We start from the raw sequence: 144179 nt of genomic DNA, 5'->3' as shown, positions 1-144179 counted from the left end.
ACCATTCAATGTCCGTTGTTTTTCCGTCGCGATATTTGAAATCCGATGTCGTTTATGGCCGCGAGCTTTGCCTAACCGAGGCGATTTTTGTCTTCTTTCTCCTCTCGCAGCTGAAAGGAGTTTATGCACTGAAACGACCTCAGGAAAACCCAAGATGGCCGCCAAAAGGAAAGGTGGCCTAAAACTCAACGCTATCTGCGCCAAACTGAGCCGGCAGGTGGTGTTCGACGGCAGCTCGCAAAACGCGGAGGGGGACCAGAGCGTGGCCGAGAACAGCGAGCGGGGCAGCTCCCACTACGACGACAACGAGACCAACTTCGGCGAGAGCCTCAGCTTGAGTCAGAGCTTGGAGGAGGACCAAAGGAGGCGCGAGGCCATCGAGAAGTGGGTGAACGGCGAGTACGGCGACGAGCCGCCGCCGGCGACCGAGGGCGGCGACGAGCGGGAGCGCGATCTCCGGGACGCCGACGATGACGACGCCCCTCCCGAGGGCGTCTACATGGTCCGGCCCAAAGGCTGCAGCGACGAGGAGGACGACGACGGCGAGGAGGCGGAGCCTTTGGCGGGCTCCGCCGACGGCAGTTACCACGACGACAAAGATGCCGACGACGGGCCTTCCAAGCCCGACGCCTACGCGCCGCCCGGCGAGACCCCCGGCCGCCGGGCGCCTTTCTCCTCCCCAGGTACGTCTGAGCTCGCGGCGCCGCGGTCGCGTCGCCCGCCGCTCTCGCGTCAGCCTTTAAAAGGTTCCACTTTAGAGTATTAAGGGGCGAAGGCTCCATCTCTGCCCGCGCGAGAAAGCGAGAGATCGACAGAGCCTCGGTGCCACATGCGCGTAAGCTTAAGTGTGCCCATTATTGGAGAGAGACGCTCTAGAGTTGCATTATGAATAGTCCCTGACATTATTACCCTAAAGACGGATTCAACTGGCGCGCTGGAGGGCGAACACAGGAACTTGTCAGTGTGTGCTAAACTGTATGAAGAACTTCATAAATGGAGTAGGCTTACAACGCCGGGCAGTTGTAGCAGCTGCGCGTGGTCAAGACCACATGGCGGGGCCGGCCTAAGCTTCGCATTACGCTCGGATTACATATTGAGTCTTTGATTGTCCCCGAGCTCACTAAAGTTAGCCACCGCTGCACCGTCGGCTCCTCTACGCCCGCCCAGCGTTATTATCTTCCGGGGGATCGCCAATAATCATAAAAACAGAGCATCCTTAGCCTTCCCTCTGAATTACTCCAAAAGAAGATACGCGGGGTGAAATGTTGTCGTCGGTCCGCCCCGGGGTTAAAATGTGTTTGCGCGGGTACCGCTTTAGCCCTCCTGTCATGTTGTGGGTCAGACCCAGCCATATAACAGTTCAAGTCATTCTTGAATGGATTTTATTTCGCGCAAGCAAACAGAGCGTTCGCACACGTTTCTGTGAAGATGCTTGTTGAAATTTCTAAACTTTTTTTAGAAAATTGTTCTTTGTTCCTGCGGGGATCATTTCACAAATTGACCCAGGATTTTGTTACTGTTACAGAGAAAAACACAATCCTTTTTCATTCGTGTTTCCAAACTAAATCAGGCCTTTTTACACTTTGATACAATCAAACAAGTCCCCGGGTCATATTGACCCAGAGTCATTATTGTTATTCCTTAGAAATTAACTGTTTAAAATCGGAAAAAATGGCATTTGGGGAACATTTTGGTTCTTCCTTTCAAAATAAATAAATAAAAATAACACAAGGGTTAAGAGACTTTTTTGTGTGTAGCGGTAGTAGAATTGAATAGAATTATAAATAAAATAGAATGTATTTATTGTCATTGTATAGCTGCCATACAATGAAATTTAGAGTGTTGCACCAATTGGTGCAAAATAAATAAATATGAACAATAAAAAGTATAGGTTAAAAAGCATGGTTTCACATAGTATTTTTGTTATGTTTTGTTGTTATTCATAGCGTTCGTGGTTGAGTCATCGGTAAATGTAAGCTGTACAAAGAAGTAAAGGCGATCGATCATTTTGAATGAGGATACTAGTTTCAAATAAAAAAAGCGAAAAAAAAATTAAAACTCGAAAAAGTCCAAATATATCAATATATCATCAACTAATCAACTGAGTAATAATGTAATCATTTAGAGCAATTGTCTGAGCCTTGCAACTCATGCAAAAATGTTTTTACTATTTTTTTTTACATATTTTACATATTTTTTGTCAAAAAAGTCATTCATTTTTGCAGAAAGCCTTCTATATGCAAATCATGCAAAAACAGGTGACAACAGAGTAGAAATATGACGTTTCGCAGTAACAAAGTACAATTTGTAATCTTTCAAGGCACATTATCTGCCAAACAATTAATTGTCAAAAATATCAAAGCCGATTCAGATGAACAGATGTTAAATAAGGGCACAACAATTGAACAATAAAATGTTTTTGGCACTTGAAAAACAGATGTCCCGTGCTATCCATTGTGTTTTAGTCAAAATAAGACATTTGTAAACATCTGTTTTTACTTTGCAAAACAATGACCAAAAACAGTAAAAAAAATCTGTTTCAAAAATGTTTGTTTAGTTCAACATCAACCCTTCTTGCGTGATATTGCTTAATTGTTGTTTAGTTGTACTTTTATAACAGAAGGGTACCGCATGTTTACAAAGTAATCTGTAAACGTGGATTTTCTAATACACCTTAATGAAAGATGAGGTTATATTCAGTTAAATCGATGTTCAACAAAAAAACGATTTCATGGTGAGAGCCCCAATCAAAACAAAACATTTCAAGAATTTCAAGTTGAAAACGAAATTAAGGCTAATTTGGTTAGGCGTATATCTGAAAAAATCAAAAAGGAAAGAGCAATCCAGTGGAGGAACTTCTCAGGGGAAAAATAGCTTGTGTGTTTTTCATTTTTCTGTTCTTATTGTGTGTCAATATATGACTAATATGTCTAAATGAACACAGACGGCCCACACCCTTAGCTCCACCATCACTGCGACACTTCATTTTGTTTTCCTCACAGTTCCTCTTTGTTGATTGTAAGTAGGGCATCTATACTTCTGTGTTTCTCCTCGGCACACAATTAAAACATTTTTGCTTCTCTCTCTCTCTCTCTCTTGCTCTCTCGCTCTCTCTCTCTCTGCACTGTCGTTCAAAGGCTGATGCGCAGTGCACATAATTATGCATATAAACATAGTGGCTTAATTATCTCTCACAACATCAGTGACAATGTAATTAACAAACATTGCAAGATCAATGAGAGAAACTGCGACCTTCAAAACATTTAACTCCTCACGCTGAGGAATCGTGCGGGATTTCCTATCAGCGCCAAAACCCCTGAATACTTTTCCAGCTAAATTGGATGTCGAATGAGAGCCCCCGTCCGCCCGTGCCACGCAACAGGAAATTAAAAAAAAAAAAAAAAGCTCATATTATGGATCAATTAAGTTGAACCAAGACTTTAAAAAGTTTCTGAATAGTTTATCCCGTGTCTGAGATGTTACTAAGTACTGTCTTTTCCTTCATAGCAGAAATATACTTCAAATAAAATACATAGAACATGTTAAAAATCGAAATATTGAAAAACAAGAGCATTGTTCTTTAAATCCAGCCCAAAACTGTAAAAATTTGCACATTTAGCCTTTGAAACGGTCATTATTATACAGTCAGATAAAATAGTTTCAGAAGAAATAATACAAGAAAAATAACTATTAAAATCAATACATTAAAGCAGAGTAATTATTTTTTTGTGTGTGTTTGTGCTACAGGATACTTCCTGTGCTTTTGAAAAATGAATGTCTGTTTGTATCGACCGTGAGGGGTGTCCAAACTACGGCCTGCTAGCCATTAGTGGTCCAATATTCTCTTTTAAGCAGCCCGTAGCATGTACGAAAAACGACATTTTGCACAGCCCGCAACACTGTTTTAAACACAGATGGAAAGTGTGGCTGGCAAAAATATGGGCGTGGCAATGCTATTATAACACCCACATCCCACTCGTTGGGGGATGTGGTTGTAGGGACTAGCAACGCGACGAATAAGGGATTTTTAGATAGCATAAAGCTTTTGTCAAAGTGCTGACACAGAAACACCGTTTACAGTTTTTATAACTGTGACAACAACTTTTATAACAGTAAGTCAAATGCTTTCACTTTCTGCTCTGTGTCAAAGTCTGATTTTTGATCATATATGATAAATGATCCTCACGTAATAGTTTTTTAAATAGTGACAAACCATATATATATATATATATATATATATATATATATATATATATATATATATAGACATATAGATATAGATATAGATAGATAGATAGATAGATAGATAGATAGATAGATAGATAGATAGATAGATAGATAGACAAAGAGAAAAGAAAGAAATGATATGAAAAGCGCCCCCCCAATAAAACATCCCAAATTGTGCAAATTTGTTGTAAGTGACATTGTGCAGGTATGATTCCAAAGTGACAAGCCTGCTAGTGTTCCAACTCTCGATTAGTCCATATATAGCCACTCGTGTGCACCTTTATCATCAGTGACACCTCTGCCTCTCGTCCCATTTGCAGAGCAGCTATGCCACACTGATGCCCATATTTGGCCTGCCTAAAGGAGATATAATGCCCATCTGTTATCATATCTGCGAGAGAAAATGTGGCCTAATTGCCTCCAAATAGACAAGGCAGGTCTGCGTCTCCTTGCATTTTCAAGTGGAAAAGATAGGGAAAGATTTTCCAGTGGCATCAAAGAACACCCAAAAAAAAAAAAAGGAATTAAGATTGTTCACATTAGAACGGATCAATACAACCCTAACGGTCAGTTTGAAGCAGCCTGATAGGGCTTGAGTTGGAAAAGTCATTTGCGGCGTTCAAAAAAAAAAAAAAAAAGGGTTATCTGCTGTGCGTGGCAGCCCTAATCCTTACAAGCCAACATCATTTAACTTGCACTGATAGCGTGGTCACATGGCTTCCTCTCTAAATACACCACTTACTCTTTTTTTTTCTTCTATCAAAGGATAATGATAATACCCAAGGTAAATTAAAAAACTTAAAAAGCATCATGGCACCATTACAAATCACATATGTCTTTTTTTTTAATATGTAGTACTTTCTCTGATGTAAAATTAGAGCATCACTCAAAGTCAACACAAGTTAATCATAACGGGGTCAACGTTTACATTGGTGATTATGCTATATGTTTAATTTTCAAATTGGCAATTTGGCAATAGGCTTTCCATCCAAATATGGCGATTGAAACTTTTTCATTATGCCTCGAGTGGTCCAGCGCCGTTCCGCGTTGTAACCGGTGTAGGCCGGTCTACCCTAACTTTAGAGACATATGATCCACCGCGTCCTGAAATGACCTGAAAAATACGGCGGCACCAAAGTCCATTCAAATTTTTTCAAGTCAGTCGCACCTGTTGTGTGATTTTAGTCCCCTAATGTCTTTTGAAGCACATTCAAAAGTCGGCCCGTTACCCGTGAGAAACAAAAAATATGAACGTCTACGACAGGAAACTCAAATTTCAGTTTATCTGAAAAAAAAAACGGCAAAAATGATCTACGCTCGACCCATTCCTCTTAAATGTTTCATGCCCTTTTCCATCCAGCGGATACTCTTTCACACTGATCCACCGCGCAGAAGAGTGACCCCCAAAGCGGTGGGTGGAAATTTGGGGATTATTTTACATGCTGCGCAGGAGATGTGAAAAGCAGAGCGCAGCAACTCATTTAGCAATAACTGAGAAATTGGAGACAGGAGCTGAAATATTTGTGTATTAATTACACAAGTGGTAGGCGGTATTACCCCTGACCAACTTAAGTGCGCTCCGCGGCTGAAAAAAAGCAATAAAGCACTTTTTAAACGGGTAATGGAAGAACTGAAGAACTTTGTAGCACGTTTTACTCAAAGTTAAGCACTATTCTTTGGAGTGGATAATGCAGCCAGGAGGAATTTTCGTCGAGTACGTAATTGTTCCCGTAGGTGATAAAAACATGCGCTTTTTTTTTTTGTTTGTTTTTTTTAGGCTTGATGAAGTTGAGTGACGTTTTTGGGGGGGAAGGAGGTTTGATAACTGCATGAAAAAAAGAATATGGTTATGAATATGGATTTTAGGACGGTTTACATCGATTCTGAAATTGAATTGAATCCCAATTGTTATGTGGATCGATTTTTGGTTTTGGCACATGCCATAATAAATACCGTTCGATATATTCTCCTACTAAATTCCAAGATTTTAGAACAAACTTTTGACTGTAATAATTAATACAAATACTTTGTTGACAGTTTTACAAAAGCAATCCAATTATCGTGTCATATTTTCCCTGTTTAATCAATTGTCACATAACGTAAAGGATTTGCGTGTTCGGTTTGTGGTGAATAGATTCAAATGTAATCAGAACGGAATAAAATCTCCAAGGTTTGTGTTCAGCGTTTGCTCGATGAAGTCAACCTGCAAATTTCTGCAGCAGCATAACGTGAAACCAAAACAGGAAAAGCGTTGCCTCAGACTGCCTGTCGACTGTTTGCCAAAACAAAATACACAAAGAACTTTCAACTCTGTTCTTTGTCAGATCTAAAATAACAAGTCCGGTAAATTTCTTGCTTCTTCATATCGTATCTTCGTGTGTAAAAATTTGTGATGCGGGTGCAGTTTTTCATTCCGGATCTCTTAAAACAGTGATCCAGGCCGTTTTAAAAAGTGATTCATCTGATTTTTCAGGAGAAGCATCTGCCCTCCGAGACTATGCGGCCAACACAATGAATGAGTTTTTGGGAATGTTTGGCTACGACGACCATCATATGCGGGACGAGCTGAACAAGAAGATCAGCTTCGAAAAGCTCAAGGCCGCTACCTCAGACCCCTCGTCCCTCAGCAGCGAAGAGGCCACGCGGCGAGCCCGTTTCTCCAAGTACGAAGAGTACATCCGAAAGCTAAAAGCCGGGGAGACCCTACCGTGGCCCATGCACGCTTCCCCATCCAAACCAGATGACCTCAATTCAAAACTGTCCCAAGACAAAAGTCCAACCATGCTCCAGACCTCCGGCGGCCTGGCGTCGGCCGAGCCTCAGATCTTCCCCGCCAGCTTGGATCACAAGCAGCAAGGGGGAACCCCGTTGGCTGCCGCACAGCCGTCAAACCCCTCCCACTTGCAGAACATGGCCTCCCGGGCCTCCAAGTATGACTTCTTCATTCAGAAACTTAAAATGGGTGAGAGTATACAGCCCAACGGCAATGCTTTTAAACGGCCATCCAAATATGACCTGGAGAACGTCAAGTTCCTGAACCTTTTCAAACCGGGCGACGGCAGCCCTGATATGGGCGGGGCCATCGCCTTTAAGACGGGTAAAGGCGGTCGCCCTTCCAAGTATGACATCAGAACAATCCAGAAGCTGATGCCAGGAAATCCCGAAGGCTCTCTGATGCCCAACATCCTTGCGACGGCGCCGGGTAACCCGGGGGCCCCCGGCGTTCCCGCTATTGGCGCGGCCGGGGCCGGTATCCCACCGGGACTCACCGTGGACCAGACGGGCCATATAAGCTTTACCGCGTCTGACTACCTGAAGTCCAGCTTTTCCAAAACCGACTCCATCACCACTGGCACTGTGTCCTCTGTGAAGTAAGTCTGCTCACACCGAATTCTATTCAGATCACACTTTTTTAAAATTCTGACATGTTTAGATGTTATGCCATTTGACCTGCAAAACCCTGGATTTACCGTAGATAACCAGCAGAGCACTTTTGTGCATCAATTGCCACTTTTGAGTGCATAAATGGGTTATTGTTATGTATTGTATTTGAAAAGTAATCCCAGTCAATAAGCAGCACTTTTTATTCAAAAATAACATTATGGCATTTTAACAATGACCGTTATTATATAATTACTTTTGAATGTGCATAATTTTCCCCAACATATTGCTCCCGCCGCGCATTCTCGCTCACAAGTGAGGCGGAGACTGCTGCTGGAAGTAGAGTGGACACCTTGGACAAGACAGTTTGTCAATCCGCTCACGGGCACTCCTACAAGACACGTGACATCCACCAATGAGAGCAGGAGTGGAATAATAACTCCAGGGCTGGCGTGGATGACAACTCCTGCCCTCATATTATTTTACTTACTACTTTGTGGATTTCACTTTTCGCCGGGGGGTTTGGTCCCCATTAACCGTGAAATACGAGGCAACGCTGTAACCCCCCACTCCTATTTGACGATAAATTTTATCCGTCAGAATTTTGGTCCCGGAATGTCCATCGCACGTCGTAACACAAATATTGGAAGTTCAGCATTGTGGTTATTGCTTCTGAGAGGAACAGCTTGGAGCTCCTGTGAGCTCACAGACACTCAAGCGCAGCAGTCCAAGGCAAAGGTAATGACTACCCTTCGCGGAAGCCAACGACACCGTCCTTTGAAAAGTGCCCAACATGATGAGTTGCAAAGGCACATGAAGTGTTTACCCGCTCCCCTTGGAGACTGATTTAGCGCAGCCATCGCAAAGTGACTGACTTGGTTGATTTTGGCCCGGGTGTAACAACCCTCCTTTTAATTACTTTGGAGTCAGGGCTAACCTACCGGCGAGTCGCAGAGGCACAGGCTAGGCCGTCTGAGGAGTACACTTTAAAGCAAGCGAGCGAGAAGTCGCCTCGTGCGCACTACCGGAAACAAACCACCGTTTGATTAGTTTTAATCTTGTTCCTGGTTAGGTGAGGGCTATCAAAGGCGGCGTTCAAGAGCCCTCGGGCGGATCTCCCTCAGGGTCCGGCCCGGGTTAGATTGTGGGAGCTACGAGCTCGGCTAACCGACCCGTTTAGCGCGAGACGTGGTCTGGCGGGACGTCCTCCCCTCCGGGCCGGATTAACCTCGGGTCATTCCCCATGTGGAGCTTCACACGGAACTAAATGCCGCTGCAGAGGGGGATCCAAACCGTATTACAACTGCAGTCGTGCAGATAGTCACAAAGGGAATCCTGTCTGGGGTGAAAAAAAATGACCGTCCCTTTTAAATCCATTCCAAGTTGAATCAGCCGGATATCTGTTTGCGCCCATAAAGAGGATAGAATTTTCCGCCGCCACCCTATTATCCAGTTTTGCATATAAGCACTCACCAAAACACCCCCATAAAAGATTAATGTCCTTTTTGCTCCCGCATTTCTCCTTCCATTGGCTGAAAGGCCATGCATCAAATGTGCGCTCCTTCCATCTCTGATTCATACGGCGCAGGAAAATGCTGCTCTGCCACGAGAAAATGTGAATTGATAGCCCAAAGTTTCCGCAAGTAAATATTGTGTCACTTTGTGTTTATTAACAAGAGGCAGCCCAAAGCCGCCATTAATCCTGTCCCTTTTGTGTTTCCCGCGGCGTTAGGAATGGCCTGCCACCAGATAAACCTGCCAGCGACGACGTCAACCTCTACCAGAAATACATCGCCAGGTATGCAAATCCCTCAACGGGCCACGCTAAGCACCGATGAAACAATACATCCAAAGCAGACAAAGCGTTTCCCCTTCCGCCGATGCCGTTTTATTCGGCGGTCTAACTAGATTCTGTTATGAAGATGCTCCGTGTGCAGTCAATTGATTAAGAAAAGGCTTCAATTTATGTGGCGAGCGGGATGAAGGGTAATGAAAAAGAAATGGCTTGATTGTGCCCGTGACTGTAAATGTTCGAATGCGTTCCCGGAGTGTGTATACGACGCGTGCTAAAGCCCGCCTTTCGTTTTACGCCACCTGGAGAAAAACTCATTATTGGGCTAGTTCAAATTAAACGTAACTTTTAAGGTGCATGTAAACATTTGAGTCCAAAAGTCATTTTCACGATGGAGCTTCTCGGAAGTACGACGCAAGAAGACCAGGAAGTTGCCCCCACGTCCTTTCACCGACGCGCTTTTGAGACTCGGCCTATTTATCTGTGTCCACTGTTGTGTCCGTTTTGTCTCGCGATACAGCAAAGTTAATTACACCCCTCCTAAACGCATCATTGGAAAGGACAGGATGTCCTTTACTGAGCACACTAGGACTTAGAAGGGTAGCTTCAATGATTTAAAAGTGTAGACCAAAAAGAAATGAGCGGGTACAGTGGTGCTGTCATTATCAGAGATTTCTCAAATCAGTTATTCTATTTATTAATCATGAATATTTTCGTTCACCAGGTGACTTTGTATTTACCAATACTGATCAATTATGGTAAAGACAAGTGAAGCGTCTGCGTCTCCGGAAGATATTTTACTAGATACGCTTCATAAAAACACGTGTAGGGCATGTATAAAATGTATCGAATTGAAACAATGATTGTGGTCACAATAGCACAGCAGATATTATTCATTGCACAAGCTTTAGAAGAGAAGTGCAATAAAGCAATATTTCTACCGTAACACAGCAAGGCAACATGGATGTGCGTAACCCCAAGTCAATTACAAAACTTAGTCGTAAACATCTCTGTCAAAGCCTGACAGAGGATTTGATGGCTTTCCTTCAGGTCTGACATTTATTGTTAAAATCATAATACCCCAAAAAAATAAATAAATACAATTTGAGATGCTCCAAATGTCCGGTCAAAAATGGCAAATAATGTGTTTTTTTTTATTTTTTTTAAATCAAAACAATACACCTGAAAAAGCATTTTGTGATTGATGCAAAAAATGTCAAAATCATGCGAGCTGTATAAAAAATATTGACGGGGGTGAAATTACTGTGATATTTTACTTTATCACAAAAAAATGGATCATCTATTTGTCATATTATGTTTGCAAAACCCAATCAAATATCTTCTGTCTTCCATTCTTGTGATTGGTACGCCAATGAATAAAAATAAAGCAACCTAGCTTTACTGTAATTTATCACAAAAGGGAAAAAAACTAGAGGACATTGAAATGAGTCCGCTTTAAACAGACATTAAAACACAGAAGAAAACAAATCTTCCGTTTTATTTCATTTTCATCAATTTACAGGCTTGCGCAGGACGCCGCATGCCACGTTACTTTCCGTTCCCAAAGTCGATTGGCTGTTGCAAGTGTGTGACAAAAAGTTGACGTTTTCTCCATGCTTATCTTTTTGACCACTTGTTTCTCCTTTTTGCTTCTGTCCAAACATTTTCCTGTCAGGTAATCAATTACAAAGGCAAACTAAAACAACAAATAAAAGAAGAGGAGGCGTCTTTTGATGGCCTCAAAAACAATGCCCCCCCCCCAACCCCCCTTTTCTTCGTCTTTCATTTAGAGCTGATGCTCAAAGGTGATTATCCCTTGTTTGTTTATTCCGTCTAAAAAAGAAAGAAAAGCAGCATTTGAAAAGGCGAAGTGGCTTTGGCGTTAATGATTACTTCTCCAAGCCATAACATGAAGGGCACAAATCAAAGCCTTGGCACCGACACACACGCGCGCGCGCGCACACTCACGCACGCACACGCACAAAACCTCTTCCTTGGACTGATTACATTTTGCAAGAAGATTTAATTAAGGAATTTTTAATGAGGCTTCTGCTGGCACTGCCAAGAACTGTTTTGATATTTGCACTGCATAATGCATAAAATTTGTCTAAACATCTCGGCAGTTGATGCACGGGGAGGCTGCAGATAAGCTCAGATACAGTTTCAATTTCCGTGTTGGGTTGGGTTGGAGGGAAACAGAAAGGCGGGCTGGAAAATGGGAAAGGAGAGCTCATAAAAAGGGCAAATGTAGCAAAGAGCGAGAGGTAGGAGCAAGGGAGGCTCCTCATTGCGCGCAAGCGCTACAACTGATTCTGTATATCTCTGCACCCGATCCTTGTTGAAATGCATTTTTAAAATGTAGTTTTCGGACCGTAAGCCGCATTTTTTTTTCTCATGATTTGAGTCCAGTGCGGCTTATCTGCAGGTTTAGCTACAAATACTGTATGTGTAGCTAGGTGTCAATATATAGAGCAACTATGAACTGAAAATATGTGAATAAGATCATGTATCAAAGTTTGCAATGCGTAAAATTAATTCGTGCCTCCGCTATCACGACTTTTTTTTTTTCATTAAAAAAAAACTATATTGCGAAGAGACGCACTGTGAAGGTTTCCAGCATGCCAGACTGGCGAGTTAACTCGGCTGTGGAACTACTAGGCACTCCTACAAGACACGTGATTGGCTCCCGGCGCCAACATTGACCAAAGAGGGCAGGAGTTGCAATCTACTCCTGCCCCAACTCCCATAGTTGTGCCAGGTGCCAATCACGTGTCTTGTAGGAGCGCCTGCGAGCTGTGATTCCTCATGAAAGTACAAATACACAAATATAAAAACACTGCACATAATGTGTGTGTATATATATATATATATATATATATATATATATATATATATATATATATATATATATATATATATATATATATATATATATATATATATATATATATAGTCAGACATTGAGTATATATAGCTCCCGCATATGTATATATGTTCAGTCATATATTCAGTCAGTTGAAGATAGGTGCTGTAACCTGGCAATTCAAAGAAATGTAAAAAAAAAAAAAAAAGTTCATATACTGTACCATCTTTCTGTATAAATATCTGATGTTAGTCCGGTGAAACTTATCTGTGATATTTTTAATGTTCTTTTTTAAAGGGATAGCATGTAAGATTTAGACAGTTTTTAAGTACAGCCAGCAGGAGGTGCTGCATTTGCCATTGTCCATAGCTATAACAAACATGGCCGCCTCCGGAGAAATGCCACCCCCCTTGTAATATAATTTAATGATAACTAGACCTATGATCATATTTAAAACATACTGCTGGTCATTAAGAACACCTTCATTTGAGAATTTTTGAAATCCTTTCGAAAGAAAAACGTCCAAAATCTTACACACTGTCCCTTTAAGTTCTATTTTTGCTGCTGTGGCTTATATGACGGCGCGTTTTATAATTTGAAAAATAGGGTAAATAAATAAAAAAATCTAATCTCATCACCACAAAACATTTCCCTGGTAGTGTTTAGTCGCCATTTTCCCTCCTGCTTTCATGCGCCCACCAATTGCCTCGACACTTTGATCCGTCTCTTTATTGTAACTGGAGATGCGCTGCAATCTCTGCATCGTGGCGATATTAATATTTAATCTGCTGCTGAATAGCGGCGGCCCATTAGGCCCCCTGACGCGGCAAGTGGGAATTGTCCAGAGGCAAAGTGATACAGCTGGGCAATGAGCGGGGGGGGGGGGGGGGGGGGCAGTCTCAGGGGGCTCCGCGTCTTCATGAGGACGTAGGCGCGTCCAAGAGAAAGCGCAAATGTTTGGGACATGTGTCGGCTTTATTGCTTTTTAAACCTCCCTTCTCCATTTGCTTCAACCGTCTTCCGGGCGCAAACCCACTTTCACGCGCATGCATCCAACTTTCAAAAAAAAAAAAAAGTAGTGGATATGGCGTTCAATTAGCTTAATGAACTCTGCAAAGTGATCTGTAAATGCAGCTCTGGGATAATCTGAACAAGGAAAAAAACTGAAAGCGAGATGGGGGGGAAAAATATTACTTAGTCCCCTTCACGCCCCCCCAAACACACACACACACACACACACACACACACTCCCTCCTTTCCTTTTGCACGAGCAGATGGAGTTCTTGGCAGCAGCGGTGCAATGTTTATTTGTGTGTTTTCACTGGTAATTGGAGGATTTTAACAGTCATCATCGTCTGGCTTATAATCAGCACCATAAAGTTGCTGTACTGTAGCAGGCACCGGCAGACTTTTTTTTTTTTTATCCAGCGCCACACTAGACATGAAGAAATGGTGAAGGCGCATGTTTATCTTATTTTATGGACTACTTTCTTCTCATGATTTGAGTCCTGTGGCTTATAGTAGCTCATATATCATATATAGCTCATCTGCAGGTTTTTGTTGGTTTTATTTTATTTTTTTTGCAGTTCTTTGTTTGTTAGATTTTTTGCTAGCCAGGAGACAATCTGCTACTAAAGCAAATGTGTGTATCTGTGCAGGTTTGAATTAATGGCTGTGCACAAAAACAATTTTTAAATATAGTAGTACAATTTTTAAAAATATAAAAAATATTAAAAAAAATAAAATATATGAATTGAATTAGTTCTTATCTAAAAGATAAGATATCAAAATTGTATATATGATTGTATATATATGATTGTGTATATATATATATATATATATATATATATATATATATATATATATATATATATATATATAGAATACAAGACATGATTTGGTGTTTGAACTGTGATTTAACTCTAGTATTCTCTCCATTTTTATAGGTATATTGGTGCTAAACATGGAGGCCTGAAAAAAAATAAGTTTCTAATAAAAATTTGAAAGAAGATGAAAAACTATGCAGCTTATCCGTGACGATTGTCTTTTTGCTCTATTTTTGCTGCTGCGGCTTACATGCCAGTGCGGCTTCTAGTCTGAATAGCCCGTCAGTTAAAATAGAGCATAACGTTTGTACTTCTCAAAAGATAAGTTCCTTTCCTCCAAAATAATACAATAATGCCATAGATTTGACAAGGACTCTCAAAGCGTGGAGACATAAAGCATCAGGGGGCTTGAGTGTGTGTAATAAGTGTGTCTTACGCCCGCGTTGGCAATAAATGGAGATAATTTGGCTGAAATTGGTGTGACAGGCTGGTAAATTGTCGCAGTGGCGTACGGAGCGGGCTGTGAGCGGCGCTACTTTGAAGGTGAGACGAGCGTCATGCCTTTGAAAACTCGCTCACCTGTTTTATTGCGCCTGCTTTCACTGTTGACAGGCTCTTTGATAGCCTTTATTGTCACACATCTGTCCTAAATAGAAGACCCCTTCTTAGTCCGCTCCCATGTACAGGGGAGAAATCATACAACAAAAATAGTTTGATGTCATCGGAGGGGTCGAAATGCAGAGGTGTGTTGCCGGTTTGAAAATACACATTGACATTCGCCTAATGCAAAGACGTTGTCTTTTGAAGCGACGCGCACAACTCACCTTGCTGTGGGAATGGGGAAACAAACATTGCTCATCTTATGGTCGGTTGCTCCCACACTTCCTCACCTCAATGCCTCGGTGCACTCTCCAGCCCCATTACAAGCAATGCGACGTACCGCTTAGTGGAATTTTGCATCGGATATATGCTTCGTTGTCTTTGCTATAGTTAAATAAGTCTGCTTTCGGTTTGCTTTTTGTGTATAGTTCTTACGCAAAATGCACCCCATGTGGAACATCATGTGTATTGTGTCTTTTTATTCCAGACAAACCATAATAGAACTTTCAAAATGACACAATATCAAATCACATAATAATTAATTGTATTTCATTATGTTTGCCCTTTTTATGTTTGTATCACATTGTACTGGAGGTCAACAGACTGTGACAGCCGCATTTCCTGTTGGGGATGATCTTACAATATCTGTCATATTTTCAAATTTAGCTCCAAAGTGGAAAATGGTGCAAACAGTCAATTACATTTTCAAGTATATTGTCCAAGTAGAATTGCCGTATAAATTCCTCTGTGGATTCCTCTGTTCGGGGGACTCCAAGACAAAAATGAAACTGCTATTTTCATATGATCAAAGACAATAAGCCATTATATATGTATACAAAAATTAATCAGTTTGATTTTTGTCTTGAAGTCCCCCAAATTTAATCTGCCTCGTCTCCAGTCACTTAACCGCATGCACACAAACCCTGGACACTGCAAAAAAGCTGCTTAATACATAAAATGTACATGTTATTTTGCATTATCATCCTCATATGTATACAGTTTCTTCCACGCCATAATATGCTCAGAATGTAAGTTCATTTATTTTTTAGTTGTTCATTATTACTGCCATTATTGCTCTATTACTGTTTTTTTTTTTTTGTTTATTGCCTACTTTCTTATTTGCTTGATTATGGATATATATATATATATATATATATATATATATATATATATATATATATATATATATATATATATATATATATATATATATATATATATATATATATATATATATATATATATAATTTTCAAAAGGATCACCACTTTTCCTTTTTTTTTTTTTTTTATCTGAGCAATGTGTTTATTTGTCAGGTTTTCTGGAAGTCAACACTGTGGCCATGTGCACTGCGCCTACCAGTACAGGGAGCACTACCACTGCATGGACCCCGAGTGTAACTACCAGGTGAGCGTGAGTAATTTATCACTTTTTGAACAGCACTTTTATTGTCCGCTTAACAAGAGCACAATGCTACGACATTTTGGAGGTTTTAGCAACCGAGTGTGATTCTAAAGTGTTGTTCTTGTAAAAATGTTGTTTTGTCATGCAAAGAAAACGGAGACGCGGCTAGACAAATAGTGCGATGTGTCACTGTTTCATTATTCATAACATCCTGGCAAATTTTAACTAATAATAGTTTGTTAGCCTGTGGTTTTCCAAACAAAACTTTGTTTCGTTTGCAAGCGTCCTCTGGCTATTGCTGTTCCGTGCTTGAAATGTGCTTATGTTCCTGTTTTTTATTTACCAATATGCAACATTAAAAAGTGTACCACTGAGGAAGACAGGTTTACTTTCATTTTTCCCATTGGGTAGTAATGTTGACAAATAAGAAAATAAACAACATAGCCTTTGCAATCACATTTGTCAAAAACGTCCGTCCACGCATGAATTTTCTGACCGAGGCTTTTTACGTGCGGGCCTCTGTTCAGGAAAGATTAACTCTGGATACAGATTGGTTAAGAGGTGGAAAGCGGAAAAGAGCCCGGTTTTCAGGTTCACAGTTTGATGAGACGCACTCCGGGAGCAATACAAAGGAAAATCATTTCATGTCATCATTTAGCGCGTTAGTTCGGGTTATCATGGCGATTTCCACGCTTGGGCCGGCGTTCCAACGCCGCTTCTGCGCAAATATTCTCTGCGGGCCACACCGAGGGTGTCAATTCCCCGAAAAGGAAAAAAAGCCACATGATGAGCGGTCCCTTTCGAAGTGATAACTCATGAAATGTTACATGACACACACTCCTGGAATATTATCCTACTGCCAGCCTCTGGCCTATTGGCTGAGTCTTAACATTCTCCTTTCATGGGCTTGTACATGAGGGACGGTGTGTGCATCTTGCCACACTAGTGGGAATCCTAAAATAAATTGTAGCAAGTGACTCCCAACCTTCATCACCACTCCACTGAAAATGAGATCTTTTTTCCCAGTCAGCTCTCTCCACGGCCTATTTTGGACGCCGCCGTGGATCGAATGTTTCCACGCATCTTCCGGTCCACGTCGGATTGACGCTTCGACATGCGCGGGGTTGGTTTTTTTTCGCATCCGGGAGAATTCTAAAAGAGATGAATATTAGGATCCCCAATGAAGTCTTTGCTCTTTGAGTCAAAGGAAAAAATAGGCAGTGGGAAACGAGCCAAGAGCGAGGAAGAGGCGTTTTTTTTTTTTCTTTTTTTCTGCGCGTGAGTGGAACACACAACACAAAGCAATTAGCCTACTTTGTAGAGCAATTAGTTGCTTTTCAAAACACTCCTTTCTGATGTTTTTTTCCCTCAACTGGAGATGAATATGGATTGAAGACAGAAGTGTCTCATTGATTTGCACGTCTCCCGTTACAGTTTCTGTTACATCAGCTTAAGGCCAATTACAGCAGATTTGGTTGCTGAGGATCTCTGAGGAGTCACTTTTCTGCTTTCTGACTGCGGCACGTAGGAGGGATCATTTATTTAGTCATTTTAGATGCGAGGTCTCTTAGCGCGCGCACTCAGCATAAACGACAGCAAAAGCAAGTGTTCATGAATTGAAATTATACTTTCAGAAATTGACTGTGAAACCTTATCCTTGCAAATTGAAAGAAAAGAAAATCCTTTTTGGTGGCTTGGCTTGTGTATTTAGCTTCTTTTTTTTTTTTTATTCGGTAAACTAGCACAAGGCTTGAAATAAGCAGATTGGCATCGCTGGTTGCTCTGTAAACTTTGGACATTGCGCCTCATGTAAACGCCATCAATCGCCCGCCGAAGGTCCCAAATGATTTTTGAACAACATTTAATTTGTGTTCAAGAGTACCAAGTTCCGTTAGACTTGATTTGTGAAAAGTACGGAACAATCGCCATGGCTCAGGCCTTCTGTGGGTTGCTTTGCAGAAATTGATGTGTGTGTTGTTGTGAAGGCTGCATGTTCAATTGATTGCATTTTTGATGTCAGAAGTTGAGGAGGTAGCGTAAGCGTCAGGTCAAGTGCGGCAACAACAAAATGCTATCAAGGTGCTGTTGGCCAACTTCAAAATAAACACACCAAATAGGACATACACGGCAATGCAATAGCTTTATCATTTTTATTTTGAAGAGTTTCCTCGCAAAGCTCGTTGGTTAGCTTGACACGTCCAAGTGAGACGTATGGTGCATTCAAATGCACTCGGGCATTGCAATCTTATACAGAATAAAAGGCTGTTGTGTTAAACATTAATAATGGTACAAATTATCAAAATAATAATTGTTAACATTATCATATTTATTTTAAAAAAAAAACGTCCAAGTGAGACGTATGATGCATTCAAATGCACTCGGGCATTTAATTCTCAAGCAGAATAAAAGACGGATGTGTTAAACATTAATAATGTTGCAAATTATAATTCTAATAATTGTTAACATTGTCATATTTATTTAAAAAAAAAAGTTCAAGTGAGACATATGGTGCATTCAAATGTACTCAGGTATTTCATTTTCATGCAAAGACAGAAAAACATTAATAATAGTACTGCAAGTAACTGCAAAAATAATAATTGTTAAACTGTCATATTTATTTGAAAAAATATGCCTCTTCAGGTCCTTAGGTATACCTGAAAAAAATTTCAGAAAATTCCTCCTGAAATTAAGTCAATGATTCACAAAAGTTCACTGCAAAAAAATAGATTCCAGTCTTTTTCTGAAGCCAGAAACATCAACTAAATCATTTTTACGATAACTCAGCCTAACGCTTGAAATTCAAAAAGAAAGAAATAATAAGATAAAATGACACAAGTGCCTTTGCTTGAATGTCTGAACCCTTCAAAAAAAAACATACAAATATATATTTAGAATTTAATGAATTAAATGCTTTATAAAACCATGGAAAAAAAAAAATCAGGTTTAATCGGAACAAAATGCAATTGCCCCAATAATATGTTATCTGCTAAGCACAAGAATGAAGTTATTGTGCATGTGGACATTTTGAGTAACAGGAAACAAACTCAAAAGTCGCTGTTTGTGGGAACTCAACATGCAAATCAAAGCGCGAGCATATGGGCACATGTAGAAAAAACATCTTTTGAGGCCTCCTGCCCCCTCCAGTCCCGATCGCAAGCCCCAAATGCCAACTGGCCGCCGCACGCTGCAGCTGCCGTTTCCACCGAGATAAAGTGACACGTTGGCGATTCCGCGCGCGGTTGAAATAAAGGCTAACCCGTTGCTTTACATTCTCCCCCGTTGCCCTCCCTCTCGTTCCGTTGCAGAGGTTTACCAGTAAGCAGGATGTGATCAGGCACTACAACATGCACAAGAAGAGGGATAACTCCCTGCAGCACGGTTTCATGCGCTTCAGCCCTTTGGATGACTGCAGCGTCTACTACCACGGCTGCCATCTCAATGGCAAAAGTACTCATTACCACTGCATGCAGGTACAGCTCCACGACAAGAAAAACAGAAAAAAAATACACGCGCTCGCGCATACTTGCTAAGTCTTGTTTGGCCCGCCGTCCCTAGTTAAACCAATATTATCCAAACCGAGGCCAAGAGTAAACATCTATTTGTTGACTGAGGATCCTTTAACTGGAAATGACACAAGACGAAGACTGTAAGAAATTGTTTGCCCGTTTTTGTTTGTTTATTTACAATTTAAAATTATTCATACCCCCGACAAATTTTATGAAGGAGCCCGGTAACTTTGCATGAGCATTTGAATAAATGTTTTATTTACGAGGTGCGGCATTAATAGACGTGTATTGAGAATACTGTTTATTGACCAAAAAATAAGGAATGATGAACAGAACAAACCCTTAAGTGAGAGGTTATGAGAATTGTTTCAGTGTAAAAACCATAAGAAAAATGCATGTAATGATGAGTCAGAATCATATTAAAAGATCAAGGAAAAGGATCAAAGAAAGCTATTGTAACAGTCTTTTGAACTAAATATTCTTTAAATTGATGATTTTAAGTTCACTCAAAAACTTTACTGCAGTAAATGTGTAACAAACTATGAGAAAAATACAGTTGTAAATACAATTACTGTATTTTTCCGACTCTAAGCCGCAACTTTTTTCTTATGATTTGAGCCCTGCGGCTTATAGTCCAGTGCAGCTTATCTGAATCAAAAGATGTGATGTAGAGTTTTAAAATATAGTATTACAGTGATGAAACTAAAATGATAAAAATATGTATAAAATAAAAAAGATCATGGATAAAATTTTATGACGGGCAATTTGGTTTATGTGTGATTGTATGTATGAATCGTGTTTAATATGTTTATGTGCTCTAATATATATATATATATATATATATATATATATATATATATATATATATATATATATATATATATATATATAAAAACTGGTGATTAGTGATATCAAGCAACTTTTTAATCTAAATATACACTCTGTACTGTGACTAGTTTGAAGGTAATGTAGTTATGTCACCTTTTGAACAATTTCCTCCTGAGAGGTCACATGGTGCAAAAAAAAAAAGTTTAAAAGACACCAAGCGCATGGAGCCAAACGTCTTGTCAGTTAAAATAGGCCGGCGAAGGTAAAAAGTGTCAACTTGATGAAGACGATGAGTCACTCACTTACGCAAGAAAAGGACACCCCCGCACTCTTTTTCATCCACGCCGAAGCGTTTGAAAGAATGCGTAGTCAAGTGAACAGCGGAATTCAAGATTGAAGATTAAAACGCACGTGTGTATACACACAAGGCAGCTGCTCCCACCTCGTCGTTCCCTCGCTCCTTAATTGGCGTGGATGAAATTCAGCGAGGTGTTTATGTAAATGTACACATTCTTCATGTTTTAGTACCAGGCAGACTGTTAAAGATTAGTCACTCGTCTGGATTTGTTTAATTTTTGCAGTACGTCTGCTTAATTTCAACTTGTCATTTTTGCTCTTAGTCTTCCTTGCCAGTGGGGATATGTGAGATGATTTTTTTTTTTTTTTTTACTCTGTCACTGTTACTAGGACATTTCAGCTGTTGTTTTAACAGATTCAGAAAGGAAAATACACAAGGGCCTTTTTATTTTTTTTATTTTTTTTCTCCATTGACCCGATATGGAAACGCTTATCATTTTGTGGGCCAACCATCATCTTCCCATGGTTGCGTCAAGGGGTCAACTCGAGACCATCGTGCTAAACTTTCCCCCTTGAGAGTGTTACAGTAAATTTGCGGTGACCTCAGCTTCCAAATGTGACAGGAAAGTACTGTAGTTTCAGGTGCCTCTTGCTTCTTGAGATCAGCATCGCTAACCTCAAATTAAGTCTTGAACATGAGAACCATTTTTTCATCCGTTTTCTTAACCACACAAAGAGCTTCCTTCTTTGACTCCTCTCACAAACGGAAATCCTGCGGGCCGCTTTTCGTCTGTGCTCGGCAGGTGGGCTGTAGCAAGGTGTACACCAGCACCTCGGATGTCATGACGCACGAAAACTTCCACAAAAAGAATGCCCAGCTGATCAACGATGGATTCCAGAGGTTCCGTGCCACCGAGGACTGCGGCACGGTCGGGTGCCAGTTTTATGGCCAGAAGACAACGCACTTCCACTGCAGGTGAGGTTTGGAAAATCCAATTCTTAACGTTTGTATTTTTGCTCTTCTTTATGCTGTACTTGCATTTCTTGGCAATGCAAAAGATAACACGTTAGCCTCGCGGAAAGATGTTTGCGCTTTTTTTGCCTACCATCTCAATATTTAATATTTAATTACATGGCGTGATAACTAAGTGGCAAAGCCGTGTTGAAATGTCGTCACCATCTGGGTGAAATTTCAGCTCCCTTCTTTCAATGCGTTTCCCTTTGGTGTGAAACGTCTTTGACGTAAAGATCAAATGCTTGGACCGAATACCACACGAGTTAAAATGGGGCATAGCATAAACTCTAAAAACAATATAAAAGTTGAAATTTTCTGCTTCAGGCTTTTATTTCTATTCGCCATGTGCATTGTCACCACCTACTGGACTGGAGTTGATTGTAACTGGCAGCAGCGCTTTGCCTTGGAGGTTAATCCCGCCCGCTAGAAGCACCCATCCATTATGTTAGCCACTTATCCTCATGAGGTTTGCGGGCACGGTGGAGGTTACTTGGGGCAGAAGAAGGGGTACACCCCAAACCCATGCAGGCACGGGGAGAACATGCAAACCTGCAACCTCTGCGCTTGGGAGGCGCAGCAAACTTTCATGAAATATTTCTTGCTGCCAAGCCGTGGCAGTGTCAGTCAGCGATCACCAAGTCGCCCCTCGAATCATCCCGTCATAACAGTTTGAATTGTACGACCCCCCCCAAACCCAAGAGAACCAAGTAACCGTCTCCTTGTCCTTCTTTGCTCAGGCGCGCCGGCTGCACGTTCACCTTCAAGAACAAGTGTGACATCGAGAAGCACAAGAGTTACCACATCAAGGACGACGCCTATGCCAAAGACGGCTTCAAGAAGTTCTACAAGTACGAGGAGTGCAAGTACGAGGGCTGCGTGTACAGCAAAGCTACCAACCACTTCCACTGCATCCGCTCGGGCTGCGGCTTCACTTTCACCTCCACCAGCCAGATGACCTCGCACAAACGCAAACACGAGCGCCGGCACATCCGTTCCTCGGGCGTCATGGGCCTCTCTTCCACTTTCCTGGCCCCCAAAGAGGAACCGGAAGAATCCAGCAACGACGACCTGATGGACTTCTCGGCCATCAGCAGCAAGAACTCGAGTCTGAGTGCCTCGCCCACCACCCAGCAGTCCACCACTGTATCCCACCTCATGGCCACGCCCACTACTGCTGTCTCCTCCTCCTCGGTGGGCCTCGCCCTCAAGCCGACGCCCTCGCTGCCCAGCGTGGGCCAGCGTATGTCCAGCCTGCTGTCCCAGGCGCTGCCCAGCAACATGCCGGTGGCCCTGTCCCTGTCCAACAGTACCATGTCCGCTTCCAGCCCCTTCTATCCGCTCATCCCCAGGTTGCCCCTCCAGCCTCCTCCACATGCCGCCGGCCTGTTATCAGCCGTCTCATCCGGGGCCCATTCCATGCCCACCGATTCGCTGAGCCAAGGCTGCTCCACGGCGGGGGCGGACGGAGCCATGGCGTCCACCCCGACCTCCTTCTCCAGCTCTTCCATCATGGAGAAGATCACGGCCAGCAAAGGCCTGATATCACCTATGATGGCCAGGCTGGCCGCCGCCGCTCTCAAGCCTTCCAACGGACCGGATGCAGGTCAGTCGCTTAGTACAGCAAAGTAGAACGCACTGTCGTCCGCCCGTCTATTTTCTTAGCTGCTAATCCTCACGAGGGTGCTGGAGCCTATCCCAGCTGTCGCCTGCCACACCCTGAACCCGATGCCGGCCGATCACAGGGCAAAGACAAACAACCGTTTATTCTGACAAACTTACTACCGAGGGACAATTTAGAGCACGGGTGTCAAACTCCAGTCCTCCAGAGCCGGTATCCCGCATGTTTTCGAACCTTCTCCCTCCAACACACCTGATTCGTATGATTAGGGCAGGAATGGGCAAACTATGGCCCGGGGACCATTTAAGGCCCTTGTAGCAATTATCAGTCAGGAGGAGAATGAGAATGTTAATAACCTGAAGGATGGCGGAATAATCAGTGTTTTAAAATGGTGACTATCATCAGTAAAAAAATATACGTACATTTTGTTCAAATTCTATTGAATTATCCCACTTTTTTTCTCTTATGAGATGGATTATCAAATTATTCCATCCATCTGCTCCTGGTTCGGCCCTTGTGTCGAATTTTAGAACCCTTTGTGGCCCTCGAGTCAAAAAGGTTGGTCCATTGCATTGGGATTATTTGAATCAGGTGTGTTGGGAGAGAAAACCGGAAAACATCCAGGATACCCGCCCTCGAGGACTGGAGTTCGACCAATATGATTTTGCGTGTTCAATATACCGGTGCTAGGCGGTAGAGGAAACCAGAGTCCCCAGAGAAAACCCACATAGACATGGGGAGAGCTTGCGAACTCCAAATAGGAAGGCCGGAGGCAGAAGCAAACACGCGGAATCGAACACGCGGAATCGAACACACGGAATCGAACACGCGACCTCTGCACTGTTTTTCAGTTTTTCACCGTCCCATTTTTTTTCTCTCTCTAAAAGAGCAACTTTCTATCTCAAGAGGACATACTAGAAGCGTGTTCTGCTCAGGCCTTGTGTTGATGATGCTTCCTGAGATACCCATAATGCATTTGGAGATAAATGCGTTGACAGAGCCGAGTAGACCCGGTAAAAGTCTTTTTATGATGTTCAGCGAAAGGGTGGGAGACTGTGTGGAAGGTGGTTCCTCATCATCAGCCCTCTTATCTGCGTCTGTCTGCGCCCGTTCCAAGCAAATGGAGGTGGAATCAAATTAAGAAGCAGGGGGGGAAAAAACACACACAAGAACAACAAATCATGTTATTATTTTTTTGGTAGCTCCGTGCAAACTGAATTCTGGGGGAAAGCAGTGGAAATCAGCCAAGCAGAAATGACAGCTGAGAAATGTTCCCGCTTTGGCTAATACAAGATCACACACGCTTGCACGCATCAGCAAAGACACGCTTTTCAAATTTCCCACCAAAACATGTCAATATCTACTTAGCATAAAATCCACATACACTTTGAGAGGTAATTGCTGTGTTTGTGTTCATCACATTGCTCAACCAAGTCCATGAAAATGAAAATAAAAAGGAAGTTAAAGCGTTTAATTGATAACCAACCGCTCAGCGCCGTCCCTAAATGTTGTCCCGGTGGGACCTCCTGCGCCGAGCCGGAGCAGGTGGGGCTCATGACGGGGATCGGGGGCTGAAAAGGGGAGCGCGTCCGGATGTTGAGACCGGGAGGGATTACAATTCCTGGCGGTGCTCCCCGGGAGATCATGGGAGCGCCTCCTCCAAACGGGCTGAGCCCAAGCAGGCTGTCAGGCTGAGCTCCACCTCTGCGCTTCTAGCAGGTAGTCCCAGTTGCTTGAAAGGGGCCCCCGCTGAGGGCGGGGCCTCCACAGATGGTGCCCGGGCCAACCCTCTTTATGGCCCAGAGAGAAGCATCAGCTCACATTTCTCTGCAATTTAGCATCCAGCACGTATGAGATTTATTGTAAGGTTGTGTGTAGACACAGGATAGGGGGGTGAGCTGTGGTTTTGCTTCTCGTATTTGTCTCGGAGCGTGATGTTTTTGGCTAAAACGATAGAGGAAGTGGTTTTGGCTTGAAGAAAAACCGTCCTGTGGCCATTCTCATTGAGCCTTTTTAACGTCGTCTGTGCAGTGTGACAGTGAGACTTTTTTTTTCCTTTGAATTTTACTGTTTTTAATTAATGTTCCTCTCTAATTTACCCCTGCGTGTTTTGCCCAGAGATTCGAGCATATGAAAGGTTTACTAATTAGACACACTGTACAAATGATCTTTCGCAAGCTCTGTATCTTATCCGGCGCAATTACATGGCGCTACATTATTCCTGGATAATTTCCAGAAAGAAGCTGCTTTGAGTCAAACTCATTTGTACTCCCTCTTTGGGAAAGGAAAAAAAAAATCTTAATGATTTGAAACAGAAGAAGAGATGTTTGCACTTTCATCTAGCCTAAACAGTCAATTTATCCTCTGAGATTTTGAAAGAATTCTTTCATCTGCCCGGCGATGGTGTGTTGATCACACGGCGAATGGCTTCTCTCTAAAGTCGCCTCTCGTTTGGGCTGATTTAATTGTCGGCGACAAGGCCGGATAGTTAATTTTGTGTGCGCTGTGATCAGGTCGGGTGGGGGTAGGGAAGGCTGGACTTTGCGGGCCCTCGTGACCTCAGAGGAGACGTAAAAATATGCCTGCATTTTTCTTGACTGCCCCCCTCCCCTCAGCCCTGGCCAAAAATCCCCTCAAAGCACAGCCATTGTCAAGCCCAACTGACATTGACACTTGCCCATCTCCGAGCTTTTAGCTGACAAGGCCCAAGACTGGCCTTTCTACTCCTATTCCGCCTGATATGTCTCTGGGTCATGGAGTGGAGGGAGGGGGCGGGCGGATCATAGTCATGTCCACCCTCCCACCTCTCTCGTACGTTTGTTCTTATTTCCTCCCCAGCAGTGCAAAAAAAAAAAAAAAAAATGAGTCTGGCTTCACCAGGATGTGGCCAAGGGCACACACTTGGCTGCCCATGACCTTGCCTGTCACAATCCCTCAACAATTTCTTACCAGATTCCAAAACCCTGCTGGTGTTCTGATGTTTTGGTGTCTAAGAGGCTCCGCCGGGGGGGACGCGCCCCCATGCCTTACGCGCTCCCATTTTTGCAGATAAAACGCCACTTATTGTCTCCCAAAAGCCTCAGCTTCTCTACATTGCCCCAGGATAAATTAATTTTTCAATCCCTTGAGGTTTGGAGCACAGAGTTCATCTTCCTGTCAACAATTCCCTGCCTTGTCATCCCACTAGTCTTTGTTTATTACCTCCACTAATGTTCAGAATCCATTTATTAGGTTGGCCTTTAGTTGTATTTTTTTTTTCCATAACATTTAACAAAAATGATTTTGTGGTGAGCCTTCTCATCTTATTTACCGCTCTCCACTATAGGTGACCCCGACGTGATCTGAACACGCATAATGGGAACTTTTTTACATCATACTTGACTGCTGTTTTGGTTAGCACAGGAGATGAAATGGATTCAGCCATTCACTCTTAACTCCTTCAGTGCCATGGATGGGAATTTTCGTCATGTGAAATACTTTGGGTTGTGTGCCAGTGACAAGAATTCTTATCACCATTTTTTTTTAATAAATGGATAGATGACACTTGAGGCCAGTGCTCTATCTAATATTATGCATATCGAACACTGTTGTTATATACATTAGCAAACCGTTATTTTGCCATCAAAAACACATTTTTCTGTTTTTGTTCATGTTTTATCAAAGGGAAGGTCTGTTGAGATGTTCCAGACGCTACTAAAAAAATTTTGTGTCAACGTGTAGATGTGCAAGGATTGTTCTCCTTTTGTCAAAACTAGCTTGGCGTCACTAAAATTACCTATGTTCACACAGTGATTACTCAACAACGGAATAAAGTAGAATCTTACTTTCTTCTTCTAGCTAAAGAATGGAATCCAAACTTTCATCTGGTACCATTAACATCTAGATAGTCTCACGGTATAATATTCTGTCAGCCTTGAAAGATGCATCAAAATACTCAAAATCGGCAAGTGTGTGAATGGTGATTTCCTAAAGGGGAAAAAGAAACTGAGAGACACTTACGATTGCGGAGACCACTGTTTTGATTTCCATGGAAAAAGGTTAAATATGATTATATTTAACCTTTTTCCATGGAAATTTGAGAAGTTTAGGTGTGGCTCTCAAAACAAGGAGTCATTTAAGTACCTTCTGAAGATGAAAATGTACACTTTGTGGTTGGTCCTAATGAAAATTCTGTGGAAATAACCCCCCCTTTGCAAAATCTTCCAAATAAGCTATTTGTATCAGAAAGCGGGCAAGAGGTCGCTTTGTTTGAACCGATCTGATTGGCTGTCATCTCCAATCTGACCAGCGTAACAGCCCCGTTCCTCGTGGGTACGCTCCGCAGCGCGTCGCCCGGCCAGCCGGCGAAGAACCGGGTAGGATCGGGGAGGGGGGGTGTCCAATCTGAGGCTGCCACTTTCCCTCAGCATTAGCATGTCACTTAATGACCAGTTAAGAGGCAGCCCGGCAAATGAGATGTGACAAGTGCTGCAGAAAAAGGAGTCTTTTTCCCTCATATCACCCGCCTTTCAATCACCGTTTAAACGGCTTGACGGCCTGACATAATTTCACAATAATTATCACTCCCAGTTCTCTTTTCGGGCCAGAACAGAAGTCAGATTGGATCTCGTCATGGGATAATAGTGCCGACCGACAATAACGTTGTGGTTTCCCCTCGGTCGTCAGGGAGCGGGCAGCCGGTCTCGGTCGGCCAGTTTAATCTGGCTCACGTGAAGCAGGAACCGGCGGAAGCCACCTCGGGGGCCTCGCAGGAGTCCACGCAGGAACACAGTTTGGACCTGAGCAAGAAAGACAACAGGTACGCAGGGTCTTGAAACGTTTTGGCAAAATCGCCGATCGTGCAAATCGTCTCGACTGATCGAACGCGACTGAGCGTCGCCGACGGGATGGTTGATCGAAAACGCTCAATTTATTCAAATCCTCTGGCGTCTGAAATTTTGCCGGAGAAGATTGTTTGCCTAAACCCTCGACTTCAACTCAGTCTGTCTTTTATTTCGCTTTTTTCCAAGACAGCGTTTTCATCTTCATTACACTGGCACACCTTGCGTGATAAATAGTAATATTTACCGTTCTCATGCAAATCTTTACTAAACATTGTTCATTTTCCTTGTTCCAGTAATGAATCAAACGGACATGCCGTACCAGGGAATGCATCTCTTTTATCCTCGCTTATGAATAAGGTAAGATCCATCCATCAAAGCCCTTTCATCCCAAGACAAATTAGCGGCACACGGCGGAGCCTGTTTGTTTTTTAATGTTTCACCGCTAATAAGATGAGTTTGTATCATTTAAATTTTCCAGCCATTTTTCACACGGTGTAATTTCCATCGCACCTCGCACAAATTAATATAATGAAGTAGTAGCTGGCTGCTTCACCAGATATATAGTGATGTTTGTTTTCTGATGAGCTGTTTTGAACTCGGGGCGCCATTTTTTTCTTCCTCTTTATGTTTCTTCTCCGTGCCCTGTGTGGCGCTGCGTTCATCCACCGTTTATAAATGATATGATGAAAAACGCCGCCGTAGAAAAGAAGAGGGAGGTGCTACTCATTTTTTAGCCAGTCCAAATGTTAGGCTATGGAAATTTATATGTGTGTGTGTGTGTGTGTGTTGTGAAGATTAAAATGGACAATGTCTTCCATCACATTAATGACAGGTCATCCCCTCATTTCTTTTTACGCATGGGCAAGCGTTCAAGCCCCTTTTTCCCCCATACTATCCCCCCATGACATCGTTATTATTATTGAGACGGACTTGTCCTCACTTTCTACTGCAGCCAGAGAGCTTAAAAAGCTCGTCAGGTTGCCTTTCGGGGGGTTTATTCAAGCCCCCGCGTCACATTAAAGGGTTACCAGTCGGTCCCACGGGACCCTTGGCAATCGTTCCTGGCCCGCTCTCAAGCGAAAAGCTGAATGTTTGTAAATCCGTTTGCTCTTTTCTCCCCTCGCCAAAACGTTTATACGCGCGCGAGTGCGAACATATTGAAGGGCTCGGCATGCGCCCGTTTGTTTGACATGGTGCATCTTGTTGTAGATGACACAGGTGAACCCTGCACTCTTCAACGCCATGCACCTCAAGACGGAGCTGGAGCCCGGCCAGGCCGCCGATAACCCCGAGGCGGCCCAGTACCTCAGCCAAGTTCTGAAGAGGCCCCTGGTAGAAAAACCCAGTGAGGTCTGGAGGACGTACCTCCGCAGGTAAGATAACAACGTTCGCATCGAACTCACGGTCTCCTTCCCTGACTTTGTGTGTGGCTATAAAATGCGTTGCTAGAACTTGCGAAAAGACAAAAGAAAAAGTCAAATGGGGGAAAAATGCCTCTCTAAAGTTTTGATCCGGCAAGAATTAGTTGAAAATATTTTGAAAAGACGTCACTTGTGTCCGGAACGATACGTTTGAATATGGCTGAAAAGTGAGAATTGAAAAGACGTTTTTAAGAAGACATCCTGAGAATCTCAAGACGGCACTGTGTGGAGTTTGCGTGTTCTCCCCATGCTCGCATTGGTCTTCTCCGGACACTCCTGTCTCCTCCCATTCCAAAAACATGCATGATAGCTGTATTGTCCTTAGGTGTGATTCCAAGTGTGAACGACTATTCTTGGTGTAAATTTGAACCATATCGGACGGGCCGCAGCAGAACCCAATTTCCGACGACTATTCCTGGACTAAAAAAAAATCGACTTTGTTGTGCAGCTTTTTTTGTTGTTTTGGAAGGAGCGTAAGTCCATTACCTGGTAATAAATAATATATTATGTTTTGGAAGTACAATATATTTCCCCAGCATTCATTGTCCTTACTATTTATGAAAGCTAAGCATATTATTTTGATATATTTTATGTCCGAATATGCCTGCTTGCAGCCGGTCTTTTAGCAAGCTTGAGCACCACACGGCACTAATGTATCACAGGAAACCCCCCTCGATTTTTTTTTTTTTTGGTCTTAGTCAGTCTAACCTAGACTGACAGGAATCTGAATCGATTGCAATGTACAGTTAGAGAGATTGACGTCAGTCGTGAAACGTTTTCCCCTCTTTCTACGTCAAGGTTTGACACAGATGACTTCTGTGAGGCTCAGTGCGTCTTCCTCCAGAAAGTGCACTTTCACTGCTTGGTTGAGGACTGCGGTGCCCTCTTCAGTACTGTGGATGGAGCCATAAAGCACGCAAAGTATGCGCCGTTTCGATGAAGATTGAAAAAGTATTCCTGATGGTCCTCGATCAAACAAAACTCAAACTCTGCTTTTAGTTTCCATCTCCGAGCCACTCTGAAAGTGAAGTCGGAGCCTCCGTTCAGCGAGAGCAAGTCGTCCGGCGAGGGTGGTCCCCTGCGGCCCGCCGCCCCCGTCTCCATGGCCAACAACCCTTCCGTGGACGTGGCGCATCTCACCTCCTCTGGGGGCTACAGCTCCCCCCCTCCCTCTCTGCTGGCCTGGAAGCAGCTGACCGGAAGCATCCCCCAGATGCCGGCCTCCATGCCCAACCTTCCAGCCAACTCCCCTCTGGCCACCACCTCGCTGGAGAATGCTAAGCCGCAAGTCAAACCTGGTTTTCTGCAGTTCCAGGAAAAGTATGACGATCATTTATTTTGTTGGAAGTTTGTCTGAAAGCTACTACGCAGAACTTGGTCATTTTCTAAGAATGCACTCAAGCTTCAATTTGCGCGCACAAAACTCTACTAGTGCTCTCAAGGCATGGCCTTCAGCTACACATTCTCAAAACATGTCTGATAAGCTAAGCTAAAATGTTGTTTTGCCTTGAAAGATTTTTAGGCAGTATACGGTAAAACATTGAGGTGGGGCCCGTCAAATGCTAATTATGACTTCACGTTTCTGGATAAAATACCAAATGTGCAAGTTGTCTTCAACTTTTACAAATTTGGGAAACAGCAAGCATTTTTTTGTTACCAATTAAAAAAAAAAAAAAAAAAAAGCAAAAAACACTATACATGGTTTAAAAAAATGGGGGGATACCTTACTATAACATAGTAACATATGCCAAAGCAACAAGAAAACAATCTGCCTTGCCATACATCAAAGGTGTCAAACTCGAGGCCCGGGGGCCAGGTGTGGCCCATTACATGTTTAGTGGCTTGCGAAATGCTAATTGTGACTTTGCGTTTCTGGCCAAAATACCAAATGTGCAAGTTGTCTTCAACTTTTACAAATTTGGGGGAGAAACAACAAGCATTATTTTGTTAACAATTTAGAAAAAAAAAAAAACAGCAAAAAAAGACTATACATGGTTGAAAAGGGGGGAAAATGCTTTACATGGTCATGAAAACAACAACAAAACAATTTGCTTTGCCATAAATCACAGGTGCCAAACTCAAGGCCCACGGGCCAGATCTGGCCCGTCACGTCATGTTAAGCGGCCGGCGAAGTTCTTATAAAAACTTTTTTTAACCAATCCAACTTTTGAACAGTGTTGAGCGGCCTCTGATTTCAAAATGCGCAAATGTGTGACGATCATACTTGACAGCCCTCCAACAGAACCTACTAACTACAATGCGGCCCACGATACGAACGATTTTGTTCCGAAACCTGTTACTCAAAGATAAATAGCGCTTTTTCAAGCCTTGAATTCTTTCCGCCTCTACTTTTGCCTCAGCGATCCCTGTTTGGCCACGGACTGCAAGTACTCAAACAAGTTCCACTTCCACTGCCTGTTCGGGAATTGCAAGTACGTGTGCAAGACGTCCGGCAAGGCCGAGTCCCACTGTTTGGACCACATCAACCCCAACAACAACCTGGTCAACGTCCGCGACCAGTTTTCCTACTACTCCCTTCAGTGTCTGTGTCCCAACCAGGTGAGCGCGCCGCAACGACACCTGCCGTCAAGCCCTCCGCCGGCCTTTTCTAAGCATGAAGTATGCCGCCCATTACGCCGCTATCGGAGGTGATTGGGCTCAAGGCTTTCGCAAGCGCGCCTCGCCGTCTTCCATCTCAGCTGGAAAAGACAGTCGAGTCACCCCAGTAATGCCTGTTTATATGTCAATAATGTCATTTTGACTGCCGCATTCTCCTCTCAGAAAAGGCCAATTTAGCTGATATTACCCAATAAATCATTGTCACTGGCACAGTAAACAAGGCTGTCTGGAATAGGGCAAAAATCAGCGGAATGCTCTGCAAATGAAACCTAAATGGCAGCCCCCGCCTGCTCTCATGAGCCCGCATTTGGAAAACCGTTTAAATGAATTCATTAATGTGTCGAAAATCACCCCTTTCACAAAAGCGACCCCCGCAGCCCGTCCTCCCTCCCTCCCTCCCTCCCCCCTGAACCCGGCAGATCTTATTTGGCTCAGTCCTTTGGGAGGTGGGCCTCACCAACAGATGGTGGTGTACAGACATGTTCCAGAGGAGGGGTGACGCCTTCTTCTTCTTGGATGGTAGTGGCCCCGTTCCAAGAGGGAGCCGTTCGTCTAGAAATTGAAATCAGAAATGTTGTTTTTGTGCTCTCGCCAAGATGAAATGTCAATCGGGAATGTCGAGACGATGAAGAATATCAGAGGCGTTAATACATCACAGCATATCGTACATATCGCCGGACATGCAAATAGTCCTCATAACGGTGGTATGTATAAATGAACGTAGCGTAGGAGATTAGTGCGTAGAAGACATTATGGACACTTAAGGTGTGTGAATGAAGATTCACATTTTTCTACAATTCAGAATTGAATAAGATGTCCTAAAATTGGTTTGACAAAAAAATAAATCAAAATCAGCTTCCTGTAGTCAACTTCCGTGTAAACTAAATTGCACTTCCAAGGAAGAGGCATCACATGACAACCAAAAGGTAAACTTCAAAATAAACACAGCAAACGATACAAAAAATGGCCGTAGTACACTTTTATCTTGACGTAAATGGTAAATGGACTGTCACCTATGCTGAGGTTTTCCACATTAGCTAGCAGCTAGCTTCACTCCTCCTAACGAGTCTGTTTTTTATCCATAATATCACGTCACTAACGAACCACACGTATGTTCAGCGTTAGCCCCAGCTAGCTGCTAACAATGCCTGTGTTACATTCAAACGCAGTCGGACATTTCAAACTCAGGCAATAATAGGCTCTCAATTCATTAAACGCCAACAATCGCAAATGCGGGCTTCCTATCGAGATCCAAAAGCTGGCATTTATCAAGAAGAATGATGGGGAAGAAATGACTTTGATATTTGTCTTAATGACAATAAATGTCCATCAAGGCTTCCGTCTTCATGCTATGTCAATCAATCAAAATAAAGAATAGAGTAGCAGTTGTCTCCATTTGTCATTCTGTAGATCATGACAATTTTCTGCACATCTATGGAAACCCTGGTCAGGCAAATCACTTTGAATCGAAAAATAGTTTGAATCAAAACTCGATTCTGAGTAGAATTGTAAATCCACGCCGATGTTCTTGTGTGTCTGGTGCGCAGCACTGCGAGTTCCGAATGCGGGGTCACTATCACTGTCTGCGGCCGGGCTGCTACTTCGTCACCAACATCACCACCAAGCTGCCGTGGCACATCAAGAAGCACGAGAAGGCCGAGCGCCGCGCCGCCAACGGCTTCAAATATTTTACCAAGAGGGAGGAGTGCGGCCGGCTGGGTGAGCAACCTTCTCGTCTTTCATTGCTTTTATTTCATATTTTTTTGTGTTGTTAAAGATGTGCTGTTTGACTAATCTTACCCATGACGCTGCCATCTGCTCACGTCAAACCAAAGGGAACCACACACACACACACACACACACACATCTTTCCCAGTATTTCCACACCATCAGCGCAGGTATTTTCCGCTTTGTTCCGAGCAGTTCAGGCATGACATCATTGATTAAATTCTTCAGATATGACAGGTTTTTTTTTCATCAGTAACTAGTGGGTTTATGCAAAAAAAAAAAAAAACTATACGGATACGAATCAGGATTCTTATTTACTGTGTTCCAGAAGGGATATAAAATGCCTTAAAAACAATTTTCAAAATAAAAAAAAAAGATAAAAATAGAAACACATATGTTTCTTATCCGCTTCTGAGTAACTACAGCGGACGCTTGCTGCCATGGAAGAGACAACAAGACAATGCCGTGCCGTGAAGCCCAACTTCAAAATAATGGTCTCACAAAATGCTTTTATTTTGAAGTTGGCCTTGGGAGTTGCGATTGCTACCAATTAGCTTCATACATTCTTGCAACTGCATTTTTCACATCATGTCTCTCCCAATATCAACACACCACCTTAAAAAAATCATATTCAATTTCTGATCAAGAATGCTAAGAAACCGCTAGTCAACTACAGTGTCTTTGTGCTAAATAGCTTAAGTCTCCAAAATTAGAGATAGTCGCTAACTACCGTAAATCCCCAAATATAAAACACACTTTTTATTCCCTCAAAATGATGGCCAAAAGTAAGGAGGCATTTTATAAACGGTAACTTAAAAATAAGTGGTTGTTTTGGGTTTTTTTTACACAAATGGAGGAAGGTTGATTCGCCAGCCACATTTGACTCACAGATGCGCATTTTTGTATCGCCCGTATTCTTACTTACAATAATTACCGTAACAAGCTAGAGGGCGGACGTCATTTGGTTGTTAGCAGAAAGTGCCGTAGCAGCTAATAGCAGCTTGTGTTAGCTGAGGTTGCTACAGCATTATTTTCAACAAAAGAAGCGAGCAGACCGAACCGATGTCCGAGTCCATCCGTGTTCACACACGGGAATATTACTAAAAGGGAGAGGATCATGTAAAAAATTATGATTTCTCCACTTGATTTATTAAAAAACTTCAAGAGTGCTCTGGTTAGAGAACACAGAAAAGTATTCCATTTGATTGTTTATTACTTGTGGTCTCATGCCATATGCACCCACTCATCAAATCATTTGGAATCAAAACCAGTTTCGACTGGAAAATGTATTCTAAATAGCATGGTGGACCAATGGAATCATGAGGCAGTCAAAGATTCACAAACAGGGTTAAGAGGAATGTATTGAAGTGTTTTCACAATTTCCTGAAGTCAAAGTTAAAGTATGGAAATGTGTATTTCCAAGACCGGTCTTCGCTTTTGAACGCTCTTCACCGCAGTCTTCACTTTTCAATTCAGAACAAAAACCACAGAAGTAAATACGTTCTCCTCGGTTGTTTTTGTTTGCTAGCGTCTTTCTGACTGATGCGTTCGTTGCGGCGTATTTTTCTCAGTTTCCCCCGGTACTAATTTGAAGCGGAAAAATGACAAGCTCTTATTCTCTCACTTTGACCGTCAAGCTTTCGTATCCATGATTTTGTTGCAATGTGAAAGGCGAGGAACCGTTTGCTTCTTTTCCCATTTCTTTTTCTTTTTTTTTTGACGACTCGCAATGACACCTAAAGTCCCTAAGGTAGTCTTACTGTAGCAGCAATAACATCAGTGGGTATCCAGCTTTGTTTTCCTCTTGCTTTTTTGCCCCTGTCAGAAATGAGCAATTAGGTTTGTGTTAGTTAATTAACCGGCTTGTCTGGTTTAGCCTGTTTGCGCTTGGAAGCTGCGCCGTTGCCTCCGCGCACAAACGAATTAAAACTGATCTGTTTTTTTTTTTTTTTTTTGCTGTTGTTGTTGTCTTTTCAGGCGGTTACACAAGCTTTTTATAACGCTTAGACAAAGCAAACAAAAACAGGCCCGAAACAGCTGTTTTTGGTCCCCAGCCGACTCTGCCAAGTGTATTGTTTGAGCGGGGGGGTTGCGCTGCTGGGGGAACTGAGAGGATTAACATGGCTAACACTCCAGTCATAAAGAATTGATGGCTTGCCAGTATCCATGGCAGCGACATTAAACTGAACACCACAGATGATGTTACCTGCTTGGTTTGTGGCAAAAGGCGCGGGGTTACTCTTATTTGCTTAACTTGGCCTGCTTTAAAACGTGTGTGTGTGTGTACTTGGTTTTTGTTACATGGTGGGGACCAAATCCCAGCTTTTGTTGTCTTTGTGAGGACCGCTTGGATTTGTGGGGAGCATTTTGATGGACCGCGCAAGTTCAGACCTCTTTTTGAAGGGCAAGACTTATAATAGCAATGGTTTGAGATAAAGGTCAAACTAATCAGAACTTAGAGTTTAGAGTTCAAATTGGATGGTTAAAGTTAGGGTTAGGGGGTAGGAAATGCATTATGCCTGTGGCATGTCCCCACTATGATTTAAAAAAAAAAAAGTGTGTGTATGTGTGTGTGTTCTGGACAGCTATACTTGTGAGAACTGCTTTGAGTTTTCTACCGTCATAGTGAGGACATTTTGGAAAAGTGAGAAAGTTTATGCTGGTCCTCACTTGTTCAGACCGTTATCATTTTTTTAACTGTATTTTTATTTAATTTTAAGAATTTTCTAGCTATATTTTCATATATATATATATATATATATATATATATATATATATATATATATATATATATATATATTTATTTATTTATTTTTATTTTTTAATGGAGTCTTTGAAAATTCACCTGATTAAGATATACACAAAATGCCCCCCCCCACCCTCCAAATTTTTTTTATGATACCAGTGTCTAGGCTATGTTAAGAAAGAAATGAATTTATAATAGAAAATTAAAAATAAGGTTATAGTTCGAATGAATTAAAGTTTATGCTTCGAATTAAAAAGGGGTTTCCTTTTATTGATGAGAAAAAGTTATCTTATGAAAAAAAAAGGAAAGGTCAGGGGCTAGGAAATGCATTATGTCAATGGCTGTCCTCACAAGTATAGCCGTACAAACAAGTGTGTGTGTGTTCGCTATTTGATGACACACACGTATGGTGCTCTTAAACCCTGGCGCCATGGTTACTGACATGCTAGCACCTGCCCAGCATGTTACTCAATTATTTCCGCCTGCTTTTATAGAAGAGTATTTGATTAAGCACCAAAACGGAACATTCATTTAATTTGAAATCATAAAAGCAATTAGGGATTAAAAACAGGAGGAAAGAGCCGAAGATGTTTCAAAAAAGGGAACAAAAGAGCAAACGACAACAGAGACCCTTGCAAAAAAAAAAAAAAACTGAATTTAATACGGCAATAATTGTGTATTTAGTTTGGCTCGCAGGGGTGCGCGCGCATTATTGGCCCACAGAAAATGAGAATTTATTTATGTAAATTCCTAATTGAATAAAGCATGTCAGTGTAATAAAAGAGCTCCACAGGTTTAGTGCACAAAAGTCCTGACTTGCTCAGCGTGACACCCCGGTGATCTAATATTCCTCCTACGTGCGCTTTCTCTTTCGCCATCGCTATATCGTGAAATTAAAAAGGAAAAATATTGCACTTTGCGTGATCTAATCACAATAACCCCTGTCGGAGCTCCGACATTCAAGGGAAGCGGCTTCCCGCCGTCACGGCGACAAGGAGGTGACAAGAATGCTTGTTTTTTGGCAGGTTGCAAGTATAACCAAGTCAACAGCCACTTTCACTGCATCCGGGAGGGCTGCCAGTTCTCCTTCCTGCTCAAACACCAGATGACCTCACACGCACGCAAGCACATGAGGCGGATGCTGGGGAAGAACTTTGATCGCGTCCCGTCCCAGGTGCGCTTAGAGCTCACTTAATGCTCCCCTATGCTAGATGTGTCAAAACTATGGCCTGGGGGCCATTTGCGGCCCGATTCCGCATTTTTTCCAAGTACTGTATTTTCCGCACTATAAGGCGCACCCTCAATTAATGACATATTTTTAAACTTTTGCCATATATAAGGCGCACCGCATTATAAGGCGCAACAGTAGAAGCAGTCAAAGTTTATTAGATTACAAACCAGCTTTCTGACAACTCCATTCACTCCCAGAATGAATAAACGACTGTCTTATGTTTTATTTTATTCGTATTTCCATGACAGTTTAGCTTTTAACAGCAAGGTTAGGGTTAGGGTTACCCTAACCCTAACTCTAACCCATGTAGTGCAACATTTATATCAGGGGACTTTTCCTCCAGCGCAACCACAATATAGCAATACTCAAAGTAAAAACAATAATAACTCAAATCATAACTCGAAACTCTCAATAGCATAATAACTCAATGTCAATATCAGCAACCTTGTTCAACTGTAAACACAAAGAAGAAACAGGTAAAGCTTACTTTATTACTTCATTCCCCATCTACCAATCCCAATCTCAGTATTGACCCATATATAAGGCGCACCTGATTATAAGGCGCACCATCAGCTCTTTTTTTAAAAAAAAAAATTAGGCTTTTAGGTGCGCCTTATAGTACGGAAAATACAGTATATGTTAAAAATACACTTTGACAAGGCTTGCATCGTTATTTTAAAAAAGTCATTAAAGAATTTGATCGTAGCCAACTAACCAGCCAGCCAGTGTTTTTACATTCCTTTTTTTTTTTTTAATTGAGCCCAGGAATCCTGCTAAAAAAAAAAAAAAAAAAACCTTCTCTCAGATTTTTCATGTTTGGCCAAAGGAGTGACTAAAAATGGCTGGTACTAATCAATCAATTAACTCATTACTTTAGTAATTGATTAGTTTCTTTTCCTAAACTAATCCATCACCGTATTTTCCGGACTATAAACCGGATTATAAAATGCAGTCATGTTCACTCTTCAACAGAGTGAACATGCCTTCATGTTTGGCATTAACATATTTATACAATATAATAATATACATACAATCAGAAACCTTTATACAAGAACTTCAATTTTGGACATATTTTTTATAGTCTTAATAATAGATGAATGAAACTGAGTAATGTACATAAATAACTGGTTAAAACAACAAATTGGATTTGGATTTCTCACATTTCTGACACATTTGTGTGACCCAATTCACACAATTATCGTTGGGACATTATTGCTGTTCCTTGAAAAAAAAACAAAAAAAAACAGGAGGGTTCATATGCTGGAATAAAAGAAACCAAAGTATAAAATTACCATTTCAAACAAACTGCAAACATTAAAAAGTGATAGACTTTGCAAAGTGTAACTTTGTGCGAACCTTTTTATTGTCTGTTTGTTTGTTTTTCCAATGCAAAAATAAACGTGTGGTTCCTTGAGAAGAGCAAGAATTCAAGCTTGTGCAACGCTTCTCACGCCACGCCAATCTGTGACGATCAAGAATTTGTTTGAAAGCAAATATTCCCATCGTGTGTCATTCTTAATCCCCGCGGCCCACATAGTCCCGGCGAGTGCGGATTTTCCGGTTCTTTTTGCACTTTTTCCCCCGGACGCCCTTGCGTAAAAACAAGAATGGAATCCCGCCGCACAAAAGGCCAAAAAGCGTTTCATGCCCTCTTCCTTTTGCGACGTCGCAGGTGATGCCGCTGAACCAGAGGGCGGACGACTTGCATCACGGCATTTTGTCCGGGGCCGCGGCGGCCCATTCCGATATCACTTCCAGCTACTCCTCGGCCACCGTGGAGGACGCCGACGACTACGTGGACTACATGGGAGGCGGGGGGAGCCCCTTGGGCATCTCCTCCGAGTCGTCCAATCAGGACCGCAGCTGCACCAGCACCCCGGTGGGCAATGACGGCTCCCCGGCAGGTAGGGTTTCCATTCGTGCTATGGGGGAAAATCTGCTTGGCTCCGTTTTATCATTCGCGTTTCAATTATTGATGCGATGCGCAAACCAAACGCATCGCTTTTGTGCCACTTCTAAAATAGCAAAATGTATATGAACGCGGATAACGCAAATGTATGGGCATATTTAAAATCAATCGTTATGAAACACGAATTAGGCTTTACGCGATCGGGATTTTGGCGCTCATCACAGAAAAAAGAAAAAAGACAAGATGGACCAATCTAACATGTACAGTCAACCCCCGTTGGTTACTTTAAGACTTAATTTAATTTGTATGGCCCTTCTCAAATAGTGGGGCGCAAAGCCATGCAAATGACCCCACGGAAAAGGCCTTGTTTTGTGCGGACTAATTACAGTAAAATAAAGTCTGGCATAATTTTTTTTTTTTTTATTTCAGGCACTTTGACGTACTCTTTTATTTTTTTCATCTTTAGCCTAACCTGTAACCTGTATAAACTCCGCCCCCCAAAATAGTCGTTAACAGTTGTTAAAAGTTGATATCTACTGCTTCTTTTCTGTTGTTACTGTTAAAAGGATGCATTTTTCATACAATTTTCATACTCAATAATCTTATATAAAATCAGTGTGGCAAGTGGAGGGGCCGCGAAAGGTTCTCTTTCCTGTGGGGGGATTTGCAAAATATAAATGAGAAGCACTGAGTTAATACCAGCCAATTTTAGACCCTCGTTTAATCAAATTTTCGAAAAAAAAAATTAATAGGTCCCTTTGGGTGAATGTCTGGACTCCTAAATGATGTCAAAATATGTCCGTGAGATTAAATGAGTTAACATTAGTAGCAAAGAGCTTCTTAGGCATGCCCGAGATTGTATTAGCTGTAATGTCCTATTTTACGGCTCTTATCAATGGTGTCTGTGATCGATCACACTTTTGGCAAAACATCTTTTGATGTCATCCAAGCAATCAGAACTGTGTAAAGTCTCATCAAAATCTTCATATAAGAAAGAGTGTCCAGATTGGAGCCATGTTGGAGCCTTGCTAATGATTTTTTTTTTTTTTTTTTTTCTCGTGATGGGCAAATAACTCTTCCCTTCTCCGATGGGGGAGAAGCAAGCCACCTCGCTAGCTATCTATCTATCTAGATAGATAAATAGACAGACAAACAGACACCTTGTAAGATAGTATAGCAAGATAGCTAGATAGTTAACTAGCTAGATAGATAGATAGATAGATAGCTAGATAGATAGATAGATAGATAAATAGACAGACAGACACCTAGTAAGATACTGTAGCGAGATAGCTAGCTAGCTAGATAGTTAGCATGCTAGATAGTTAGATAGACAGACAGACACCTAGTAAGATACTGTAGCAAGCTAGCTAGCTCGCTAGCTATCTAGATAGCTCGCTAGATAGCTCGCTAGCTATCTAGATAGCTCGCTAGATAGCTCGCTAGCTAGATAGCTAGCTAGATAGATAGATAGATAGATAGATAGATAGATAGATAGATAGACACCTAGTAAGATACTGTAGCGAGATAGCTAGCTAGCTAGATAGTTAGCATGCTAGATAGTTAGATAGACAGACAGACACCTAGTAAGATACTGTAGCAAGCTAGCTAGCTCGCTAGCTATCTAGATAGCTCGCTAGATAGCTCGCTAGCTAGATAGATAGATAGCTAGATAGATAGATAGATAGATAGATAGATAGATAGATACAATCGCATAGATATCAAATGACACCTGACAAACTTTTATCCACAATCTTTTTTATTTTATACATATTCAATACTATATTTTAAAACTCGGATAAGCCGCAGTGGACTGTAAGGCGCAGGGCTCAAAGTTGCGTCTTTTCTTATCTTTTCTTTTCCGCCATTTGATACTGAAAGCGTGGCTCCAACCTGAAGATATTTGATCGCTGCTTGTGATTTCACATTTGTCCACGCGGCGCCACCCGCGCGGTCATCGTAGTTGCGGCCGGTGCTTACTTGTCTTGACCGGGCCTCATTTTGTATCATTCTCTTATCTTTATCTTCCCTGTTTACCTCCCGCCCCTGTGCGCGTGTGTGTGTGTTTGCGTGCGTGCGACCCCTGACCTGACCCCGTCCCCCGTCCCCCCCCCCCCGCCCGCCCTTCACCCTCTTTGGTCAACCTGTCTCTCCAGGACAAGGCTGCACCACCACCACCACCACCACCACTTGCGCTCCCACCACCCCTGCTGACACTAGCCAATCCGCCGCTCCTTCCTCACCTCCTCCTGCTCCTCTTCCACCGCCGCCACTCCCGCCTCCTCCTTCCGTGCCTCAAGCTGGCCCGCCGGCCCAGGCTACATCTCTGTCTCCCGCTCTCCTCCGACCGCCCCTGTCCTCGCTGCCATACCTCCTCTCTCCATCTTGTCTGTCATACTCTCTGCTCAGCGCCTCTCTGGGAGCCACTCTGAGTGTTGTCATGCCAACCAACACACCAGCTTACAGCCCCATCATTGCCACTCCGTCGCCGGTTAAAAATGACGTCCCTATAGTGCAGGACGCTGCAGGTACTTATCCCCGAAGCAAAACAGCACCGCAGCTGTCACTCACTCTTGAGTCCTGTGCAACATGTTCATTGTGTCTGCTCGACTCGCTGTGTCCGTTCGGGGGAGGGAGACGGGAGAGTGGCGGGCAAAATTTTACAGCTTTCACTTTTCTTTTGATTGCGGAGACTGCAGGGAAATTAGCGGGAGAGTCGCCTTTCTTAAAGGCTCGTCGATCTATCCATTTAAAGGGATAGTGTGGAAGATTTAGAGCGTTTTTCACTACGGCCAGCAGGAGGTGCTGCAGGCGCTGCATTTACCATTGTCGGTAGCTATAACGAACATGAAGAAGTGCCACCCCCCATGTAATACCGTTCAATGATATGATTAGATTTAAAACATACTCCTGGTCATTAAGAACACATTCATTTGCAAGTTTTTGAAATGTACAATCATTTAATGTATTCCTTTTTAATGTAAAACCGTCTAAATCTTACACAGTGTCCCTTAAAACAAAAACGCACATAACTCAAGTTAACTGCGGTGGGAGGCGTAATTTTGTTTGCAGCGCTTACAAACTAACGTTTTACTGTTCAATTTGTCAAGTAGAAAATAAAAATATCACCACTCAGATGATTTGAATGTAATAAGCGCATCCTGTATTTGCACTTAATATTGAATGCTCAATTCTTATAAATTGTGTTCAATGAAACAAAACGGCATCCAAATTTGACTCAAAAGCCATTTAAGTCAATGAATTTGCCTGAAAAGTCGTCAGACTCTTCTCGGGAGTACTCAAATGCTGCTAGCTAGCGGCCATTTTCCGCTAAAAACTTTGCTCAACACTGACAACAGGCGGTGCACAATAAAATGTCAGCATAGTTAAGTACTTTGATAGCCGCTGTAGCGCCACGCATCTGGGAAGGACTTCAAAATAAAAGCATATCAAGGCATTTGTGATGCTATATTATTGTTAGGTAAGGTTTATTTCAAAGTTCTCGTCTAGTGTAGCGGCGTGTTTTGCGGACAATCCGAACAATACCACGCTCCGCGCTCTCTCGCGTTTTCGCTTGTGGCCCAACAAACCAAAACCAAAAATAAAGAGATCCTGTCCTGTGCAGGGACAAGAAATCTCGCGGAGTTGCAATCTTGCGAGATCTCGACGGACGAGATTTGGATCCGTTCCCGTTTACTTAAATCAGGAGTGTCTTACGGGCCAGTATCTTCTACGTTTTCTGGGTTTCTCCTCCCGACGCGCCTCATGCAAGAGGTCAGCTTCTCAAGTGTGTCGGGGAAAGAAACCCGGAAAACATGCTGGATTCCCTCCCTCGAGTTCTCGAGGACTAACTTTGGACACCCCTGCTTTAATAAATACATGCATAAATACACTACGCGGACAAATCCGGCCGTTGCATCGACAGGAAACGTAAATGCTAAAGAACACCGGGTGGAGTTCTAAGAACTTCCACTAGCTTGGTCCTCATCTAATCGTCCATTAACGAGCCAGTAATTTTAATCGTGCCTTGAGTTCGCTGAGCGGGGATCACGTCATTAGCGGCGGGCGCCCCCACATAAAACGGCGTTCCAAAGTCAGTCTCGTCACTTCCTCCCCCTTCGAACGGTTATGGGAAACGGGGGTGGAAATTTGCGGCTCCCCGCGCTTAGTCAGCTGCGAACCACTCGGGACATTAGCCCCGCAACCAGGAAGATCTCACAACGTGATTATGGACTTTGCGGCTTTCTCTTCCGCCTATTCTAATGCGCATCCTCCCTTTTTGACGTTGTCCAGGAAACACCATCTCCATCCCCACCGCCGCCGGCGCCAAGAAGCGCTTCTGGATCATCGAGGACATGTCCCCGTTCGGCAAGCGTCGCAAGACGGCGTCCTCGCGCAAGATGCTGGACGAAGGGATGATGCTGGAGGGCTTCCGGCGCTACGACCTGTACGAGAACTGCAAGGACTCGGGCTGCCAGTTCTCCCTGAAGGTGACCCACTACCACTGCACCCGCGAGAACTGCGGCTACAAGTTCTGCGGCCGCACCCACATGTACAAGCACGCCCAGCACCACGACCGCGTGGACAACCTGGTCCTGGACGACTTCAAGAGGTTCAAATCCACGCTGAGCTGCAACTTCCTGGATTGCCAGTTCTCGGGCAACAGCACCCACTTCCACTGCCTGCGCTGCGGCTTCCGTTGCACCGACAGCACCAAGGTGACGGCGCACCGCAAGCACCACGGCAAGCAGGACGTGATCAGCGCCGCCGGCTTCTGCCAGTTCAGCTCCAGCGTGGACTGCGAGGTTCCCGACTGCAAGTACAAGCTCAAGTGCTCCCACTTCCACTGCACCTTCCCCGAATGCAAGCACACGGTGGTGGGCATGTCCCAGATGGACTCCCACAAGCGCAAGCACGAGAAGCAGGAGCGGGGCGAGCTGCCGTCCGTCTCGCCCAAAGCCGAGGCGCACCGCCACCCGCAGGCCTCCCAGATGGCGCCCGACGCTTCCCGCGGGCCCGGCCGCGCCCTCGGCAACGGCGCCGCGCTCTACCCCGCCGCCGCCGCCGTCGGGCCCGAGTATCAGCGGGCCTACCCGCCGTCGGCCGTCGGCCTGGACGGCTCCCTCAACCTGGGCGCCGACGGCTCCCTCTTCTTCCTGAAGAACGCCGGCGGGCTGGGCCTCGACGATTCCCTGGACCTGAGCAAGAAGATCCGCCGGGAGGCGGCGCGGCTCTCGTCGGGCCGCGGCGCTCCGGACGACGCCGCCGCCGCGTCCGGGGAGGCCGAGGACGACCTGTCGCCCGAGGAGGAGGCCCGGGCCGGGGACGAAGAAGAGGACGAAGAAGAAGACGACGACGACGACGACGACGACGCGGAAGGAGAACTCAACTCCGACTCCAACGACGATTCGCCGGCCGAAGACGAGAAGGGCGACGGCGGGGGCTTTCGCGACGGCGGGGGCTTTCGCGCCGACGGGGGCTTTCGCGCCGACGCTTCCCCGCTGGAAAATCGAGAGGGCGGCCCGTGAAGAAAACGGACGCCGGACAAAGCGGAATGAAAGCGGCCTCGTTGGTCGAGACTCGGCCGCAGCTGCCGGGACGGCCAAAGTAAAAAGACGACGGCCCAAATATGATCGATCGTGTTTACAGGATGACCAACGTTATGAATTCAATAATGCATTAAAAAACAAACAAAAAAAAAGACGTGGAATTCGGCCCCGGTTTACAGGCGGGAGCGGCAATGTAAAGCGTTTTACTACACATGGTTCTTTTCGTGTGCGTGCATGTTTGACTTTAATTTATTTCGCTTTTCATTTTTCACGTTTTTGTGTGAAAAAATAACAAATCTCTATACGACCATCTAGGTGAGTGTGCGCAAAAGAAAACAAAAAAAAAAACTTTGCCCGCATGACCTGCGGCGGCCGAGCACACTTTTCAAAAAACGAAAAAAAAAAGGGAAGTGAATCACTAAGGAGCAACAGGAAGTGGTTAGATTTTGTTTTCCTGTATTATATCTAATTATTATGATGAGTGACTTCTCTCGTTGGACGTTGGACTTCTTCGGGGAAGGCGCGACTTGGATAGCCCGACTTTATCCGCGCTGACGGAAAAAGCCCGTGTCATTTAAGCCCCGCCCCCGCCATCCTCCCACCCACCCACCCGTGACAGCCGCCATCTTTGGTGCGGGGGAAATCAACTCTGTGTGTGGATAGTGCACTTTTCTACTAGCTGACACAAAAAATGGCGCCGGATGACTTGTGTTTATTTTTGTTACCGTTTGCATTACCGTGTTGTTTTGTTGCTGTCAGTGAGAAGCATATCAATCTGTAAGCTGAATTCATGGAGGGGGGGGGGCAAGAGTTGATTAAATGTAGCGGGGGGGGGGGGGGGGGGGTCATCAGCTAGTGTATTTAATATTGGAAAAATGTACAGACCGAAACTGCCTCAAGCGGCGTTACCTTTTCTTCCTCTTTTATTTTTTTTTTGTTTGTTTGTTTGTTTGTTTTTCCTCCCACCAGCTCGCTGTCATGGCTGTAACGGCTGAGCTCCGGATGCGCTAGTTTTTATTTAATATTTATGTCAACTTCCAAAAATGCGAATTTTTAGGGTGTTATTGCACTTTTTAGTTTCATTTTACCATCTGGGATTGAAAAAAAAAAATGATTATATATATGATATATATCTTTTTACAGGGATTTTGCTTTAAAATGATGTTTTAGTTCACTTTGCTTTCATGCACAAATAGATGTTAGTGTGACAAAAAAAAATCTTTGTGATTTATTTAAAGAAAAACAAGCTGTTTTTTTTTTTGTTTTTTTGCTTTGTTTGATGGGAAACATTTGGAAACGAGAAAACGCGCGTGCCGGATAAATGGCATGCTTGCAAGAAACACTAATATGGACTGTGATTTTTAAGTTTTGAACTTCATGGCGATGCTCTTATTGTAGTGCTGAATTATGAATCTGTCACTCTGGTTTATATTAAGCGAATATGTACGACTGAGGAGTGGACACACTGGTTATAAATGATCTCCTGAGCTTGGCATTGGAAATAAATATCCATCGTATAGGGAATAACGATGTGTGTAGGCGATTTTCCTCCAGCTATTGTTTTAAGATGAAAAAAATGAAAAAAAAGAGGTTGTACAGTATTTTCCTCTGTAAAAAAAAAAAATAACAAAATGCTCTTTGAGGAAATTTTAAAACGCATAAGAAGGAAAAAAAAAAGTGAATAATAAAGAGAATACAAATGACGTGATAGTTTGCTTGTGTGTGTGACATTTCTCGGTTCACATTTGTTCATCGGCTTCCGTTAAGCATTTTCTCCAACAATGTCAAAGCTCAAACTCACTGATTAGAATGTGTCTGCTTTATTTAACAAAGTGTTTTCTTTATTGGTCATTTCTGTGTGTGATTTCTTTTTTTTTTTTTTTTCATTAACTGATCTTTTGTTGTTGTTGTTGTTGTTGTTTTTGGTTTCTATCTAGTTTGCTGTGGGCATGCCTCGTTCACAGACTGTCTCCCGGGACTCTCTCGCTAAGCAAGGGATCCTCCTAGATTTGTTTTTCTCATTATTATTATTTTTTTTTTTGCGTCTTTTTTTGTTGTGTTTTTTTTTTTTCCTTTGCCGACAACCGTAGGAGCTGGGAGACAATAATCACTTGAATTTAGTTTCTACGTTTGTACGTGTGTGGCTGTAAAATTGCAGGATTTGTAAAAAGTTGGAAATAAAGAAAATATATAATGACGACATTACAGTACATTTGGTGCTTGAGCTTTTCGGGGGGGGGGCGGGGCCAAAGGTTAAAGCGGTCCGATCGCTGCCTTTTTTGTCAAGTCACTGACGCTGCTGATGTTCCCCAGCTGCTCACAGCTTCCATTCATATTTCATGACCTTGTGGCCTGCTTACTTCGACTATGAATCCATATGGGACATTTTTTCATGAAAATGAAGAGGGGATGAAAAAATAAAATCACACACATTCACACGGGTGGAAGAATCAGTATTTGTTGTGTTAGCCCAGTGTTTCTCAATGATATTTTGCCAAGTCCCCCCAGGAAAGAGAAAACTTTTTGCACCTACCCCACTCTATGAAAATTACTGATACCTACACCGGCACCCTTTTTAATATTAACAAAAGAAAAAGCAACTAAAATCAACTTTCAGGAAATGTTCATTAGTTTTACAGCATTTATGCGGGCTACCACTTAGTCTAAAACTGAAAAAAATAACCAAGTGCATCATAATGTCTGAAACAAAAAAATGATGACAATTCTTATTCTATGGCAATTACACTTCACATGACAAAAACAAAACCACTGTTTGTAAAGCACTGGGTTTATTCATTATATTCCAAAAATAATTGATTCAATTTAAAGATCAAACTGTTGCCATCTTAAACTTTTCAAAACAGTTTTGTATTGCAAAACATGGTGTAATACTTCATGACAGAAAATCACAACAGCAGCAAACCAAAAGGAGAACCACAATGAAATGAATTGCAATATTAAAACATATTGCAAAACCCAATCTTTTATTTTATTTACATTTGATTGAATTATCATTAGAGGACTTCTCTTAGAAGGTACAATTTATTTGTTAGAGAAACTACAAAAGTTTTTGTTCAGTCCAGGAGCTTTAAAGTTCTGCTATTACTGACAATATGGCTTTTTATTAAAAAAAAAAAAGAAAGGCGGGAGGTGGCGCACGGAGCTTCATGAAATCATTGTCCGTTTACTTTAGGGGACCTCATGCTGGACTCCACTCACACATCACACACAGTGCGCCAAGTGTGTCTTCTGTCCCCTGGTCTACAGCTGGTCCCGTCTTTCCTCCTTCAGTTCCTTGTGATGGTTTTTTCTTTACCAATTAAAAAAAGGAGAGGGGAAAAAGGAGGTAAAAACCACCATCTGCTTACCAGCTGGCAGCCTCTATATAATCATCCGATTAAAAAAAAAAAAAAAAAAAACAGGCAAACATGAAAATTATATTACCCCAAAACCAGACGGAAACAACCTCTGAATGCTACGCAGGCTTCCGATGAATAAATGTATGGTTTAAAATGCAAACGGAGAAATGATGAGGGGTACATTCAAGATTACAATGCCTACATTTTTTTTCTCCTTTTATTCTTTTCCTTTTTCCATCTTTTCCTCTTTTCCTTTTATTTGCTTTGTATTTACGAGGGGAAAAAACATTTTTATGTATCTAAAAACCCGTTTTTATGTATAGTAAGGTTTTTATCTGAAAAAAACTGAAAAACATAGCACTATTAATAATAAGTTTGTTTCAAAGCAAAAATAGACTATGTAAAATTGTAAAATTTGTATAATAAGGCATTTTACCGTCCATATAAGTAAACTTTTTTCTTAAAAAATACATATATAGTAACCTTGGTTTAAAATCTAATTTGAAACTGTCAAGTCTTATTCAAAACCCTACTTTGAAACCTAATTTGAAACCCTAGTATGAAAGCCTAGCTGTATTTTATATCTATTCTTTAAAGCCCAAACCCTAGTTTCAAACCCTAATTTGAAAGCGTAGCAGTAGTTCAAATCTCTTATTTGAAACCCAAACCCTATTATAAAACCCTAATTTGAAACCCTAACCCTATTTTAAAACCCTAGCCCTAGTTTGAAACTAGTATGAAAACCAAGCTGCATTTTAAATGTTATTTGAAACCCTAACCCTAACCCTCAAACCCTAATTTGAAAGCCTAGCCCTAGTTTGAAACCCAAGCACGAAAGCCTAACCCTAATTTGAAACCTTAACCCTAGTTTAAAACCCTAATTTGAAACCCTAACCCTAGTTTGAAACCCTAGCATGAAAGCCTACTGTGTTTAAAATCTATTCATTGAAACCCTAAATTTGAAAGCCTAACTCCAATTTGAAACCCTAGCCCTAGTTTGAAACCCTACTAGGAAAGCCTAGCTGCATTTTAAATCTATTCTTTGAAACCCTAACCCTAGTGTCACACCCTAATTTGAAAGCCTAGCAGTAGTTTAAAATCTATTCATCGAAACCCTAATTTGATAGCCTAACTCCAATTTGAAACCCTAGCCCTAGTTTGAAACCCTACTATGAAAGCCTAGCTGCATTTTAAATCTATTCTTTGAAACCCTAACCCTAGTGTCAAACCCTAATTTTAAACCCTGACCTTATTAGAAACCCTAACCCTAGTTTGAAACCCTAGCATGAAAGCCTAGCTGTGTTTAAAATCTATTCATTGAAACCCTAATTTGAAAGCCTAACTCCAATTTGAAACCCTAGCCCTAGTTTGAAACCCTACTATGTAAGCCTAGCTGCATTTTAAATCTATTCTTTGGAACCCTAACCCTAGTGTCAAACCCTAATTTGAAAGCCTAGCAGTAGTTTAAAATCTATTTATTGAAACCCTAATTTGAAAGCCTAACTCCATTTTGAAACCCTAGCCCTAGTTTGAAACCCTACTATGTAAGCCTAGCTGCATTTTAAATCTATTCTTTGGAACCCTAACCCTAGTGTCAAACCCTAATTTGAAAGCCTAGCAGTAGTTTAAAATCTATTTATTGAAACCCTAATTTGAAAGCCTAACTCCATTTTGAAACCCTAGCCTTAGTTTGAAATCCTACTATGAAAGCCTAGCTGCATTTTAAATCTATTCTTTGGAACCCTAACCCTAGTGTCAAACCCTAATTTGAAAGCCAAGCAGTAGTTTAAATTTATTAATTAAAACCTTAACGCTAATTTGAAACCTAATCCTATTCCAAAACCCTAACCCTAATTTGAAACCCTAACCGTAATTTAAAACTCTCACCTGTCAAACGCTCTAACCTTAAATGTGAATTTGAAACTTTAATGCTTAGTTTAAAGCTCTCTTTTTAGAAACGCAAACCCCACTTTCAAACCCTACTTTGAAACCCTAACTCTAGTTTGAAACCCTAAACCTAATTTGAAACTCTCACCTTAATTTGAAGCTCTAATCTTAAACGTCACTTTGAAAGAGTAACGCTTAAAAGCTAACAATCCTACTTTAAAACCTTGACACCACTTTGAAACACTGAATTTTAAAACCCTACTTCAGAATCCAAACCCTAATTTGAAACCCTATATAATTTGAAATCCTAGTCCTACTTTTAGACCATGAACTTTTTGAAACACAGGCCAATTAAAAACCCTAATTTGAAATGTTTGTCTTACTTTGAAACACCAGATTAAAACCCTACCTCTAGGTAGAAACACCAGATCAGCATTTTTTTTTTTACTAACCTTTTTGATTTACCTATAACCTGTATAAATGCTGTTGAACGTTGATTTATATTGTTTTTTTTCTTTTGTTAATAAAATTGTTTCACAGTATACTTATATACCGGTAAGTATTATTGCAAGGATTGTTATGTTTGATTTGTATTTATGCTTGGTTAATTCTTTTATCAGTTTATTACTAACCTGTAACCTGTATAAAATATATATATATATATATATATATATATATATATATATATATATATATATATATATATATATATATATATAATTGAGAAGCACTGCTTTAAATCTCACAGCTTTTGCGTTATCTGTCAACTTTAGCACGAGCGCGGGTTTATTTTGGGAAGCCTTAAAAACAGGCGCTCGTCTGGGCCATCGGGAGCAGCTGTTGCCGCCGAGGCTCCTCGGAGTAAATGGCGACTTGAAACACACATTCATCCAATTTGGCCTTAACGAGAGCTTGTTGGATGCAGAAGCGCCTTTTCCCGACGCGGCGGTGCGGGGACCCGCCGCCGCTCTTCGTCATGGCGCGAGAGCGCCGGGTTTGAGCGGAGGCGCTCCGATTCGCTACGATACATCGCCGCCAGCTGTCAGGGAGGCGAAGCTTTTTTTTGGGGGGGGGAACGCGAACTTCAAGTGTGTCGCTTGAAGCCGATATATGAAGAACGCCCTGGGCTCAGCATGGAGCGCGATCATTCCAAGGGAAAACATGAGAAAAATGTTTTTTCATCAAGCTGAGGCACGTTTGTATTTCCGGGACCCGGCCGGCGCCAATGTACACGTGTACCGTTGTGCCTTTTGATAATAATTCCATCTTCTTGCTGGTTGCGCAACGGTAGCGAGCTCGGCGACATTTCTTCCCTGAAACGCCCTTTAAGCGGTTGGCATTTCTTTCAACTCCATACGACGACAAAAAATAAAAACATTCTTTCAATCTACACATGACACAGCATGGGTTTCGCTGGAACATTCCGTTAGCAAGACTAGACAACCTTGTGGGTGAGAAAATGTTGAAAAGCTGAAAAAACTGGATTGGCTTCACAAGGGCGGACGGCCGGCTGCCAAGATTGTGACAGCGTCTTGCGCAACACGGCGAGCCAACGCGCTTCCTGTGCCAAAACGTGACAATGTCTGACTTTTATTAGAAAAACATTTGTCACCAGCACGGAGAGACAATTTTTCCGTTTGTTTGCAAGGAACAGCGATGATGTCGCCGGGTCACTTTGACCCGGAAAGTAGTCTGAAATCTAGTAATAGTAAGAAAACCCTTGGTCAGTTTGACCCGGGGTCGTGTGTAATTATCCAAAAGTTTCTGAAAAATGTTATGTGTGTGTGTTAGTGTGTGGGTAATCCTGCTAACAAATCATGTGATTACTTTTTCCCCCCTCAGAAACACTAATTACATTATTGGGTCATTTTGACCCGGTGTTTGATTATTTATCCCCCAATTGTGTCTGAAATCTGCATAACGTGTCATGTTTGTTTCTCTGAAATAAAATTAACAACTGGGGTCATGTGCAATTATTCAAAGTTTTCAGGGGTTTTTGTGTGTGTGTGTGTGTGTGTGTGTGTGTTAGTGTGTGGGTAATCCTGCTAGCAAATCATGTGATTACTTTTTCACCCCCCAGAAACACTAATTATATTATTGGGTCATTTTGACACATCTTGTGCTTACAATTTCACTCCAGAAAAAAATTAGTGTGTCATTTTGATCCAGGTTTTTATGTATTTATTTATTTATTCATCAAAATATTGCAAAAAATGTAAAAAAGATTCTTGTCAAAAACTCAAAACTAATATATATTTATATTAATATATATACACCGTATTTTCCGCACCATGAGGCGCACCTAAAAGCCTTAAAAATTTTTAAAAAGCTGATGGTGCACCTTATAATCAGGTGCGGCTTATATATGGATCAATATTGAGATTGGTAGATGAATGAAGTGATAAAGTACGATTTACCTGTTTCTTTTGTGTGTTTACAGTTGAACAAAGTCGCTCGTATTGACATTGAGTATTTATACATATATATATATATATATATATATATATATATATATATATATATATATATATATATATATATGTGTGTGTGTGTGCGTGTATGGTGGGGCTGGGATATTTTTTCTTTTGCGTAAACAGAAACATAAACAGAATCCAGTGGAAAGATTTACGTTAAGGCTTCTTTTTACAAAAACGTTTACTGAGGCCCACCAAAGGCCGGCTTCCATTCGCTTCAACTGTCGCACGAATTTTCTCACCGCCATAAATCGACGTGTCCTAGAACTAGGTTGGATACGCCAGTGGAACAAACTACAAGTAGCAGACGGCAGCTTGAAACAAGTGCGAGGAAGGAATTCTCCAGCGGCGCTGGTGCCACATGGTAGCGATCGGACCTGACCTCAGCGTCACAAGGAAGGAGTGAAATGGGACAAAAAAGAGTAGTAGCTCACGCCAGAGGAATATTCCAGTGGAAGTGCCACAGTGAAGATTGTTGGAGTGGCAAGCGAGGCCTCGCTGACTGCTTTTCCTGGCAAACGCTGAACTTCTTAAGTGCTAAGCTGTAAATTTGCTTAATTTGACATGAGTCTGAGGGGAATGGGATCATTTTCTTGCAGTGGAATGAGAAAGAAAAAAAAAAAAAACTGGCAAGGCGTCCGACAAGGAGTTGGAGCGCTCCAACGTGGTGTTTCTGCTGCGAGACGACGGCTGTAACACGCAGCGGACGGTGTTTGACGGAGCTGTAAAACCACTCCGCTTTGGCGCTAGCCCACTATGACTCACTGCAAATGAAAAGAATGAAAATGAGATGCGCCGGGATGGCTCCAGGAGCTTTAAACCCAAACTCAAAGCGGGGCAATTTCTTCGTGTCATCCTAGACAGGAAATACCTTTTTTTATTCTCCTCGCATTTGCATAAAGACGGCTTTTATTCGAAAGGTCAGTGGCACGGGAACGTGTTCCTGACTATTGGCAGGAAAGGAAACGGAGACGAAAAAAATATCATGCTTTTATTTTGGGATCCTTTGTGTACATTTTTCAAATTCTGGAAACGAAAATCAGCATGAAAAATCAGATTCTATTCATAAGCACGTCCGTTCCGCAGGAAAACTGCAGAATCTTCAACGAGCGATAGCCTTTAGCGAAAAAAAAAAGGTTCCAAGTCCGGCTTGAGGGACAAACGCGGCACGTGGTCAAATTTTATTCACCCCGCAGCTTCTGTAATAAAGTACATATTGTCTGGCCTGTAACCTAACCCAACCTGCTTAGTTCAATTGAAGACTTGTGTTCCCCATCATTTGTTAGCAAAATGGAGGACAGACTGTTAACCTCTGACCATTACGTCAACGGATGAAAAACAAGAGACAAAAACAAGGAGAGGTCCTACTCCCCCATGTTCAGCTTGTCATTTCTACGAAGTTTCTCGTCATTGAACAATTTTTCAAATATGGTCTACTCTTTTATTTGCTCTGTTGTGTGGAACGTAAGTATGCTTGTATAGCGTTACTACGCACGTGACAATAAAACTCTTGAATCTTGGAACGAGCATCCAGTATCGATCCATTGGCCTTGATTATCGATGTATATATCAGTGCTCTTGTTTGCCAGCTTCCCAGACATATAATTTATTTCAATGTGTATCCAACAGGCGCAATATTTGTTGACATGAACATATTAATCGTCGTCCATTCTTTGATTCGGCAAAACTTGACCAATTACGAACGTTTTTGACATCTTTGGTCCGTCATGTTTGTTTTAATCTGGCGGATCACGTTGTCTTGTTCTTACCCAAGATCTCGTTGCCGTGAGATTTTGTGAGGGAAGAAAAGCCTCCTAAAAAAGTGCTATTTTTTTGGCCGGAAACGATATCAACTCATATTTTTGAAGTTATCATTGACAGGTCAAATAGTACACAACCAGGTAACAACGAGCTAAAAACTTAAGGCTTTGGAAGATCGAGACGAGGAACAAAACAGACACGTTGGTATGTATGAAGCTAAACAAACGATCACTGATCACATCTGTTTTTGGTTTTTGCGCACATCTTGTGATTGAATGCACAGTAGACAAAGTTTGTACTTTTCATTGCGCAATTTCTGGGACTCCAAACAGTTTACAGAGGTAAAATAAGCACTGATAATAAATAAATAATGATATATATATATATATATATATATATATATATATATATATATATATATATATATATATATACATGCATAGTTGGTTTCAAATCTTTAAAAAAAAAGAACTAAAAGTCCACAGATCCTCCTGGACGCCCGGATGGCTGACTTTAAAAAGACCGGTTTTAGAAACACAGCTGTGACCTTGATAAAGAGCGCAGGGCAACAGGTGCGAATCACATGTGCACTAATCTTCCACATTACGGTTATTGACAACAGACATTGCACAGGCTGCAGTTAAAACGATGTCATTTAATATCTAATGCATCAGCAATGTGATATTTGTAGCGGGGAAGAAGCAAAGGTTGGGAAGATTCCGTTTGAGGCTAATTTTAGAAAAAGTCCATCATTCACTGAGGGGTTCGGTTACCGCCATCATTTTCTCAGTCTTGGCGACCCTCCGAAACAGGACATTGGATGGACCATCAAGGGGTTTGAGGGTTATTCTATTTCTTTACCCATTATCTTAGTTTTGTAGCTGAAATGTAGCTGAATGTAGCTGAAAAGACAAATACCCTTAAATGTGTTAGCTCACATGGGTTCAGGCCCTCAGTCCAATTAATGGAGAGTGAATATATATATATATATATATATATATATATATATATATATATATATATATATATATATATATATATATATATATATCTGACAAATGTTATGCCATCTCAAAAACAGCCCATTTTTGGTCAAATTATGCATTTTAGGGTATCTTATCAAAAATCTGACAATGACAACAAAAAAGTATTCATGACAATTTCTCTTTTGATGACTTATTGACCCGATTCATCAAGGTTCATGAGTTTTTTGGTCATTTGCATAGTAATCCCGCAATGAAATTCTGTTCACTTACCAGAGCAGACTACATTCCATAATCGAGCAAATAAAAAGGTAGGCAACAAAAAAAAAAGATTGATTTAACTTTTTGATTCGATGTTGACGCATGAAATATTATATTTTTTTATAGTACATGTATATACAGCATCATTTTTTTTGCTACTATCATGATACTGCGTAAAGTGCATCAATAATACAATACATAATAATAAATACAGTACATTAGAAAAAAACTCAAGCAACAGTTATCAAAAACAGCCAATTTGGGGTCAAATTTTGAATTGTGTCATTGACAATATCATGCCGTATAAGGATTTAACATTTCCAAAGCAACACAAAGAGCCGCGCTCCACTCTGCCTCCACTTCCTGTTAGCGGGTAAGTCCAATCGGCACAGACACCTGTTGCTTTGGTGCCGCCCGCAGCTGCGGTCTCTCTCCAGGCTGACAGGCCTTCTCCTGCTTAATCCAATCTGCTCACAACAGCATCACTGATTTATATGCTACATGAGCTCCTGTTTTTTTTTTTCTCTCTCTTTCCGCTCGCGGTTTGTTTCTCTTCACCCTCTCCGAGGTATGACGACTCGTTCCAGTTTTGCCGACAAGGAGCGTGTCATTCTTTTACCTGCTTATTAGGTGGCTAAAGCTAACAGCATGGATGCGAGTGTCCTCATCGGTTTACATGACAAGTATCCGTGCTGCATGTTTTGATTCGAAAAAGTGTCCGAAGAAACTCAAGCGATACGAGCCGGACGGAACTTTGAGTGTTTATATAGAAGGTGATGACAAAGCGCTTATAGTACCGGCAAAGCCCGCGCGGTCGACCTTGGATTGTCAAACGTTCCCGTTTTCACGAGGAAGGAAAGCGACGGTGTCAAGTGGCCGCGCTGCATTCCTCAGACACTTTTAGCGACGCTCATGAAATGTTTTTAAAGGACTTCTTACATCAGCGCTGAGACACTTTTCAGGAAAGTCATCAGTCACTCACAAGTAGAACGACATTGACACCGGTGTCCCAACTGAAAGGTTTCTGCTTTCACCGCTGACGTATATTCAAAGTTGGAAACAAAAAGGTGATAGCGTCAAATTACACACTGTAAAAGTTAAGAATATGAAGCTTTTGAGGGGAAAAAAAAAAGACCTAAAACATGCCATCAGTGTCTAATTACTTAACTTTAGGTCGTTTCAAACTTCATTTGTACTGGTTCACAAAAAAAAAACAAAAAAATAAAATTTTCCTCTTTTGAATCATTGGGGAGATCTGTTAGCATAAAGAAAACAAACTTGATTACTAATAAATATTTGTCCACAAAAAAATAATCAACATAAAGTGCTAGATCCGTTCTCAAAAAGAAATAATTGTAAATAAATAAGTCCACAGAAAAATATTCAACATAAAGCGTCCTTTTTTGGATTACAGTAGAGGTCTGTTAGCAAACTTAAATCATTGACTTAGTTATTAAAAAATAAAATGTCAGACTTGTCCTTAAAAGAAATAATTATAAATAAATACTTGTTGATGGTAAAAGATTCAACATAAAGCCTCCTATCTTTGGAGTACAATAGATTTGAAACAATAAAATAGCTTAATTATTAATAAATATTTGTCCATAAAAAATAATCAAAATGAAGAATAGATTAAAAATGTAATAAATTAAAAAAAAAAAGATACTTGATAGCGCATACTCCAGTCCTCGAGGGTCGGTATCCTGCAGGTTTTGCGATTTTCTCCCCTAAACACACCTGATTGAAATGATTAGGATAATTTTCAAGCTCCCCCAGAGCTGACTAATGAGCAAGTCATTTTAATCAGGTGTGTTGAGGAGAGAAAACCGCAAAACCTGCAGGATACTGGGCCCTCGAGGACTCAAGTTCGACACCTATGCTTTATAGTGATTCTCTCTTGCACAGCAGACTGTAGGAAATTCCTGCCATTTCTTTCCACATATATAGATCCATTCAGAAACCATTGCTAACCAAATAATATTGAATCAAAAATCAATTCTTAATAGAATTTTTGACTCCAAAATCTGATCACAATCCACAGTTTGGATATGTCATCCCACTCTACGTCCCCCCCCAGTCTACATTTGGAATATTACTCTGCATGATCAAGAGTATGATTTTAATTTATCCGGGCCTCAATGATCAATAGTTTCATGTATCGATGAGGCGCATCAACTTCTGCGGTTCGATACTGCATCTCTTCGTAATCCATTAAACTCTCCCGAGAGCTGAAGCCAACATGAGATTTATAGCGACCGAGCGCAATAAATCCACTTGTACATCGTTTAGTGTCTAAGGGGATTTTGGATACCCCGGTCCACGAAGCGGCTCCCGTGCGCATCCCTCAACGACACCCACACTTTGCGCTAACGCTACTAAGTGACTCCCAGTCGGCGTTTTTGCTACGTTCGCCCTCATTGGGGACAAATTGTTTGGCGGGGGCAGCGCCTCGATTTTGACGGGGTTCCGCTCCCCGACCGGGAACCTTAACCTCATCAATCATGCTGCTAAACGGAAAGCACTCAATAGAATGGTGTATCGACGCGCCGCGAACTCCGTTGGTCGCTGGAACCGAGCACTCAGCAGGTGGGATGGCTGAGCGGGCCCTCGGATCGATGCGTGATCCGTGCTTAGATGACTAGACTAGAACTGGTTTAGACCATAACTCTGCACTCCTCCGCGCGCTTCTGGAATCTTCAGGATCTGCCCAGTAAAGAAAAAATGCAAAGGGTCACAGTCCAATTGTGACAATTGGGCTATCTGTAAATAACATCATCGGTCTCCAGCGCTAGCTTGAGCTGCTAACATGGTGCGTTCGAATCCCGTCGGACAGTATAGATTGAAAAAATTGGTCCATGTGCATCAAATGATAATATATAAATACTGTATCTAATGTGGGTTTTATCAGTCTATAATGCATGGGCATCGATCCAATGGTCATAGTACACTTTTATTCTGAAGATGACCTTGGCAGCGGCATTTCATTGACATGCAATTTCATGTTTTGACATCTTTTACTGTTAATGTAAATGACTTGATGGACCTTTAATTGTAATTAAGTAAAATACCATATTTTCCCAAATATAACACACACTTTTTTCCCCTTAAATGAAGGAGGAACATTGATTTGTTAGCCACATAAAGCGTGTTTTGACGCACAGATGGGCATTTTTATGTAGGCCACGTTCTTACCTTCAATAATTACTGTAACAGGACGAGCAAGAGGGCGGATGTCAGTTGACTGTTAGCAGTCGGTTGCTATTGCAACTCAAATGTCTGACAGGATATGAATGCACCGTGTTAGCAGCTCATGCTAGCGCTGGAGTCTGATGCCGTATTGCATAATGACAGCGTAATTGATTAGCGGTTTCTTAGCAACCTTAATAAAGACAGTTTGTTTTTTAAATGGCTTTGTGTTGATGTTGAGAGAGACGTTATGACGGTGATAAAAACGGAGTCGCAAGGAGTAAAGCTAGGCAGTAGCAACCACAGTTGCAAAGACGACTTCAAAATAAAAGCATGCTATGGCCATTACATTGACAGCCATATTTTATTCAAAGTGTTTTTGTTGTTGGACATGGAAGCATGACATGTTACCGCATCTCAAATTTACGAGTTTAACTAAATATATACTTAAATGTACAGTAATCACTTTGTGTACTCAGGAGTGACGTGATTTTTACTTTTTGTGGTTTTGCTTGGCTTCTATATGCTAAACAATGGGGACTCACTGTTTTTATTCATTAATATATAGTAGTACATACTGTGCGTCCTGTATAAAATGGACATTACCAAACAGCATAAAAATGAACATGAAGTGTTTATAATAATGAAAGCCATTTTTATTATTACATGTGCTTCAAACAAGGACATGAGCAGAATTTTCCTAATTTCCATTACAGCCTGACATTTTCTAATAAGCTTTGGGTACAGAGCCAGATGATTCAAACATACAGTAATTGGTTGGTCAGAACAAGTATCGCACGTGTGATGCGGCGCCTTGGTGCGCGCGCGCTATATGAAGGCCATGCGACGGGAGATGAATGTGGCACAAGAGCCCAGATTTATCCTGTCTTCTCACTCATGGGCCCGTCTCCAGCTGCAGAGAGAGTGACTAATTCAATAAGTCAAGTATTCATTTATTACTTTCCTTTTCAATCACGGGACATTTTTTATAAGCTTCCCGCACCCACCTCCACAAACACACACATACTGAGAAAAGAAGCGATACGAATTCTGCAACTTGCAGCCCTTGGTGTCTGTCTGCATCAGAATAACAAAATACAGGCGCAGTTTTCAGTAAAGATTAGTCACTGTGGGAGGGCCTGCCTAATTTGGACCGGGGGGCTTGTTACGGAAAATAACACAATGCAACCGGGCTTTCTGTATTAGATTTGCGCTTTTAGCCTGCTTGACATTTCAAGCCGCATGAACTAATACATCTGTTATTTGTTGATCATTTGATTATTAACATACTTCGCTAACCAAATCAGTTGCTCTGCTGGAGATGCAGACGCAGCACAGCGCACGAATCGTTCGCCGGCCCCCCCCTCACCTGCCGCGCGCAAACACCTTTCTTGATTCGCGTTTGAGGCCTCAGTGAAAAAAAAACAAACAGAAAAACACATTTATCTACACACTTGCATGAAACGAAGCCACTCATCACTTTCTAATCTTGAATTTCAGGCCTTTTATTTCAGCCAAATGTCACCGCGCCGGCCTTGTGAATTATTGACAGACTGACACCATTGCGGAAGCACACATAAAAGGGGCTAAAAGCTCCGGCCCTGGTTGGGATTGTCCTTTCCAATCGCAATCAAAAGCTAATGCTTCTCCGCTAGCGGCACGGTAACATTTTGAGGGAACGAACGAACATGTGTTTCCTGACCCACGGCCGCGACACGCACAAAGCCGTGAATCAGTTTCAATTTGAAACAATCTCCGTTGCCCAGTGATTTCCTCAAATCCTTTTACTCGAGATGATGTCGTTGAATGTACAGAATGAAAAGGTAACCTTTAGGGTTAGGATGAGATTAAAGCACCACAAGATATCTCATCCCTGCACGGAACGGGGTCGAGCAATGCTATACACAACATATTAAACCGCGTGACGGTAAAACACGCCGGTAAACGTGGTGAGAAGGCCGACCAAGGCTTCAACATTAGCGTTTACCATACTAGGTACCTTATGGACACGAACGCCTTGGGAAGTTTTTATTTTCAAGTACTTCCCAGAAGCATGTCACAAAGTTGGTGACAACGGTCGTTAGCGTTTAGAGCAACGACTAGAAAAATGAGCCGCTAGCTAGCAGCGCTCAAATGTCCCTCGGGTGACCCCGAAAGCAGCCCATTACTTTTTGGAGGCGCTTTAAGAGACTTAAATCAAAACTGCACACGTTTGCCGTTGCTATTGATCACTATTGAAAATACCAGGCTGAGTTTTCTGTGGGTCTGATGTCAAACTGATTATCAAAAATGATAAAAACTTAATTCATTATTAGGACAAATGTGTTTTTTGGTCTTCTGTGTTGTTTTCCACCAAACACACAGAATTATTTTTCAACAAAATCCTACAGTAGAAATCCAGGGTGCGCTTATTACTTTCAAATCACTTGTGCAGCGATATTTTGGGTTTTCCAGTTGAAGAATTGAACGGTCAAATATTGGCATATCACAGACGGTTCGTAAACACTGAGAAAAAAAATAACATGCCGTTTACGTATGGGGGGGCATTATTTACCCTTTTTTTTTATATTCACGACTGATTGTGAATCAAATTTGAAAACGCTGAATCCCACAACAAAAATGGCGAAAGCTGAATCGGTGATTAATCGGACAAGACCGGTGAAGAAGGTCAAATTTCAACAGGTGTCTAGTCCACCTCACTTTCATCTCCGGCACCCTCTGGCCGCCTGACTTTGTCCTCTCGTTTGTAGATCTGTCCATCTCCACCTTGACGATCCTCGATCTGCGCGCCTACGTCGTCCACTTCTTCCTGTTCCTGGCTGACGGCGCCATTCTCTTCCTCCTCTCCCTGTACCTCCATGCGAACTTTGTCTTTCAAATCCAAGGCCAGACCTGCGTCGTGAGCCGCGACATCGCCGTTGACGCCGATGGCCCCACCCATCACATCCCGCGGGCTGAGACGTCCATCTTTGATCGGGGACGAGTTGGCTGACTCATTACTGACGGGAGATATGTCGCTGCTGCTGTGGTTGACCGATTGGGAGCTGGATGCTGAGGGCCCTTTCAAGGGAATCTGCCAGGAAGGAATTTTAGAAATAGAAGGAGTGGAAGGAAACTGTCTCCTGTGACAGAAAAAAAAAATACTGCCGTCAAGATATTAAAAAATAAGATCAACTAAGATTTATTCATTGTCCCAATTCATATTTTTGGCCGGGAGCCAATCCCGTGTCTTGTAGGACACGAACACGCTTTCAGAAGGCAGATGGGCGCTCCTACAAGACACGTGATTGATCATAAAACACGCACGCTCTCAGATAGACGCAAGACGCTTCACTGGAGCGTTGTAAATCTCTTACCTAGATTTATTTAGTAATACATTGGAATTTCAAGCGTAAACTGTGATTGTTATCATGTTTAGTCAGATATAGGCTTCACTTTAATTAGGTCTCCGGTCACCGCTAATATAACGGCGGCTCTCTGTGAGACTACAGCCTCAGGGAATGAAAGAGAAACTGAAATTTCAGCTCCCCAGCTTTTTCTTTCAATGCTTTCCCTTTGATGTGAAATGTTGTTTCTGTTGTCAGTTGTCAAAAGTTAAGAAATTAACATTGAAATTGAACACCTTTTCATCCAGTGTGTTTGTCACACATTTACGTAGTTTTGAAATCAGAGGCTGGGAGAATATTCAAAAGAGAAATTGGGAACAAAAACATGCTTGTTTTTTCCCCCAAAATGTTTAAAAGTTGACAACTTTGACGGCCGGCTCCGCCCCCCGGTTTTTGAGTTCGACAACCGTGGTCTAAGGAGAAAAAAAACCCAAGTGCTAAGTTTCGTAAAGTACTTTGCTTTGGCTTGCAACAATACAGACCTAGTTGCCATCGTTAACATGGCTGCTTTACATTTATGTAGTAGGCTAAATTTGTGCTGCTTCTGTGCTGAGAAAACTTCTTTACATATTACTTTATCAAATATCACATATGATCTGTAAATAAGATTAGCAATTTTTTCAAACACTTTTGTTCAGTGTAGTCAAAAGTCTAAATTCTTTCTGAGGTACCACTGGACCGCATACGCTGTGTGGGCGGGCGAGCTAAGGTTTGAAAGTCAACATTACAATTCTTGACAAGCATGCTATCAGTCTGGTTTAGGCTGCTGTTTGTATTGGAGCTGGTGTTTGTACTTTTAGCCTTACTTTTTAGTTGGTAAAATTCATGTGCTTCTTGTTCCTGATGAACACCATTGTTGTTTTAGTTCATTATCTTCCTGCATTCTAATCTGTTATTTACTTTATGAAGAAATTCCAGCCTGGCCTTCCTATTCTTCTGGTGCAGTCGCTCGTGCTTTTGTCTGTGACCTTTACTCAGGCCCTCATGCTGGTTGTTGTTGTTGTCACAATTTTATTTAGTCCCTTTGTTGCAATCACAGTTTCTTGCATCATCTGACATTTTTTGTAGCCTCCACGTTCAACGAAAATGTAACATGTTCTAATATTGGATATCAGGTTCAGGTGTAAGCATCTGCAAATACTGATGACACTTTGTCTCACGTTCATCTTTTGATGTCAACCATGATGTTTTCAGTCTTATCGGAAAAAAAGGCCTATTTGCTTCATCGCTTTAGGAGGGGCGTGGAAACATAATCCTCTTAACAGGACAAGTTGTTCTTGGCTGTATTATGGTTATTGTAAATACCGTATGATGCGTAGCAGCTAGATTACAATAGATAACACTTTTGATCAGGAAACAGCGGTTTGTTTTCGCCCAGCTAAATAGCGTTGCCCTTCTTTGCTTTTCTTTTACGCTCACTAATGACTGAGAATAAAAGTAAGACCATAGGAGCAATAGGTGCCATGTTTACCCATAAAAATATGAAAATAAAGAAGACGGCGCTGAACCGCTGATGATTGCAGTATGCTAATGGGATAAGGCAAGTTGTGAAATAAAAACAATGGTGCAATCTGTAACCTCTAATGCCCCAGTGAGATGATACCCCAAAACCACTCTTGACATTTATGGTTGTCTAAGTGTGCAAGTAATTTGGAAGACCATATCATCTTTTATTAATTCATACCTAAACACTAATGTTTGTGTGATTCTTGACGCAGTACAACAACTTAAAGACAGGTTTAAGACCGCGGCATGACAAGCTGTGTAAGGTTAACATGAACATTTGGTACTGCTATATTCGGGGGGAAAAAAAAAAAAAAAACATTTCTAAGCTATTATCTTGGTAAAAAAGTATAAACTGGGAATAACAATATTAAACTACTACTACTAATAATAAGAATGCATGGTGGTAAATAACCACACACAACAGGCATCCTCCAATAGTTAATAATTCAATCTACGGTACAACTTAAACAGACGCTAAAGAAAATCACTATAAAAGCTTTTTATTTAGCTTTCGTCACGTTGCATCAACAAAACCTGAAGATAGTCCAGATCAATCAAAAATGACAAAAAAAGCAAGCGGCTAGCTAGCACGGCTACAAAAGGGCTCGATGATGTCATCTCTGGTTTGCCTGTGCTCTTTAGCCGGCGGCGAATGTTAAAATAGCAACATGGTGTGGATTGATAAAAGTGCATAAATGGTTCAAAACTGTCACGCGGCGTGTGTGTGCGCGTGTATGTGTGGGCGGGGGGGGGAATAACTTTGTTACCTGCTGAGCAGTAAACCCTTTAAAGAGACTATCTCAGCTTTGAGCTCTCCGACTGTTTGGTTGTCCAGGATGCGACTGGTTGCAGATGCCGCCTATAGAAAAATATGACACATAATGCACGCACCCAGTCAACAAACCTCTTTCAACGGCGCAGCATCGTCACTCAGTACAATAAGAAATCAATAATAAAAAAAAAAAAGCAAACCAACAGGGTCAATACAAAAATCCTAGATACTTGTGAGGTCATGACGGTCACCTCAGTAAGCTCTCCGCAGCATGTGTCTTGAAAGAACTTAATGATAAATATAATTATTTAGATAGTGCGTTTTAATGGAGTCCCAAACAAGCTTCTTGGAGCCGGATCTAAATCAGTTCCCCATATCGCTCTGAAACAGAGCTAATCCCTTAAGGTTTCAAACAGACCGGTTGAAAACGGTGTGTGGTGGAGCATAAAAAGGAACACGCAATGAATGACTTGATCTTTGACCTCAGTTACCTCAGGGATCTTGTATTACATAATCATGAAATCAGAAAGGCTAGTGAGTTGCACTAGGCGCATTATGCCTAGAAGTAGAGGTAAAAATCTGGAGACATAGTGGACTACGTCCAAATGTAAGGAAAAACCCATTTGTAGTGTTTTATTTCAATGTTTTTTTTTTTATTACATAAACTATATACACTATTGAAAAAAGAACTTCAAATGACAACATACCAAGGTGTCCATGTTTCTTATTTTGAAATTCGCTGGCCTTCTCACCACGTTTGGCGGCGCCATGTAGAGCATTCACAAGCGGTGCAAAGCTGGCAGTTTAAACTTTTCACAGTTAAATATACGCATACAAAGGATGAACTCTTACCTCCGGCGATATAATTTCTTATGAAATATGAGTTTTTTTAGTAGCAACATTTCTAACCAGGAAGCAAAACGCACGGGGCTGCCACGACACCTTCATGACGGCTTAACAATGAAACGTTAACCTCTTGCCACATACATAACACGCATCATCTTACACCGATGCTGTCGAGCAACACTATCTCCGACATGTCTTATTAAATATCAAGAAACCTAATCAAACGTCGAGCCCGTGCCGAATTTCAGCTTCGAGATACATTATGTTAGCGTGTATACACACACATTATGTGGAACTTTAGTGTTAAGTGCTTGGCTGCGGGCTAAGTGTTGGGAGTATCGATGTCCGCCGAGACTCAAAGTGCGCTAAAGCTCAAGTGCTGACATATCTCACACACCGCAGGAGCATGTAAGATCTGATGTTTGCACAAACTGCTGATCGAGATCATTGTCAGCATTACGTTCTACGGCATCCACCTAAAAAAGTTCACTTTGAAATAAATGGTGGCCTAGAAGACCCATTAGCAACAAAACCACATTTTCCTTTTATATATTAGGTTTAATTGTATCCTGCACATTAAAAATACATAAAGGTGCACAACTAACTGCATGAAAGACTTTGGTTAAACATGAGAAAGCCTTTTTGCGTGTGTATTTTTACTGCTAAGCGAACGTTCATCAAATTTGTGATTTCATCACGGAGATGACAATTTGCAAACGAGATTTTTGAGCTCGAGGCGACTTCCTGGAAAGCGTATGAAATGGCATGTGTGTGGCTTTGCAACCTATTTAGCTATAAAAATCATTATTTTGTCTATAGTAAATTTGTTGATAAAACTCATTATTTGCGTACAGTTAATAGCTTTAAAAATGCATTTTTCCACTCGGCATCACCAACGCTCAAAGGCCAGGGCCAATCACAGCTCACGTTCTGGTCATGTGACATTCCAAGATGAGCTGTGATTGGTTGTTACATGAGACTTCAGCATGTGACATCATTTTCAGTTGAAAAGTGTCAAATTTAATATAATTTCTACACCAAAATATATTTCTGTCAACAAAGTAATGCTTAGCAGAATAAAACGTTATAGTAGTTATACAGTCAAACACAAAATGTACAAGATATCATTATTATCGTTGTTATGATAACAACAACAATAAATTAAAAGGATAATCCACATATTGAGCCACTTTCAGTTCGGCAATTATTGTTTTGTCTACAAGTAATTTGATGACTAAACAATTTTTCATGTACAGTACCGAAACACATTTTGCCACTTGCTGTTAACTAAAAACGACATCGCGTGTGCTGAAGTCTCAGCGTGTGAATGTCACATGACCAACAGGTAAGATGTGCCTCGAGCACACATATTGTCACATTCGGTCAACAGCTAATGCTTTTTAAAATTATTAATTGTACATGAAAAATTACTTAGTCATCAAATGAAGTACACACAATAATAACTGCTGAAAATGGCTAAACAAGTGAGACGCATTATCAATCATCAACCAAACTCTTTGCACACACTGCGTGTTTGACTGTGTAAATACTACGAATGGAGATTTCCTGCTAAGTATTTGTAAAATAGATGAAACACAGTGCGGTTCATGGCTAGAAAATAAGACATCAAGTGTAGCAGCACTCAAGGACAACAAACAGCTCATCTGGCTAAATGAAGATAAACGCCTCTAGACCATTAGCAAAAAGATCTTTAACAAGCCGTGTTTAAGGGCGCCTGAAAGCAAATGAATTCAGAGTTACTCTGCCGGCAGACACTACATTTTCGAGTAACGCATGTATATTTATGATGGAATTAGTTTCAAAAGGAAGTCCCCAGAGGAGAGTTTTTGAGTGGAAACAATGGTACGGCGCAATTGATTTCACTCTATTTATGTTATTTCCCACCGGCAGTTAGTCTCGCACAAGCTAGGAGGCGGTTTCTAATCTTCTACGCTGTACCCGCTAATAAAGAGAACGATCAGTGAGTTGAGACAACAGGGGCAAACGTGGTTAACGGGCAGATTTGTAATGATAATGGGGCTGAAATATAGCAGTCTGTTTAACGGTGAGGATGAATCATCCACGTGCAAATCCATACTTCAGTTAGGCTGCTGGAAAATAGCAAATGAACCAAGTTAAAATGGTGAAAAGGAACAAAACCATCCCATGCCATTAGACCTTCGGTGTAATTGCAGCCTTTCAAGACATAAGTGCCCGATTTTGATTCGACGCTTACGTCCTTGTTTATAATTAACATACATCTGAGACACACCCCGATTACTTGTATGCACGTACACAGCTACACAAATACTCTTGAACAGCAACAAACCAGGATGTTTTTTTTTTTTTCATAGAAATGTTCAACTTTACATACAATTAAGAAGGCCCGCCATGCTATTACACTTTTTTACACTGAAGGTCTAAGTGGCCAATTCTGATTTAATGCTCATGTCCCTGTTTATACTTGACATCTGGACCAAAGTTCACACACATATACACACCAATTACTTGTATGCACATGCACAGCTAGACAAATATCATTCTCCAGCAGCAACAAACTAGGAAAGATTTAACGTACAAAACATACATTTAAGAAGGCCCGATATGCTATTACACTTTCTTAATGCATGTAACCACAGCGCCGCTTTTTACTCTATACATTTAGTAGATTACAGTCTAAGTTGATGAGCACTATAGTCAAAGTATATGGATTGGGCTGGAATAACAATAGCAAATAAATAAATAAATAAATAACGGGAACTGAACGCCCAGTGAAATGTATATCACTACGCTAAAGAAGCACAGGTCGGATTTGATAATAAAAAAAAAAAATTGGAAGTGCACTGTTCAAGTTGCTTGAATAAATTACCGTATTTTCGCACTATAAGGCGCACCTAAAAGCCTTATTTTTTTTAATAATAGCCGATGGTACGCCTTATAATCAGGTGTGCCTTATATATGGATCAATATTGAGATTGGGATTCGTGGATGGGGAATGAAGTGATAAAGTGAGCTTAACCTGTTTCTTTTGTGTGTTTACAGTTGAACAAGGTTGGTCATATTGACATTGAGTTATTATGCTATTGAGAGTTTAGAGAGTTATTATTTGCGTTATTATTGTTATTACTTTGAGTATTACTATATTGTGATTGAAAAAGTTTGAAAATATGTCATTAATTGAGGGTGCACCTTATATATGATTTTTTTTTTAATATGTAATTGATTGAGGGTGAGCCTTATAATCCGGTGTGCCTTATAGTGCAGAAAATACGGTATAGACCGTATTTCAAATTAGAGGTATATCATTTTAAGCCTTGTAGATGACAAATTACTTATTTGGCATTTGAATTAATGTTATTCAAACACGTATGGAGAAAATTGGTCTGGTTATGAGTTATGCAGGTAACCCCCCCCAAAAGAAAAAAAACGGGGGTTGAAAATTAGGGAAAAACACTCAACTTGTACATGGAGAAATAAGGTGTGTGTTGCATATAGGCAAAAAAAACCCCCAAAAAACGTCTTTTTGCTGCCATGACCCTGCCTAAACAAATTTTAATTTAAAAAAAAAAGAAGAAAAACTATGAAATGTGTGACTTGAACTACATAATATAAAAACAGCCAAAGTGTATTTGTGCAAGACGGCTTTTTTTTTTTTTAAGCACTGAGTTCAGGGTCACTACACGGCCTCTACAAATGAGTGGTTTCCAAACGACAAGAAATGTTTACTTAGCGAGCCAAGGAAATGCAAAGCTCCATGTGTTTTGGCTTAGAGGCACATTTCCGTGTTGAGACGTCTAATTGGTAAGCGTGGCGCACTTTGAGCGGCGCGGCGAGGCAAACCCTTAAAGCCGCAAACGGTGAATGAGAAGTAGCTCGCCAACATAAACATGTGTTTCTCATCTTATGTCCTAGACCTGAAAACAATTTGCCAATTTCCTTCACGGCCAACAAGTCTTCCTTCGCCGACTTGCGGGGAAAATTTAAGATCTACGCTGTAACTATAAAGCTGAGTTTACGATTTGTTTAATGGGTATTTTGATGTGAAATATACTTTTTATACACTATTGCTCTCCAACAAGGTACTCGCAGAAAATGAAGTCGACACATTTTAATGCAAAGTGTGATTTGAAAATGACAAATGAAAGTGAAGAAAAACATGTGATGTGAATGGAGCTGAGTTTTGCCGCAATTTATCAGCGGGATTCCACTTCAGGGACAATTGTCATTAATAAGAAAAGAAAGAGTGGCACAGGCAGAAAAGCAGTATATTATATATTCTTAAATATACTTGGCAAAAGGCTAAAAAAAAGGAACATTTGTTAACTCGTTCACTCGCAAAAAAAAAATTAAAAAATTAAAGAGTCCAAATTCAGTACCAGCTACTGTATACTGTACTGTACTGGCACATAAGCCGCAGCAGAAAACATACAATAAAATAAATAAGTAAAATAAATAAATAAAATAACGCAGATAAACTACACTGGCCTATAAACTGCAGGACTCAAATCGTGAGAAAAAAGTTGCATCTTATAGTCCCAAAAATCCTGTATATTTTGAAAATGTTCTGTTTTGGGCTTGAGGAGGGTCTAAAATAAGCCGGTAGCGAATGAGTTAAGTGTCATAACAAATGCAAATACAATCTCTCTCCTCCTATTTTGAAAACATATTTCTGCTATTGCGAATGACAGACTAAGCAGCCAAAACTTGAAATGGCACAAAGTGAGCCACGAATTTCTAAATCAATCATGTCCCGGGGAGGCACTTGTACTTTTTCCTCTCAATTGAGCTGAAGCAGATGCGCCCCACATATGTTTCCCTGCGATATCCAGATGCTAGCCATGTGCTTAACAAGCTGTGGACATAAAACATTGTCTAAGATTGTCTATATCCAAGACACTTTTTAGAGCCCAGAGATCATAAAGTAAATTACGAGCCATGTTATAAAAACGGCGAGCAACGCTTCATGCCAGCGCATCACTTTTTAGAACACAGCCACTTCATCTAAACACTTAAAATTCCGAAAAGATTACCAACACTGTCTATAAAAATCAAGGCAAAGACAAACGACGGTATGGCTTAACATTACGGCCCCATAATGAGATGAACCGTACTTGTGTTGAGCAGCTTTAGTTCTGATGATAAACTGTATAATAAGGCTGTCTGTCTATGGCAGTTATGAGCAAGGGCGGCACAGGAAGTTTTAGTGCGGAGAAGCCTGGAGAAAGAGCTTGGCTCCTCTGCTAATCAATCTGGTGAGTTCAGCTGAGCACCTTTACTGGGCTCCTTTGCAATTTCAAAGTTATTGCCTGTCCAACAATCATCACAGTAAGTCATTTCAAGATTACAGGAAAACCTTTATTGCGTTGTCTGCATTGTTAGCCCGTCCCGTACTTGTTGAGATTTTCCGTTATTAAACAAAAGATATTGCGGATGATCGCATGAAAGATAAATGATTTGACGTGAGGGTGGCCTTCGCTATTAGACATAAACGTGGCTTTAAAAACCCAGCATAAAACTCCTAATCGGACGTTAAGAGACGTAATCCACCTCGTGCAAGACTTGGAATGCATCGCAGCATGATTAAATGCTTAAGTGTATTTTTTGAGATAATGCGTAGCGTTAGTCGTTATCGGCAATAAGTGGAACGTGCCGAGATGGTGATGAGGACGACGAGGCGACAACTACCTCTGCTGCGGTCAGTTCCTGGGAAAGCTCCTGGATTTTCTGCTGCTGTTGGACCAGGAGCTCCTGGAGAGAAGTCATGGTTTGCTGTAGCTGTCCAACTGGTAAAACAGGGAAAAAAAATATCTGATAGAGCAAACCTAAATTTAGGGCTGCCGCGATTAATTAATCGGATCCTCGGCGATATTAACATTTAAAAAGCCGGCAACAAACATTTCAAATCAAGTACTTTGTCATCCTACCACCAGGGGGCAATGTTTCCCCAAATGTTTGCATGACAAATGCCTCTGCTTTTTGCACCTTAATATAGTATTTACCAATGTGAAATGGCGTTAGGTTTCTCACCTGATTCTTAATATACACAGTGTTAGATGTCAATAGAGACTCATTTTGAAAAATCATATTGGCAAAACATTGGAATAAATTCGATCTGAAATGACCTAAAATGACATTTGGACTGCTAATTGATTCATATTTGCATGAAAGTAAAACATGTGTTTGGTTCTAAGTAGGCTTCTTTTTTTTCATTGGTTTACACTCAGCAATAAGTGAAAGTCCGTTTACCATAGCTGTGTTGCCCTGTGTGTTTTTGTCATAATTATTATTTCCTTTATCCATTTTAGTTAATTGTGATTGTTTGTAAGTGTCAAGCCATGAAACCTTGTTTATATACTGCTTGCTTAAAAAAAGGGCAATAAATAGACATGTTTGACCAAACATGAAAAGTAATCGTGATTAATAATGGTAATTTCAATATTGACCAAAATAATCATGATTATTATTTTTCTCTCCTGCCAATTATAAAAGATTGGAAAAAAAAGGGGAAATGAGAGATTCTATGCTTTAATTTGGTAGCTTTGGTGTAGAAATATATACTTGAACATGATATCGTGTGGGTATTGAAAATGTGAAAATTTTAAAAAATGCCTAGCAATTTATTAGAATGTAGCTACATTTTCTGGTTGTATCTCAACTTGTGTCACAGATCAAAGCTGCCCACCAAAAACTGTAATTAAAAGTCAGCCGCCATTTGGTCAGAGTCACTACAGGTGGTGGCTGTAAAGAGGCTGCACATACGATAAAGATATTAATCTCCAGAGTCTGAACTTAAATCAAATAACAGTGTCTAACCTTCCATTATCCAGCCAGACACTTGCTTTCTAATGCATCTTAAATCCTCAAACGATCAACAAAGAAAAAAAAAGGCTCTCATTTAGGAGGAGGCTGCCAGACAAAATGTCCCTCCTAATCCGAATAAATATTGTTCATTTTTTCCCATTGACTTTGAAGATTGAATTAGTTCAAGTGTTGGTGTTGGACGCGGGTGTATGATTTCAAATAAAAGCAGGCGCAGTTTGTTGCCCCCTGCTTCCAGTCACGCATGTATTACCAAACAATGCATTAAGTTTTCCTGAGCTGATTATATTATAGAAAACCAATAAACATTCATATAAATCATGAGCGTGTAAAGTGTTAAATCAAGCCTAATAGGATTAACATCAACAGTTATTGTGGCGGTCCACTGCTGAGGTTGTCAGGCCGACGCTTAAAAGCCTGATCTGCAGCCGGCTGGATGGGGAGCACGCAACCACGAAAATGTAGACTTGGGACAAAAGCTTGAGCCGGTTGATGAGGCGGAAAACCAACAGGGACCGAAACGTTGATCTTTCAAAGCGGTGGCACCTGTATTTAAAATGGGTGGGGTAGTGTTTAATATAGGTAGGGCGCTGTTTGATCTTTGCCCGCTTGCAGAATCCAACAGTTTGAGCAGGATTGCTGGAGCCAAAAAACTCATGCATTAAAGCTGGTTATTCAGTTCGGTATCCTGAAAGTGACCAAACTCTCTGAGGGCTGTCATAAAAGTAAATGCAACAGCCCTCTTATAACAAGGTGTCACTAAGGAAATGTCTGCTAGATTGGTTTCTTATGATGCCCTGCCGTATAATGACTTCTCCATATGAGCCGATCAGTCCACCGGCCTGTGTTGCCGACTTCCGAATTACCATTGGCCCGGTTTTTAAACAGCTACAGCCAAACTGTCCATGATCCAACCTTTGACTCCTTTGTACTGACAAAAATGCGTAACTTCTTATCCCCGGTCATCACAGATATGAAGCCAAGAATAATGAAGTCAATGACTTTGGCAAAGCATGAATCAGAAGGCAGCTGCATCTTTGACACACACGTGTGTGCGCGTTCCTGTACGGCTATACTTGTGAGAGCCACTTTGAATTTTCTTCCGACAGAGTGAGGACATTCTGGAGAAGTGAGGATGTTTAGGTTGGTCCTCACTTGCTCAGAACTCTTTTTGAGAGACTTGCTTTTAAATTCTAGGTTTGGATTGGGTTAGGGTTGAGGTTGGGGGTAAGAGTTAGGCTAAAGTTGAGGTTAAGGGCTAGCAAATGCATCATGTTCATGGATGTCCTCACAAGTACAGCCATACAAACACGCTTGTGTGTGTGAGCGTGTCAGTTGCTTTGCTTGTGTGCGCGCGACAGAAAGATGAGACACGATGATATGTGAGGCTTGCAGCTGGTGTTTGGAGGCTTCATATTGTCCATTCGGTAAATTATTCAGTAAATACCTCAATATAATGTACACTACATATGTCCGGGTCTGTATATCTTAATAGCCAGCTGGTCACCAATATGGTGCCCAAAGACAGAGAGTGGCCAAACAGCCGCGCAATTCCATTACGGCCTCAGCGCAACTGAAGTTGTTCCAAGATCCGTTCATTAATTGCCTATGTGAAGTTGCAGGCAAATCATAATGGGAGTCAAGGCCCCGACTCTCGAGCTGTTGCTGGCGAGAGAGACTAATGTAGTCCAGCGTTCAACTAGATACATCACCTTGTTGCACTTGGCACTAGCGAAACATATGAACTTTAACAAAAGGCGATTTGAGCAGTCGGCAGCAGTGAGACGCCCGGTCGCTATTATTCGGCGTAGAGGGGAGGGACGCAGCCAGAGGTAGTGGCAGACAAAGCCAAGGCGGTGGGAGTATTGTAGAGTAATTGCAACCCCCACATTCCAATTGTTGACTACAACAGTCATTAACTACAATAGCCGCTTGGCTACCGCACGTAATAGTAAATAAGCTCCGACCGACACTGGCTGCACAAGAGTGTTATGGATGTATCTTTTACAGTGCAAAGTACATGCTCAAATCAAATCTACTCAGCTCAGAAATGAGAAAAATCCGTTTTAACATTAAACTTAACATCCATAGGTTATACAAAAAATATCTATTCATACCTTGTGCAAAACTTGCCTAAATGACACAATTAAGTAGTTAATATCTACTGGTAACTTCTGTGCAAAACCTCCATTTTGCGATTTGCTTCTTTTCAATTCATCGATTTTTAAAAAGATGAATTAATTTGATTGGTTGCTGGCGAATAACTACTGAGGAGGACGCAGATCTTGTTAATTTTGTTCATGTGTATGCCAAAAGACCACAACTAACAAACAAGTCAAATACCTTTCTGTGTTCTCTAACCAGAGTGTACAGCTTGACGCTCTTAATTGAATCATCTGGAGACACCATAACCTCTCCGTTTTAGTAATATTCAAGTATGAACTCAGACGTTGGTTCAATCTGCTTGCTTCTTTTATTGAAAATAATGTAGGCACAAATTCAGCTAACGCGAGCTGCAGGTAGCTCCAAGAGGCACAGGCTGCTAACATCCAACTGACATCCGTCCTCTAGCTCATCCCGTTACAGTCATTATTGTAAGTAAAATTCAGTCAATATTTAAACGTGTGAATAAAAAACAAAATAATAAAAAAAAATTAAGTTAGCGCTTATAGGATGCACCCATACTTTGGGCCTTCATTTTTTGAAAAAAAAGTGTGTTTTATATTAGGAGGATTACGGGATTTCTATTTCCCTTCATTTTAGTGGGGGAAAAACTGCAAGCATTTCTGTTTGCGAAAAGAAATTCAAAATGAGCGAACTTCTTGAACCGAGATGAGTAAGCGGCATCAGAAAAAAAACGGGCAGTGAGTCCACGCTTTGTTGAAACGGTGTCTTATTGACACCATCCTGGATTTTAATTATATTGACGAAGAGCGAGGGAAGCATCTCCCTCACGCTCTCCCTCTCCGTATGACTCTGACTGCTAGCCTGAGATTCCTCACCTGTCCAACACGGGAGCCGCACCTGTCACTGTGTACTTAATCACCCACAAGGGCCAACGCTGGGCCCGGACGCCACACAGTGCCATGCTGCATGCACAACCAACCAACACGCGCACAAGCGACACAGCAAATTAAAATGAACTTTCTCGCCACCTACGAGGCAGAGCGCGGCTGATGATGATGACAGCGAAGCACTGGATATAGTCGGCGCAACGACGGAAGAGCGATGGAAAGTGGGGGGGCGAGAGAAGGTGGGCGGGGGGGAGGGGAAAGAAAAGTTGTCATTTCCCGACTCCTCATTAATATTCTGAGGTTAAGAGCTTTTCAGCGAAACGTAATTAATTGAGCTCGAGCCTGACAGTAAACAAGCAATTTCAAATTAAAGCAAAATGACAGCGGCATCATTTGTTAAAAACGCGCAGGGCCTCCCAATTTTGGCAACGGATAAATGAGGGAAAATGTTAAGGAGGGAGAAACTGATGAAGATATTAATCTTCACCTGTCTGTGTCAGCGTGCCACTCATTGCTGCGATGTTGCTCTCCATCTTCTGCAGATGCTTCTTGTCCTCTCGGCTGTCCGTAATGAGGGGAAGGATGTATTTCTGCAATTAAAAGCGTGGCATAATATTAGACTTCTCTCCGCTGGGAAGAGGAAGAAAGATGAGTAGGAGACAGTGGCACCAAGACGTGGCAGTGCAGGGTCAAAGACATTGTTTTATTGGACTAGCGCATCATTGTGTAAGCTGTGGCTGATTAAGTGCACATTTCCGTGTCCAAGCAAGTGATTCAAGTATCAGGTGTTGAGGCCATTAGCAGATTAGAAAATGCCTTCGCAGCTGTTGTTATTATTGCTTTAACATTTTAGCCATCTATCAAAATGGTTCCGTGTTCAAGTTGGAGGATCTGATTTAATGTTTTCAATTATTTGCGATCCAGATTCATCCCGCTGTCATTTACTTTTATTTGCTTTCTAACAAGTCCAGGCAAATGACAATGAGTGAGAGGGGTAAAAAAAAAAAAACCCAGCAACAACAAAAACCCATTAAATATCACCCTAATCGATAACTGAAATAACGATAAGGCCCAGAAAATATAATACCAGCCAAAACATTGAAACAGTTGATTGTGTACACGTGCCTCTTTTCCGGTTTCAATCAAAAATGTACATTTTGGTGCATCCCCTAAAAAAAGGACTACCTCCAGAGTCAATCTGGAGCGAGTTTTCTGTCCAGCTCAATTGACACCAGGCCACAGCGAGTAATAAACACTTTTTAGAGGGGGGAAAAATTAATGAGTGTCAACATGCGGCAATTAATAAATAGTGTGACTGAGGTGTTTACAAGGTGCACAATAACATTAAGTATGGACAGAAGCAAGGACATATGGTGTGACTGGCGCTATGCTCTTGTGATATGACAACAACCTGGGCCGTCTCGCCGGGGGATCCCAACACTGACTGTTAACACTGTGTATTTGGCAAGCAAAAGTCTCTTGACAAAAAACAAGTCCTATTGAAAAGTTCATGTCTGGATTTGTCATATTTCAAAGTGGAAAACGGAGAGTCTCGAGAATAAGATCAAGTGCTCAAGCTTCTGTCTACCTCCAAAATGCACGTAAAGGCTTCCACATGCCACTCAGACTGCTACTACAGTAATAACCACTGTGGGATTAATCGCACCGAGGACAAGGGGCCCCATGAGCTCATGTTCAAGTGCCGTTAAGCCTGATAATAACCAGGGTGATTATTTTTAGATGGTCAGATGTCAAAATAAGGGGTTGAGCCATGTTAACCACTATATGTTTTAAAGAGAAAAACATAACTGCGGGGAAGGAAAGGGGTGTGAGTAGACGTAAAAAAAGAGGGTCCTGCTTTAATGTCAAGCAGGATCGCTTTTATAAGCGGAACATAGCAAAGTTACTGCAGAGATGGCGGCTATTCCAGCACTATAATTTATCAAACCAATGCACTGGCCACCAATGTGAATGTAATAAGAGCGCAATGACAGATCCATACACTTCAAAACATATAGCCAACAGACAAAAAATGACCATGAATGCAGAGGAAAAAAAAAAAAAAGTCGAACAGTGTGTGGCCTACTGCACCTTGTAAAGTTGATGACAGCTATAGGCTATGCCCACCATCATGATGGCAAAGGCACCGTAGTCCCTCCATCTGTAGCCTTGTGGACCTTGACAACAGGATCAAATAATTTCATGTCAACAGTTGAGCTGCATACTGTATATAAACCTGAAAGCCTACTGTATGAAATCTGCCCGAGGCCTTCAGAATCAACAGTGCAGGCATCGGTAAAATGTAAGTGAACGGGCCCACGTAGTTATTAGTCGCGATAGCTAATCAGATCACGAGTTGGTGACAGTAAGCCCAGCTAGAAGGCCTCTCATTGAACGTGACAACTGAAACGCACAAACCGTGTTTTTGTCATTTTATTTCATTCATATTCAATTAATGGGAAATAAATGAAATGACAAATATACAAACAATGAAAATGCTCTTATTCAATGTGTAAATAAATAAAATGCATTGGCGCAGCTGTGTGATTGTAGTGGAAGTACAAGAAACTTGTGTCATTGTGTCGCTGTTTACTTTTATTATCAATAAGTAGATGGTTTTGTGATTTATTATTTGGGATTTATTGATGTTTAAATGCTCCGGAAAATAGCTTGCGTTGTACACGAATAAAGTGATCCAATGCCCAGTAATGCATATGTGTACTCCTATATATGATTTCCATCATAAATGATGGTATTATGAGGGGTATTTAATCATGACAATGAAACAAAGCAGACCTGAAAATCAACAAGATTACGTTTACAATTTTGTTTTGTCCTCTTTTTTTTTTTTTAGTTGTACAAAGTTATATTAATGGTGGAAACGCTTTTAGGTTTTATTTCTCTCTCTCTATCTCTCTCCCCCTTCCGCTCTGAATAGCAAAAATTTGTTTTTCTGCATTCTGACAGCCATCTTATACCTGCTGTAAACAAGACAAAAACTGAAGCAAGCAGTAATTAATTTAGTCATTTGTCGATGTTTGGCTGAGTGACAGATACTGTGAAAGTATGTTATTGTCTAAGCTGTCATGAGGGCTAACTGTCAATCTGGGAATTCCCCACATTAGAAAAGCAGTGAACTGAATAAGACATTAAACAACAAAACGTGTACTGCTGACACTTGTTCTTTTAGTTAATCCTGTGGCGTTGAAATGGAGGAAAAAAACAAAAAAAACAGACCTCTGAAGCAGAACACAGGTACAGCATTCTAGCGCCAGTCTGATTTTACTCAATGTGACATTTTCTACTGGTTTCCTATTATTCGGCATTCAAACTGAATGAAAAATCGACCGTTGCATTGTGTGGTATATAATTTCAAGGTGAATGGTATTCGTTTGATACAAGGGCATATTTTATTGCCGCTGCAGCATTCAGGGATGAACCTGTAACCTTCCCTATCTAAAATTTTTGAATCATTCCCCAACATTTATATGGTAACCACATAAATTTGGGTCTTCATCAAAATTATAGCTGCGATAGACTGTCACCTGTCCCACAATGCAGTGCGTCTGAAAGGCCTCAGAGTCCTTGGTATGGGTGGTTGACCCTGGACAAGACTCACTGCATCACTTTGGGTCTTCACCTGCGCTCCCCTCCCCTTTTGGACCTTTCTCTCTTTCTCGGTCTCTTTTTGTCCCACACTTCCACACTGCCACCTTCCTTTTTTTTTTTTTTATTTGGTCACTTAAGCTGAGGAACGGCGGACTCCATCCCCCAGTTTTCCAATCTCCTCTCAAATTTATTGGGTTCAGTGGAGGCCTTCCTGTCCTTCTACCACATGGAAATAGAGATCAGAGTATCCATTACTTCGACAGAGATGGATGCGGGTCCCCATGTACGGTCCCTATAACAAGGACATCAATGGGAGGTAGCCCTCTCTTTTCGGCATGACCCCCCATACAAGACTTCCCGCTCTCACCTCATTATGCAGCTTCCTTATAGCCGTTTTGATATAAAACCCCCCACTATGGACGGAGAGCCACGAGTCCTCCTAACTACATGGCCATCCCATCAACATCACTTTCATTACAAAACATGAGATGCCGGGGGAGTCAAGGACAGTGTGGTAATAAATGAGGGTGGAATACATCCGGAATCATTGTCATATGGGTTAAGCATTACGCAGACTTCATTCTGCATTGGCAAAAGTGGACAGCACTCATAACCTCTTGGGGTAATAAAGACACAAGTTGCTTTGTGGGGTGTTGCCAGGGTGGAACTGTCTGAAACGCACAGTGCCATATTCTAAGAGTCTGAAAGCTCCATCAAAGAGATTTCCAATACATGGAATAATGATCACGTGTAAAGGAATCCTGAGAATTGTTTAAGAAAGTAGAATAACATTCAGTTGAAAGTAGTGACCAATCATAACACTTCAGACATCCACTCTGTATATGCTCTAAATCATTGATGATACAAGTATTAACTCGTTCTATTCTATTAGCTCAATCTCCAATCTTGCACTTTTAAAATGACAAATTTGTCAAATCAATTGACTTTATCGCAGAGCCCTAATCAAAGCAATTGGCGAACCCTTTAAGAACATTTGCAACCTTAACACGCATGTGCTACTTTTGCCAACAATGGTAAATGTTCCAAAGCGCAGAAATCGATCCACTAATTTCAAAATACGTTCATTTTACACGTTTCGTATACTTACACCATTCTGAGGAACAAAAATGAGTGGTTGCACTCACCGTGTGGAACAGCAGCAAATTGAGGAGAGTCGAGAAGTTGCGATGGGCCGACAGTTCTCAAAGGCAGGACTTCTTCTGTGCTGCCCGAACGCCGAATGGCCAACTCAACCTCCTCATCCGTCAAGCCTGCAATAGATTATGACATTTAAGAAACTCCTGAGGTTTTGGTGACTTACTGTACATATTCACAACAAAATGGCTCCTTTGCTATCGTAACGCATACATTAATACTTTAAATTCTCCTTAATATGAGCTCATTCAATTTCAACGTCTGTAAAGTCGAAAGAACGTATTTTCCTTTCATAATTCAAAACTTCCTGAAAGAGTTTGAGGGCTATCCTAAGCTTAAGGGATGCCCATCAAGGGGACAATGTGCAAAGCGTCCCTCCAATGAAATCTGAAACCCTGCAAGCCTATTAACTGTCACCAAAGGCAAAGAAAATAATTCTGTCCACTTCTCCTTGTTATATTTCCCATGTGGAAATTTCATACACCCCAGACGGCTAAAATGCATTATTTTAATTTCTTCATTGTAATGTAAATGTATTACATAAATTTGCAAATGCCAATATAATTTAATCTTCAGATCTTTTTAATGATTTTAGTTTTGATTAAACTGCAAAGCGCTCCCTGATGGAGAATCAGAAGGGAGGAGGGAAAAAAAAATCTAATATGAACATTCTCTTTTGTGGGAAGAAAGGGCTGTAGTCCAAGCTGCATGTTACTATTGATGTGAGTCTAAATTCAATGAACATTGGAGTTGAAACACAGGATGACACACTTTATGAATGTATGAAGCCTATGAAGTAACTAGCCGAGTGTCCCAAAATCTTCAAAAAAACACACGGTAATGATGAAGCACAACTTATGGACATTTTTAGACACATCTAGTATAATCTTATCAAATAGAGTAGCTTTATTGTCTCGTACAGCGGGTAGACAAAGATAAAGGGTATAGGTTGCTCGTAAAAAGTAGACGTCAGTGATTGTAGTCTGAGACCCACCCATTGTTGTGACGGTAGTCGTCCTCTTTAAAAGGGCAATTCTGCCTTGTACAGTTTGTGTATCAAGATAATTAAATAGCCATTGTTCTGCTCATTTCTATATAACTGGGACACCAAGGGGCAGCATAATGCATACTACGTATTAGAAGAAAATTTGATAAAGAAACAGAAGAAGAGGTCTCAATAAAGCCGCCATTTTAGTTGCTGTTTTTTTGTAGTCGTTTTGCATGGCATTTTCAAATGAAAAAGATTGTCATTACACAAAGTGAATGCGCTTTGATTGACACGCAATCTTTTAAAATAAACCTCAATTGGAAGTGCAAGCTTGAAGCAGGTGCTTGTGTCGGTTTATCAAATTGTTTTATTTTTAAATGCGTCATCTGCATCATCAAGCATCATCTGAAAGTTACTTTAAAGACACTATGTACATATAACATTATACAGGTACGATCTAAACGGTAGTGTTTGTTGACCTTAATTCGTGATCGCTAGCATACTAACGCTAATTACAATTGCTAACCGTGAGTATGAGCCAATTTTGTTGGTGTCTAATGATTTATGTGATTAACATAACAAACAGTAAGTGTTGATATCCACTTACATTTCAATCATTTCTAAATTATCTAAAAACATTAAATAAAATATAATAGATTTTGTGGGGGCAGGGGTGCTTGTGGGTGGGGAGGGGTCGATAATTCAATGATTTGATGGAATAGTCTAGGGGTGTCAAACTCGTTTTAGCTTGTAGGCTGCATGCAGGAAAGTCTATCCCCAAGTAGGTCAGACCGATAAAATCAGGGTACATATTTTTATAACTTTAAAATAACAACTTCAAATGTATTATTCTTTTTTTTAATGCTGTTCAAAATGTTACAAGCACAACATCGTTATTAACCATAAAACATTAACAACCATTCACGCACCCAATCACACCTCAGGACAATTTAGTATGTCCAATACACCCACCATGCATTTTTTTTCGAGTGTGGGAATAAGCCGGAGTACCCGCACAAAACCCACGCGGGCTCATGCAAACGCCACACAGGAAAGCGAGTTGAATTTGAACTCGGGTCCCTGAACTGTGAGGCGGACATGCTAACCACCGCGCCAGTGAGCCACCCAACGGTTGAATAATCGGCAACAAATCTTTGCCATCCTGTAGTCTACATAAGGTTCTGAGTGCCAGGAAGTGGTGCGCACCATTTGCTGAGTTTGTGCAGTCAGATTGCATTGTCAAATAAGCAATAATGTGTCCCTGGATTCATCTGACCACAGCAGACAATATGGTGGCAGAGTATTGAGTGAAATGAGCATAGATCTCCGTTTCACTCGACATTTAGATTTGCTTTTCCCTTGAAACCTAAAGGTATGCATGCCACCTCGCGAGTTTAACGAATGCAAATTTTAATGACTGAGCAGTGATGAATTCATAAGAAAATGAAAGTCAAATCAAAATAAAAAAAGTAAAGCTCTAAAGATTAAGCTCTCTGGTCAAAGTACAGCTACAAAGTTGAGCTGTTGGTGCTGATCATTTTGAACACAGCGGCAAGAAATGAAAGCAGCCTTTAGATCCTGCAGAAAAGAGAACAAGATTTTACATATAAAAGGAAAGACTAAAAAGGGTTGGTGAAATTTATTAGAGGTTCCAAAACCTGTAGAATGACCCCTGGACCCCCATTTCAGATCGACCCATGGGGGTGATGAATTTTTAAGACATAAATTACACCTAATGACGACACCATAAAAAAGAACAATAATGGAAAGCTATTCTGTATTTCATTATACTGTATTATTTGGTGCACCTGATACACACAGTGCCTGTTTATGAGTCACAGTATTAGCAGATGCTCAGCCAACGCATTTGCTTTGACCTTGCCATTCTCATTGGGGCATGAAATTACGGTGCTGGCACCTCGATATTACAGCTATAAATACTGTAAACTGCATATCTGGACTACGTTTTCTATTGTCTTTCAACATAAACCTGATCGGTATTTATTTAAAGGAAAACCCATTGCTCGTCAGGTTATTTACAGCTCTATTTCCACAGCCTCATATTCTCTCGGCATTTTTAAGGGCAAAGAGGCAGTGGGGCTCTTTTATTAAATCAATTTCTCCAATTCTGGCACTCCTGGACTTTATGGGTCAGGACCTTGGCAGGACGGTCAATTACGAAAATTGTGGGCTGAAATATTTTGGGTAAAAGGTGAACGCATTTTCTAGGGGGCCTTGAGAGCAATTAGATTTTGGATATATTTTCAAACAAAGATCAATGTTACAAATGATGCCAAGTAGAAGAAGGTCAAGAGGATATTAAGGAGCGGAGCGTAACATTGACACGTTGAATAAGTTGCGCTGATGGCCCTTCGCGTCCTTTTAGTTTGATACAGCCGCTAGAAAACGGCACACGCTCTCATAGGGTATTCATTTATGTATTAAAAAAAAGAGGAGACTGCTCTCATTTCCCTGCTTTTATCGCCCTACTGATGACAAAGTAGGCAAGGCCTCGACTAGGTGGCGCCGTGGAGTAATTTATAACCACATCAATCCCTTTACCTTCTTTGCAGGCCTTGGTCATTGTCATTTTTGTCCGAGAGGTGAGTCACATAACCCCACTTACATATAGCATCCCATTAATATGTGGGATGATGAACCTTATCCTTACCCTTACCTTCATACCAAGTACAGTAATAGACCAACTGCCTACCTATGTTCTCCGTGACCCTCACTGGATGGCCCTCTACTCAGGGTGAAATCTATTATTATTCTGTGACCTCACAGCAAAGGGCCGCACCAGTGAAAAGAAACAAGTCGGGCCATCAATTACATGTAATTTCAAGAAAATCGGCCCTACCTATTTTACATGCAAAGAAAGAGCTTCAGAAACAAACTCGGTACAACTGAGGCTCGGTCAAAGTGACATGAGACATGATGGGAACGTTGTTGACTTAGTCCTGAGAATGAGGTTTTTTTGCTAATTATGAGTGTGTAGCCGCTAATTGTCGAGACTAAATTGCGGCTCCGAAATGGCTTTCAACACTTACTGGTGCCTACATGTGTTAATTGTTGAGGGCGAAGACAGCGTAATCTCCTAAATGAGACGCCATCACATAATATTCCAGTCAAACGGTAAAACGCATTTAATGGTGGTGCCAGTGAGGCAAAATTGCTCAGTTAACGTAGGACCCACGTGCAATTCATTTCCCAACTCCCTTTGCAAAGAAAAAAGAATGTATCTGTTTCATATCAGGATTCATATGACATCGAGGTGACAAACTTTCAATTTTTCAGCCGGTTCATTCAACAAGGACTCGGAGAGGGCAGCTACAAATATTGGACTGCATAATTGCCAATTCATACCCCGGAATTGACAGTTGAGGGAAAGCAGAAATTATATTTTTCAATGAACACTGAAATAAAGCAAACTATTAAGATGTCTTTGAAAATGGGGAGATATGACCACAGAGGCATCCTTCAGCGCATATTAGGGCACAAATGTGCAGTGAAATAATATGCACGAGCAAGATTATTGTGTAAGGATTCTGCAACATGCAATCAAAGTGGGTCCCATTTTCCCCTTCATCAGCTGTCCAGCGTAAATATTGCCAGCAAGAGGAATCCAATTTAAATTCCACTCTACCCGGAGATAGTATTGTTTCATTTTATGTGTGCTTTGACATTTCTGGCTGTTAATATAAAGTAAAATCCAGAGGTATTTACATAAATATGACATTAAACTGTATTAGAAATTAAGACTGACGGATCTGCAGTGGGAGACGCAGGATCATTTGACTTTCTAGATCAAATGGCGAGAGGACTGAGGCTGTATTTACGCTGCAATGCACAATTTCAGACTTAGTTTGGAAGACCAGATTTTAAAAATTAAAAACTGGGACACGGCTAGGTTGCTGATTGTGAAATATGCAATAAACTCTCACCGGGAACTATTTAGAACAAAGTTATCGCTAGTCAATCTGGTGACTAATGGTTGTGTTATTACTTGAACTAATGCTAGATGCTAACTTGGATAACAAGAGCCCTCTTTTTTTTTTTTTTTTTTTTTTTTACTTGGTCCTGGTGTTGTGCCATCATAATAAAATTTGCCTCTGTAACTTGGGTTAGCATGAGGCTGCTCTAATTTTTGGTTCGTCAAATAAATAATAAAATGTTTCAATGCACCCCCTGCCTCACGGACTAGTCACTGCTTTTTGATGCATTGAATTAGTGTTTCTATTGACATATGAGATGTCCTACCGTGTGAGTAGTCATTGAATGTATCTCCAGTCAATCATGTGAGAAAGTACAAGAGAATATTTGTTTTTTTTGCTTCTCCATGTAGCAATCAAGCCGTAAATGTGACCACTGTTTTTTCATTAAAATTAAAATCAATTGGCACCATATACCTCACATTTGGAAAGATTGATGTATATAATATGAAGCGCTATGTCAACGTTGTGACTGACATATGCATGGACCAAACAATTGACATATTGACTAAAGAAGGGGGCTAGCGAAATCCCTTTGTACCCGGGACAAAAGACTCAAACTTCTGACTGTCCCTGTTCAAAGAGGACACATGGTCACCCTGGACTTAGTGGCTATGTGATATATGATTACCTCTACACATGCATTTCAAGTGACAGATACTATTTAATTGTATCACTAACTTGCCTCATGTTCCATGTAATTTACTCTTAATTTGAAAACAGCTACACTGTCCTGTTTCTATCAAGGCATTAACAAGTTATACTTGCTGATGCCTGCAGAAACAGAGTTAAAATCTCAACTACCTCCTGAAGTGCTTTCACATACATGTACTACCATATGAGAACCATAGACATAGAAGACGGCAGTCGATTCTGAATTTAGATTTTTGATTTCATATTAACTGATTCTTTTAAAAATGCCATGAATCGGGAATTTGAAACACACTCACACACACCTGAATTCATTTATAACAGTCCACCACAGATAAATGCTGTATATGTAAGGAAGCTCCGTGGTGGTTGCATCTATAAAATTGATGAGAAAATCATGAATACTGAAAATTGACATTGTGACAATTTCCTTGTAAATGTCACACGTGCATACAAGTATTGAAGATACAGATGTTATAAAACCCAAAACATAGTAAGCCATACATAAACAGAGCACCTACTGTAAAAAAAAAAAAAAAAAAAAAAAACCTTAACCGCAAAAAACACAGGAGCCTCGTCAGACAACAAAAGACTAAAGATGTCAAGTCAGTATCAGACTGCAGAGTACACACTTTCTTAAAATAAATGATTTGATTCCTAGCTTTACTGTTGAGTGCCTGAAGAGTTACCCTCTCAAAACGGTAATGTACTCTGTGCTTAGTGTTTCATTGCTGGAGTTTCTCTCATCTTTACAATGTCTTTCCCTGAGATCGATGCCCACATGCAAATTGAGGAGGCTTCTTGTTCAGATCTACAGTGGAAATAACTTTCCAAAATAAATCTGCATTAAAACATCATACATATTTCATAGACTTGAAGTGCAGTAACAGCAAACAGTTTTTCGACTGCAGCAAAGACTTTAAAACAAAGAGGAAAGAAAAGTGTGCGGTAGTATAAACGTTTGATGACAAGGTCTTGTTTTAGGGTTAGGGTCTATTCTAGCAAACAAGCTTTACTACGACATACGCAAACATCAAAAGGCAACAAGAGCCAGCAAAAGCGTACCAGCAGCAAACATTAATTCGGTTTCAGGTTCCTGAGCCAGCTATGGAGCTTTTAGACTCACTTTTGGCTTTTTAAATGCTCTAAATCTAAAAAAAAAAAAAAAAAAAGTCCTCAGAAGCACACCCCCTTAAGTTAACAACTTTTTTGAAAACCAACCAAACTTCAATCATCCTTGAATTTGAATCCTTGAATTGTGTGCCACAGCACAACATATTAAGCACATTATACTTAAAAATCCAAAATAAGTTTCGGAACTTATTAGTGTCTGCATTGTTTTAAAAGCAATATCTGTCAATGGCATAAAATAACTGCAAGGCTTCAAATTTACAGCAAGAGTAAAATTAAGTTAAAAGGTTCAAATGCTGGAGGCAATATTGAAAATTCCATTGAAAATGCAGAGGGGGTTTGTCAATATTATTTTTCCTGAACCCAAAGGAGACACCCAACCGTTGTGTCATTTATTCACAGGGCCGGAATCATACACTCTGTTGCTAAAAAAAAAAAAAAAAAAAATCGACCATATTAGATCCCCCAGAGCAACAGCCCTAACCTTTCACCCGAACAACCAACTTTACATAAACACGAAGATAACCGGAAGTCTACCCTGCTGCATTTGCCAATACAAATGAAGAACCATTTACTCATCTGCATTGTATAGCTCTCATATTTTTTTTTTTTTTAAATCATCGTGATGTTATGTCATTGGAGCGTTGCAATCCCCTACCTTTTTTCTTTAGGAAGGCTTTTCTGGTGGCCAAAGGACTCTGATGTACTTTTGGATTCTGAAGAAATTTGATCGCAGTAGAAACCTAAAAACAGACAAAAGACAAACACAAGGCCAATGTTGAAATCCACGTGAAAGTGAGCATTTTCAATTTCCACGCGACTGGTAAAGACAAGTATTTGTTCTCAGTTTCGAAAGAAACAGAAAGGCCAATGAGTGGCTTCCTTTTAACGGAGATTGCTAATAATGGAGCCCACCTGACTACTTCCAAGCCACTGTAAATGGAGAGAATGACCAAATCAGCAGTTATAAAATTAGCCCATCAAGGAGTGCTGGACAAATGGAGTATGGAGCTTAATTTGCTATTACCCTCTTAAAGACAAACTTCCATTCTTAAGTGCGCACTGAAAGAAAATCTATACTTAATGCAGAGGTGATCATTTGTATCTAATAACTTTAGAATCCTAGGCTGAAAACCTCTGTAATTCTTCCAGTTAAAAACCCACCGTGATCAAATCACACCGCCTCAATGTTGTAATGACTTGAAACGTTAATGCACTAGAAAGTTAAATAGCATCAGAACATCAAAAGTTTTAAGTGCACTGCTTTCATCGATTCTATTATGTTTTCCTTTGAGATGAACTTTAATTTTCCGTCCGAGTATGCATTTCCAAGAATTGGAAGAAGGGAGGTAGGGGAATCGTCCGTCAAACTGCATTAAACAGGAGATTTGAAGTGGGCCGCATGAGGTGGAGGCCTGGGAAAATGGATAAATATGTAAGAAGTCAGAGAACGGGGGGAAACAACGGGAGATGAGGTTTAGATGACTTATTATCACACCTGTGGTCCCTGTGATTCAATGGAGAAGTCATCCCTCTAATAGGTTGAAAGGTTTTGATTACTCTTCTTTTCTTTTAGTGTTGAAAGATACAAAGTGATTGAGAGCCCTGCCAAGTAGTAATTCATTTTTGGGTAATGGATTGCATATAGTGTGCCGTGCGCACCCATTTCAATCCAAAAGCGCACCCGTTTAAACATGTCTGGAGGGTGTTTGAGAAGGGGCCGTTGCGTAACAAGCTCGATTTCTGTGACAAACACACACAAGGCTATCAAATTCATGGATCTTATGGAAGTATTTTTGACTTTTCATTAGTGTGTGCAGATTGCAATTAAGGTCAAAGCGAATTTAGTATATTTTAATATAAGAGGGTACATACATAAAATGTATCCAGGAATCCAACGGAGGTTCTCTCACGTCCTAAGTAATGCGACTATATCTATTAAAATTGACCATATGTGCAAGAGAATTGTATTTACTAGACAAATAAACAGTAATGATGTAAAAGAGTGGTCTTGATGTACAAGACTCCCAAACGGATATATACATTGTAAGTATTGGCTAAGGGTTTAGAGGTTTTTGCCCTCATTCACAAAACATAGTTGTGAAGAATTTAATTGTTTCATTACAATTTCATTTTAACAATAATATCCCCTATTTATGATCAAACTATGAAGCTTTTTTTTTTTAATGGGATTCTACCGTCCACGCTAATTACAAATTCGATAAATCCTTTTCTGGTTTATTATGTATGTGACCTTTGAAGGATATATTTAAGGATTAAGTGTCACCTTTGAGAATAATTAAGTCCTTATTTCCAGAGAAAGAAAAAAAAAAATACACTTTTAAGTCCTAAGGGGATACTGTATGACACCCAAGGACTTGAATAACAACACACACATACATACATAAAATTATTATAATATTATTATTGTTTTTATTATTATAAATAAGTAAACCAAATAATACATGGATGTTAATGCAATGGCCGTTATATGCTTTTATTTTGAAGTTGGCCTTCATAGCGTTACTCTTGATGGTATGTCATTACATCACTACTAACGTCAACACACCGCACCAAATAATATGCAATCACTTATTAAGAACACTAAGAAACTGCGAGTCAATGACATTGTCTATGTTAAAACTATGTAATGCATTCACGCTGCCCAATTCAAACAAAATTTAAGGGAAGTTTAACATTTCAGTAATGTTGAAATTTAGAAAAACCTATTACTGTAGTAAATGCAGGTACAATTAAAGTAAAATTTGCTCTGCTGTCTATAAGAATTATTTGTTTTTCTTTTCCATTTTCACACCTTAATTCCCCCTTTTACTACATATAAACATCGGTTCCAAATATTGGTCAGCACTTCCATAACTAATCATTGATATTAGCCCGGAAAAGAAAAAAAATGCTCTTACAGGAAGTAATATTAATAAAATATTGTGGCCGTGTTAACCGTCAAAAGCACAATATGTATGAAAGGTCCAAGGCTAGCTCAGCAGCAAACTAATGAGGCACATGTCCATTTGGTTAGCGGTAGATCTTTAGGGAAAGGAAAAGTGCACTTCTTAGCAGATGACATAGAAGCTTTAAACAAGTTCCACCCAGACATCTCAATCAATTATAACCACATTGCACGGATTTTAGTCTTGTCTTGTTATTGACTTATGGATCATCTCATTTATAGTGTTGGGTAGCACAACCGGGCTTTCGGGAGGTGGGGTGGATAACAATACAAGATGTTTGCCTTTGTCACAATCTAAAACAAAAATAATGACAATTTGCGCCGATGATAAAAACGAGCATATTTATTTTTACCACATTTTTTTGTCAAGCTCTTCCTGCTAATGCAGCCCAAGCGCTTCAGGTTAAGGGCAATAATCATTGCAAACCAGATATCCATTAAAGTGTGAGGTAAAGCTGAAAAAGAGGCAAAAACTCAATCAGAGGAGCAGAGACCATTAACCAACACACTTACCGTGAGTGAAGTTGATGAGCGAACAGGATTACAGCCATGTTATTGAGTTTGAATTGGACAAGACTTGCGCTACACTGCACAAAATTAGAAGTGTAATGTGTTGATTTGTGCTAGATGAGAATCAAATGTGCTTAAGCTCAGACCGCATGGTGGGGGAAATCCATGCAAGCGGTTTAAAAAATACAAACAAACTACATGCTTTTTTTGTGTTGAGGTAATCCTTTTGTGGTTCAACTTTCACACAATAATTTCTCTGTGTGCTTTGCGACATGTTTGTGCACTCCTGGAAGTGTTAAAGATTCACCCTAAGCAGTTTAAGTCATATTTATCATTAATCTGAGATCTACTCTACAACTGAACGTTTTCTTACTTTGGATGACATGACGAATGTAGTATTTAGCTGGGAGGTGCAAAGGGGGCTAAAAGGAAGTCATTAGCAAGTATAGAATTTGGTCTCAGTGTGAATCAATTAATTCCCAATTGCCCTGGCCTGTACATTCATGGAAAAGTGCCCCTGATATGATAATAGACTGATAGACATGGACAAAAATTGTGTTACACCGGTCTCACATTTCCAGCCCTAAACACATATTAGGAGTAGCAAAAGCAAGAGAAAGTGAGGGAGTGAAAAATGACACGATTAATTGTGTGCTTTCATCATTAGCTGTCTTGTATGACTAAACCAAATACCTTCCTGATGCAAGAGCACACCTAAAAAGAAATTAAGTTGAAGTGAAATTATTGCGTTTCTTTCACTCGCCTGACGGGTTGATATAGCTAACAGCTCTCTTGTATCTTCTTTTAAATGACGGGCTGCAAATGCTTTTCGAATTGTGACATCATTCCCACCTTTAAATGACCTTTAGCGGAGGAAGCAATGCCTCATGGGTGCAGCTATAGAGAACTATTGACCCTGTTAAAAATCAGAAAGCTAGAGCACACTACACAGTCCTACAAAAAGAATACCAGACCATGTTTTTTTTTTTCAATTTCTTCTTCATTTTAATGCTAGGTACCACTGAAGGCATTACATCTAACAGACAAAAGAAAACAAGAATGCCTAAAGCCAGTTTTTTTTAGCAGTACATTGTTGTTGCTATTTATGTATTTTTTGCGATTATCAAGAAAACCACAGGCAAAGACTAAATTCCAGTTCTAAATTAAATTGTAAAGGGTTATTTTGTCAGCATTATATTTGTCGAAAATATGCTTTGTAGTACTATTTTGGGACAAATACAGAAAATTTCACAACTGACTAAAATTCATCACCTGCATATAACAAATAAGAGAAAACCGGTCAAATATATATTTTATTCTAGCCTGCAACTGCTAAAAAGCAAAAGTGTAAATAACTTATGTCTATATCCTGTGCTCTTAGAATGTGGTCAATTTTTATTGAATGACGCCCGACGTTTGAGAATTAAAAGGTCAAAGTCACCATTTCAATACACGAAACACACAATGGAAAACCCAATTGACATTTTGGTTTAAAAATAACATACAACAGCGTATCACTGACGGCCAGGGGCAAAGCTTCAATCAGGATATCAAACTGGGATTATGCAATTTTTCAAAGAGAGCTAGACGGAAATTTTACTTTTGTTCCCTCCCTTCAGACCACTGGCCAAAGTTTCCATTCGGCTTGGTTTGCCTGTGAGCACTCTATCATCAGAAATATGGAAAGGCTGAGTGGTAAGAATAATTGACGGGTAAAAGTACAGTTGATTCACCAAGGTCTATGAAACAGTAAAACCACAAATAGACAAAAATAAAAATTATATTTTCAAATGTAACACTGATTCAATATAATGGGTCAATTTATCTGTTCGACGAGTTTAAAAATACATCAAAAAACCTCAACAATTGCAACATCAACACTGAATGATGCCTTTGATGTCCTGTTTTTTCACACCCTCTTATCACATAAAAAGATATGTAGCGCATAAAAAATTGCAACATTTGCTGTATTTGAATTTTGTAACTTCATATTCTCGTCGTATAAAGAAATTGGCCATTGCGGAAGAGACACAAGTGATGATAAAAGACTAAAACGTAAACTGAGCGCCCAAGTTGCGTAATTAACTATTTTTACATGCAGTTTTGGACATATCTACATTTTAGACCACGAGACATTAGATCACAGCGGAAGTTGGTAAGGGAAAGTTCTGGTAGTTGTTGTGGAAAACTAACATGAAGCTAGTGTCACGTAACAGTGATTCTCACGATCTTTGAAACATAAAAAAAAAAAAAAAAATCATGTGTCGAGCGGCGAGGTCGCTTTACAAGTTCCGGACATTGTGAAAATACCTTGAATGCACCATGTTGCTTGAGTATCAGGCATGTACCACATGTAGTGTAATTCCTGAGTCTGCTTGAAGCTATTAAATGAAACCCCTTGCTGGAATTTAAAGCAAAACTAAATATATAACAAAAAGAAACACACCTTTTATAATTAAAATTTACAACAAGAATCCCTTTCAAACAATGGTTAGAACTAAAGCTAAAATAAATGGAGCATAACGTTCAAATGCAACAGAGAACTAGCATCGACTTCAGCAGTGATAGTCCATACTATAGCGATTATTCAAACACATTCACACAGGTAATATAACATGATTACACAAAGACAAATATTCTTTTCCATCTGTGAAAAATGAGTTGGATATACAGTATTTCAAACGCAACTTGCGACTAAAGCATAGTCTACACCGAGCCGTGGTTTTTGCAAACTTTCGCCAAATGTCTCCGGGTTTCCTTGTGTGCCCAAAACCAAATGTTTTCAAATCTTCTACCAAAGTGGAGATTTGTCAAATCCTTCGGATTCGCGTTCACGTGTAACAAGCTTAAACCGGAAATTTGAACACGCTACTTTTTTCCACCAAAAGACTTAGACACTAGTGACGTCACATATGCATTTCCGATTGGAGAGAGAAGTTTGTTCTGATTGGACATTTCAGAGGCTGACGTTTTTTCTGACTGGACAGAATTTGGCGACACCACTGCAGCATAGTGATTTGGCATGCTTGTAAATGAATGAAACCACACACAAAGACGGGGAGATTATGCCTGGTTAAAAAGCCTGGTTACGTGTAGACAAGGCCTAAAGTAGTATATCCTTACCGATTTATTTTGTCATTGTTGTTTCAAATTAAACTTGAAATAGCATTTTTAAGGGTTCAAAAATGATCTTTTGCTCAAATTGCAAAGATACAAATAAGTACTTTTGTTTATCTTACAAACATACATTTCCACATGAACTGGAACAAAACCTAATGCCAGAGATCCCAATTTAACACTTGAGAAAATAACATAAAAAATAATGAAATAGAGATGAGGATTATGCTTATTCATAGATTTAAAGTATGCAAAGATGCAAAGCAACACATTTATGGATGTAGCAGATTGACATGAGGTTTGAATTTCACGTAAAATTTACAGTGTAATTTTGTGCTTGACAAAATTAATAAAGTGTTCAAAAAGACATGTGTTAATAAAAGTGATTTTAACCTCAGTGAAAACTGACTATTTTCTCATATTTTTCAAGTCCGAGGCCATTTTTGGCGAAAGATTAGTCACATTAGGAGGTAATGAGACCAACCAGACATGAATAAAATCATGATTTGAGCATCAACACTTGAAGTGTCAACATGTGACAACGAGACAAAAAACATTGCGTTTTTGAAAAATTGTTCAGGTTTTTACACACAATAAACACTGGTGGCCAAGTTTTGTATCGGTTTTCATTTCGTCTCAAAACAGTTTTTTGTAACCGGGGCTTGACATTTTCTGGTTTTGAGAATGCAATTCGGGCAAATTGCGCTCATGTCTTGGGTATGCCCTTACTAAACGACTGTCCCGAGACACGTGAATGTATTAGATAAAGAGACTTCATAAGATTTGGACAAAAAGGCTTAAATAGGCCACAAATTCCTTTTAATTTAGGTAAAAGGCCCAAAGTATGAGCCGGGCGGTGCTCTGAGATATGAGGGTCATCAGATATTAACCCGTGGCACTTTAGCAGTCGGGGGTGCAGGAGGGGAGTAGCAATGGAGCACAACAAACTACTTAGCCACCACAAAACATTCCGGCCTCTTCTCAGCTGCAATCCAGTAATGGATACTTCCTCAGCTCCTCAATTGGTCAAAATGTTTTCATACAATAATTTAATTCAGAAACACATTTACAAAGCAGGAGTAATCAATTTTAATTAGTTGATTTTTTTTTTCCTCCATTCGCATAAAATTTAATGTACTGCCATCGATCTCTTTTGTTCTTTAATGCAGTGCCTCTTTCCTGTAATTTGAAGCTTTTCTTTTTCTCCCCCCCCCCAAACAGTCAATGATGATATTCTGTGACAGATAGAATGTGCTAGTCAGCAGAGGGAACAGACATACCAATGTAACTTTTGATCAGAGGAATGTACCCAAAATGCAGCTTAAACACACATGCATAACAGATGAAAAATCTTCAAGTAACAATGAACAAAACTGACACAAAATAAAAACCTATGGTGAAGGGACCAAATGTTTCTTATTGTATTTTGCGCACACAAAAGTTACACAACGGCCATCAAAACATTAGGTTTGATTAACTCCTCAAAAATAAATGTTCACCCTGATGGAATCTTTTTTTTTTCTTTTAACTTCAAAAAGCACTCTCAAATTAATAACATTTGTTTTCTGCAACGTTCTGCATGCAAATCTCCAAACAACATTTATTATTTTATCATTACATACTATTTTATTATGTTCTCCGACTTTTAAGTTCAAGGGTAAAGTTAAAAACATGTTTTAGGGTCTACATTGGAATGATAATGTGGGCTGGCATCGCCAACAAGTTCCACATTAAGACGATTTTGAAGCCATGTGTTTTTACTCCCCAAAACAAACTTATGGAAACCACGTTTTTTTTTTATCCAGTCATGTGTATTTGATCAGGTCTGATTATTTGACAATTAGATATTAAAGCGGCCAGATAAACCACGCCGGCTTTTCTTGAGCCCGACCCCGCACTGTGTGTTGTCCTTCACATTATCAAGGCCCGGCGGGCTTTCACATTCAATTAGCTGATTGAGGCGAAACGCAAGCGGCACCGGCAGCAAACATTGTGAAGCTTGCGTCCAACAGACACACCGCAGAAGTTGCGTCGCGGTGTCGGGAGAACCGAGGCCTTCGTCACAGGCAACTTACTGCGACAAGCCTATCCTCTAAACGCACAAACAACAAAGTTGGCTCGCGTGTATGCCGTCCTGTCACCTGCCAAATCGACTAATAAAACTACAATGGTGAGTCCGGTGACAGCAGGGAAGTGTCCTTTTATTGATCAAATTATTATTTCTTGGGGTACGCTGCGCCAACCTGGCGACATAGTCCTAACAAAGACAACCAGACAGATTGTGACATTCCCGTGACATTATAATCACACGTCAACCCCCTCGCCAGTCAATAGGCCGAGCGAGCTAATCGTGTGTCCTGGATCACCAATTTCATGGTCTTCAAAGGGGCAGGAATTGGTGGCATGACCCTCCACACATGGGTGAGAGCTTTCGTTCCTCTCTTAGAGCATACCCGGGTAGAGAAAGGAAGGATAGTGTCAGGGGACTCACACTGAGGCCAGACTGGATCAGGAAAGGATTAACATCACCATCTACTGGTTAAGAGCGGTACACGTGTTTCCAAAGGAGAAGGGGATGACGGTACCCTTGTGGCCTGTCTGACATAGTCTTGTCAGAAACATTTAGACACACTTGCCAAAACAATGGCATATCTACAGCGGCGGATTAAGTCAGAATGCAATCGCCGTCAGAAGAGGCGGAAGACAAAGAACACAGACTCAAGGAAAAAAAATGGTGGTAAACTCCCTTACTAGAGGCCTACAGCTATTTGTGAGGATGTGACCTATGGGAGCGGGTTAAGCATCAAAGGAGTGTAGTGCTGACGGCATCGGAAAGTAACAATCACCGGGCTCACAGAATTAGAAGTTATCTTTCTTCTATTTAAGCCCCCGCCGGAGTGCACCGACACGACAGCTCGTCACATCAAATAATCATTCCTCATTTCAACCTATCCGAACCGGTCAGGCTCCGCACTGATGATCTCATTGTTGTAAAATGGCAGAAAGTCACAAGTGTGGCGTTTTGTTTAGACGTGACACGTCTAAGCACGGCACGCCTAATTTCATCAATTCAGAATTAAGTTTTATGAAGAGCAGATCAAAAGCGTCCCCCATTACACAGTACGTACTTAGGTACAGTATCAGGTTTGATTTATTTAATACAAAAAAAGGGAAAAATATTCAGACAAAATATGAATACTGATTTTAAATCATTTTAAACAAATTTAACATTTAGAGCATTTATTTTATTTTTTATTAACATTTATTTGACCATTTTTAGCAGTAGGAAGTTTTTTTTTTTTTAAATAAATTAACATAAACAATTAACACTTTGAAAATAAACATTTTTCTACTTGCTATCAACTTAAAAAAAACAACAACAAAAAACCCACCAGGACCAATCATGATTCACCTGTTGGTCCTTCAACATGTGATGTCAGTTTCAGTCGACAGCAAGTGGAAAAAAATGTTTTTTGAAGTATACACTTATAAATACGAGTAATAATACGTGAAAAATAATGTAGTTATTAAATAAACTCATTCACTAACAAAGATTGATCATTTTTGTGAGGTACACACTTATGTTTTTTCCCAACATTTTCAAATGTTAAGCTAAAGGAATGACTAAAAGTGATTGGTAGTAAAAGGGTCAACTATAGACAAAATATGAACTTTTTATCACCAAGGTTAGCTAAATAAGTGGAGGCCCCTTTAAATGCCTCGATGAAGTAATTAGCAATCCTGACACCTTTACAATATCTCGATTTAGCTGGCTTTCAACGCTTCAATTTTCCAAAAACGGGATTGATCAAATCAATTCAATTTATTGCCCCGCCCTACTTTCTCCAAAGAAGACAGATGAGACCCACAAACAAAAAAAACACGGACAGCTCAAACAAGTAAACATACTAAGAGCATTATGTTACCAAGTCATGTTTGGGCTTCGGGGACAACCAAAGAGAGGCGCACACTTTCCATCAGATTGCAGACTGCCAGAACCACCCATAAAAAGAATCCAGGTTGTATTTATTGCAGAGCTAGCGCAATAAATACAATGCGGATTGCTCGAGAAGTTCATGGCAGCTACAATACATGCAGCCATCTATGATTCTAATCAAAGAGAAAGCAAAATAGCCGTGCCAGGAGAGCTGCAGTAGAAAACAAATGCAATATTCATGTTAATCACTGCATTAACAAGACGTTGACAGTCTTGACAATCCGGCGATGATGGGGAAGCCGAGACGTTGAATAATTGTTAGGCGAGCTAGAGGGGATGGTTGTTTTTTCAGTGCCATGCTGTTTCACGCCGGAACTACACTTGTGCCACTTTGCGTTCAAAAACAGATTTTTTTTTTACTGGCAAGACAACAGAGCTATATTGTATACACAAAAGGGGAATTTTATAGCGATAGGAGATTCATTTTTAACAAGACTGAGCATTTTAATAAAATACATCTGAAGTGAGGCTAATTAGGCCGCATAAGTTACACTGATGCGCGCTTTAGTTTTAAGATGATTTATTTTAAGACGACGAGCTCCATTTTTATGTTACCCTTAATTTATTAGCACGCGCTATCGTTACTTGAGATAGCCCAGATAAAACCGCAATCTCAGGACGCCATACACTGAGAAACGCTGAAATCCCATTAGCATTTTGCTTTCATTATTTTTAATCAAAACCAGAAAACTGACACATTAATTAATAGCCATTACCACTTTGCCACTCTCTCAAAGAAAACGTTGTTAGGAAGGCAATTAACTTCACAAAACAACGGGAGGGAAAATAATTCCAAAATCCCTAAACAAATATAGATATAAGATCTGCAATATAGTCTTTGTTGCCATATCGCTGATATTACAATCTTGACACAACTATTAGTCACTATGTTATTAATGAAGTTACTCAATTATTTTACATTATTAGTGTATATGCTTCCTTTTATGCCAGCAATACATTCATGTGCTTTCAGACAAATATATTATTGCGCACCTAGGAATTTTGTTGATTACGGCTTGAAAAAAATGTCAAATCTCACTTCAACTTCCACCACGCCCATTGCATTGGACTAAGTTGTTCAACTAGAACAGCCAACATAAAGTACATCATTTATATCCCACCATATATTTCCGAAGTGACGCAGAAGCATTTTGTCAACTTGCGCGGTCCCTGTTCAATCTTTATAAATTACTACGAGGAATGGATTGCAAAAACAAATTATTTTATTGGTATTTATGCACGTATGGCTTTAGAAGGTGCTACGAGGCAAACAGGAAATTACTTGATTAGCCCAACTTTGGAACACAAAGAAAGAAATATGATATTGGTGGCGGGCCAATCAAATGTCATTATGATTTAAATGGTCACTCTCAATGCAGATATCTACATTACATGGAATAAAAGCTTGCACGTATGTATGGTAAATACTTTTTTTTTTAATTTAGTACAAAGCTAACTACATCTTAGCCTTATCTATTGATTCTTTAATTAAAAACTCGCCCAAAAGGCATTACTATGAATTACATAATTAGACTGGAGAATTTTAAGAAGTGTGGTTTACAAATTGCACTGAGGGAAAGGCAGCATTTAGAGGAAATATCTGGCACTGTTGGGTGCTTGCCGACAAATGAGCAGATAATAACCTATGGTGAAGGGATATGAAATGGGGAAAATAATACTCAAAGTGTCAATTACAAATAATTATCCTTTAATATCAAAAGCTGGAGTGCCTAAAACACATTTTCACAGAGTGCTCAAATCAGGTGCCATTTTTATCCTTTTCCTTGTTTTTCACTCGTGCCATTTTTATCCTTTTCCTTGTTTTTCACAATGATTAGCAACCCAGAGATGCCAGATCGTCATCACGTCTCAAAAACAATCTGGGTATTTTGTCAGGAACATTTTCATTTGCTTTGCAACATTTGTGTTTCATTCAAAACAAACACGTGCCAAAAACACAACACAAGTATTATTTTATGAAATAATTATATAATTTGAATATTGCATAGAAAAAATGACAGCCTTCTTAGTTTTTGTTTATTCAATAATGTCATGGAAATAAATACTTTGTAGACAATGTAGTTTTTTTTTTTTCACAGACCCGTTACAATATGAGATTATGTGGTGTACTAACAAAATTAATTTAAATAAAACAAAATAAACAAAAAGAGATATGGTACTGTAGAAGGCTGTGGGGGGGAAAAGTTGACCAAATAGGGTAATTCACTTTAAAATTAGGTTGAAAAAAGATATCTCCCCGAACCACCGCCAAGACCATGTTTGCGCCACCCTTTTCTACAGAGACCTTTCCTTCAGACACCCACCGTGTTGCAATAATGACGGCAAGGGAGAAAGACTCCCCCAAAAAACAGTGGACAGCAGGAGTTTGGAATCATTTCCAATTTAAAAAGTGACAAAAAATTGGATTTTTGCAAAGTGGACCTGGCATGCCGACAACATAGGAATACAGGAAAGTATTGATCTCATAGCAGCTAACAGGCATCTCTAGTCGCAAGTTTATGAATGGAGCACTGCTAAAGTGTCATCTATTGGTGACTTTAAGGACACTAACTATTACATGTGCACCAACTACTCGTCATTGTTTGTTGACCTTCCATGGTAATTTAGGGGTGTAAAAACTAATTTTAGCTTGCGGGCCGCATGGAGAAAAATCTATTCCAAGTGGGCTGGACCAATAAAATCATGGTATATATTTAAATAACTTAAAAATAACAACTTCAAATGTATTATTCTTTTTGATTACTGTCCAATATAGTGCAAGTACAACATCACTATTAATAATAAAACATAAACATCAATCAAAAAAACACAAGTTTTTTATATATTGAAAACAATTCAGCTCATTTTTATACTTTACAAAATCACCGCACACGCCGGACTAAACTCGTTTGCAGCCCAGAACAGGCCCGCGGGTGTTATGTTTAACACCCATGTAGTAATCGCAAGCATGCTAATGCTAATCTATATTGCTAACCAGTTAGCGTAGGCATTTTGTTAGCATTGTTGGTGTCTAAAAATGCATATTTATAGAAGATCATTTGTAGTCCAATCCACTTCTAATAATTTTCAGCTTTAGTAAAATATATATATATATATATATATATATATATATATATATATATATATATATATATATATATAATCCGTTTTAATGTATTTGTAGTGTAGCGTCAAGCCAAATATTCTATTTTGTGCTAAATTTGAGGATAGCTTAGCTATCAATTTAGCATGGCTTAGCAAACTTTGCTCCTGTTAATTACTGCTCGTCCTTCTTTTGCGACAGAGATACATGTATATAAATGGAGCCCATTCGTTGACATGGAAGCAATTAGTGACTTTCATAGCGGCTGCTGTTTAACAACACTAGCCAGACATGGCTGCAGAGCTTCCCGCATCATAGCCAGATTGGCATAAAGCTAGATTTGTACACAGAGGAAGACGTGTGATGACCTTAACAAACACGATCTTGATTGGTTGGTAGAATCCAAACATTGACTCAGCAAATCACAAGCAACGGTACTTGCAGAACAAGCCTGTGATAAGCCACTCATTCGCTCACTGAGAGAGCTCCAATGTAAGCAACCACATATTGTCCTCTTAGGAGCGTTTTTGACATCTTCGTAACAGAGGAACACATAGCAAATACTCGTAACAAGAGAGGCCAAATCCGACACTTGGTATCTCTGAATATTGGGCAGAAAGCAGCAGCGCCGTTGTTTTCGTTTGAACACACATCTCAGTTACCGGGCAGAAAGATGGAGGGGGAAATTACGGTTGGAATGTTCAATTAAACTCAAAAGACATCACAATTCAAGCAAAAAAATATGCTGACAAATAAATAAAAAGGTCTCGCTACCTGAATTAACATAGTCATTTACCTATTAAAGTCAGGATGCTTCCTGTCAATCAACAGCCATCACATTTTCATTTTGCGGCGGAAAGCGGGTGTAATTGCTTCTCATACTAATCAACACAACTTGTGTAATTATGCCTTGAAAGTGACATTGGAGGCTGAGAGCGATGTGAGCAGTCCTGACAGCGTAGACGTCTCCGATTCATCAGGAGATTTCCAACCTCGCTGCAAGGAGACAAGCCACTCTTCGACCAAGTCGCTCACTCAAGCAGTTTGCGACCGTAAACACAAAGAAAAGATGATAAATCAAGCGGAAGTAATTACAAAGCAGAAACGGGAACGAAGCTCAGCTTGGTGAAGACGCTTTCCCCACAGTACTGTAGCAAAACGACTATAGTGCAATTAAACCAGTGTCATACTTCTACAATTTCTCAAATAAACACACTATGACACTTCACTGAATTGTGGGACAAGGAGGAATTACAGCATCGTTACCAGACTGTTTACTATCCAGAGACAAAACCAGAAAAACACATTCCCAAACAAACATTAAACTGTATCGAATTTGGCTTAATCGCAGACTTCACACATGGTTTCCAAACAAAATTTCGTGTAAAACTAGCTCTGACCAAAAACATTTCCCTGAGCTACATCTGTAACTAGTCACAATGTGGCCCAGGCAGGAAGGTCAAAGCTAGGTCAAAAATAACAGCTAAAACCAAATAGCCACGGAAAAATGACAACAGCTTCAGTACGGTGAACTTTTCGGTGAATTAAAGGATTCTCAATTCTCTCATTAAAAAAAAAAAGCTAGATAAAAGGCTGTGTTGGTAAAGCAGATCCAAGTCCAGATCCGCACAAGCAGAAACCACAAAATAGATCAAATTCATAAACTGGGCTGGAATCATCTGGCCTCATCATTTCGAATGATGTGGGTGGAGTTGCCAACATCAAAAAGAAGTCAACTGGTAATTTTGGCACACTATTAGGGGAATAAGCAAAGTGATTTCATCTGCAAACACAGACAAAGAAGAGATTTACGGCTTATAAAAATAAGTTCTTAGAAAAATAGAAAATCTCAACGCCTTGAAAATGAGCTCACGTCATGTCGAAAACCATTCTTCCTTTGCCGGCGAAGTGCATTGTCTGACGTGAAAAAGAAGCTCAACGGGAAAAGTAGATGTGATTCACCCCTAATGAGTCAAAAAGTACGTCCTGCGCTTAAACAAAAAAGTCCCACCCAGAAGCTGTAAACTCATTTTCCCTTATTCGAGGCAGCAATGTCGGCAGCAAGATGTGCGCTGAGCACGCACGATAAATCTGACGTGAAATCATAATCATAAAAGCAATTAGCTGACCCTGTGCCACTCGTCCTTGGACATGACAGTGAGAATTCATTCCGAGTCCTCTAAGGATGCTGGCTGCGGGGTTGAGTGGGGTGGGTTGGGGAGGGCTAGTGCAACACAGCAACAATAAAATTGAGGGCCCTTCCTGTATCATTAACCACTGAAACAAGCGGCACATGATGCACCGAGACTGTTGTGCTGTATAAACAACTCTTAGACTTTTCAAAGACGGGCTGGGTATCATCTCGCTCTGGTGTACTTTTATCTGTCAGAATCGACTCAACGTGAGGTCAGGTGGTATCGCCGTTTATTTAACTTGCGTGTCAGAAATCAGGCAGTTTCTCACTTTCACTTGCACACCCAGTAATTACACAGAGGGCGGACTAGTGCCTGCCACCTAGTGACCATCTTCCTCAATAATCATGAAATATCTCCGAGCCTCTTGCCCCCGCTCGGACCATAACTCTCCTTTACTGCGGACAACTCCAATAAAGGGTTACAATTACAATTAAAGTAATGAGCAAAGAGGAAAAAAGGAAAGATCTCTGAAGGTTCCCTTGACTAACTAAATGGTAGCCTAGTTTCCTGACAGAATTGAGTTAACATAGGAGAATCATCAGTGACTCCCAAATAATTAATTTGGAGAGTGCTGGAACTAGCAAGCCCTAAAATTCCAAATAATGAATATTAAAAAGTGATGAAGGGGAAATATGAATAATTAGGGATAAAAAGAACCTCCGCGGTCATTTTTACACCTATTCTTTTGATAACTCTGAAAATTAAGGGGTGAAAACTAACATTAGAGCCGCAACTACGAGGGGTTCTCGCAACCCTGGACACATTGAGGTCCTGGCATGTTGGGAGTCTGGGCACATTGAAATGTAATAATAACTAAATATCTTTTGATGAGGCACTCAAAGTTTGAAGTTGTTTGGATCCATTTTTTTTAAAACTTCTTGGCATGCATGGAGGAAAAGGAGGAGGTCCTTGTATTAACCCTTCAGACCTGAGCATCAGGCTGAAGGACGTGACACTTTTGCGTGTCTAAACCAATAAATACGCTGAATTTTGATTGTCGCCAATTCTGGGAGCTGATTAGACAAAAACTTTATCAATCAAAATGAACTCATTCAGTGCTATGGGCGAGAATTCTCGTGTTTTAAAATAGTAATAACAATAATAACATTCTGGTTAAATACATTCTTTTTATGGAAAGGAGTTGACACCCTTGACTAATACTTACCTAATATAAGCCAACTGAGCACAGTAGTGATAACTGTGACCATTGGATGGCAGTGTTTCCACACACCATAACACAGCTATTACCAACATGCAATTCAAAGTAAGGAATGGAAATCAATTTTTCATATGATACCATCCATATTAACATAGACATAGCACACAATATTCTGTTAGCCTTGAAAGGTGATTGAAAATGCTAAAAATACTGGCCCTCTGGAGGTTTCCTTTTCCAATAACGCTTGGCACTGAAATTTAAAGTGATAGTGTGTAAGATTTTGACTGTTTTTCACAACGGCCAGCAGGAGGTGCTACATTTACCATTGTCTTTAGCTATAACAAACATGATGATAACTAGGCCTATGATTATATTTAAAACATCCTGTTGGTCATTAAGAACACATTCATTTGCAAGTTTTTGAAATCTACAATCATTTAATTTATTCCCTTTTATTGAAAAACACTCTAAATCCCTCTGTGCCTTCATTGGTCATACAAGAAGGCTTTCAAAACGCAACTTAAACAAGTCAAACGTAAACTGCTCATTTTTTATCATTTGATTTGCCTTATTCACAAAGTTTCATGAGGTTTTAGCTAGGTTTAGACCAGAGGTGTCAAACTCATTTTTGTCGCGGGCCGTTTTGTAGCGAGAACTTCCTTCATTGGGCCGATATGTTGAGGAAACCAAGTCGATTTTAAATTGTCTCATAGTATTATTACTGTACACAACAAATTGATGGCTTAGTTGTTTTGAAATCAGAAGTAAAGCAGCCTAGTTTATTCATTTATTGTTTACATTACTGTAATAGAACAAACCAAAAAATCTCAACTTTATTTTTCATTATACACGACAAGCTAAAGTTTTGCAAGGGTCATGGAAACTTACATGATTTACTTTCGCGGGCCACATAAAATGACGTGGAGGGCCGGATTTGGCCCCCGGGCCTTGAGTTTGACACCCGTGGTTTAGACAGTTACAAGTAAGTAAGGAACCATCACTTTTGGCCTGGAAAAAATTCTATATCAACTCCGCTGCACCTAAATTCAAAAGAAATGAATTTCATGAGTTAATTTTCAGTAAATCTTTTTTGTCTTTAGTTTTGTCAGTTTCAAACACAAAGCATTTTAATATCATTCAGTGTTTTTCTTTCTTTAATAGAAACGTACGAAAGATTTTGCACGTTTGTGATTTTTGTATGGTGCCATTGGGACGTGAAATTTGCTTCTAAAACATACATCCCAACAGACAGTCAGAGAGTGTACTCTAGTGTAGAATCGTGAGAACTGAAAATTGTCCCACCAATCCGACCTCCCCTGTATTAACACTACAGCCCAGAGAGGAGGAAAAAAAGAACTGTTATGACCTCAGGCTTAGCGGTACAACCACCGTGTTACATCGTTACATCATAAAAAAAAAGAAAGAAAGAAAATCTCCAAATCTCTTCACACGAACATCTGCCTGCCTGCAAGGCTGGCAGGGGAAGAGCAGTCAACAATTCTGATGAATAAAGGCTTCAGACAGAGTCAAAAGGAGGCAGTATCAGCAGTAGCGCCTTCATGTTTGTGGCTGTACTGATTACTGGTGGCACACGCGTCCCCCGCCAAGCAGCCAGGTGCCTGCGCCCCGCCAACTCCTGTGCTTAACACGCAACCTCTGTGGTATGACGGCGGCTGCGGAAAGGCGACAGAAATTTGGAGACTGCTGAGCCGCAACAGAACACTTCAAAGCAGCTTATTTAACGCTCACTAAATTTTTCATCATAGTCGCTAAATATCCTGGGGAAGAGGAGCTTTTGAAGTTGCAGCAAGAGCAGGCATGTTTCTACAATTCTGTCCCACTCTATAAATACAGGTTTAAAAACCCTTAACATGCGCAGTTTTACATCGCAAACAACCTCATGCGGTCACGTAATTAAATCTTTCGTGCTGTATAGACATTTCTCTTTGTAATGCAAATAGATATTTACACACCTAACCAGCAACAATATGATAAGCATTCGGGGAGCCCGGATAAAACTTTTTCTCTTTTGATACGATACGGAGGGTATTGTCTGATGCCGATATCATTCCCATACAATATAAGTAGTAGTTCCATTCATACATCCGATAGCCGGTGCCTATCCCAGCAATCTTGGGGAAGTAGGCGGACTGGTTGCAGGTCACACAGAGATGAGCAACCATTCATGCGCACATTCACACCTAAGGACAATTTAGAGCGAGGGGTGTCAAACTAATTTGTTTTTTTTATAATCGTGGGCCACATTTCAGTTATAGTTTCTGTCAGAGTGCCGGAATAAATTTTTGGTGTGTTTGTCACAGACTTACCTAGTTTTCAAATAAGAGACCTGTAAAACTGTTCAAAAGACAGACTGGGATCAACAAATTGTTGCTTTTTTTTTTTTTTTCAAGATGACTTGCAAGTTGGCTATTTTAACCAGAAACTTGAAGTCAAATCAGCATTTCGCGGGCCACATAAAATGGTGTGGCGGGCCGGATCTTGCCCCCGGCTTTGAGTTTGACACCCGTGATTACAAGTGTCCAATACAATTGGATTGCATGCCCAATTTCAGTCACAGATGTTTAGATTTTAGAAACATACATAACTTTAAGTTAATTTCTAATTAATTTGTGATTGGCGATTGACAAAACAAAACACCATCAGCCAGAATTTGGGACACGTTTCAAATACAGCAGAGGTTAAATGGTTAAAACTGCATCTGTTAAAATAAATTAAATGATGGCGGGCCCACTGTCTTGGTGTTGTATATAAATCTTTTGATTTCTACAATAACTCAATGTATCAAATTTTTTAAAAAAAATCTCTGGATAAGGGTTGTTCTATATGTTTAGGTGAGATTTGAAAAGAGATTAATTTGAGCCATTAATTAAATTTGTATTAATTTTTTATGAATAAACCAATCATTTTGGCAGCACTAACATAACATGCTTTTGCAAGCTGTTAAAAATAGTTTAATTTTGTAGCATGAAAATGCCTAGGTTAACCAGTAGCAACACTTTGTCAAATTAATGACATTTCTTGGTTAATTTATCCTTCAATTTTAAGATTTTGGTAGCACTAATTGCAATCACAGTTAAAAAAAAAAAAAAAAATAGAAATGGCCCTACTTTATCTTTTACACAGCGGAATTTGCTTTCCCCCAAAATTGTTTTGTCTGGCCATTACACACAGATTAAATTTTGATTACGGCCTACCTACATATATAATGAATTAAATTTAAGAACATAGCATTCCGTATACTTTAAGGGCAGAGATGAAAACAGTGTGAACAAAAAATGAGTGCAGGGAAAGAACAGCGACATGGGAGACACCCGAAATAAGCTAGCAAGTGTCAATGGCACAATGGCAATGAGCTGTAGGTAGCCGGCGGATGGGGAGCGGTGGGGGTTGGCGGAGGGAGGGGGGGCGGTCAAAGCAAGGCTGGGGAGACTAGCGGGCAAAGAGCGGTGCCGGAGGCAACAAGAGCGGCTGGCAGCGACTGGTACACCAGTCAAGCATGGCCGTCCCAGTCACTCCCATCCGCTCTCTCTCTCGCGCTCTCAAAGCAGGTCCGGATCTGCCACTTTGCCCTAAATACAGCTGGACCCTCGCAAAGGAAGGCCCACATGCTACAGTTTCTCAGAGACTGCCGATTTGGGCGAGGTAAGTCCAAATCTCTTAGCTGAACTGGTATCCGCAGTCTGACACAAACGCGCACACAAATGGTATACAAATGTGTGTGCGCGCACACTCGGCCTGCCCTCTCTGTCACTCTCGCTCGCTCAATGCCTTCCCAACCCTGCCAGCACTCCCTTTCCTCTCATCCAGATAAAATCCTTTCAGACACAAATTTCAATTATTCACCTCATCCAAATAATGCCATGTGACAAGAATTATCCCTACTGTAATAATCCACTTAACTGGGAAAGAGCAGCTCATCAAAAAGAGAAAGGAGAAAAGGGACTGCAAGTGAGGGCAGTGGTGTGTGTGCGTGTGTGTGTGTGTGTGTGTGTGTGTGTGTGTGAGGTGGGGGGGCACTTGTCAACCAGTCTGGAGAATCAGAACCCTCCTAACAAGAATTTCTTCCCTTTTTGAGAAGGCCTTCTAGAAGCGCAGCGAGTTGATGAAATTGAAGTAAATTGAAAGAAAGCCTGAGAGAATGCGCCCACAATCAATAACCCCAGGATTAAATTAGCCTTGGCATGAAGACATGATGTGGTGGTGGTGGTGGTGTGTGTGTGTGTGTGTGTGTGTGTGTGTGGGGGGGGGGGGGGGGGGGGGGGGGGGGGGGGGGGCGATGTGAATGATGGTGAATGACATTGAGACATGTTGCTTAAACAATAGCCCACTCTTACCCTGGATGCTATGCTGCACCCATACAAGGACATTCAATGTACAGGTACACTCTATGTGATGTGTTTCCTCTACTGCTTGGCAATTCCAATTTTTTATCATGGTCATCACATGGGAACTTGCTTATGTGTACATATAGACACTTTACACATTGCCAGTGAAGAATAGCTGATTCAACTTAAAATGTTGCCAACTTTGTATTCACCGCTTGCATTAAATACGTTTATGTCATGTAGTCAATGTTTATATTGCTCAGGGGATGCTACATTACCGACAGGAGTTTTAGCAGGACAATATTTAGCCAGAGCGTAATTATTCTTGGGAAATATAAAAGACAATGGAAACGTGTAAAATATTTAATATATAAATGTAGTGTGCTGTGAAGAACATAGCAACTTTCTGAACGAACTGAATAACGACACTTTTTTGGAAAAACATATGGGAAACTTACACTTCCCATTTATCTGATTGGCTAAATCATATTTGTGGTTATTGAACATTCTATGCAAATTTTACGATCGGATGTAAAGTTATAATTTGCCAATCCACATGTTAAGACATCGCATCTCCAGTGATTCCCAAGTATACGTTTACCTTCCATGAATTTTGAACATAAAAATAGAATACAGTGGCCTATTTGCATGTGACAAAACTTTGCCACCAAAACACAGTCATTTCAGCAAAAAAGTTACAAAAACCTTTATGCAGCAATTCTTTATCCTTATTTCTTTTGAGGGAGAAAATGTCAGGAAACTTTTGTGAAGACACTTGGGAAATATTTGTTATTGGGAAAAGCAACGGTACATACAATTGGTTTCAATGATCAAATGTACTATTATGCATCTTTATTTATATGTTCCTTAAACTGAGGGAAAATCTGTCTTATCGATGAAGTTGTATTTAACGACTGAAATGTGACTCTTACCAGTGCTTCTCTGGGGGAAGAAGGTGCATCATTACCAAGGGGACGGTCAGCCTGGGTGGAAACAAGAAGCGGTATTAGAGTGCCACCTGCTGGATGACACACATTTGCTTATGTTTCATGCCGCTGAATGATCTTGGCACTTTGTAATAAACTATATTATCTTCCCACCTATCGTACCGACCAGTTGCTTGTTTGACAAACTAGGCCAGAATGTCCATCATCATGAATGTAAGCACAACCCATATTAGCTTTATTATTATCATATTTGTGCAAGTGCATAGATTATCTAACTGATCGTCTGAGAATATTTTGGGGGGCTATTGTGATAACATTAAAGGGTGGGCGATTAAACAAATATTGATTAGTTTGGATGTTTAGGAGTTAACTTTCAACAATTATTTTGCCGTTTTTATTGCTCAATGTGTTCCTGCTGATGTCAACCATAACTCACATTGACAACTTGCCTGCAAAAAGAGAAGAGTTGTTTACAAAAGCAGTCAGCGTTGATAACTTTGTCAGTATATTTACTAAGTGACATTTGCAACCACTTTACCTACTATCTTCCAGCAACAAGAAATTTTATTTAAAAAAAAAAAAAAAGCCCGGTTAAAGACAGTTACAGTCAATTGGGCTGAACGATGTCAGATGTGGTTCCCATTTATGCATCGCAAAAACAGTGATTTATTTTCGCATTCAAAACTTCCAAAGCCAGGTATGATATTACAAGCTGCAAATATCTTGGCAAGGTTTCCTTGACTCACCTATGCAACTCTAAATAAGAGCGTGAGAAAGTTTTTGGAGGTGTGGTGTTACAATAAAGCTTCCTTTAACGGTATGGATGAAACAAAGCACTTTGCCTTCCTTCTATCCATGCATCGTTAAATCAATTCGGTCATCTAAAGCAATAAAGTACTTTTCTAAATCGATGCACGGGGGGCAGTTTCAAACATCGCTTGCTATCAGAAGAAAAAAGCAACTATCATCATATAAAGGATGTGTTCTCAAAATGAATGATTTTTCAAGTTTTTTGTGATTGACAAGTGATAGTATACAACTGTTTGGGTCGAATCATTCTGACAGGAAGGAGACTGGGTTTTTGGGATAATTAAAACAGAATATAGTGCTCTATTGAATGTATTTTTTTTCTAAACTTGGAGCATATTTTACTGAAATATTTACATTATTTAGTCATTACTTTTGGAGCATGTTTGCACAGAAGCTATTTTTAAAATCTCACGTACCTCCAATTTTAAGAACCACTGAGACAGATGGTTGTAAAAAGCGTTCTCCACTCATGGGAAAAGAACAAGTGTCATAGCTAAGCATTTATTTGAGAAATGTAAAATCCCATGAGGACACCTTGGTCCATGTTCCATCGAAAATCTAAACACTAGACATGTGGGTCAACTACACCTCATCTTGAGTGGTTAATTTCTGCACCACTAACAGTTTACTGCGCCACAAAAGTGATTAAAAAGTTCATTTAGTAACGAAAGTTAGTACTGCAATCAGAAGTCACAGTTAGCAAGCATGGAAGAGGTCATCTACACTATGCATCAAAACTGTCGATGCCACACAACTTGGTTCTTGTATATTTTCAAAAACGCGATTATGGTGTAAAGTGACAATTATCGGTTTGGACTAAAAATAGTAAAGTTACAAAAGCCATCTCGGCGTGTCAACTTCTGATCGCTTTTTAGAGCTGCGTTGCTATCTAGCTATGATGCTAACAATTTTCGCATGGAAATGGCTAATTGAGATCAATCTAATTGACATTTGGACAACATTGTGCACGTTGCACGAGTGCTAACTCATGCATATGGGTATTAAAAGGCAAGTGATATAATTCGACGACAGTTGACCTGTGCTGGCGGATCAGATTGGTCCGTAGATGCCATCTTCCAGTTAGCAGCAAAGGCTGCTCGATGATTGATTATTTCTGCCTGAGCTCAAAGTGCACTCTCGCTGACCTAAACCCTAGATTATCTTAAAATATGAATTAACTCGAATTTTTTTCTAATTGAAACATTATATGCATTCGACAGTTTAAATGTATAGTGATTTTGGGAAATATTTACAATTGTTTCTGAAAACGATTTCCGCAGAATTCCTAAGTAAAAGAACTACATATCCCAGAGTTCTCATAGTCAACGCCGTTCCCGGATTCGAAACTGCCAACTAGTTGTCTACCGCTGTCTCATTAAGCATATTAGTTGGACGTTTCTGCGCATAATGGCGGATCGAAAGCCGTGTAAGGTGTGCAACTTTACACGCCAGAAGTCATATGGCTTGGTTGTTCCTTCGCTTGAGGAGCTGAAGGCAAAAGGTGAGATGCTACACATTTTAAATACAACTCCGTTGATGCTTAGCTTTATAAAATAATAATGCATGCGTTCAAATAGCAAAGGTAAAATCTTATCTAATTTTCAAACTTATGAATGAGCCTGTGATCGGTATTTATCTCATTGATTTCACGCCCATTGGAAGGTACCGAAAGGTATTCAATGCTGTATTGATGTGTTACTAAACAGACGCCTCGGCCACTTGCTGTCCTCTTAAGTTTATCTCATATGATCAGGAACTGGCTTTTCGTCTAGCAACATTTCAAACGTGCTGAAACTTGCAGGGACTGAACGTGAAACGAGTCAAGAAAATACCTCACTCCAGTCATCTCATTCCTTGAATACTAGTCACCACCAGGCGTTGCCCCAAAGTTTTGCTCAAGTTCACTTCATTGCACAAAGGGGAGTTCGGCTCGATGTTATGTTTTTAAGAAGCAAGTCACTCTTAATGTAAAATATGCTTGCCCCGGCCAAAACATTTATGCCCAATGCAAAAACATCTTCCATTTTTTTTCACTGTCCTCGGGGTCAAAGGTGATCTGATGTCACTTCACACTGATAGGCAATGTAATGAAAACAAAGTATCACAAGAACGGAGAGCTGATGCAGATGGCTAAACACACATCAGAATATGGTGCATTTTGCAGACTTGTGGGTGTAAGTGGGAAGTTAAACTTTGATTTAGCATGTATTCATGTAAACTGAGCCTCACTTGATTTCAAACGCCATTTTCCAGTTTGTACTGCTTCTGGATATGCACAGGACTGACAGTTCACAGCAAAGAAAATGAGAAGCTATGTCGTTATTCCAATTTTGGATTAAAAAATACTTTACATCTGCACTGTCGTAGCCCCATGTTATATTGTAAAAGTCCTGAATGAAATTATCCATTCATTCATTTTCTTCAGGACTTGTCCACATTCGGCTCATATGTGGGCTCGAGTCTATTCCAGCTGACTTTGGGCAAGAAGCAGGGTACACCCTGGACTAGGGCTGAACAACCAGTCAAATGAATTAGATTAATTTGTTGTTTGAAAATGAGATGAAACGGGAAATTGGGATTTTGCAAAAAAGGCAGAACGCTGGATGGGTAGTTTACAAGACATGCTTACAAGAGGTAATACCCAATTGTGACATTTTAAGGAATACTGCACTCATTTGTCAATTTTTAGCTGTAAAATATTAATATTTTGTCTGTAATTTTCTAGTTAAGTAACAGCCACTTTTAGACACAATTTGAAAAAAAAAAAAGCTAGATAAGTACCCAGTGTTGAATATCTGGACCCCTAAAAACGTGAAATTAAACGTTTGGGATTGAATGAGTTCATTTGAAACAATTATTTTTCTTGCACAATAAATACTAGTTTTAAAAGACATTTTTTTTCACTTGCTGTCAACTAAAAATGACACATATGCTGGAGGGCTCTGCTTCGGCTGGTGAACATCACATGACCAACAGGTGAGCCACGATTGGTCATTGCCTTGATGTCATTTTCAGTTGACAGTAAGTAATAAAATGTGTTTTTAAAGGTATTAATTGGACATGAAAAATATTTGGTTATCAAATTACAAATGATTCAAACAATTAAAGGACAATTATTCCCTTGAAAAATGTATTTTAAACCTTTCAAACCTTTGTTTTGTTAGCGTGTGTTTTTTTTAATGGGAAAACATACGTTTTTTTCTTCCTTTGCAAATAAACTAAACAAGAAATTTAAATTTTTGATAGGTCTCTCCACAGCTGAGAAAACCAAAGAATCACGAAGCTGAATTGATGATTGTTGTTGTAATGCATCAAACTCTTCCATTTCAGGAAGCGAGTTCCTTGGCTTCACACCACATGACCCGGTCACGGTGGTCTTAGAAGACGATGGGACAATAGTTGAGGACGAGGCTTACTTTTGGTGTTTACCCTTAAACACAAAGTTCATGCTGCTGCACGAAAAGGAAACCTGGTCTCCGCTTCGCAGGGGTGAGCATATTTCAACTGGCCTTGATGCTGAGGTGTCCAAATTAGGGCTGCACAATTAATCGAAATTCAATCGCGGTCACGATATTGCTTCCAAAATTAATTAACTGATCCTCGACGATCAGACCAGTTCAATGAAAAAGACAGCTATACTTTGTCAAATTCAAGCACTTTGTCATCCTACCACTAGGGGGCAATGTTTCCCACATGTTTGCATTTTGACTTTTAAAATTTCCCTACAAGTAACGTGCTTGGTTCTAAGTAGGCTTCACTTTTTTCCATTGGTTTTGCTCTCAGCAAGTAAGTTAGCTGTGTTGCCCTGGGTGCCATTTGTTTGAAATATTATTTATATTAGTTTATTATTATTATTATTTGCAAGTGTCAAGCCTTGAAGTCTACCTCATTCATTTGGTACCAGCCTTTTTAAGATCATCCTTTAACCAAAAACGTGAAAGACAAAAAAAAAAAAGAAAAAAAAGAGAAATAAGCAATTCAGATTCAATGTCTGGCCTTTTGAAAAACGTAAAAATATGTTTTTGGGATTGAATGAGTCAAGTACTCCAAAATCAATCACTCAATCATTTAATTTGCATTTTTTTTATACAGGATATTACTGTGTGTGTTTTTTTAAAGCTATTTTCCAACTATTTTTCTATAAGGCAAATAATTTGGGATTTTAAAGATTTTGGGGTTGTAAGTGACCTTGTAACCACCCAGAAAATGTCATCTCCCACATCTAAATTTTACATTCAGAACTAAAACAGGAGCAATCTGTTGTAAGCTCACCAACTGTTAAGCAGTTACTTTGGAATCATTCAAGTGATATTTTCATAGCATAAAGAGCAGGAAACGTTTTTTTTTTGTAATTTACCGATATCTTTAGTCGCTATTGTGTTATAAAGAGAAATGTTACAGTTTAGTTGCATATTTGTGTATTCGTTAAAGCCGAATAGCATGTAAAACTAACTTAATAGTCGAGATAGTATTTTTTGGCTATACTGTGGGTCACTTAAAAAGGGACCTGGGGCTACCTCTGGCCTAATTTATGCTTATATTTAGTTTATTTCTAACATCTTATATACCTCTTGGTGTTTTCCATTGCAGTTGATGGCGGCACAGCATGGATGGCGAGGGATTCTGTGATGCTTGAGAGTGACGTCGTGGACACAGCCAGTGGTACCGCACCATGGTTGGACTTGGCCTTGCAGCTGAAACAGGACCTAGCCAGCATCATCCTCATGTGCGAGGAAGACTTACAGGTGGAAAAAGCAGTTTTGTTTGACACATTTTTTTTTAATCAAAGAAGAAGTAAAATGCTTCTCTGGGATGTATCTGAAAAAGCCTATACAAACAGCGCATTCCATTATTTGTCATCTAAATGAGTGCTTTATGTAAAAAAAGGGCGTCACATGCCGTTCCAGTGCTTAGTGGACGTCCCCTGCCCCGAGCTAGCTTCCGCTCTCGGCTTCCAAGAAAAAAAGACAGAGAACCTTCAGGAAACACTGCAGAGGGTTTTGGATCGTCGGGAGGAGGAGAGGCAATCGAAGGAGTTGCTCCAACTCTTCCTCAAAGCAGTGGAGAAAGAAGACGGACAGCCGCAGGAGGAGAGCAGGCGGCCCAGCGAGGGAGGTACGATCAAATTGGCCTCTTTAGCAGCTTGGCGTAACGGCCTCTACTCGCCGATCTCGGTTGAGGCTTTCCTTTGTGGAGTTCGTATGTTTTCCTAGTACAAAACGCGGCTTCCTCCCATGTTCCAAAAACATGCTTGTTCAATTGTTCAAGGGTTTTTATTTGTCCGTGGCTGTGTGAGCTTGCGTGTGGATGGCTGAACTAACTTGAATCTGTTTGGAAAAGGACACTCAGGACAATAAACTATATAGAATACAGAGATCAGGCAAACCCTACTATTGTATTAGTATTCAGTAAATTAGTAAAAACATATCTTTATATAGATATTTATATAGATATTATTATTATATTATTAGGTGTAAATATATATATATATATAATATTTATAGAGGGCATCTGTACTTATCATTAATTTATATATATGTATATATATATATATATATATATATATATATATATATATATATATATATATATATATATATATATATAATCAAAATTAATACATAATATAATACAAGAATACTTATAAAGGGGTATGAAATTACTACTTCCTACTCATTTTGAAACAGGGTACGTTTTTTTTGTTTTGTTTGGCTTTATTTTCAAGTCCTATCTTTTATCTTTTTCTTTTGTATGTACAAATTCTTATTTTAAATACATTTTATATGTTCCAAATAAAAAAGTATGAATTCTTTCAAAAATATTACTTAATTCATTGACTCATTCATGTTTTCCCATTCATCCATATTTTTAATAAGTGCCCTGCAGAAGATTGGCATTTATTATATTTATTATATATCAGATTGAAAACGTTATCAATGATAATGTGTTTTATGGTAGTCAGGTTGATGTCAGCAGCCACTAGGTGGAGCTTTTGTCAAAGTTAAAAAGTCCCTTCCTTTTAATGCATTGATTTTTATGGAGGTAAAGAAACAACCAAAAGAGCAACAATTTCTCTTGTGTGTTTCGGCATTATCGTAGGTACTGATGTGCCTGATGGGATGGAGGTGGATCAAGCGTCTGGATTCAATTCCAGAACTTTGATGGTGCTGAAAGGTAAAACAAGCCCAGAGACCAGACTGTCCACTGAAGACCTCCAGGTAACACACAATCATCTCACATTTCTTTACACTTTTCTGATCAATTAAAAATGTATTTAAAAGCGTGCATGAGTGTGTGTGTTAGACGTCCACATTATTTCCAGATGCACTAAAATTTCTATATTAAGTATATCGCTTACATCATCATTTTCAGTCAAACTGTCACCTTTTTAAAAGATGTGCTTGCATCCAGTGTTTTTTTATTAAAAGAACCGTCATAGTTCATACTGTTCATATTAATTCAAGTCAATTCAAGTCCACGATGTAACTGGATGGATGGATGATTGTAACAACTGGCATTTGAATGAGTTAAGATGTTAAAAACAAACATTTTGACACCCTTTGTTGATGCTAGTTCTTTGTAATAATGACGCTTTCCAATATTCACAAACAGATGTGAATACATCATACTGCCAAGCATTATTTTTTTGAGGGCTGTCTGCTCGTCAAAATGGATTCATCATCAAGTATTCAGTTGTCAAATGAATCAACCAACCTCTATTTTAATCATTTAGAGCTATTTTTTAATGTAACATTGTCTAACTTTAATAATTATTCTCTGATTTTGGTAGTCTTTCATGAAGGCAGATTTATCTTTTGCGTTTCATCAAAGTAATAATCATAAATTGCAAACACTTACTTTACATTTCTCAGTTGTGTTTTTTCTTTCTCTGAACTAATTAGAGAAGAAATGATTTTGCAATGACATTTTATCCGATTAAATGATGGAATGGTCCGCACTGTGCGCCCTTAATGATTTTTCACAAGTTCCTTTCTGTCTTTAGGCGGTGGTGGCCAAAGGGCTGGAAACTATGCAGCATGTGCTAGGATGGGACAAAGCCAGGACGTCGACGCTGCTTCAAGAGTGCGAGTCGGAGCTGAAGCGACGACTTCAGCAGGTCCAGGCCGCGCAGTCTTTGAGGGGCGACGTCAGCCAGACGGCGCCCAGCGAGAAGAACGACGAGGAGAGCCAAGCGACGGCGCCTCCAATGGGGAAATAGTCTGTTACCTTGCCCGAGCACAGACTCCTAAGTGCTTACGCCGAGCGCTTCAGGGCCAGCAGAATGAATTCGCACTGGGTTACTGCTACTATTTTTACCGCTGGAGCTCTATAAATGTCAACAAGGTTTGTGGCGTTTGGTACAACTTTCAAACCACTTCAATGCTTTTGCCTCAAGCAGAAGCGAAGGGATTTGCACAAGTGTGTGTGTGTGTGTGTGTGTTTTTTTTTTTTTTAATTCAAACATCTGACACTATCCTCACATATTCCTTATTTTGACGATATGATGCTGTGATAAGAACATCACATGCATTCTTGTGAAATTTAACGTCTAATCTTTGTCGACCACCGACGCGAGGGGGTACGTTTTCATTTGCCGTGGATTCATTTTATGACGTGGTTACAATTGACATGTTGGTTTTAATGTGAAGAAAAAGAACTCCGAGAAGCGGATACAAATATGTTTCTGTTCTCTGATTTTTCTTGCTTGAGGCCAGTAATCTTTAAATAATAAGAGTCTTGTTCGCTTTATTTATCATGGAGAGCTCCATTCCGATCATTATTAGAGTCACAAATGAGTTGGAGTCTATTCTAGGGAGGAAGTGGACTAACGCTTGGAATGGTCCCCAGCCAGTCACAAGGCGCATATAGATGACAATCAACATCCCTTTTTTACACCTATGGACTATGGTGTCTTCAATCTAAAACAAGGCTCAAAATAAGCATCGCTGTTTGCTCAGTAAATTTTGGACTTGATGAAGATTTATGGCACCAAGCACCCGCCAATGGTCCCATATGGTTTTTGTCAAGTCACATTATGGGAGGTTTTGACAAATTGCTGTGCAAGCAGTCCTTGAGTACCGCAAGTACGCACGAAAAAATATTTTGATAGTTTTTTTTTTCATGTAGTGTAAAAAGCCAACAAAGCGCTAAGGAAGCCAACTTCAAAATAAACACAAACGTAATACGTGGACGTCAATGCAATAGTGTGCTTTTATTTTGAAGTTTTTTGTTTGTTTTTTTTCCTCTGAGCACTGGTTGTCCCAATTAATTCCGCCTTTATCCCAGATTATTGCCATCACATTACATTGCTACCAATGTTAACACACCGCCGTTAACCCCTGGGGGAAATTTTGTCCCAACTCAAGCTTTTTTTGATGTGTTTGATTGGGTGATATCAAAGGAAGGGCATACAAAAAAAAACACTAGGAGGCTGAAATATTGCATAGATTGTCAAAACTTTGTTGGACTTTCAATATGCCATGCTGCCGTCCCTTCTAAATGCTTGAAAATGGGAGCTCCTGAGGTACCCCAATTTAGCCCATGTCAGGCTCACTTGCTGCCATTCAGAATTAGAAATCTTGTCCATTTTGGACATATTGTAAATCGATGTTTTATCATACATTTCATGCATTAATCTTTTCAACGGCAACTCACAAATAGGGCGCAATAGAAAATGTTGTGTTGCCACTCCAAAACCACCAGGTGGCGCTTGCAGCCAACTTCTGACATTTGCAAGCCTTTCATTAACTTTGATGATTGGCTTAGCCTGGACTGCCACAATGCAAAAGTCTTCAAAAGTCCTAATACTGTAATCATGAGATATTAAATCCTATTTCAATTTCATAAACATACAAATATAGTTTATTTACTTTTGTTATCGCATTTTAGTTATCGTACATAAAGTGGGTAGCCCCTCCCCCCAAAAAAGGTTATGTATAGATAGGGCTGATGCCACTAACATTTCGAGGGGTTGAAAGTAAAGATATTTTTATATTTGACGATGTTATGACCCTTTAAACGTTAGCCCCAGTTGGGTGGTAATAAAGCCAGGCTATTAAAAAATTCATGGAGAACAGGGGTTAAAGAATCATATTCATTTCCTGATTAAAGACACTTAAGAAACCACATATCTGTTATGTTGCCATTGTATGATACGGCACCGGTCTCCACTAGCTGCTAATGTGAGGATGAGACATATGGTGCATTCAAATGTACTGTAATTGAACAACAGGAAAATAAGGCCACCGATGAATCAAACTTTAACTGTAAAAATAATAATAGTTGAAAATGTCATATTATTATTGATGGAAAAAACAACAACATTGTACCAGGTCCTTAGGATCAATCTGCAAAAAAACGACTAAAAGGCACCTGTAAAAATTTTGCGCAATCCCCCCCCCCCCCCCCCCCCCCCCCCCCCCCCCGCGAAAAAATAAAATTGTGGTTATTTTGCCAATAGAAACACACAAACACTCGTATGTTGCTGGTTTGACTTTTTTGGGGACAGGTTTGCGTGCAAAGCTCTGACTGACACACTGATATAGCTCTAGCTTTGGAGCAACATTATTTCCAACATGTACAGTATGCAAATAGTGACAATATATTTGTGTAAAGCCTGACCTTGGTCAAGATACGGTTATACTCGAGCGCACGGACTCATTTATCATTTTCCTAATAAAGTTAAGATGTTCTTCATTTCATTCACGCAAGCTTCACTGCACACGCCCAGCCAACAATGGTGAGTAGCGAGAATGGCGCTTTATCTTTGAGTGATGTCAAGCCAGCGTGAAGTGTTTTTATGAAACTTGCGGGACTGCTTTAGCAGACACATGATGCAGGTCCATGTGAGTCATGTAAGACACGCTCTTCTCTCCGCTCGACACACATGACAGTGCATTGGATTTTTCACAAGGGTGAGTCTTACGCACGCTGAGGTCACAACGAGTTTGGTCGTAAGGATTTTGATACGTGTGACGTATACGGCACGGTCCGTTAAAGCTGGGCGTCTCACTTGACTTACCCTCGGATGCTCGCTGCATTTTGGATGTTACTGCTTTTAAAGGGACAGTGTGTAAGATTTAGACCGTTTTTCATTGGAAAGGAATACATAAAATTTTTGTAAACTTCCAAAATCTTGCAAATCAATGTGTTGAAGACCAAAAGTAGGTTTTAAAAATACTCATAGGTATATTTATCATTAAATATATTATTCAGGGGGGGGGCACTTCTCCGGAGGCGGCCATGTTTGTTATCGCTATGGACAATGGTGAATGCAGCACCCCCTGCTGTCCGTAATGAAAAACTGTCTAAATCTAACACACTATCCCTTTGAAAACAAATCAAATTTGGGAGTTCAAGCAATGAGGGATAAGAAATGCAGATTATAAATTGGTTCAATCTGAATGGATGGACACTAGGCTACTTACTAAAATCACACTTTTTTTTTTTTTTGGTCTACATGGCATCAACATTATACTTCCGACTTAAAATTTTTACTGAACACTTATTTCATGATGCCAATTCGACTTACATCATTTTCTGTGGGAAAGCTTTTTAAGAAAGTATCTGCATCACAGAGTACAGTTTTGTGGAAGAAAAAAGAAATACTGTTGATGCCAATTAGAAAATCGAAATAGAATATGTCATTTTTAATCAGTGGAGCCCTGCCTGTATTTTCAATATATTCATGCATATGAGGCAGACTAGAAGCAAGTTGGCAGCATGTTTCTGCCAGACATCTTAATGGATGTCATGGTGGGCGTAATTCCTGTGGAATTAGATCCGACTGGGCTGCTGTGAGAACAGCTGATGGATTTTTCAGTCATATTGTAGTTTGAAAGTGCAACATACGTTTGCATGTTGAGCGGCAACCTTTGTGGACTTAAAGCGCATTTTAGTTTTGCTGTTGCTAAAGCAATCACTTTAAAATGTTGTCCATGATAGATACTAACTCATTAATCATTTGTTTTCCTATTTCTATCATTATATGCTTTGTAAGTGCGTGGACGATGTTTGAATCTAACAAATCATCTAGCTAGCTAGAAATAATCCATCTTCTTTATAGAGTATAAATGATCTACATCAGTAATATATCTTCGAAAACAAGATTAAGCAACATAGCAGTTACTATGATGATATGCAATATTGCTGGCCTAAATCTGCATTAGTCATTGAAGAAAAGAAATGACTAAATCTATACAAGGGTCCTTCATTGGCACCTCAGCACTCTTGTGTGCTCCTTTATCCCACTTGTTGGGCAGAAATGGATGAAATGCCAGTGAGCAAGTGTAAAAGTGCCAGATAAGAAGCAATTTAATGGTAGTGGAGTACCCTATAATAAATGTTTTGACAGAAAAGTAGAGCTGGAATTAGGTAGCAAGAAACTGCATAATGTGTTAAGGTTAAAAGAGTAGCTTTAACAGATCTATGGGCCCAAAACTGCTTTTTTTCCGTTTTATTTTTATTTTTTTTAACCGAACCGACTGTATTAAATTTGATCGCCCGATTCACACAGAGAAATTACTATTGTCTATCAAAAAGCCTGTCCAATCGCAGATCATGAACCTTTTTTATGGTCTCAGTTGTTGGCGTGTCATTGCGTTCTTTTATTAAACGAAAATGTCATTGCACAAAATAGCTTCTTCGAAAATGTCGAAAACAGTGGTTCTCAAAATTGGGGGTCCGCGAGTCCGTGGCTTGACTGCAGAGGCTCCGTGAAATAATTTGGGTGGTGTTGTGGAACTGATTTACCAGTAGTTTATCGTTTGGATTTGTGCCTTGTTTGGCTTAGTCTTTTTTTTTTTTTTTTTTTCGCTTCTGGCTGCTGTTGATAGTGCATTTTGTGATGGGGAAAGACATTACATGTGGTTATTAATAATTTAAAAATATATATTTTTTTTGTTCATTTCCTTTTATTTTTATTATATTGTGGAAATATTCTCGAGTCTTCAATAAAGCAATAAATTAAACCAGTGTGATATATTTTTAATTGAATTATTTTTAAATGTGTGTCTACAAATGCGTGCTAATGAGGCCATAAAGCCAGCATTTTATTTTCTAGTGCTATTTTTGACTAAATAATTGGCAGCAACATTTTGGGTGGAAATTGACCAGGTTTGCTATGAGGAGGTGTGCAATTTTTATTTTCTAAACTTGAGTACAGCTGAAAACTAACAAATATACTTGTTGTCAAATTGCATATGTTGCTGAATAAAAAGGGCTCAAATGATTTCTTTTGTTTGTCTCTGCAAACATTTGTTATGGGGGTCCTTGGAAATTTTGCTTGATAAAAGGGGTCCCTGACTCCCAAAAGTTTGAGGACCCCTGGTCTAAAAGACAATTATTGTGCCTAGTTTTATTTGTATACACTTCAGTCAAGCTTCAGTTTCAGTATCGCTTGCAGATTTCATACTTGAATACTTGATCATCCATCCTTTGTTTTTCCCACTTGAGTCCGACCTGAATGCAACATAAACTTGGTGACTTCCGGTCCGGATGCTGTCTGGTCTCGCCGAGCCGCAGAATGGTCCATACTCTCGTCCGTCCGTTGAAATCTTCCAAATAACAAGCAGTGTGAGTGATTTATGGACGGCATGGTTCGTAGTTAATATGCAAGAAACCACATGGGCCGACAGTACATCACCTTGGCAGGGCCAAGACAGCGACAGACGGCCTACGCGCACATGAGGACGAATACATTGTTGGGTCACTGCTTGCAAGTCACGTGACTAACCTTCAACATATCATATGGACAGGGGACATCCGGGTGTCCCTCTATGTCAAAAGGCTCCATAAAGTCCAGGATTATTTTGTTGCCTTCTGGAAGACGGATGGTGTGGTTGCAGCGACTCATGGGTGGGTATGGGCTGGGGTAGCCTGGGCTCGTCACATTTCCTGACAGGTTGGTCAGCGTTTGGCTGAGGCACGGCACTGGTGAGATACAACATAAAACATATCGCTCTATTACATTTGTGCTCAAGTTACTTCCGTATATCAGACTTTTGAAATTGCGCACGTTCAATCTAGTATGAAGATCCTGTTGTGGTACAAAGTCTATTCTGTTTTCTTGAGGAAGCAGTGACATGGAAGAATGTGAACTGAAGAGCCACTCTTTTTTTGGGGGGGGATGAATAATTAAACAGACACTAAGAAAAGCCCCAATATTCAAACAATAAAGAACAATCAGAGGGATTAATACATTACATGATTATTATAGGCAGTCCTTGGGTTACCAATGAGATCCAGTTCCATGATGGCGTCGTAGCCTGAATTTCCGCATAAATTGGAATTAACCCTTTAATTTTGATAAATAACTTCTAAATGTGTAAATAACTATCCAAATACAGCTATTATACCACATACGGACGAGGGTGAGGGTAAAATACGGACTTTGTCCTTGATAATAGTCTTCATCGTTGACCAACTGAAGCCTAAGATTTACCCATGTCTGTCGGCATCTCGCCATTTTTCAATATTCAGTTTTGTTTCCATATTATTCCATATTATTGGCATCGCTAGAGGATTCTGCTTTAGTTTTTGAGGCCATGATGTGAAATAGAGTGGGTAAAAATGGCGAGAAAACCGAGAAAATAATGGAGCAGATAGATAGATAGATAGATAGATAGATAGATAGATAGATAGATAGATAGATAGATAGATAGATAGATAGATAGATAGATAGATAGATAGATAGATAGATAGATAGATAGATAGATAGACAGATAGATAGATAGATAGATAGAAAGCTAGCTAGCTAGCTGGGTGGCTAAATAAATCAAGATAGATACATAGATAGATAGATAGGATTTAAATGTATTTGCCAAATGTTTACTCCACATTGGCGGCCCCACGCTTCCATATATTGTTGCTAATTGATATCTAAAGTCGCCTTTGGGAAAACAAAACAGAGAGTATCCCTCCACACATCCATCAGAAAAATTCAATTTTCTTAATATGGATCCAATAAATTGGTGATAAACAAAATTCATAATCACAGTACATCAGCCTTGCAGATAAAAACAAATATGATGAATATCGCATTGTTTCTTCGACATGTTGCTTTGAAAAACAATCTAAATAAGCATCAAAAATAAAAAATACAAATACATATTTGAACTCCTTATGGCGCCATAATTGATGGCATTCATTAAGGCCGCATTAGTGACGTAGCAAGTGTGCAGATGTTGTCCCAGACAATACAAATGATTGTTGCAAAGAGGCTGTAATTGACATAATTAGTCAAATTTGAGGGCAAATAATCTTTTTTTTAACCCAATAATTGCATGATTTATCTCTTTTCTTCCTCACCCAGTAACAAATAATCAAGTCAAAACACGGCCAATCAGTAACTGTGATGTATTGCCTCATGTCAGCACACTATTAACATTGCTAGGTATCAATTTTTAATCACAATCTGAAGTTGCTTCGCCCCGTGTAGACTCAACAATAATCAGTCCATTTTTTGACAGTTTTTAGAATTACATTATCCATTCTATTTGACTGTTAAATGTCTCAGCAGATACAGATGGAATGGAATCTACAGCATCTTACTTACCTGTACAAGATATTTTGTTGGGATGCAGAAGAAATCCTGGCTTGCATGTGCAGTAATAACCACCGATGTAATTGTGGCAAAAATGGTCGCACGCTCTCTCTTGGTGCATACTGGAGCGACACTCATTGATGTCTACAGAAGACAGCATCATCACAGGGTAAATATGCTGTCTCCGTCCAAATGATTATTATTGATTATTTTATATACAGTGTATATATATATATATATATATATATATATATATATATATATATATATATATATATATATATATATATATATATATATATATATATATATATATATATATATATATATATATATATATATATATATATATATATATATATATATAGCTGTATATAGATATATATAGATATATAATAAAGAGTTTGCGGCTCCCAGTGTTGTCTTATCCGTGGTAACTGGGTCAAAATAGCTCTTTAAAGGTCAAAGGTTAGCAACCTCTGGACTGGAGTAAACAAAAACAGCCAGATTCATGCAAATGCTTGCCTTTAGCGAAATGAAAAATAAAGTGTCACTATTCTACGTTACCTTCTGAGGTGTAAAATGCTTGGAAGCCGGTGAATCGCTCCTCGTTAGAGTAGTCGCTCCTAAAGACCACTGACATGCGGTTGCCGGCTGACAGGATGACGGTGTTCCTCGGGGTGCTTTCATCGTTCTTCTCTTCATCTCCACAGAACCTCACGGTATCGTTCCCTTCTGCCAAAACCTGTTTCGACAAGGTCGAGGCACTTCGAAGCGACAATCAAATGGAGTGTGAAGGCCGTTACCTGAATGTAGTCGTATTCGCACAGATTTGAGGGTTCGACGCTGAAGTGGGTGAAGTAGAGTTTGACCCTGTGACCCTGTGGGACGGTGATGTTCCACACCATGTATGTGTTATCAGGGTATGGCTGGGGGAAGTTGGGGGTGGTAAAGTTGCCGTATAATCCTGTCATTTCCACACTCAGCGACACATGGAAGAGGCACAATAGGACAAATATGGAGCCACCACTATCACAATTATGTATAAATATGACATACCTTATATATTTGTTTTTAAATAAAACAGAAGAAAGAAAGACGCTCACCTGGTCATGTTGGCATTAGTCCTCAAATAAGTTCTCGCTCGTCTCCTTCAGCTCAGTGCTCTCTGGGTAATTGAACCTGTGTGTCCACCCCAGCTGACAGTTAGGTAAACAAAATGCGACAGGCACATGATCGGTGTCATCATCACCCACCTCCCTTGGTCACAGATGTCAGAGAGGCTAGACATCAATAATATGGCCAAAGTCTTGCTTCTTCATCACAGCTTTTTACAAGTCGCTCATCGCTGACCTTATGAAAAAAAAACATACAACACATTTATAAAAAGAAATGACGCCAGAAGTTAAATGTCACTTTTTCCAGTGACTCGGTATGAAATAGAATACCTTCAGCCGCCTACGTATGTTTTCCAACTAAAATGCTTTCTTATTCATTCCAAAGTACAACTAAATCAAATCCAGTCAAGCTCAAAATGATTAATAGGTGTTTCAAGCTTATTTATACTTTCATTTTAAGTAAAAATAATGGGAAAAAGAAGCTTCATGAGCCACTTGTGATATTTTTTACACCTCCAGATCAGTGGTTCTCAGTGGTGGACCGTCAGGGCCAGCAAGGCCTTCTTTGCTGGCCTAATAAACCATAACAATTATAATAACTATAATAAAAGTCGATTTCATTTTAAATGTGTTTTTTACCTCAAATATATATATTTTAAAAATAAAACTATTCTTCAAATTCTGTTCTTTTCGTGTCATATTATGACCATTTGGTTACGCTCCTTCCAGTGTTGGAGTTGTTGGAGTTTTGAGCCAATTAGAATCCAGCAAACTTGTGTTGCCAGGCTGTATGAAATCGGCCAGGGCCCAGGGCATTGTACCGTGTGCAAATGTGCATATGTGAACGGGCCCATATAGTTAATAGACAGTTGCAATAGCCAATCGGGTCATAAGGTAGCCATCTAGAAGACTCACGATGTACTTGATTGGTTGCTTGCTGCAGGAAGGCGGTGCTATGTTGATCAACTTTGGAAGTTAAATAAGGTTATTAAAAAGAAAAAAACATGTTGCTCAACCAAGCTAACCGTGTTGCTTGTCTGATCTGCACTAAAGGCGTAGCATTGGTGTCACAGCGAAGCATCCACGTCAATAGAAAATGACTTATTAATGAAAATGAAACGCGCAGACAAACTCTACAAGCAAGTCCTTGAAGTCGGGATGGAAATGGAATTTGTATTGAAATAAGTGGAGGACAGCCTTCTTGGTGAGTCAAGCATTTGATTTATTTAGTTTTTTTTTATTTTTAATATTCAATTAGTGTTATAGAAAAAAATGATGTTCTTATTTAAAACTGCGATTTGTAATTTAGCGTACAATCTTGTTAAAGCTTGCCTGCTCTCGCGATACTGTATAATGATAAGTTTTAATTGCTGATGCGGGTTTATTGATGTTTAAATGCTCCAGAAAATAGCCGGTATCGCCCAATAACGCGTACGTGTGGGTTACTGTGAAATACACGGACCGCCACTGATAATGTTAAAACTAATATTAATGCAAAATATCAATTTTTTATAACTTTTAACAATCAGTAGTTTTTCACAATCCTCCCAAGAAAAACCCGCAACGACAACATTAGTTTGGAGGAAGAAAAAAGACGTGTAAATTGTTATTCATATGCGAAAAGAGCGGTTGGACTTTGATGCAGATCAGACAAGACTCATGCAGCTAATTATTTCAGAGGCTGCTGTCATGGGTATTAAGTGGTGAGACAGTTAAATAAAAGCACCAGAACAATGATATGCTTTTTCCCTCCTCCTATTGCTTTCAGCAGACCATCTCCTTTTGTTCAGACATAATCACAGCAAACCATTAGTCATATTACCAACACTTTACGAGTGAACCCGGACAAATACTGGATGTGTGTTTGATTTGTCTGCGTGTGCGTGCGATGCTTGAAATGTACAACTTCGTTAAGGTAACATAAAATGGCGGAGTTAAATGATATTTGTTTTGATAGCATGCACATATGTGTGGGGCTTTTCACGCCAGACGAATTTAACATTTTATACGCATTTAATACCCAAGCAGACATTTTCTGGCCAGCAGTGAATTACTATAATTATCCACATAAACATCATTGTTAACTGCGTTTTGCATATGACCTCTCCGATGGTACTTTTTCAAAACGATGCCGTAATGTGTTCATTTGGGGATGTTCATTTGCGATGCCAAGGCACTTTTTGATGGCAGATGTTCTTTTTTCGTCCAGCTGCCACTCTGCTTTTGACGAGTCAGAATGTCACCCTCTGAATAAACAAACACTTCCTGGAAAATATCTACTGTAGTCATAAATAACATAATGATACTGGGGTTTTTTCTTGTTTTTTTTTTTTTCAAATAGCTCATTAGTCATTCAGGTCTGCCTTTTTTTTTTTTCGTTTCCTCTGGTCGGGAAAATACATTTTGAAGTGTCAATAGGCAGCTTTTTTTTTGGTCTGTCATTAGGCACCGGTTGTATGGTTATACATTGCAATCAGAGTGATTACTGTAAATTTGTCTTTTCAATTATCGGCGGCTTTTCTCAACATTAATTGAAAAGTTGCAAAATGCTGCTGGGTGACACGATGTTCTAATTAGCACATTTGTGACATCACAGCATTCTATTCGATGTGTCAGCCCTTTCAACACATGCTTGCTTGTCACATGCTCATCAGCCATGCTTTCATACAGATAATTTTACAGTGACGTAGGTGTATGGAAAGTAGGAGTATGTATTTGGTACCTGGGTGAGAAAATGACCTAAATCAATAAAAAAAACATTGCCACTGCCATCTTGCAATTATCAAAACCATCATTATGTAAAAAATTTAGTTCGGAATGTATCTGAACTACAGTTTATCTAACATGATAAGAATGTAAAACAAATAAAAGACATCACACTGACCAGAAATGCTGCTTATTAACTCATTCAACTCCAAAGATGTATTTATAAGTCTTCAGAGTCCTGACTTTCAATCCCAGGTGCAGTGGTCCTTCTACTTACGAAATTAATTCATTTCTTAAGCAAATTTGTAACGTGACTCTTTCATAAGTAGAGCCACTTTTTACATGTAAATAGCCTAATCCGTTCCAAGCCCCTCAACATGCCCCCAACTCCTTTAAATGGATATTAATAAAATTGCAAAATACATCACGTAAAGAATAATAATAATAAAAAACTTTAAATTTATCATCATAATTGTAGCAGTACAAGAGAGTTATTGTCATATGTATAGTTGTACCACACAATGAAATTCTTATTCTGTTGACAATATTATTGCAGTTCTCGTTTGCCTTGAGATGGTGCTGGTGTGTTGGTGATGAGTGCAGAGAGAGAGAGAGAGAGAGAGAGAGAGAGAGAGAGAGAGAGAGAGAGAGAGACCTTTTTAGGAAGTTTAATTTGTTTGAATTCATTTTTATTTTACTTTTTCAGTGTTCTTGTAATCATTTAAACGTCCACAGGAGCAATAATACATGTTTTTTTTTTTATTATTTTGAGCTTAACTTTAGTTTGGGGTCATGCAAAGTGCTTCCTGTGTGATGTCATTGCTAAAGTGCTAACGACATGCTAACAACGCTAAAGTCAGACGCTTCAGCCCAAAGTGGTATGTTTCATATATGGTTTTATGTGAATATGTACAATGTTAGCCATAGCTAATGTCAATTTTATGTGTGTTAGTTCTACAGTGTAAATTGTTGGTGGGAAGTCGGGATGAAACAAGTAAAGATGAATAGTGGAAGCCCACAGTAAGCATCAATACAGAAAAACGTGTCTTGTTTGTAGACAAGCCAGCATATCGATAAATTATATATCACAAACTGTAACAAATACGGTAGATATCACGGGTTGTGATCAAGTATTACATTACAGTCATGTTAGGGTTATCTCGCATCAAATAATGCCTTAAGGCTATCATTCAAGCTTAGACCTTTGCCAAGTGACTCTGAATGTCACTCGAGGGTTCGACACTCAAATGCCACAATGATTAGACATCCCAGGACGGCAAACGACTTTTTCATATTTTAATGCTTGAATGTTTTATTGACAGAATTGTAAAGATTAATCGCATACAGAAAAATCAAGCTTGGGTAACTGACGCTATACCCATTAAAAAAAAAAAAAAGTAAATAAATGAATTTCATATAAGAAATGGACACAATACTGCACCAGCGCTAAGTGGCATCTTGTCACTGAATAAAGAAATACACGCATAGTTTAGGCATTTAAAAGAAAGGCAGAAATACTGGCAGGTATAGCTGTATTGCACAATAAAAACTAAACCTCATTAAAATCCTTGTGCATAAACGCTTTTAAAGGCGTAATAATTTAAGTTATTTATGAATATGTTTTTCTTCAACCACTCATTGTTCAATGGCATCAGTTCTATCCATACATATGTAGGTTAAATTTATTAACACCCCCCAAAAATTGAAAAATGGCATGGTCTGTCTTTGTATTTTGTGATGTGATGATGACACTTTAAGACATACAGTAGCAATTAACAGGTCTCTACCCCAACCGACTGTCTCGAGGTGAAACACAAATCAACCAAGGAATTTTCTGTTTGCTGCCATAGTTTGACCGCCGCTCAACGGAATGCTGCAAAAATCGCAGGAAACTTAATGTAATAAATCCCATTAAAATACATCTCAAAAATTGTAATTATAGTGGTTTTAGATGGTTCAAAATTTGGACAATGATTATTTTTGTACACAAAATCTCGTACATCCAGCTGCAATCACAGAGCAATGTCAGAAATGTCGTTGCATTTTGAATGCTTTAATCATCTGCTGGATATTTTTTTCCTCATTATTTTATGATATCGTAAAAAAAAAAAATAGAAGGAATTTCCATCATTTGTAACTCAATGCCACAAGTGTTCACGATGGACAATTCATTTTCCTAACCCTTCCAGTGAAAACAGCACACCACCACAGTAAAGCATTTGCTAAATGACAATGTACTGAACAAATACATGGAGGATGTCGAATAATCTCTTCAAGGCGCCTTGTTTAGTAACTCTGCTAAGCGATGTAGCTAGGAGCTAGTTTCCAAATGCGTCAGCAGTGAGGCCATTTACAGGTGCCGCATGTTCTTGTGCATATCGCATCAATAATGAAAAGATGTCACACGCGCACGTGCATTAAGTCCAAAGTTGCAAGGACGCAAGGAGGATGTCGGCTGTCTGCGCGCGGCGCTCACGCACAACTAAGCGTTGTGCTCCCTTACTGCGCCTTAAGCAAAGTGCTTCCTTCGAGGAAGTCAGCCAGTCATTAAATGTGCAGCAACCAATTGAAAAGATGAAAGAACTGCAAATGTTTACATCTGCCAAGTGCACAAAAGGCCAAACCAGAGCCTTGGAATCAAATCAAAATCTGGTTTTGAAAGCTTTTTGCTTTATTATGCATGATGTTCGTTTCCTTCTGCCGGCGTCAATCTTGACGCAGTATCTGTTTGAACATCCAGGGACAAGAAAGAAATCATCTTCCTAGAGTTATTGGATACTTTAGGAGAGTACAGTATCTGCTCGGCTATCTTCACCCCCCGCGCCTCCTTAACCGCCACCTACCTCCGTTGTTTTACTTTCACACGCCGCAATCACAGCCCACTTCAGCCACCTACATGTTGTAAATTGTAATTATGGACTTGAGTAAGTGGAGCTGTGCCGCCTGAGTCTAACACGGAGGAAATGTGGACTTGATCCACTATAATTTGCTCGTATGCTTGAAAGTGGGACAGAACTGTTGCTTTTTACAGAGCGTATACCTTACTGCAAATGGAGCCAGTGTTGACTTTGCGTCGTGCGTGTACTTCTGAGGTAACAACAGGTGTGATTAAAGTGGTTGACTCTCAGGGCCAGGAACTTTCTCCTCTGCTAGCCAAGACACAATCGAAAGCACTTTCCAATATCTAAATTAATAATGTAGTATGTATTACATGAATTTCTACCATATCATTTCTTCGGGGAGTATACTGTATTTATTTTATATTTATATGTTTTATATTATATTTCACTAAAGGCCGTGTTGGGCAAGTTACTTCAAAACTGTAATGCATTTCAAAGTACTTGGTTACATTAAATTATGACTGTATTTGAAACGTAATGCATTACACTACTATTGCATTATATTGCTCTCACCACCATGGCTGGTAATATGGATTTGTCATTCTAAATGTAGCTCATTAAGTCATTGCACATCCAGTGAAGGATTAAGCTTAAAACCAGTTCAAATCATTTAGTCTATATTATACAGTAAACCTTTAAAGACAACTTTTTTTCTTTTTTACTTAGCTTAAGAGCATAGTGATGCGTTGTTCATGCCATAGTACGTTTCACAATTTCAGTGTTAATAATGTACTCAATTTTAAGTTCCGTCAGCTAGGTTAAGGGAGAATGTTTCAAAAATAGATGGCTTCAGTGGGGCTAACGTTAGCAGCTAGCCTACATCGTTGTTATTGTGTATCATTTTGATACACGTTGACCAGAACTACAGTATTTATAGACAATTAATAGCAATTGTACAATTGAAAATTAGCTTACCTTAAAAGTTAGCTTACCTTGTCATCAGCGCTAGTTGTGACAGGTCTCTTGCCAACAAGGTTTCCAAATCCTGTGGTGAATCCACTGTGGGAAGCGGTAGCATATCTTCTCCTAAATAATCTCCTAACCTCTTGAGGTGGAAGTGGAAACCCTCAGCGAGAGAGTGCAATCTTCCGTGTGTTTTCCTTTCGCTAAGTTACTATGGCACCGCTCTAGATGGGTTGTCAAATTACTGGTCCTATTTTGTGAAGCAGACAGCGTACAATGTGCATCTAACTATTATATTCTTCTCATCTTTATCTCTAACGAACTGAAAGTAATGGGCATATGTCCATCTTGTGTATGTAATGTCTGTATCCAACTTGTCATCTGCTGCTGCCACATTAACCTCTGCTGTAGTAGATACTAACAGCAACAGTGACATATTTTGAGATATTTTTTTTAAATCATATCTTTATTTTTCGTGCATCTAAATTGAGATTTTAGACACGTCTTTCACTATAGATAATGGTCAATGGAAAGAAGTGACGACCATAGAACACACATATGAGTCAGCCCGATTTGTTCAAGAGTTATCAGTACAAACGGGAATTGTTTGGTGTCAAAGCGAGTAATTTGCGTCTATTCAACTCCCTCTGAAAGGTAATCCAACTGCTCTCACTAGGTGATATGGAGCACTCGAGCGCTGCTAGCTAGCGGCTAATTTATGCTAGATGCTGCGATAAATGCAGGCAACAGGTGCTGTACAATACATCATCAGTCTAATTAAGTCCATTTTAGAGCCCTGAATTAGCACTTGAATGTGATTTCAAAGCAACGTTGTGATGACTATGAGTCAACTTATCATTGCCACGACCCGCTTCCGGGTAAAACTTCGAAATAAAAACATCCCAAGGTGCTAGTGCAATGATATTTGATATGGTAATGCTTATTCTGAAATCCTCAGCATATTTGGGGTTGTATTGTCATGCAGGGCATTAAGAGGCAAGTCGATTTTCCTGTGTACCCCATGTCCAAGTCCTGTGTACCCCACGTCCTGTCAACAGAAATCTTGCGGTGTTCTAACTTATGAATTATGGTAAACATATTCAAAGTGGCCCATGCATGTCTTGATTTTTCTTGATGTGGCACAAAAACACGGCCGAGTTAGACTTTATGATTTATTGGTCACCATGTTTCTAAACATCCTCAGGTGCTATTGATCAAAAAGGATCCTTGATGAATTAATGTTGAGACTTTGTGCGCTGGATCCCGTTCCTGATGTCAGGCCCATCACTCTTTCAACGCGGTCCGCCACAGGTGCCTTTTGCCACACATAACAAATACGGTCATTTCCTCACTAATTCAAATTCAGCCTCAGGTTGGGCAATTGGGCCGGGTCACCGTGAGGCTCTCAAGCTGCACGCCATGAGATTGGCGCAATAATGAGGAATGGCACAACAGGTGCGGCGCTTGTCAGCGATTCCTTCATTATGTTGATTTGCCACCATTACGCCTCAAACTCAAAGAAGTCCACAAACTTGTGAGAGACTATGGTAAACTCACAAAGCAGATTTCAGTGCTATAAAATGATATAACAAGCCGAAGGACCTTGACTCAATAACTCTGATGGGGGTACGCGCGATGATTTATCCGAACGATAATTGAGGGGACATTTTCTGGTCTGTTAGGCGAGAGAAAAATGGCATTAACATGAAACATGGATTTCCAATACAAGCAACGTTGTTGGCGGCAGAGAGGAGTTCCCATGCCATTAATTCCCAGCAGCAGTCACTGTCGCCTATGCTGCACTGACATTTAGGATCCCAATAGTCACCGTCATGTTTAATGTCTATGTGTGCGCACGCGTGTGTGTTTGAGCGCGTGCTTCAGCCCGTGTCTACGTCGTGGCCTGACCATTTGACATAATAGGATTTTGTGTTGTTACAGCAACTGCAATCAGGTGTATTGCGATGCCACAAGGGCCCAATTGTCCTGAAAATAGTCTTAAGCAGGCCATTGTGGGACCCTCATCTGCTACTGTGGCAACAAATCTATTATAGGTGCAAAGGCCCTGCCAGACAAGGACTGTTCGGGTACTGGTAACAAATCACAGGAGTGTGATTAGAAAGCTGTTTTGTACGCATTGCACTGGATTTAATCGTGCTTCAAAAACAGATTGTAGAGCATCTTCTGGCATCTTCTAACACGAATGGCTCCAAGTCTGGAATAAAAAAAAAATAAAGCAAAATCTAAAAAAAAAAAAAAAAAAAGTCCAAGCAACTTATCGGTACGTTTACAACCCAATCTGATCGATAGAACAGGAAAGAGATAAAACTTTTGCGAGTATTACAATTTATATGCAACTAAAGTAAGAGTGGCAGAGCAAGTGACGTAGTTTGTGCACCAATTACCTGCATCATTTGCACAACTGTTATTATATTGTAATTACAGGACCAGTCACTTTATCCCTGCTTGATGAATCTCCACATTGTTTGCACAGCTGTCCCCGTTTACTACTATAGCACAGATGCAAGCTCCTACATTGCACAAAGACCGTATAGCAGTGGGACTGTATAGAAGCAAATGGGAGTATGTGTATCCCTTGTGGTACGTGAAGGCACTTCAAGGGTGAGGTTCTGATGACAATTGTGCTGGTACTAGCAAATGTAACTTGCCGTGACATGATCAGTACGTTTCTTTTCAAATAAAGTGCAAATCAACTGAATAATCAATTGCTAAATTGTGGTGCAGTGACTCCTTTGCAAAATGTTGCGTATATTATATTATATAATTATATATATATATATATATATATATATATATATATATATATATATATATATATATATATATATATATATATATATATATATATATATATATATATATATACGGGGAGTCTTTTTTTATGAAAAAAGATCATTTTAAAAATTAAACTGACTGCAATTCATTTGTTAACATGACACCCCTAATTATACTTAATTATTAGACCCGACTGGAACGCTACAGACAGTCTTAAGGTCAGATATGCTGGTTTAAAATCAAGATAACTACGACTGTAATTAGTTGATCTGAATCAATTTGTTAATCTGGCACCTCTATATATTACACACAAATATTTGTTTTTTTTCTTCTTTTCCAATAATAATTTTCACTAAATGAACTAATGGGCTGCTGGCCCACCAGGCAGGTTTTAACTCCTTAAATATTTTGCTTGATTAACTATTGTACTCAATTTAATTTGGCTTTAAAGACATTCCGTTATTCACGGTCAACTTTCCATTACCAGCATTAATTTGAAAACTCACAACATTTTGGCTAGAAACACACTGCACATTTTAAAATGTCATTATTAATAACAATCTTGACAAGGTGTGTTTTAGCGTGTGCGCTCAAGGCCACAGACGGGTACATCGGCATCCAAATTGGAACATGGTCACTATACTTGCCGGCGTTTGAGATCCCAATTTCTAAATGTGGGAGGCAGCTCATTTTCTGGGGCCCAAGCTTTGCGGCGAAAGAGCACTCAGGGCCCTGTAATGATCATCTTAGCTTAGCGAGGGCATTGTGCACTTGAATAAGCCATCGGCCGTCATTCGGCTCCGCCGGGAATAACGAGCTCTCCGTTCCCACCACCGAGGCCAAACAAGAAGAACGGTGGAAGAGAAATCCATAAAAGACACTTCAGTATGGTGTGAGAGAATGTAGAGGGCTTTCAGTCCGAGCTATTCCGGTTGATACGGTGGTGAAACGGTATTTGCTAAATGGATGTAGCGCGTGATCGTCAGCCATAAGTCACCAGTAACTGCTCTACTGTTGTACGAAAATACACACCTTTTACTTGACACTGGTAATGGCCCTTGCCCAAAGTAATAAAAATGATTCATCTCTATTTATTATTGTACCCCAAAATGACTGAAATAGGGCACCCAAAATGTCGCAGATTAACTATAGGAGTCTGACTGACAGAGATGGATATCGCCGCCAAGGGCATGACAAATAAATTAAACCTCATCATGACTTTCATCTGCTGTTTTGTCAGATTTTCCTTGTAATTAATCATTATAAATACTGTAGTATATTCTCTAATAGAATTGTAAGTATACTATGGATATAGTAGTGAGGAAGTGCGGAAAAAAATCGATGCGTTTACGGTTACAGCAAGAATTAAAATGAAAATTAAAACATCCAGCAGTTATACGGTAATATAATAAGAGCAAGTAGCAGCATGACTCCCAACAACTAATCACAACTGAGAGGAAAATCAATAGTATATGCAGTGATGGCTATACTTCAGCCGATTTTCAGGAATCCGTTTTTATTTTTCTGATGACTTTTTAATTTCACTGCCTGCACGACGAAAGAAAAAGGATCATACACTGAAGGACATAATGTCTACCGTGGTTGAGATGTTAATTGATTGCGATGGGGTGTGTGTGTGTGTGTGTGTGTGGAGGGGTCGTATAAGTCGGAAAAAACAAGGACAGCAGCGACATAATGGAATGTGAACCAGAGAACATTAATGGAGCCAACAGAAGATACCGTACTTCCTGTCCTTGGCCTCGTTTTTGAGGATTGTTCAGTGTTGTCTAGAGGAATTAATCATCTTGTACCAACCTGAAAACTATAAGTTCAAAGTATGTTCACGTTAAAAAAAGGAGGGCAGAATAGCAGTACTGTATTTTCAAGTTCAAGTTTCAAATCCAACCAGAACTTAAAAATTGTGTAAGTATACCTAAATCCGTATCCTTCTTAACATTAACAAAAGAAAAAAGCAATATAAATAAACTTTCAACTAATGTTAATTCTTTTTTACAGTGTTTATATGGGTTACAGCTTAGTCTAAAACAGAAAAAATAAACTAGTGCATAAAAGTGCCTGAAACTAAAAAAGAAAAATAAATAAAAAGATGAAAATTCTTATTTTACTGCAATTACACTTCGCATGACAAAAACAAAGTAATTCCCTGGGGTGGCACCCCGCCCCACTATTTGAGAAGCACTGAGCTAATCAGAACCGTCTCTATGAGGAAAAACCTCCTCAAAATGGACGGATGGATAAATAACGAGGACTGGAGACCCCAATCAAAATTTGTACAGCTAAAATTTTAACCTTTGTAACATTAACTGACAAAAGAAAAAAAGTAATATAAACCCACTTTCAATAAAATGTTCATGTGAGTTTTTACAGAGTTCATTCAGGTTAGTCTAAAACTGAAAAAAAAAAAAATCACCTTCAAAGCATCAAAGTGCCTGGAAGAAAAAGTCAATCCATATTTAAATTTGTAAACATTTGACCAACAGGACTGTTTGATGCTGAACATAAATAAATAAATAAATAAATGTAAATCGAGCTGGAAAATTAACATAAAATATTGATTTTTTTTTACATCTAGTTCTAACGAAGAAACAAAGTGGGCTACATTCGGTAACCAGCGTAAACCGAAGCAAACTAAAACATGAAAAGCTTCACTATGCCACACTAAGCAGGTTTGTATTAAAACAAGCTAAGGTTATTCAACAAAACAAAACCGGCCTGATAATTGATTTCGTGCCATTTGTCTGTGGGAAAAAAAAAAAGCACGAGCACACTTCATCACCATTCCTCCATACCATCTCCATCTGAGTGCTAATTGCACTCAGGTGCGGCGACAAACAAGTAGGAGAAGGACAATTTGTCGTCTTTAATCAACCAAACATTCATGTTTCTGGAACGGGGAAAGAAACCGTGGTACCCGCCTTACAAAAGTCAATAATTTGCTCTAATGGTTTTGCTCACTTTGAAGATGTATTTCCTCCTCCTGTTCGAATCGGCAACGCCACTTTTCAAGATGTCGTCCTTTCTACTTCCTTCAGATCAAAAGGAAAGCAAACAAAATGCTTGGCTTGCAGGCATCTGCTTTGATGTTGCCCCTGTGCACGCTCATTTGCGCGCCGCTGAATGAAGTCTGGAGTGACCGGCACCTCAAATTGTCTCGGGTTTAGAATCTGAGGTCTTAACCCCTGAGTGTCTGGGGATTTTTCACTAGCCTGGCCTCATCGTCACCCAACCTGGGCTGACTTTGAAAGGGTCATAACGTTGTCAAATATAAATATATATAATTACTTTCAACCCCTCGAAATATTCAGTGGCATCAACCTGTGGGGACTTATGCCCCCTTTGGGAACAAAAAATTGAAAAATGTGATAATAGCAAAAGTAACTATGCTGTATATTTATATATTTATGACATTAATAGGAAAATATAGGAACATTTATGTCATAATTAGAGTATAACGCATGTTGAAGACTTTTGCATGATGGGAGTCCAGGCTAAGCCGATCATCAAAGTCATTAAAAAGCTTGCATAAGTCATAGCTTGCCCACAAGCTCCACCCGGTGGTTTTGGGGTGCCACCACAAAAATTTCTAATGCGCCCCGTTGGTAAGTTGCCCTTCAAAGGATTCATGCAAAAATCGGGCGAAATGCATGATAAAACATCAGGTTTTCAATATGTCCAAAATTGGCAATATTTCTAATTTTGAATGGCAGTAAATGAGCCCGACATGGGTTAATTTTGACACCAATAGGGTTGTCAAATAACTCTTTACCTCTCGTTCCAAAGGGTCGGCATCGGTGCATATTGAAAACCTCAAAAAGCCTGATTTTATATATATACAGTGGGCCCCCGGGTTACGAACTTAATCCGTTCAGCGGCTACGCTCGTATCTCGAATTGCTCGTATAGCGGGCAATCCAAACCCATGTTAATTCGTGAATGCGTGCAACGCGCGCAGAAGCCTTAGGTAAAATCATCACGCTGTATACATATATTAATATTAAGTGACATAATCTACTGTACAGTTGCATTGAATAACAAATACAAAGGAATAATGACTTTTACCTTTGGAAAGACGTGACTTGTGCTGTGATAAGCAGAGATGAGCAGAGATGAATGCTCGAAGTCAATACGGTAAATCAGATATGCTATTGGTCTTACAGTGTCAAAGTAACTTTTTCAGTCAGGGTTTTCTCTACTTCCTTCCATCCCAACCAGCTGTGCCATCAAGCTAGATGAAGGCGTTCGGCCAATAGCATATCGGCACTTCTGTGATTGACGTGTGACGCCGGCCAATAGCATCTCCGTGAGTGAGACCGGGTCACCTTAATCGACCAATAGCATATTGGCGTCTCCTTGACTGACTGATAATTATTCGCACTTTTTTTTAAACGGTTGGAATGTATTGACAATTAATTAAAAAAAAACACACATTTAAACCAATGACAATTCTTTGTCCTGCAATCGGCACATTTAATTTCATGTCAGCTGTTTTTCCCTTTAGCTGTACAAACACTACACTTAAATGGTAATATATTTAGACACCGTGAGTGAGACAGTCAGTGTGAGATTGTAAGACCAATAGCGTTCACGTTACCGCCATAAGTATCTGTCACTGATTGTAGATGACGCATCTACTGAATATGTTGATGCAGTTAGGCGAGAACATTTCTACATACTCAATGGCTGGTTTGTCGGAATGCTCGCAAGACGAGAGGTTTGCTCGTAAGCGGAGGACAAAAATCTCCCTGATCCACGCTCGTAAGGCGAATTGTTCGCAAATCAGGGTGCTCGTAAGCCGGGGGCTGACTGTATATATATATATATATATATATATATATATATATATATTTTTTTTTTTTTTTTTATATGATTTGTTGTGTGCCGCAGTAAAAGTATAAAAACTACCAATCCCTACGGGCGCCTTGTTCCACGCAACAACCAAAGCATGTAATTATATGACGATAAGCACTTACCATCTTTGGACCGTCTCCGTAGATTTTGCAAGATGGGTCATTAAAGCGCTTTTCTTGCAAGTCCCACACTACACTAAGAGAAGAATTAGATCACAGCAACCTTTAGTGTTCCAGTGATGATTCAGTCAGTGCTGTGAACAATGCTAACTCAACCTTTGCACCTGCAAAACGAACACATTTCTGAGTCATTATCTCTTATTCATCATGTTCTGGCCAGTGAGAAAATGATCCAGTGGTGGAGATAAAACACACTGTGCTTGCCTTTCCTCCTTGGTAGCATATTTAAAAATCTATTCAGAAAGTTGGCCTGATAGAGCACGTTTATCTGCCTCACAGTCGAGCGTTTCTGGGTTCAGTTTTTAAATTGTGCAGTGGAGTTGGTATGTGTTGGTATTTTAGCTTCTAAAAAATGCCATCAGCGGAGAACAGGAGGAAAATAAGAACTTGAATGAACGGTAGCGATAATAAATGAAGCCGGAAAGCTTTAACTATTTATTTAGGTAGACAAATAATGACCAAACCTCAATAGCTACAACATCAGCTACATAATAACTGCAGATTCTGCTCTATTTCAATTTTTTTCTGTTTGTTTTAATGTGGTGCAAACTCTTAACCACAAACACAAATTTAACATATGGAAACAAATAAAAGAATAAGGTATCCAGAAAAGTAGCTCATTCTTGCCACATAATTATAAAAAAATAATTCCCAGATTGCTATTCTATTGAAATACTTGCGTCCTTATGAAATGCTTTTTTTTTTTGTATGGCGAATAACAGGATTGGCCATTAACACGTACGAATAAATTAAGAAGATGGTTTGCCTGCAAATGGTGTACATTTACAATGCATGAGAAATGGACTCGTGCGTGTGAGGAAATGGGGCAGCAGCTTTCTGTGTCTGATTTTTCTAGGCTGCGGGATTACAAAATTGAAGGCATTGTGTAAACTGGAAAATGAGAGATTTTCTTTCGATTTAACGACCTGTGATGAGTTAGTGAAGCACACGGTTGTGAATAATTCAGGACAGTTGTCAGAATTGCACAGTAATTACTGTGACCAACTAAACACTCTCTTAAAGATTGATTATTCATCCCCAAAGCATTATTCTCGTTTAAATGTTTAATATGGATGCATTTTTATGGAACTACATTTATTTAGCTTATGTGTGTTATAGACCAGATTTGGTGAAAATGGCACAGTTCTGATTGATTAAGATAAAGTTTTGTTAAATGAAGATGCTGAAAAATACTGACCTTTTTGGGGAGAGGAAGAAGGAGATTTTGGGCCATTTTCCATTTTCTGCAAATGTTTCAAAACGAAGATAGTTGCATTTGACATCAGGAAGTGATGTCAACCCAACACAACTTCTCTTTTACCTCTAACATATATTGTATATTATACGACTATTTTCTGTGTCATTTTATAATGGTAATAAATGTTTTTGCTTCGTGTGTTTTTGCAGACTACACCATTTTGTGATTCTGTGTTAATAACAACGGTAGTCAACAATAACGCTTCAACTCACGCATTTTTGCGATGCAACACTTTTCTCAGCAGGTGGAAAGACTGATGTATTTATTTTACCATGTCCAAATATTACAAGATTTATTCTTTACCCTGAAAAGAAAGATGCCACACCCATAAATTCATACATAGTATACATAAAGAAACAGATACACAAATACAGTACATGTGTTGATGAGTGACACCGTGCGTCCTGTGAACTCCATCAATGCTGCACGTCTTGAGGTGATGTGCACAGCTGAGGTCCACGACAGTTCATGAGAGGCTGAGGGGGAACTGCTTTTTTTTTTTGTTAGCAGGAGGTGAACGTTTTCCAGAAGAAGTTTTTGCAGGGTGCCTTGCGGTCACGCTGAGGCAGTGATAGCCTGTTGTAGACAGCCCTCTCCTCCAAGCGCGATTCCAGCGGCTCCTCCGGCTCCTCGGGTGATGTTTCCTCCGGGAGCATGTTGGTGTCCAACGCCCCCTCAAGCAAGCTGGACACCAGCTTCAGGATCAGCTCTTTGCGCTGTTTGCTCAGTTCCTGGCCCTATAAAAACAAAGGAGCACTAGGTATTTAGTTCTCTTGTGCACTTCAAAACGGGTGACAAAAATGTGACAATTTATATAAATATATCAATAAATCGACTTCATTTCTATTGACCAATCGTCAACTATGCTTGTCCATTTGTCTGTATTATACACTACATTAGGTACACCTGCTCACTATAATAATCTTCAAATGATTAGACGATTCCAGAATTCTACTGTCACAAAAATATTTAGTTTTTGGCTTCAGAAAGTATTTACCCTTACGATTTTTTTACAATTAAGTATTTTTACAATTCTCGAGTAGTCATTTAACTCTATATTAATTAATCAGGATGAAAAATGTCCCAGTCTAATGCAGTACAGTCGTGCATTACTTAAGCATAATTAATATCTATCTTAAACTGTATTTATCTTCAACACAAACACATATAAAAACCTATATACATAGGTGTACATACATATAGAAAAACGCATACAATGCTGTATGTATATGTATATATATATATATATATATAACTTTTCTGTGCCAACGTAATGCACTTTTTGAGTCCTCTGAAATGTGAAAAATGAAACTTTTGATCTTTTCCAGGTCGTATCAAATGTTGCATGCAGACTAGCTTGTTATCTAGTTAATAAAAGCAAAAAAAATGTTTCATCCTCACCCTGTTCAGCACTTGCAGCCCTTGCATAGGGCTCCTGTCCTCCGCAGGAAGCACGGCGGCTGCTCTGACACTAAGCAGAACCCCCATAAAAGCGGCTAAGACCACCGGTATCTGCATGCTGCGACTTTGGAGAGAGCCACTGGGAGCGCCGCGAGATCCAACGCAGGAGAAGGAGCAGCAGGAGTGGAAGTAGTAACGGGCAGTAGCTCAGCTGGCGGTCACCAAATTTGCAAGAAGGAGATGAAGTGCTTTTTCTCATGCCCCTCACTCTTTTTATACGGCTGGCTGACGCGAAAGGTGGTGGGAGTATGACGGAGTGGGTATGCGTGTGGGAGTTTGGGGGTGGGGAAGGGTCACGGCAGAACAAATAGAAGGAGTGAACAGTTAACCTTCATGACATGGTGGATGCATTCGTGTGGTCCATCTTCACAACAAACAAAAACTTGCACAATAATCTAACCAAAAAAAAAAACAAAAAAAAGCTTCACGCAGCCAATCTAAAGGTCACATTACACCCTAATGCACCACTCAAACATATAAATAACCAAGCTGACTTTTTGTCAATGATGCGGCGCCCGCGTCGCATCGCTACTGATGGGCTATATGACACCTTCAAATGACAATCGAATGGTCTGACACGGGAACCGACTTCAGGAAACGCACGACGAAATCTGGCCCGAGGAAGCGTTTCAAAAGAATGACAATTTTCTTTAGTGAGGAGATGGAGCTGAGCTCGAACCTAGCACGTCAATCTAACAATCCAATTTTCATGTTCTATCATATCATGAACAATGGCGCTCTTACGGGTGCTGACTGTACTTTGAAAAGAACTGAAGATGTCAGAGCCAGGACCTGTCATCTTGCAACTTTTAATCAGTTGCAACTGAATACAAATCAGAGTATCCTTAGAGCAGTGAATAAAAGTTAGGTTAAAGTTTCTTGTGTTGGCAGCTATCATCTGCTTTGGCAAGCTCCGCCTAAGAAGAAAAGAATACTGGACAATGAACCGAGCCTGGATGTGAATCGAAATACAGTGGACCCCCGCCATATGACATTTATCCGTCCCAGAGTTGGGCTCGAAGAGCTAAACTGTGGTAATTAGCTAATGCGCGCAAAACCCCAAGTAAAAACATCAAACATAATTTTATATACAAACCAAAAATGAGTAACAAAATAGTAAAGAAAGTGCTACTTATAA

At 40.1% G+C, this 144179-nt stretch overlaps 5 protein-coding genes across 10 annotated transcripts in view; 2 read left to right on the top strand and 3 right to left on the bottom strand.

Moving 5' to 3' along the window:
• The window catches only part of casz1 (castor zinc finger 1), a 64220-nt gene extending 18034 nt beyond the window's left edge, over positions 1-46186 (top strand). Inside the window, exons 2-19 of one of the 4 annotated variants that reach the window (XM_088409017.1) lie at positions 111-683; positions 6701-7598; positions 9341-9406; positions 16004-16094; positions 19397-19561; positions 21526-21698; positions 22475-23340; positions 28021-28153; positions 28472-28535; positions 29388-29551; positions 30398-30520; positions 30599-30919; positions 31960-32158; positions 33766-33937; positions 37718-37866; positions 39596-39827; positions 41986-42357; positions 44123-46186. In XM_088409017.1, coding sequence (XP_088265143.1) covers positions 111-683; positions 6701-7598; positions 9341-9406; positions 16004-16094; positions 19397-19561; positions 21526-21698; positions 22475-23340; positions 28021-28153; positions 28472-28535; positions 29388-29551; positions 30398-30520; positions 30599-30919; positions 31960-32158; positions 33766-33937; positions 37718-37866; positions 39596-39827; positions 41986-42357; positions 44123-45357 — 5996 coding nt within the window. In that variant the 3' untranslated portion in view covers positions 45358-46186. Of the gene's footprint in view, positions 1-110; positions 684-6700; positions 7599-9340; positions 9407-16003; positions 16101-19396; positions 19562-21525; positions 21699-22474; positions 23341-28020; positions 28154-28471; positions 28536-29387; positions 29552-30397; positions 30521-30598; positions 30920-31959; positions 32159-33765; positions 33938-37717; positions 37867-39595; positions 39828-41985; positions 42358-44122 lie in introns of all 4 variants that reach the window. The other 3 variants (XM_088409016.1, XM_088409019.1, XM_088409018.1) reach the window with 3 other exon arrangements.
• A 13511-nt stretch (positions 46187-59697) lies between these two features.
• pex14 (peroxisomal biogenesis factor 14) lies at positions 59698-111422 on the bottom strand. 2 transcript variants are annotated; one of them, XM_088408959.1, is made up of 10 exons: positions 111348-111422; positions 109486-109536; positions 87817-87901; positions 80387-80512; positions 77724-77809; positions 76120-76222; positions 71485-71582; positions 64949-65040; positions 61990-62411; positions 59698-60202 (listed from the first exon to the last, which is right to left on the bottom strand). In XM_088408959.1, exons 1-10 carry the CDS (start codon positions 111381-111383, stop codon positions 60168-60170), a joined length of 1134 nt encoding a protein of 377 aa, XP_088265085.1. In that variant the 5' UTR covers positions 111384-111422; the 3' UTR covers positions 59698-60167. The 2 variants fall into 2 exon arrangements, with proteins under 2 accessions (XP_088265085.1, XP_088265087.1); XM_088408961.1 differs by having other exon boundaries at positions 59723-62411.
• Positions 111423-111644: 222 nt separating this feature from the next.
• dffa (DNA fragmentation factor, alpha polypeptide) lies at positions 111645-118507 on the top strand. Its single transcript, XM_088407369.1, has 6 exons — positions 111645-111811; positions 113641-113799; positions 114901-115055; positions 115218-115425; positions 116410-116528; positions 117314-118507. The coding sequence occupies exons 1-6, from the start codon at positions 111718-111720 to the stop codon at positions 117527-117529; spliced, it is 951 nt and encodes a 316-aa protein (XP_088263495.1). The 5' UTR covers positions 111645-111717; the 3' UTR covers positions 117530-118507.
• A 4133-nt stretch (positions 118508-122640) lies between these two features.
• masp2 (MBL associated serine protease 2) lies at positions 122641-140413 on the bottom strand. Of its 2 annotated transcripts, XM_088407367.1 has the most exons (8): positions 140266-140413; positions 126109-126205; positions 125959-126034; positions 125659-125833; positions 125420-125597; positions 124865-124996; positions 123044-123240; positions 122641-122864 (listed from the first exon to the last, which is right to left on the bottom strand). In XM_088407367.1, exons 3-8 carry the CDS (start codon positions 125964-125966, stop codon positions 122685-122687), a joined length of 870 nt encoding a protein of 289 aa, XP_088263493.1. In that variant the 5' UTR covers positions 125967-126034; positions 126109-126205; positions 140266-140413; the 3' UTR covers positions 122641-122684. The 2 variants fall into 2 exon arrangements, with proteins under 2 accessions (XP_088263493.1, XP_088263492.1); XM_088407366.1 differs by lacking the exon at positions 140266-140413 and having other exon boundaries at positions 125659-125881; positions 126109-126342.
• Positions 140414-141827: 1414 nt separating this feature from the next.
• Positions 141828-143749, bottom strand: sst6.1 (somatostatin family member 6.1). Its single transcript, XM_088407368.1, has 2 exons — positions 142982-143749; positions 141828-142317 (listed from the first exon to the last, which is right to left on the bottom strand). The coding sequence occupies exons 1-2, from the start codon at positions 143096-143098 to the stop codon at positions 142084-142086; spliced, it is 351 nt and encodes a 116-aa protein (XP_088263494.1). The 5' UTR covers positions 143099-143749; the 3' UTR covers positions 141828-142083.
• Between the last annotated feature and the right edge of the window lie 430 nt (positions 143750-144179).

Source organism: Hippichthys cyanospilos, chromosome 2 (genome assembly GCF_059441005.1).
Source record: "Hippichthys cyanospilos isolate Australia breed blue-spotted pipefish chromosome 2, RoL_Hcya_1.0, whole genome shotgun sequence".
In the NCBI taxonomy this organism is placed as follows: domain Eukaryota; kingdom Metazoa; phylum Chordata; class Actinopteri; order Syngnathiformes; family Syngnathidae; genus Hippichthys; species Hippichthys cyanospilos.
The sequence above is the reverse complement of the archived record's forward strand: the minus strand, read 5'-3'. Positions and strand labels throughout refer to the sequence as shown.

Coding starts and splice junctions, on each gene's coding strand:
- masp2 (XM_088407366.1), bottom strand. Junction 124,997..125,419: donor AGCATTTTACACCTCAGAAG/GTAACGTAGAAT, acceptor TGTCTTCTGTAG/ACATCAATGAGTGTCGCTCC. Junction 123,241..124,864: donor CAACAAAATATCTTGTACAG/GTAAGTAAGATG, acceptor GTATCTCACCAG/TGCCGTGCCTCAGCCAAACG.
- dffa (XM_088407369.1), top strand. CDS start 111,718: ATGGCGGATCGAAAGCCGTGTAAGGTGTGCAACTTTACACGCCAGAAG. Junction 115,426..116,409: donor CAGGCGGCCCAGCGAGGGAG/GTACGATCAAAT, acceptor GCATTATCGTAG/GTACTGATGTGCCTGATGGG. Junction 116,529..117,313: donor TGTCCACTGAAGACCTCCAG/GTAACACACAAT, acceptor TTCTGTCTTTAG/GCGGTGGTGGCCAAAGGGCT.
- pex14 (XM_088408959.1), bottom strand. CDS start 111,383: ATGGCATCTACGGACCAATCTGATCCGCCAGCACAG. Junction 71,583..76,119: donor TGGCACGCTGACACAGACAG/GTGAAGATTAAT, acceptor CTGTTTTACCAG/TTGGACAGCTACAGCAAACC. Junction 65,041..71,484: donor AGGAACTGACCGCAGCAGAG/GTAGTTGTCGCC, acceptor ATTTTTCTATAG/GCGGCATCTGCAACCAGTCG.
- sst6.1 (XM_088407368.1), bottom strand. CDS start 143,098: ATGCAGATACCGGTGGTCTTAGCCGCTTTTATGGGGGTTCTGCTTAGT. Junction 142,318..142,981: donor GGCTGCAAGTGCTGAACAGG/GTGAGGATGAAA, acceptor TTGTTTTTATAG/GGCCAGGAACTGAGCAAACA.